The 144,179-nt window shown below is 43.5% G+C and overlaps 1 protein-coding gene and 1 long non-coding RNA gene across 2 annotated transcripts; both read right to left on the bottom strand.

The window, feature by feature from the left end:
• Nucleotides 1-20,783: 20,783 nt before the first annotated feature.
• LOC311238996 lies at nucleotides 20,784-55,343 on the bottom strand. Its single transcript, XR_014620406.1, has 3 exons — nucleotides 55,200-55,343; nucleotides 35,849-35,946; nucleotides 20,784-20,918 (listed from the first exon to the last, which is right to left on the bottom strand). It is a non-coding gene; the product is annotated as an uncharacterized lncRNA (long non-coding RNA).
• An 11,014-nt stretch (nucleotides 55,344-66,357) lies between these two features.
• On the bottom strand, nucleotides 66,358-117,344 carry LOC311226158 (uncharacterized protein; the record flags this gene model as incomplete). The annotated part of the gene is made up of 5 exons (XM_084311531.1): nucleotides 117,248-117,344; nucleotides 96,366-96,463; nucleotides 79,377-80,103; nucleotides 66,545-66,630; nucleotides 66,358-66,423 (listed from the first exon to the last, which is right to left on the bottom strand). Exons 2-5 carry the CDS (start codon nucleotides 96,426-96,428, stop codon nucleotides 66,358-66,360), a joined length of 942 nt encoding a protein of 313 aa, XP_084167657.1. The 5' UTR covers nucleotides 96,429-96,463; nucleotides 117,248-117,344.
• Between the last annotated feature and the right edge of the window lie 26,835 nt (nucleotides 117,345-144,179).

The following is a 144,179-nucleotide window of genomic DNA, read 5'->3' on the forward strand; positions in this document are numbered from 1 at the left end:
TGTTGTGTATGTCATAAATGTCACTATGAATTGAAAATGGGGGACCCTGATGTAAACAAGACAAATATCTTTCTCTGGTCTGCATCCCCTTAACAATTGTGTGTATTGAGCCGTACTGTATTGTACCCATTCTGCAATCTGTTAAATAAAGTTTTCATTCATTCATTCATTCATCAATGGAACATGAACCCGCCCATACCCATGCTGATTGGTCGTTGTGCAACACTAGAAAGCGGGGATCTTTGATTAAACACCTGCTATCAGAAGAATAGACAATCAGATCTGCAATATGCTGTGGTTAATATTGTGATATTATTCAGGGTACTCCAGTATTCTGTCTTTAATATTGTGATATTATTCAAGGTACTCCAGTATTCTGTCTTTAATATTGTGATATTATTCAGGGTACTCCAGTATTCTGCCTTTAATATTGTGATATTATTCAAGATAATCCAGTATGCTGTGGTTAATATTGTGATATTATTCAGGATACACCATTCTGTTTTTAATATTGTGATATTATTCATGCTGTAATGTGAATGCCGTCCATGTTAGTTTACCTTCAATGGAGAAGTGCATTAAATAATTTTAACCTGTTCCACCCGATGGGGTCGGTACCGACCCAAAAATGGCATATATAAAATAAATCAATATTTTTCAGTGTTGCATATTTTTTGCGATTTTTTAATCAAACGTTTTCAAGTATTAACATCACTAACATGTCACAAAAGCATGTCGAATGTATATTATCATCAATACATTAGTTTAGCAATAGGTTAAAAGTGCCATTAGATAGTTTTAACTTCTCGATTTGCTGAAGTCTATTACAAGACGGCGACCATTTTGGAAAATTTGAATCATGAGAATTGTAGTTTTTTGTGGCCATTTTGTCGAGGGGATGCATAGCTGTGGATCAGCGTTGGAATTATTCCGAACTACACTTCCTGTCAGATACTGTGGGGGTTCAAAGTTCAGCGTTCTGAATGAATTATTTCAATAACCGTTATTATTCGGGATAATAAGCCACAAAAGGTAACGTTTTTGACAAATATTGAAACGCAGTTAGTTTCTCCTCCCTATTGTTAGCATGTAGCAACAATTAGATCGGAAATTAGTTTCAAAATGGTTGCACTGTGGTGAAAATAAAAAGGTACAGTAAATTACAGTAGATATCATTATCTGTTCTTATGCACACCTGGTGATACTAAATCCAAATTGAACTCGGGCATTTCAAAGATAATATATGTATATATATATAAATGTGCGAATTGGCTATAATAAGGTAATTTATAAGCATCATATTCTATATTCTATAATAATATTTCAAATTGCATTGGTCCGGATGGGAGAATTCAGTACTGTATCTACAGAACCTTCTGTTTAATCATCTTTCCTTTATTAATTTCCTTAGACATTTTTTACACATGATCTCAAGAAGGTACTGAACAAGATCAGTGGCAGTTCTTTAAGTTTGGTCATTATTACCATGGTGTTATTCACGGTCAAAGATTCAAAGAAAAATCATAATTCATATTCTCCTTTGTTTCATCACAATTTAAGCAAGCCTAGTAATAGACACAATATTTCTGACACTGTGAATACATTCCCTGAGGTCCATAGATGTACCTAGATACCAAGAATATGCAAATGGACCTTGTAGAAGTGGAGCAATATTCCATTTACCTAGGTATATATTTTAGGCGAAAATATTCCACGGGTGGAACAGGTGCAAAAAAAGTGTCCTCTGTTCTTTCATTTCAGCATTGTCTATCACAGAACACATTCCATTGTGGGACGAGTGTATGCTTGGTTTAATTCCAGCCTTGCCTAAACACCAGCTGATGATTTCACTAATTGGCTCACCTCTTCAACTAACTCACCTGGTGCAATGTATAGTTAAAATGAAAACTTGGCCCACGATGGAATGAGTTTGAGACCCCTGGTCTATCCCTTTAAAAAAAAAAATACTTTAACTTTTTAGTACTTAAGTACATTTAAAAGTAGGACTTTTTTACCTTTACTCAAGTGTGTTTTTAGCCAGATACTTTGACTTTTACTTGAGTCAGATTTTGAGACAGTACCCATACTTTCACTTAAGTATAATATCTGGGTACTTTTTACACCCCTGTATATATATATATATATATATATATATATATATATATATATACAATATGATAATGCACCTGGGTTTAGTTTAGTTTATTCTCTTCGGATCAAATAACAAACTCAGCAAGACCGACGGCTTCTCAGTTACAGTGGGTGACAATATTGTCACAAGGAAAGATGAAATTACATACCTATGTTCCATCCTAGAGGCTAATCTTTCCTGTGACAAAAAGGCATCCAAGGTAATAAAAAAAAGTCAACCAACAAACTAGATTCTTGTACCGGATCTCCTCTCTGGTAAACAAGAATACCCTGAAGACTCTGGCAGAAGCACTCATTCAAGGGTACTACGACTATGCTTGCACCTCATGGTTCCAAAGCACCTCAAAGGCGCTAAAACAAGATTACATCTCAAAACAAACTGGTCACTCTGTTTTGAATTTGATGCAAATTTGCAATGCATGAGGGTCATCCTTTTGTGTTAAATGGCTGCATAAAGCAAGCATTTGTTGACTCAAGTTGATAAGAGTATTAAAACTTGAAAAAGATCTGTTTAAGGTAGATTTAGAAGGGGGAAAAAATGTGATTAATTTGCGATTAATCGCGAGTTAACTATGGACAATCATGCGATTAATCAGATTCAATATTTGAATCGATTGACAGCACTAACCCTCGTGTTTCTCTTCTCCCCGGCTCAGATTCCTCACACAAGACAACCGGGAACGGACCGCCACAGCACCTACTGAGAGCCTAGTAGACTCACTGGAAAACATTTGTGCCCAGGAGGACATTTTGTATGGCTCATCCAAGCCCCAAAATGGCCTGTGGTTGTTTTCCACACGCAGGGGGGAGGTGGAACTGTGACCTGTGGGGGGAATGTAGTGAAAAGAGTGGGAGGGGGACATTTGTAGACTGTGGTTGGTTGTGGTAGTGTGGTAAATATTGACGTTGAATTTCATAATTAATATGTGTGAATAAATTAGAGAACCATAAATGTAAAGCCAGATGTACCTTTCAATAGCAGAGTGGACTCAGTGGCTAAACAGTCTCAACTGTCAGTTGAGACAGTTGCATCAGATAACAACAGCAATAGTTATTTCAACCCCCACTCAAGCAATGACTAAATTAGAGAACAAACGACACCTTCTCGAACTGACTGTATGTAAATGCTGAGCAGAGACAGCTGGGTTGACCACAGGGCAGACCAGTTTAGACTTGTTGAAGAGATGATTAGTCATGGACACTAAGTCACAAACAGAGTTATCTATTAATCAACTGTTTAGTATCAAAAGAGTAAACCATAATATTAGAAATGTGTAAATTCATATATACGGGAGATACAGTTGGTAAAAGGTTTATTGGAACAGGCCTCTGTAATCAGTTGAGTTGAAAGACCACACCAAGGAGGGGGGGCCATAAAGACCCCCCTTCTGATCACTGAGGGAAGAAAGACCACATCAAGGAAGACCATGACGGGGGCCATCAAGACCCCCCTTCTGATCACTGAGGGAAGACGACATCACACCACCCCACCCGGAGACAAGAACCAACCCCCTCACAAGAAGACGCCGGATTGGACCAACTATATTAGTAAAAAGGTGCTATTATTGGCTAGAAATTATAGGATATAAGGGCGAACATAGTGTTATTCAGGAGCCCAGACCCCCCCCCAGGTCTGCGGCTCCACCGCTCCCCACCCAGAGACTACTGTGAGCTGATTGCATTTTACGTGAGTAAATCATGGGAAACACCAATGGTTGCTTAGATTAGAGTAATGTTACAGATTCCTGATCTGTAAACCAGATTTACTCATGTGTAATGTGTACAGTAAATTCTCTATGTTCAAATTATGTTAACGAGTGACTGTTGTATGTACATGTTGGGGTTTGAGATGCAAACCTTGTTGATTCCTGTACACAGCAGCCATGTTAATGTTTTCTGATAATCCTTGTATGTGAAAGGCAACCTTTTATTCACTCTTGGCCCTGGCTCAAATAAATGTTGAGTTGAACTATAGTTCTGGTTTGTCTGGCGTACAGGTTTATTCTTCATCTGCTTAAGTCAGATGAGGAGATCAACAATTCTATCACGTATGACCCCTTTCTCCTCCTTCCAGATAAGCAATCCCATTGTACTGTACTACAATAACCTTAGATTATTGTAGGATTCTGTAGAAATATACTACAGTAGTCTGTTGTGTTGTTGATGAACGTTGACTATCTAGAGGCCAGACCGCTGGACTGGTAGCTACTGTTGTTTTGGTTGTAGAGACTCGATCCACGTATAGTATGGACTCCATCGCCCCACCAGCCCACTCATCGTCATCTTACATTCTACATCCACACACACACACACAGGCAAACAGATAACACACACACGTGCACTCGACACATACACAACATGCGCCTTCTCTCCACAACCCCACACCCCTTTCTAGAAAACGGTGACCTTAAAAGCTTGAGGTGGGTTCAACTGAACAAAATATGAAACGTGTGCTCGCTCTCTCTCTCTCTCCGGGTGCATTCTGATTACAATACGTACGGTAAATTTTTCCTAGGTTTATCGTTGTACTTCGAACTATCGGAAGAGGTCTTGTATGATGGACTGTAATGTGAAGAAGAAAAAAGAAAAAAAGAAAGGAAACGTTTAGGATCACATGTCGGCTGTTGTGGAGGGGGGGGGGGCATCCACGGGGGGGCGGGGACGCTCTCTCATTGTCGGTACACAGTGTGAGAAGAGCATTTATGCAGGTGAACACCAGAAAAGCTGCTGGCCCAGACGGAATAACAGGACGCATACTTAAGTCCTGCGCTAACCAGCTAGCCCCTGTGTTCACCGCCATATTTAATCGATCCCTGGTGGAGTCAGTGGTCCCCGCCTGCTTCAAGATGTCTACCATCATCCCTGTACCAAAGAAAACCTCCCCAACATGTCTCAATGACTACAGACCGGTGGCAATCACCTCTGTGGTCATGAAATGACATTTCATGACCACAGAGGTGAGTGCCACCGGTCTGTAGTCATTGACTCAAACATTATCATTATCATGTACTCAAAAATTATCTTGATTTATGGTCTGATGTCGGCTAATACCGGTAACTGTCCCATCCCAAATTCTCTCAATCTCTTAACTATAACTATGATTTTATTCTGGTGGGTTGCCAGGTTATTATATTCTAAGGAAAGCACACGGTAACCCATCAATTGACCTATCTCAAACCTGCCCTCTTTGCTTGATCCTCCAATCGCAGCCGTTGCTTGTCAGAGCAAAGCAACAGTTGTGATTGGAGGATCAAGGAAAGAGGGTGGGGTTTAAGATAGGTCCATTCAATCAAGAAGGAGCTCATTCTCTTCTCCACGTTCCTCACTTTAGATGAGCTGATTAGACAAGTCACCATCATCTGTGCTGAGAGGGGCTTGCTGCTGCACCAGGTGAGGGATGAGATCCGCATGACCATCGCTGCCCACAGGACGCTGTACGAGAGCAGCAAGGCCTACGGCGATAGGAAGGCCCTGCAGTCGGAGCAGGAAAAGTGTGACATGGAGAAGAGGGTAATGTGACCTACCGACGAACATATAACATAGAAATTATAATCATTCATTCATGCACACATCAGTACGAGAAACACAGCAACACACCCTGTAGTTAGACATTAAGACCCAGTACAGATGAGAAGGATTACCTGTCATATTAAGACTAGTCAGCAATAGTTGGGTTAGATACTAGTCTATATATAAATACTTGTTGGGTTAGATACTAGTCTATATATAAATACTTGTTGGGTTAGGCTAAATTGCACCCGGCATAGTTGGTACATTTGCTATCACTGTGTGCACAATTTAAAACAATCCAAATTCGAAACACACACACACAAGGCACCCAAGAAAGTTCAGTTAGGTGTCCAGCAGAGGGCTCCATTTCTCTTCAGATAAATTCACTGTAAAACCAAAGTAGCCGTCCAACTCCACCACTCTTTTACACAGGTGACCTGCGTTAATTTTTTTCCTAGCCGCATTTCTCGGAGACACTCTCTGATTGGCCGACGCCCGTTTCTACACTGCTTAGGCACTCTTTCGAAGTTGGTTACGGTTAGAGTTTGTCTTAGAGCCGAGCGTGACGGCAAGTTCTTTCGACGGTTAAGCTTAGGCACTCTTTCGAAGTTGGTTACGGTTAGAGTTTGTCTTAGAGCATGGCGATAGAACGCCAGGTGGTTTGCAGGCTGTTCGACGCGGAAATAGGCAAAGACACAGCTCGTCACGCGATTGGGCAAACATGTCAGTGGCCAATCAGAGAGCGTCAGTCAGTGGCCAATCAGAGAGCGTCTCCGAGAAATGCGGCTAGGAAAAAAAATAACGCAGGTGACCTTGTCTGAAAGAAAAGTGCTACCAAAAGTAATGTTGACAAAGACGTATGTTTATTATTAATCCTCCATGTTTAGATTCGTGATCTGGAGGACAAGAACCGGGCGCTGGAGAGGCAGCTGAATGAGCAGAACTATGACGCAACAGAGGAGGAGAGGAGAGGGGCAGAGGAGAGGAAGCGTCAGGAAAAGGTGGAAAACCTGAAGAACACCCTCATTGAGCTGAAGGTGAGGAGGAGCACAAGCACTCTCACATGATAAACCTTGACGGAATAGCACTTAAAGTTCCTCCATTCAAGATGATACTTGACAAAGAGTTAAAAACGGCATTTACTTTAGGGATGTTCTTAAAAGTATTAAAAGTAAATGGCTGTATTTATATAGCGCTTTATAAAAGAAAAAGTAGTAGTTCAAGTTTTCAAGTTTTGTTTTATTTGTCACATGGTACATCATGTACATTACAGTGAACTGCTTGGTTCTGTATGAGCCCCCTGATAATGTGCTTCATACAGTCAAACAAATGTAAAAAGAATAAAGACCAAACACTAAAATATACAATATACAAACTAAAGTGCAAAATGAAAACAATGAGGTACAGAATGCAAACTTTTTAAAATGCAAAAATGTACACAGGGTTTGATTTCAGTGCTTGGGAGTGTTCATTCCTCAAAGTATCTAGACAACTCTACACAAGTATTTAGCTATTGGTCCATTCCTGCTAGCTCTGGTTACTCGGTCGACAGCAAGCGGATGCGAGGTATAATAAATGTTGACACTACTCTCTAGACTCTATAGAGCAAACACACCACACCGGTTTTTTTATGCATTCTGGAGGTGCTGTGAGTTGTGTGTGGAGACCACATTTACGGTGGCCAGTTTCTAAATGCATGCCTCCCATAGGTGCTCTTTGAGAGTGGTTTTGAATGTGGGTAGTGATTCACATTCCTTTACAGCTGTGGGTATTCACTGACCTTTGGGAAGTATTTCGACATGTACATGGGTACCTGAGTGGTGTAGTGTAGACCAGGCCCATTGCAAGTTGCTGTACTCTGTCATCTACTCTAAGCCATCCTAGGTTGTCAAAGTGGGCAGGGGTGAGGTGGGTTCTAGGAGTAAGGTCAAGTAGTAGTCTGATCAGTTTGTTTTGTGATGTTTGTAATCTTGTTTTTAGTGCCTTTGAGGTGTTTTGGTACCATGAGGTGCAAGCATAGTCGTAGTACCCTTGAATGAGTGCTCCTGCCAGAGTCTTCAGGGTATTCCTGTTTACCAGAGAGGAGATCCGGTACAAGAATCTAGTTCATTGGTTGACTTTTTTGATTACATTGGATGCCATTTTGTCACAGGAAAGATTTGCCTGTAGGATGGAACCCAGGTATGTAATTTCATCTTTCCTTGTGACAATATTGTCACCTACTGTAACTGAGAAGCCGTCGGCCTTGCTGAGTTTGTTATTTGATCTGAAGAGAATGGACTCTGTTTTACCCAGGTGTAATGATAGTTTGTTATCAGCGAGCCAGGTGCAGATTCTGCCGATTTCCGAGCTGAGGGTTTTTTCAACCTGTAACTTGTTCTTGTCAGAGACCAGCAGGGCTGAGTCATCTGCGAACAAGAGCAAGTTGCAGTACTTGAGTAATAGTACTTAGTTACTTCTCCCCCCTGTAATGTGAGGCTCAAATGGTCATCTGTCCTCTGAACCTTGCATTGCTGTACAAAAAACAACCAAGAGTTCACATAACGTTATTCCTATGTCCCTGTGTGAACAATAAAAAAATAAAAATAACTGAAACCTACTGGGCCATGTCCCCGGGATGGAATGGGGCCAGGCAGGATACAGATTTCTTTGTTGTTATCAGACACTCGAGATCTGATGTCAGTTTGACAGATTGTCTTGCCATGACGCAATAAGCTCCAACATGAATAATAATAGTGTGGACAGAGCCTGCTCTAAAAGCATCTATAACTTAAAAACCGGAAAAACAAAAAAGTAATGCCAACGTAGTGGTTCAGGAGGTAGTGACATCCAGATCTAGGGTTAAAGTGTGCAAACGCACGGATACACTTCCCAAATGGCACACCCCAGCTGCGTAAGAAAGAGGGAGCACATGTGTAGACTGTATGACGGTAATTAGGTTATCCCCCCCTGGTGGCCCGGCACTCGCCTGCTGTCACTGTCCTCTGCACAAAATCACCATCCCCACAGGACCGCTCCCTACGCTCCCACCGGGACTTCATGGACTCCATCTAAGCAGGGAAGAAGGGACAGCATGGCGCAGTACTGCGATAGGCGATTCGAATACTCATCATAGTCGGATATACACTTGCCTGTTAAACCGGCCAGGTAAGCATCTAGGTCCTCATCAAGACCATCACGGGGCGTGTCCTCCTCTTGGGGTCCCGCAGGTACATCAACACACATACATAGACACACACATACCCCCACCCGCGACACAAGCACACATGAGCACACACTGTACACGCTCACACACTAGCAGCCACTTTAACATGAGCACACACACTCGTGCTGCACACGCTCACACTTATGGTCACTTTACAGAAGGAAAGGTCACTTTAAGAATAGTATAGTATAGCTTAAGATTGTAAAATATAGCATTATATAGCAGTGTACATAAAGACCCAGTGCCTCATCCGTAGCGAACAGTGTATTGCACTACCACAGGACCTAGCATGTCCTACCATGCTCTGTAAATAACTCATGTACAGATACCGATATGCCCTACTTTGTTACTTGTTATTGCACAATGTCGTTCTATTGGATTCTTATTATATATTACTATTGTAATTATGCACATCGTTGCGGGCAAGACCCCCCGCATTTCATTGTATACTTTTATGCCGTGACAAATAAAACTCTTGTATCTTGTATCTTCCCTCTACTGGTGACACACGGTTCAGCGGACATGTCGCTGGGGGAGTTCAAGGCCAAGCTGCGGAACTTTGAGGCCTCAGAAGACACACACCCAGTCGCCATGGAGGCGGGAGAGAGGGTGCTGAAGCCCGGGCGGCACCGAGAGAGAAGACCAGACCCCCGACGGAGCGGGCGTGTTGGCGGTGCGGAGAAAATGGGCATCGGAAGGATAACTGCACAAAGACTGTTTGGTGTAGCTTCTGCAAATCCACGGGGCACACAGACAAAGCGTGCAGAAAGAAACGAGACCAGAGCACTTGATACGCGCATGGACATGATGGCGGCCATGGACGAGATGGCGGCTATGGACAAGATGGTGGCTGTGGACAAGATGGCGGCAACGGTGGACGTGAGGCGAGTCGAGATGGAGCCCGGAGAGCAGGACTTCATCTTCGGGGCGCAGACAACTTACGTCACCCAGGCAATGCAGCACCAGCAGTTCCAGAGGAAGGGACTGATCGTGGACACAGGTGCGTCGTCCCACATCATCAACGACAGGAACAGATTCAAGGACTTTGACAACACCTTCGAGCCGGAGAGACACAGCATGGAGCTGGCAGACGGGAAGCGCACTTTCGGGTTGGCGCAGGGGCGAGGCACGCCAGAGACGGTCTTATTATGGGGCTTATGCCGAGAAGGCGTAACACAACAGTGAACACATAGTGCAATGCATCCGTCAGTCGTACTTAACTATGTGTTCACTGTTGTGTTACGCCTTCTCGGCATAAGCCCCATAATGAGACCGTCTCTGGCTTCGTCCAGCGGACACCAGAGCTCAGCGATGCCGCTCACGGCAGCATATTCTCCCCGCTGGCGATCGGAGCATGGAGGGTCGTGGACCGGCGCGGCAACCAATTACATAATCCAACATATGTGTAAAGAAACAATATATTCCAGTTAACGGTATATTTTTTAATGATTCGTTACGGCATAATCAATACTTCCATTTGTATAAATTGGGTTAAGCTGAGCGTAGTATTCCTGCCTGGCTGAGGAGCGCGTCGCGGCTCATGCGCGCGCTCGGCCAATCAGAGCAATGCGGAAGGACAAGTGGGCTGCCGAAAGTATTCACGCCGCCAGGCCATCAGAAAATGGGGATAGATATATATTTCAGATATTAAGCGCGGCTAGCAGGAAAGCCATTACTAGAAAGTGGTTAAGAACAGAAATTCCTACAGTGGATGATTGGATTGATATTATTTATGATATTTTTAAGATGGAAAGAATTACTTTTTCTTTTAGGTTGCAACAGGATACGTTTCTGGAAGAAATGGGAAAGATGGATAATGTACATTACACCGTTACGATCTTCATTTGTTTAAGGTATACAGAAATGACCATTCGGGATAATTGTTAAGTGAACCTTGTGTAAAGGGAGTTGAGTATCAGGAAGATGCACCCCAACATATTATTTTGTTATTTGTTTGCTTTATGGTAGATGCAGATGTATTGGAGATGTACCATAACATAACATTATTTTGTTATGTTATTTTTTGTTATTGTTTTTGTTTGTCTAGAAAAAAAAATAAGTATAGGATGTTATTGACTGTATGGGTCCTCATGTATGTACTGGTACTTCTGCACCGCAACTTTTAAGTTAAGTAAGAATTATTAACAATTGATGCAATTTGTACTGCAGAAGGCTGAGATAAATGAAGGCGAAGTCAAGATATTGTTTGTATGGACCATGGTGAAAATCAATAAAAAGATAATAAAAAAAAAATTAAGCAAATGAACAACTCTAAAAAATATATATATATATGTAAATAGTAAACTAACAGAGAACAGAGACATCTTCACTACATAGTAGTCACAACCAGTCACAAACTATTAGCCAATCCTACACAGTCTGCACTTGTCTGGTATTTTTTTTTTAATATGATCCACTAAATTACATGGCCGAAAGAAACAGAAAGAAAAACTCTTATTGTACCTACCCCTACACACATACCCCTACACACACTGATACTGTTCATAGCACAATAACAATCTTTTACCAAACCAAACAAAATAGACTTTTTGAGTGGTGCTCCCCTTATTGTGTCTGCAGCAGCCTCCTGTATTCCTGGACCATCAGGAGCATCGACCTCCTCCACGCCACCCATCGGTACGTATGTATAAAGGACGGCGATGAGAGGGAATACCAGGAACTGGTAGTGTACTTCGTCACATGGTGCCCCTAAATGTAGCACTGAACGGCACAGGAAGTCCTTCATTCCGACAGCCATCAGACTATACAATGAATCACTGAGCAGAGTGACAGTTTACATCTTCCTGGACTTTGACGTTTGAAACACTGTGCAATATTACACCTACTGTAGACTACTGTATATTTTATTCTATTCTTAGGCAAGTTGTTTTGTTCTTATTCGTGACTTGTTCTGTCTAAATGTTTAATGTGAGCGATTTGTAGTGTAAAATTTCCCTCTGGATAATACAAGTATTTCTATTCTATTCTATATGTCTGTAAAAGTGACCTCAATTGTCTTTTTGAGAATAAGTAAAGGTATGAAATGAAATGTTTACAAACTATTGTTCAAGCAGTGTCATAATAATACTTTTCTTTTTAACTGCAGGTCACTCCACCAAGAGGCAGAAGCTGAGTATCTGGCGGTGTGGATGGTGTAGAAAAGAGAACCCCCCTGCGGACTCTGAGCGTTTAGTGCCGTGGGTCGAGTGTGACAACTGTCACTAATGGTTCCACACTATTTGTGTACAGTGGGAGGAGGAGGGCGAAGATGCTAGTTTCTGGTGCTACTGGTGCTCGGATGAATGAGTGTATGAATGAAAAAATTTATAAATGTATGTATGGTGTGCTGTAAATAGTTTATATTGTTTTAAGTTATATGTTTGTTTGTTATATTCCTTGTTTGTTTATAAAATGTTATGAAGTGCTGGCTGTTGTGTTAAATTTGTCATATTTTTCAAAACACATGTACTCACTAATGTTAATGTTTCACTCTGTACCATACAAAGAAGGATTATGCTAGCTAAGTGTAACAATAATCCCTTGGTATGGTACAGAGTGAAACACACGTGGATGCGTACTTCCTCGTACCATGTGTAACACTCCGAGTTACAGTTTACAGTTATGCTAGCTGAGTGTATAATAATAGTAGTATAGTGTGTATATAGTGTTATTTAATTGCAGTGCCATGTTTTGTAAATATTGCACAATCAAATGCACCAGTAGCATAGTGAGTAGTTGTACACATAGTTGTACTGTTGTCTGTACAAAACAAAGGCGTTGAACAGGCATATTTGGAACACTATTGTAAATATTACACAGGCATGGTGATCATCTTGTGTATATATAGTTTTATAGTCTATAGCAGTGTAATGTATACATAGTATATGTCTACTGTATACTAGGGCTGTCCCCGACTAAGGATTTGGATAGTCGACTATGATTGGCCGACATTTGCCGATAGTCGACTATTAGTAGACTATAAAAATTTTAAAAAATTGAAGAAAAAAGGTATAATTATTTTTTTTTGGGCTGTGGGGGGTGCTTAACGTCTGAAGGAGTCAACAGAAGGCTTCTTGTCCTCTGCAAAAGCATGCAATTGGTCCACTGATGGATACATCTTGATATTTGTCTAGTCTAGTGTGTTCATTAGATGGGTGAAATCCTCTTTCAGTGCCTCTGTGCCTGTTTTCTTAGGCAGTTAGCCTCTGGTATGTGTGCCATTAGCGTTAGCCACACTTCTAGGCCTATTTTCTTTTGGAAAGAATAAATAAAAAAATTAGAAATGAAAAAAAGGTTGGCAGTCGACTACGGCTCCTTTCAATCGATTAGTCGACTATTGGACTACTGTATACATACTGTACACAATATTTCACCATCAGGGTTATAATGCACATAAACTGTGCAACTGTGCATGGTTGCACAGTAAATAAATATATTTTGTCACTTCATCCAAGTTTGTTTATTATTTGTCATAGTAAAATACAGAATACTTTATAATGAAATGCTTTTTTCTGTATGATTCTAGACATTCTACACCAGTCTAAATGTGTTATAACTTACTCGTTTATTTAGTGCCCCTTGATAATAGAACAATACGTTTGTGGTCATGTTACCTTTGACCTGGAAATACTACCTGATCAATACAAGATATTTACTACCGGATCAATATAATAGCTTTACTACCCGTTTCAAGTTTGTTTATTGTCATAGTAAAATACAGAATACTTTATAATGAAATGCTTTGTTCTGTACATTCTACACCAGTCTAAATGTGTTATAACTTGTTTATTTATTTATTTTATGCTATAATATTTGAATAGCTCTGCAGATTGTGAAATATCGTAAAAACTGTCAAGAAAAGCTGGCGCTAGACAGTGCAGATGGTGAAAAGGGCGTGGCAGTCAATTAGTAAATTGACGGGAGAAAAGTTTCTAAACTCAATGCATTGTGATGGGACCGGAAGAAGTCTGCGGGGCTAGAGACGTAACCAGATATGACGCGGCCAAATTGTGCAAGTGGAGAATATGACTAGTGATGCCACTATCTCACTAACTCTAATCAGTAACTGCTCTGCCCCCTAGCGTCGGCTCACAGGAATGTGTAAAGAGCTTTGCATCTATGACTTGTTTTAAAAAATTAAGTCTATTGCTTTGCGTTAATTGGTAACATAATCTCCATAAATACAATTCTTAGTATTTCACCTGTTGGACTGACCTCCATTTTCCTTACCAGCCAGCTTCCTCTGAATTTACGATAAAATAGTGTTTACATATGATTCGTGCCCTCCTGTCTCCGGCTGTCTCGTAGTGATGACCGGAGTGCTGGACGTCCCGCGATGACGACGGGGAGGTTGCGACCCTCTCTGTGCTGCCCCCCATCTCCCTGTCTCCGGCTGTCTCGGAGCGATGACCGGAGTGCTGGACGTCCCGCGATGACGACGGGGAGGTTGCGACCCTCTCCGTGCCGCTCCCTGTCACGGCGTTATGACCGGAGTGTTGAACGTCCCGTGATTAAGACGGGGGAGGACGCGACCCTCTTTGCGCTGCCCCTGTGCCTCAAATAGATCCCCTATCAGCTCTATCTTTAATCTTTCAAAATTTTCAGTTGCTATCGCTATCAGCTCTATCTTACATTTTTCTAAATGTTCAGTTGCTATTGCATGCACTCATCTGTGTTTCACTACACACATGAGTGCATGCTTACCAACTGTCCGTCTGCAACACTACTATCACCGACATCTAAGAAGGGAGATCCCCCCTTGAATGGCCCTTCTAAGGTTTCTCTCCTCCACACTGCCTGTGGTGCATTTATTCCTATTGCTAGGTTTTAGTGAGTTTTTCCTTACCTTCGGCGTGGGGTATGTCTGGGAGTGCTTGCATTCTTTCATTTTGCATTTATTTAAAATTTGTTAGACCTTATGGTGTTCGTTTTGTTTCTTGACTTATTGTGATGTTTCTTCTTGACTTGTTTAAAGAAGACGTGTCCGGCCCATGGGGACATTAACGTGTGTTGTCGGGCCTTACAAATAAATGTGATTTGATTCTGTAATGAAAGCTTTTATTTAATATAATGATATACAGTATAAAACATGCCATTAGGACCAGGTGCTTTTCTTTCTATTTTCTGCTGCTAAGTGCATAAAGTCAGACACTAAACATAAACAACCTCAGACTTGTAAAGTTTGTTTAAGGAAATGACTTGTTTAACACTTTCAGTGCCCATCACGTCATATGACATTTTATCAGCCTGAATGCCCACGACGTGTATTAGCGTTTTATTTTTTTATTGGCGATCTGATTTCATATTTTATCAACCGAGTCTCCCGTTGGTACAGCAGCTCCTCCAGCAGCTCAGAATGGAAAAAAGCGCCCCCTATCGTCTATCCCTGAGTAACTGCACGTCAGTCGCTCAGACTGACCTGGGATCAGTCGATATGTAGAGGCGGAGCCAGCTGGCTCCCTGAGCTGGCAAGCTGTCTGGTCAACATGGACGTCATCGCGGGACAGGAATCAGCCTGGAATATATATTCACAGTAGCCAATCGATAGACAGTAGTGATCGATTTTTGGAATGGCGATCAGGAATTGGAATGATCTTTTTGGAGAACATCTGATCTGAGGTAAGGAATCTATTTTACCAGTCTTGGGATAATCAGAGTTGTATTCGCTGAGATATCAACGTGTCCCCTGTGTGTGTGTGTGCGCGATCGCTGATGAGGAACTCAGATAATCGATTTTCAGCTCGCGGCCCCAGCGTGCATACGTACACATATACTATCGATAATCTAGCGTTTATTTGAAAACGATTCATAAATAGGCCGAAAAATTACAACGTTTTTGTGTATTCTAGAATATTCCAGTAACGTCTTTTATCATGGAATATTTTTATTTTCCTTGAAAACGAGGGCTTTTCAAAATGCTATAAAACGAAAATGAACCGATAAAAAAACAATCCGCTTCAACAATGTTGACTGGAAAACGAGTCATTGATAAGCGACGGGCAGATTAGACACAGCCATAATTTAAAACATAGATTAGGTGTTATTAACGCTAACATTGAAGTGGATGGTGGGCATTCAACTGGTAAATTAAGGTTAAGCTTGGGCTCTGAAAGTGTTAAGAGATAATCATGAAAGAAATCCTTAACATTAAACATATTTGAGGTGAACTTAACATGAAACATATTGGTTGAGTGCCAATCTATGTTTTTCTCACGGTATTTCTTTTAATCGCTATTGCCATTCATAATTCAGCGGGGCACCTTGTGCATACTGTTCCGAGTGTGTCTGAGCTGGCAGACGGTCTTATACAGCCCTCTAACGCCTTCAGCGATTATTGCACCCCATTAGAAACGGGTTCGTTTATTTTCTCTACCGAGCTGCGTCGTGGGGGCGGGTCCTAATCACTCCGGCAAAACACATGCTTGTAGGGATGGTTTGGACAACTGACCCTGCCCGCCCGTTGATGAGCAATGCCCAACAACGTCGGAGACAGGATCGCTGTGGATAACTGGAATGGCGATCAGATAATTGGATTATTTTTTGCATTACATCAGATACCAGGTAAGGACACTATGAAAGCTTGCGTTGATCTGATATTTATTTTTACCGCGATTGAGGCTATCTGTGGGTGCAAGAGGGGGGGGGGGGGCACGTCGGTCTAAACCACATTGCATGCTTGCACGAGGAAGGATAATAATGATGATCTAGCATTGATTTCAGGAAGATCCGATAATCAGGCGAAAAATTACGTGTTTATTGAATTACACAAAAACGCTTTTTCCCCTGGAATTACTCAGAAGCACCCACACTATATTCAAAACGGAAATGTACGGATGAAAAAATAATCAGTTCTCTGCACGTTGACTGGAAGCAACTCACTGACGCTCGACGGCGTTATTAGACCCATAGCTATACTATAAAATGCGTGATTTTTTTTCATAGCCGCAGTTTGCGAAGACGCTCTCTGATTGGCTAGCCCACGTACAGCGAAGACCCTCTGATTGGTTTAGCTCGGAAGGGCTCTTCCGCCTTGTACATATATATTCTCTGCTTCGAAGTGGGTTATGCTTAGACCCTAACTCTAAGCATAACCCACTTCGAAAGAGGGCCAAAGCATAACCACTTCGAAGCAGAGAATATATATGTACAAGGCGGAAGAGCCCTTCGGAGCTAAACCAATCAGAGAGGGTCTTCGCTGTACGCGGGCTAGCCAATCAAAGAGCGTCTTCGCAAACTGCGGCTATGGAAAAAAAATAAGGCTATAAAATATAGGTTTAGCTCTACAAACTACAACTACGTTTACATGGGGTTAATGGACGGCAAGGCCAGGTCACTTCCCGGAAGGGGCGTGGCACTCAATGTGTTAACATGAAACATATGAGGTGAATTTAACATGAGATATTTGAGGTGAACTTAACATGAAACATTTGAGGCCAACTTAAGATTGCCCTTATTTGCAGCAATGTCAGGTATAGAAAAGAAGAAATATTTTAACATTAAATACATATTTAAATGATGATCTTCATACACAAGGAGATATCGTCTCTTTCTGCTTCCTGCCAAGCTCAACCTAGGAGCCACCCCTCCTAAACCACATTCAGTATTTTCTAGAGTCCTATTGCAACGCTTACAGATGTCAAAGAATAGTTGGGATGGACGCAACTTAAAAATGTATTGTTGCATCCACATTTAGCGCATATTTGATAGAATTTCAATAGACAATTTACAAAAAATGTAATTACCAGCCAGAAAAGGGCATTTTTGGACTTAAGCACCCCTTGAGCCCTATGGGTGTCTGCTTACAGGCAGCCATGTTGGAACAGAGACAACTATTGGTGGAAGAGAGGACTAGAGAGCAAGGCCTCTATTAAAATCAAGTCTTGAGAATGTCTGAAGCTCTTCCCATGTTGGTCACAGTGGTAGGGTTTCTCTCATATATGAATGTGGTGGTATGTCTTTAATTTATCAAATTCAATGTTTCCTCCACTGTCTTTAACACTTTGAATGCCATCCACGAGTTCTCGTGTTTACCCCCCGCGGGTTGAATGCCCACTCACGAGAATATTCGTTTTTTCTTTATTTTTTTTGCGATCTGAAATCATATTTCATCAACCGAGTCGACCGTTGGAAATTCAGCTACAAGCGCCCCTATCGTCTCCCAGGTGGTAATTCACCCTTTTGGATTGAACTCAATGCAAATTAATGAGAAAAAAAAACCCTGCACTCCACATTTTACTTCTCACTCACGCAGCCGGCATCTACCAGCTTCATGCTGGAGTTTCAGAGCCGCGGGGAATATGTGTTTTACTGTATACATCACCCTTTTGGATTGAACTCAATGCAAATTAATGAGAAAAAAAAAACCTGCACTCCACATTTTACTTCTCACTCACGCAGCCTGCATCTACCAGCTTCATGCTGGAGTTTTAGAGCCGCGGGGAATATGTGTTTTACTGTATACACGGTGAATCAATAAAAATATTGATTTTTTCAAATGGCGATCAGGAATTGGAATAATCCATTTGGATACCATCTGATCTCAGGTAAGGAATCTATGTTACAAGTCTAAGGATAATCAGACTCGTTTTCACGGATATATAAGCTTTTATGTGATTATGTGATATTGCTGTTTCACTGTGCGCGCCGTTAGGAAATAGGAGAAGCGATTTTCAGCGCGCGGCACGAGCGTGCATGCATACACATATACTATCGATCATCTAGCGTTTATTTGAAAACGATTCATAAATAGGCCGACAAATGACAACGTTCTAGAATATTCCAGGAAAAGGCGATTATCAGGGAATCTCTTCTTTTTTCAATGAAACCGAGTGCTTTTCAGAATGGTAGAACACGGAAATGAAGCGATAAAAATCTGCTTTGACAATGTTGACTGGAAAACGAGTCTTTGATAAGCGACGGGCAGATTAGACACATAGCCATAATTTAAAACATAGATTAGGTGATATTAACGTTAACATTGGAGTGGATGGTGGCATTCAAGGGGGTAAAAAGGAAAACACGGCCGGCATTCAAAGTGTTAATGCTTCTCTTCTGTATGAATGAGCAGCTGATGTCTCTTTAAGCTTCCAGAGTCTCTGAAGCTCTTCTCACACTGGTCACAGCGGTAGGGCTTCTCTCCTGTATGACAACGCTGGTGTTTCTTTAAGCTTCCAGAGTCTCTGAAGCTCTTCTCACACTGGTCACAGTGGTGGGGCTTCTCTCCTGTATGAATGCGCTGGTGACTCTTAAATTCTCCAGATTGCCTGAAGCTCTTCTCACACTGGTCACAGTGGTAGGGCTTCTCTCCAGTATGAATGCGCTGGTGACTCTTTAAGCTTCCAGAGTCTACGAAGCTCTTCTCACACTGGTCACAGCGGTAGGGCTTCTCTCCTGTATGACAACGCTGGTGAATCGTTAAGGTTCCAGAGTTTCTGAAGCTCTTCTCACACTGGTCACAGTGGTAGGGCTTCTCTCCTGTATGACAACGCTGGTGAACCTTTAAGCTTCCAGACTTAATGAAGCTCTTCTCACACTGGTCACAGTGGTAGGGCTTCTCTCCTATATGAATGCGCTGGTGAATCTTAAATTCTCCAGATTGACTGAAGCTCTTCTCACACTGGTCACAGTGGTAGGGCTTCTCTCCAGTATGAATGCGCTGGTGAATCTTTAAGCTTCCAGAGCTAATGAAGCTCTTCTCACACTGGTCACAGCAGTAGGGCTTCTCGGGCTTCTCTCCAGTATGAATGCGCTGGTGAATCTTTAAGGTTCCAGATTGACTGAAGCTCTTCTCACACTGGTCACAGTGGTGGGGCTTCTCTCCTGTATGACAACGCTGGTGAACCTTTAAGCTTCCAGAGCTAATGAAGCTCTTCTCACACTGGTCACAGTGGTAGGGCTTCTCTCCTGTATGAATGCGCTGGTGAAACTTTAAGCTTGCAGCGCTAATGAAGCTCTTCTCACACTGGTCACAGTGGTAGGGCTTCTCTCCTGTATGACAACGCTGGTGAACCTTTAAGCTTGCAGCGCTAATGAAGCTCTTCTCACACTGGTCACAGTGGCAGGGCTTCTCTCCTATATGAATGTACTGGTGAGCCTTTAAGCTTCCAGCGGTAATGAAGCCCTTGTCACAGAAGGCACAGTGGAAAGGCTTCTCTCCTGTATGAATGCGCTGGTGATTCTTTAAAGTGTCATCTCTACTGAAGCTCTTCTCACACTGGTCACAGTGGTAGGGCTTCTCTCCTGTATGACAACGCTTGTGAATCTTTAATCTTCCAGAGTCTCCGAAGCTCTTCTCACACTGGTCACAGTGGTAGGGCTTCTCTCCTGTATGACAACGCTTGTGAATCTTTAATCTTCCAGAGTCTCCGAAGCTCTTCTCACACTGGTCACAGTGGTGGGGCTTGGGCTTCTCTCCTGTATGACAACGCTTGTGTTTCTTTAAGCTTCGAGAGCCAATGAAGCTCTTCTCACACTGGTCACAGCGGTAGGGCTTCTCTCCTGTATGAATGCGCTGGTGAATCTTAAATTCTCCAGATTGACTGAAGCTCTTCTCACACTGGTCACAGTAGTAGGGCTTCTCTCCAGTATGAATGCGCTGGTGACTCTTTAAGTTTCCAGCGGTAATGAAGCTCTTCTCACACTGGTCACAGTGGTAGGGCTTCTCTCCTGTATGAATGCGCTGGTGAATCTTAAATACTCCAGATTGACTGAAGCTCTTCTCACACTGGTCACAGTGGTAGGGCTTCTCTCCTGTATGACAACGCTGGTGAATCTTTAAGTTTCCAGAGGTAATGAAGCTCTTCTCACACTGGTCACAGTGGTGGGGCTTGGGCTTCTCTCCTGTATGACGATGCTGGTGTTTCTTTAAGGTTCCAGAGTCTCTGAAGCTCATCGCACACTGGTCACATTGGTAGAGCTTCTCTCCTGTATGAATTCGCTGGTGTATTAGAAAAGCGGCCTTTTTGATGAAGCGCTTTCCACACTGGTCACAGCAGTGAGGCCTTGACTCAATCATATCTCTGCTTGTTGTTGGGGAGCAATGCAGCAATTGTACCTGGAGAAGAGAGAAGTACATCAATTAAGAGTTCAGATTGTGTGTTTTGCATTAAGTTTGTATTTCTCAAGTTAAAAAAAAAAGTGTTATGCTCCCAAGTGTTATGCTCCAAATGTAGTTATTGATGTGATTTAAAAGTGAATCTGCTCCAAGTGTGGTTATTTAAAACTGGCCAACATTAATAAAATAAAACCGAACATGCAGTTGCCTGCAATATGACATTGTGGTTGTATCTGTCCTTGTAACAATATCATTGTTGTTCCTAGTTTGTGTAGTTCTGGGGAGCAATTAACTCAATCACGGCCAACCACGTATATATACACGTTTGCTCGCCAACCGTTCAGCGCCATAAACGTATATATATGTTTTTGGATCGAGTCTAGCGGTTCACCCGATCACATACTCCAAAACGTATGCCGTTGGTGACGATCAAAGCATCAAAAAACGACCCCCCACCCCCTTTCATGCATTCATGATGAAACATAATACCTATTATATAAATTGTATTTGCAAATAGTACCGTGTCCAGGCAAGAAACGCCAACACTTATAGCAGAATTCACGTAGCGCCCTATAACTCAGCTTTTCAGGAATTAGCCCGGATAACTCCTAAACTATACAATATTCACCATGGTATAACACGCAAACCTATAGATGAAAACATTTATTCTTTTTCATATGTTGAACGATGGATGGTTGATGTCAAATGAGCCATAGTATTGTCTCCATAGCTATAATATAGAATATAGATATAGCCCTGCAAACACCGCCACGCATCCCTATCTCTTAGAGCGGTGGCGCAGTAGGAACAAAGATGGCTAGGCACAGTAGGAACAAAGATGGCTAGACCCGCCGGCGCTGAAAGAGTTAATCTATTAAACCCGGAGCCCTATTTTCTGAAAATCCGCCTACAATACATACCTAAGTAAATGGAATATTGCTCCACTTCTACAAGGCCCATTTGCATATTCTTGGTATCTAGGGACATCTATGGACCTCAGTGAATGTATTCCCAGTGTCAGAAATATTGTGTCTATTACTAGGCTTGCTTAAATTGTGATGAAACAAAGGAGAATATGAATTATTATTTTTCTTTGCATCAGACAGTGAATAACACCATGCTAAAAATGACCAGACATGAAAAACTGCCACTGATCTCATTCAGTACCTTCTTGAGATCATGTGTACAAAAAAATCGAAGGAAATTAATAAAGGGAAGATGATTAAACAGAAGGTTTTGTAGATACAGTACTGAATTCTCCCATCCGGTCCAATGCAATTTGAAATATTATTATAGAATAGCAGGCTTATAAATTACCTTATTATAGCCAATTCGCACATTTATGGATTGTGCCAAATCTTATATTTCAAATGCCCGAGTATAATTTGGATTTAGTATCACCAGGCGTGCATAAGAACAGATAATGAAATCTACTGTATGTACAGTAGATTTTAAATTTTTGCCAGGGTGCCGCCATTTTGAAACGAATTTCAAATCTGATTGTTGCTACATGCTAGAAATAGGGGAGACAAACTGCGCTCCCATATATGCCAATAACGTTACGTTTTGTGGTTTATTATCCCGAGTAATAAGAGATATTAAAAGAATTCATACAGAAGTAATAAAAAAATAACAATTCCAGACGGTACATTTTTCAAAATGGCCAACTTTCACGAACTAAACAGAAAAACGAAAACGAAAAATGGAATAACACTTTAACCTGTTAGTAAACTAATGTATTGATGATAACATACATTATAACTGCTGTTGTGACATGGTTATGATAATAAACGTATAACTTGAATACGTTTGAGAAAAAAAATTATACTTGTCAGACAGTCTACTCTAGACAGATTGACAAATGCCATCACATCATAAATCAAGCTTGCCAGACTGTCTGACATAATTATAGTTTTTTTCCCAAACGTATTTCAAGAATAAACATCATAACCATGTCACAACAGCAGTTATAATGTATATTTTAATCAACACGTTTGTTTACCAATAGGTTAAAGTAGGACTGGTCTAAAATGTATATCACTGTATAATTTGAAGCATAAACGGTAACGGTATATATCACGGTATTGTAGTGGCTACTGGGACATAATTCACGGCATTCTAGCCTATTGTGATTTGTGAGGTTTACTACATCTCCCGTGACCCTTAGCGGGGGATGACGTAGTTAACACATCTGGCGCCAATAACGTCGTACAACGTGTTTCAAGGTCATGCTAATTCTGCCAGATCACGGCGTACGACGTTATTGAGATCATATTTCATTGTTTCGCCATGGTATTCATAATTCCCTCAGCCAGCCTCGGCTGATACAGTGGGAGCCTGCACAACTCTGCAACGCTTCAATACTGCCGCCTGGTGGATGATCTGCGAGTTACAACCGGAAATGGATCTCTGGTGATCTCGGTGCATCTGGTAAATGCGTCCGGCAATAACATATTGTTGCGGGACTCTAGACACATCCGTGGATATGGATCGCTGCCATAACTCAATAATCGATATGATTTGGGCGTTTATTATTATTATACAAACCGGAAATGGATCTAGTAGATCGCGTCAAATAAGTGGGATATTTTTCCTCCAGTCTCATCGGCGAACGGTAAGAGGACAGTAACGATATTTTCAGCGTGTTTGTTTATTATTATTAATGCAAACTGCTCTGATCAATATATCACCCATACTACATAAAGCATTTACTGACTATCACAGAATTATAAACGACCCCCCCCCATTCATCCGTGCATGATCAGTCATAACGTTTAGGATCATGTACAGTTGAAATTTTTAATATAGCGTGTATCAGCAACAAACGGCAGTTGATAATCTATATATGCGTTTATGCCTATAACTCACGTTCTAGGAATTACTGCAGAAAACGATAAAAACATATTTATATTCTAGACGGTATTTTCGTATGAATCTATGAATGAAAAAGTATAACGTTCCTACATCCTGAACGATAGATAATCGATGTTGAATGGGCCATAGTAATGTCAATTTAGCAATACAATTTAGAAAGTTATAGCCCTGCAAAGAAGGTGAACATCTCCATAGGCTTAGAGTGGTGGCAGAGAGTGGTATGAGACGGGCAAACTCCGTGGCAGTTAACACTTTGATCGCCATGGTTCAAATTCATAATTTACCATCCCTAGCCAGCTCTATTTGTCTATGGAGAAGTTCCCCTTCTTTGCATTGCTATAACTTTTTTAATTCTATTGCTAAATTGCCATTATTATGGCCCATTCAATGTCCTATATCCACTGTTCAGGGTGTAGCAACGATATACTTTTTCATTCACATATTCATACTAAAATATGGTCTAAAGTATAAGTATGTTTTTATCGTTTTCTGCAGCTTCCTCCAGAACTTGATTTATAGCTCCAAATGCATTATATTGATGATCAAATACAGTTTGGTAGCGATCGTTGCCAGATGAAAAATTTCAACTGGAGGAACTTCTAGAAGTTACTACGTATCATCTGATATTGACCGGATGGGTGAGGGGGCGTTTATAATTCCGTGGGCAACGTTATACCATTCATCTAGTGTGGGTCATATGATCATCAGATCAGTTAGTATAGAATACGTTAGAAAATAACGCTGGATCTTACCATATCTTCCTCGCGCCGTTGGACGATCAGCGTGGAGTAGACAGTTTTCGATTATGGGATGTTGATCCTGATGAACCATTTCCAGGTTGTATAATACTATATACGTCCAAATAACGTTGTTTATTGAGTTAGGGCGAGCGATTGATTATCCAGTGTGTTGAGATGGAATCCGGCTACCGATCGCGAGTGCCCGGACGGATTATGGATGAGCACTTCCTGTTTGGCGCGCCCCTCCCTCTTGGCCGATCGGCCACCAGATGGCGCTCTCGAACCGTTAGACAGTTGAGTGGAGCTCACCAGTACATCTCATGTCTCCGGAGGAGAAATATGATTTCGATCACAGATTTTTGAATGATTGATATCAAAGACGAGTTACGGCGTCTTCGGCAGAATGAGCATGGCGAGGAATGGCGTCTAAACACGTCATCGGCGATTAAAGTGTTAATGTGTTAAAGAGAGAGACAAGTGAAAGATGAATGGAAGGGTTGTTTGTGCGAGAGTATAGTGCGTAATAAAATAGTGTTTTTGCATCGGAACACGACTCAGTCTTCGCTATCATTACCGCATTCCTACATTGGTGACCCTGATTTTCTCTTGGACGTATTTCGGACATTATATCGAACATGTCAACTGAACAACAGAACGCAGATCTTTGAACGCCGTTTCACTCAAGCTGCCCAAGTTTTGGGAGCAGAGTGCCAACGCTTGGTTTGCGCAAGCCGAAGCCCAATTCGCTCTCAGGGATATTACCGCGGATGCCACCAAGTACTACTATGTGGTAGCAGCCCTTACGAACTCAACTGCGGCGAGTGGCGAGTTCGCTGGAAAACCCACCTACACATGACAAATATGTTGCTATAAAAACACACCTTAAAGAGGCTTTCGTCTGAATCTGACCGTGCTCGCCAGCTTCTCTCTCTACCTGGACTGGGTGACTCAAAGCCCTCTGAACTGATGGACCACATGTTAGCTTTGCTGGGTGACCATGGGCCATGTTTTCTATTTAAAGAGCTTTTCCTGCAACAGCTGCCAGACTATGTTCGTTTACCTATGGCTAATTCCATCAAAACTGACTTTCGCCAGCTAGCTAGAGAAGCAGATGTATTTTTCTCAGCTGGGAAGAGGTGTTTGGCAGCATCAGCCTACACCATTGATGAGCAGGGGTTCCAACCACTCTCTCTGCCGTGGCTATGCCCCGCCGGGTGAGGTCGTCGGGGTTGTGTTTTTAACACGCAAAGTTTGGGAACAAAGCTAAGAAGTGTCTGCCACCATGTAACTACAGTGGGTCGGGAAACGCACTGGCTGCCACTCATTAGCAGCCGTGAGTGTTGCCATCCTGCAGGCTTGCTGTACGTCACCGACTCACTCTCCGGCCGCCGTTTTTTATGTGACACGGGTGCCCAGGTGGCGTGAACATTTTAGGCAACCGACTTGTGTTCAGCGTTTCTCTGATTGGCCACTACGCCCATGTGACCGCGAGAGCGCTGCAGTGCGGAAATAGGCTGCATTCTATTGCCACTCTGCGACAAACTCTAACCTTAACCAACTCCGAAACAGCGCCTAAACTTAACCCTTCTAACCTTAACCAACTCCGAAACAATGCCTAACCTTAACTCTAACCAACTCCGAAACAGCGCCTAAACTTAACATGCCTAAACTTAACCGGCGAAAGAATGCACGTAAAAAAGAAAAAAAAAATTTAAGGGAATCGAACTTGTCACCAACGCACCGCAGGATCCACAGCAAAGCGGCGAACCAGTTGAGCTAGTCGTCGATGTTAAAAGAGGGGGGATTACGGCTGCATAATGCTGCCGCGGCGCCGCGGGGGCGTGGCTAGACGCAAGTTGGTTGCCTTTACTATTCACGCGCCCAGGTGAGCGTGTTGCCGGCGTCCACTCAGGACTTCCACTCAGCGATCCCTACATTTGGCAAATGCACCGTGGCATTATGTTTTGCTGACCAGCGTTTCACCTGGGATTTCGTGTTGGCCAAGGTGTCCACTCCCCTCCTAGGCGCTGACTTTCTCTGCGCCAACAGTCTCTTGGTAGACGTGGGGAAATGCTGGCTCGTCAATGCTGAGACGTTCGGCTCCTTGGCATGTGAGCGCAGTGACACGGCCACAATGACACTGTCCAGCGCCGTCGCGCCCGCTGATGATTTCTCCCGCCTCCTGTTGGAGTTCTCGGACATCACAACACCCACCTTCTCGTCCGCTGCCACTAAGCATGGAGTCGTTCATTACATCTCCACGGAAGGCCCCCCAGTACATGCTAGGGCTCGTCGTCTCGACCCACACAAGCTCACCATCGCTAAGAATGAGTTTGCCTCCATGAAGGCACTGGGCAACATTTGTCGTTCCGACAGTCCTTGGGCCTCGCCTCTCCATCTCGTTCCAAAGGCTAACGGCGGCTGGCGTCTGTGTGGCGACTACCGGCACCTTAATGACGCCACTACACCTGATCGTTACCCGGTTCCACACATACACGATTTTTCAGCCCACCTTGCTGGCGCGCCTGTTTTTTCTAAGGTGGATCTGGTGAACGGATACCACCAGGTGCCGGTTAGCCCTCAGGACATCCCCAAGACGGCAGTTATAACCCCATTCGGACTCTTTGAATTTCTGAGGATGCCTTTTGGCCTAAAAAATGCTGCTCAGACCTTTCAGAGGTAATTGGACGACATGCTGCGCAACCTGTCTTTCGTGTTAGTCTACCTAGACGATATTCTGGTAGCCAGCACATCCAAGGCAGAACACCTAACACACCTCCGGCTCCTCTTCAGTCGCCTCAGAGAGCATGGATTAATCATCAATCCAGCAAAGTGTCAGTTTGGACTGCCTGCCATGGACTTCCTTGGCCACCACATCACTACTGCTGGGGCGGTCCCATTACCAGTAAAGGTGGAAGCGGTGCTGCAGCTCCCACCCCCTACCACGGTTAGGGCCTTGCAGGAGTTCCTGGGGATGGTGAATTTCTATCATCAGTTCATCCCTCAGGCTGCCCACCTAATGCGCCCCCTGTATGGGGCTCTCAAGGGCAAGACTCCCAAGCATGCCATCGCCTGGTCCGACGACATGTCAAAGGCGTTCTCGGATACCGAGGCCCTTGCGAGCGCAACCATGCTGACGCACCCTGTGCCTGAAGCTCCCGTGGCGTTGACAACTGATGCCTCGGATTATGCTGTTGGAGCAGTTTACGAGCAGTTGGTCAAGGGCATTTGGCAACAACTCCGTTCCAGCGAACAGAAGTACAGCACCTTTGACCGTGAGCTCCTCGCCCTGTACTTGGCAGTGAGACATTTCCGTTTCCTGCTGGAGGCTCGCCCTTTCACTGTTTTTGTAGACCATAAACCATTGATTTTTGCTATGGCGAAGGTGTTGGAACCGTGGTCTGCCAGGCAACAACGCCATCTGGCTTTCATCTCCGAGTTCACCACCGACATCCGGCATGTGGCTGGGAAGGACAACCCCGTGGCTGACTGCCTCTCTCGGGCCGTCATCGGTGCTGTCCACCTGGGCATTGATTACGCCCGTATGGCTGCGGATCGGGTTTCAGACCCAGACATCCAGGCATGCAGGACGGCGGTTACTGGCCTCCAATTGGCGGACGTCCCCTTCTTTGATGATGGCACAACGCTGCTATGTGATATATCTATGGCGCAGCCAAGGCCAGTGGTTCCATGTGCATGGAGACGACAAGTTTTCGAGGCTGTCCATGGCCTCTCGCACCCGGGCAGGAAACCATCACAGCGCCTAATGGCAGCAAAATTCGTCTGGCCCAGGATGAAGGTTGACATTGGGGGTTGGGTCAAGACCTGCATGCCAACGCGCGAAGGTCCATCGGCATGTTAAGGCCCCGTTGGAGCGGTTCAATGTCCCTGAGAGGCGTTTTGACCACATCAATGTGGATCTGGTGGGACCCCTCCCTTCCTCCCTCCAGGGGTACACTCACCTGTGAAGAACGGATCTCGGTGGATCGCCTGAAGCCTGCTCACCTGGATTTGGACCGCCCCATTGAGTTGGCCCAACCGCCCCGCCGCGGTCTCCCCCCTGGTAGGGCAGTCCCGATGCCTACTCTAGCTACGGCGGACCCCCGGACCTGCCGTCCGAGGCCTGTTAAGTGTCAGCCTACTGCTTTACCACTGCCTTGGTCTCCTGCGCCTGCCCATGGGTACCAGAATCGTTTTGGGCGGGTCGTCAGAGCCCCTGGACGTTTTTTGGGGCCAGTTCTTGTGAATTCTGGGGTGACGCGTGTAGTGGCTACTGGGACATAATTCACGGCATTCTAGCCTATTGTGAGGCTTACTACATCTCCCGTGACCCTTAGCGGGGGATGACGTAGTTAAAGAGAGACGAGTGAAAGATGAATGGAAGGGTTGTTTGTGCGACAGTAGAGTGCGTAATGAAATAGTGTTTTTGCATCGGAACACGACTCCGTCTTCGCTATCATTACCGCATTCCTACAGTATATTCATTTATCTTAAAATATATTGTCTATATAAATGCTTCTGAAGGGGTAAACTGGTATGGCAGCTATTACTGTACTCTTGTATTACTAGGACATATTTCACATAGAGGTATTTTAAGAACATTTATTGTGCAAAACTGCAATAGAAAAATGCAAAACCTTTTCTCAAGTTACTTCCATCTCTGAAAAACACTTTTTTCATGAAATACAATTAAATCAAGCGGCACAAAGTGAAAATGAAAACTACAGCAGGACAGGAGGTTTCTTTCCCTCAAACAACTCAAACACAATACAACTCCAACATAACTTAAGTGTACATGTTTGACAACGGAGAGAGAGAGAGAGAGAGAGAGAGAGAGAGAGAGAGAGAGAGAGAGAGAGAGAGAGAGAGAGAGAGAGAGAGAGAGAGCATGATGTAATAGGTTTGAGTTTGAGGTTTGAGCATCCTAACTTGCCATAGTTGATGATGTCACACCAGGATTGTCAACACACAGTTGGAAATGGGAGCAGCCCCGATGGATAAAGCGATATAAAGAAACTAATAGCCAAATAAATGTGAAGTTATCTTTAAACCTCTGTTGTCAAGCCTCGTCAATATACCCCCCCCCCTCCCTCACTAATGGAACTGGTGTCGCAGAGTCACGTTAGAACGTTAGCTTAGCGGCTAACGTTAGCACGTTGCTGTGCTAAAGCAAGTCTCCTCTCAGCCTCCTTAGCCAAATTGAAATGCCAAAACTATATGGCAAGGTCCGTGAGCAAGTGGAGAAAAACTCAGTACAATTAAACACTATGCAACGACCACTGCAAACGTCGAGTGAATCGTCAAGTAACGTTAACGTCATTGCTACTGCTGTGACTAGCTGCTCTAGTCTACCGGTCACAAGGTATAGTCAAAATCCATACCGTAGCGCAAATTCATGAATGACCACAAGGTGGCGTGATGCAACGTGAGGAGGGCAGTGATAGAAGCAAAGAGGCGCTACAGGGATAAAATTGAACTCCAATATGAACAGGCTGACTCTAGAGCTATGTGGCAGGGCCTCAGAACGATGACAATTACAAAGGCACCTCCCTCAAGCTGAACAGTGACATCTCCTTAGCAAATTATCTCAATACCTTCTATGCGAGGTTTGAGGCTGGGAATAACAGCACCAGCCTACAATCCACTGTAATGGAGGGGGGGGACACTGCTGATGGAGACTCTGTGTTCAGGGTAACAGAACATGAGGTGAGGAGGACCTTTAAAAGGGGAACTATTTTACTATTTCTTTCACTATTTGGGCACTTTTACACAATTCCTGTGAGTTTATGGAACACCTCTGTAATTATAATTTTTTTTAATTCATTGTTTTGTATTTCTAATCAAGTCCTCAAAAACAGCATTTTTCTACCTCAAGATCTCGAGCCGTTTTGAGGCTGGGCTCCTAAACCACTGTGTGGCCTGATGCCACACTATCATGCAGCTGAGTCTCTCTGACGTCACAGATCAGCACATTTTCAGATGACTCAGTTCAGTGAGGGTGAATATTGTGAGAGGAGAATTGGAAGAATGCGCCAATATGAGAATTAGAGAAGTCCACATAGCTAGGAAACAATGCTAAACACTGAAAAAGGCCATTTATAAGATAGTTCCCCTTTAAGAAAGTGAATATCAGGAAGGCAGCAGGACTGGACGGTATCCCCGGCCGCGTCCTAAAAGTCTGTGCCGACCAACTGGCCCCGGTATTCACCGACATAATATTTAACCTGTCCTTAGAACAGGCTGTCATGCCCACCTGTCTGAAGAAGTCCACTATTATCCCTGTACCCAAAAAATCAAAGCCTGCTTGCCTCAACGACTACCGCCCTGTAGCTCTCACCTCCATAGCCATGAAGTGCTTTGAGAAGCTAGTAAAGGGCTACATCTGCTCCTCCCTCCCCATCAACCTGGACCAGGGAACAAACTTAACTTTTTGACTTACCAGCCATTTGGCTGGTAGATTTTAAAAACTACCAGCCATCCAGATGTTTTACCAGCCAAAAATTATAAATAGCTTTTTAGTATATCGCCATGTGTTATTATTACTATATAATACTCTAATTACCGCACAGTGCGCACAAAAAAAAAAAAAGGTTTGAATGCATTTTTTTTTTTTTAGTAGTCTACTCTTATAGCCTGCCTCTAGTCTAATGGCGCTTTTCCACTGCATAGTACCTACTCGACTCGACCCGCTTTAGGCACCTGGTACTTCGTTCCTTTTCCACTGCAGCCAGGTACTACTACTCCGTTTGTCTCCGTGTGGGGAATGGGGATGCAGGCGGGGCCGCCGCCGCTCGCTTGTGTACACTGAAAGCTCCGTGGGCATAATGTCCGAGGGCTTGCAGCAAGCCAGAGTTTAACACAGTTTCAATCAATCAATCAATAACAACATTAACCAGACTCTCGTTGCGTCTATTCTGCCAACGCTAACGTTACCTCTCATTGTGTATTCTACCAAGCAAACCCGGGTTTAACGTTACCTCTCTATATCGGCTGACTGTAGTATTAGGCTAATAACAACAACAAACTTAACACATCAGCGATCTTGTTGTGACACTAAACTCTCCGCTCGGTGGTAAATTGGGTTGATGTCGGTTTTGTTTCATCAATAAATAAGGCAGAATACACAGTGAATCCATTCTTTTTTGTTTATTGCACTTGGTTCTGTCGCAAACAAATCCTGAATGAAATGCATCCTTAGCGAGGCAGTAAAGATGGCGGCGCGGCGTTCTGTTTTCGTTCAGAGGCTACAAAGTGTGACGCGTCGAGTAGGGGGTATCTGCAGAGCCGCAGAGCCAGGCTGGACCAATAGGGTCGCTTGGAACCGAGTAGGGTATATCTGCAGAGCCGCAAGCCAACTTTATTATTATGATAAAAAACAGCGGTGACGCGGTATTCAGCCTAACTCTGCGGTGAGCGTGATGCAACAGCGATCGCGGCAGCTCTAGCCGACGCATGCAGTGGACTTTGTTGGCCGCCAGATGGCGCCCAGGCCTTAATTTATGACGGCCAAACATTAAATCTACAAGCCTGTGGCGGTGGGCGTGTGACTAATTTGTACCCTGACCTGGACCCCCTGCAATTTGCATACCGCCCCAACAGGTCTACGGAGGACGCCATTGCCCATGTGCTGCACACAGCAGCATCACACCTGGACAAGAGGCAGGGGAACTATGTGAGAATGCTGTTCATCGACTACAGCTCAGCATTCAATACCATAATCCCCTCCAAACTCATAGCCAAGCTCAGGGACATGGGCTTGAACTATGACCTCTGCCAGTGAGTCTTGGACTTCCTGACGGGCAGACCCCAGGTGGTGAGAGCAGGCAACTGCACCTCCTCATCCATCACTCTCAACATAGGGCCCCCCCAGGGCTGTGTTCTGAGTCCCCTCCTCTACTCCCTGTACACACATGACTGTGTGGCACAGCGGAACAACATTTTTTATTTTTTTTTATGTTGTAGGACTTGTACAGCACTTTGTTCAACTTTGTCAGTGCTGTAAAGTTTAAACCTAATTCGTTTTCGGAATCCTTATTTTTCCACTGTATATATGGGAATCATGTTATTGGCTACATGGAACGAGATTGCTGATGTTATCTCTCTCCCAGGGGAGGAAATTAGTAGGGATGCCCCGATCACGTTTTTTGCCACCGATACCGATCACCGATCGTCGTGAGCCATATCGGCCGATACCGATCCGATACCGATCGTTTTTGATTAAAAAGAAATTAAAAATTATTTTATATAGTGTTTTTTTTTTTTTTTTTATAAAATATATATATTATATAATTAGACTTGTACTTGTATTATCTGCAAGACATCGCCACCACGCAACAAGTCAAAATGCTCGCTATCTGCAAACAGCTCCACTGTCTGTGTGTACTCTAGTAGCCCTAGCTCCAAAAAGGATTCTCCGGCGCTGCAGCGGGACCCTATTGCCTTGGTAACGTTATGCTTTGGTCATTTCACATTCAGCAAGCCCTCAGCTCGAATACGCATTCAATCAATGTTATAAGACATTGATATCAGGAGCTATCTGTAGCTACTGCTAGCCGGCTAGATGACGTTAAGACAACTATTTAGTTCAATCGGACATTTCGTTTTGAACCGTGAACTAACGTCAGCTGACGCAAGCTAACGGAGATATCAACATGGGCTACTAGACTTCCTGGGGCATTTGTTGATATCCGGAGCTATCAGTAGCTAGCCGGCTAAATACCGTTAGACAATGCCTACTAAAAGTGAATAGTTTACTGGGTAATTTTGTTTAAACAGTAACGATAGCTAGGTAGCTAACGTTAGCTCAGGTCGAATGCACTATCTAGACTCAGCAGAGGAGGTCCGCCTCCTCTGTGTTTACAAACTCTACACGGGTACGGGCGGGGCTAGGGAGGAGGAGCAGTTTGCAGGTCCTGTGCGTCTGAGACAAGCGAGTGAGATATCCACTTGATCAGTTTCCGCGATCGGCGAATATGACTAATTATCGGAATTCCCCGATCGCATATTTATACTGATTATCGGCCGATAACGATCGGTGGCCGATCGATCGGGGCATCCCTAGAAATTAGGCCACTTTACTTGCCAAATGCGAGTATTTTTTACGTTTGGCGAGTAATTCATGAAGAGCACTCGCCAGTCTGGCGAGTACTAGTAATTACAAAACAAAACAAAAAAATCATTCTGCAATCTGCTGATTCGCTCACTGGCACAAGCCGAACTCTGACTCCCCCCTTGATTCCTCCCATTTGCGCCTCATAATAATCCAACCATAACCAATGAACATCATCGTTGTACACATGCGCTCTAAGCTCCTCCAATGAACACTCATTTTCTAGAAGATGCCGCCCATCTAGGGGAAGTGGACAGATCACTGCGCGCGGACCTACAGACTCCTGCCACCGGCTTGACAACGTAGACAAACTTAGACAAAAACACATCAGTGGATGAAAATAATTGCATGTAGAGTCGTCGCTTTCGGATATCAGTGCGGTCTGACATGGGGGCGAACAACAGCACACGACACGTCTCCTTCGAGTCGGATGAGAATGACAAGTCAACCAGCATTAGCCGGCTAGCTACCTAGCATGTAACAAGCTACCATAACGCGCGTTCAACATAGTGGACTATACTGAGCGGCTTTGCTTAAATGCAGCCGAGTGACATTTTATTATTACCGGGTTTCCCCCCATATCACCACTCGCCCATATGCCCTTCACAACGGTGATGTTGTCATACTTGGCATTCAGAATACACCTGCTGAACCCCTAGCGTTGTCGATTCGGTTCCAATGTATTGTCATCTTACAGCACAAGTACAGTACAACCAGAATACATTTGGCATACAAGCAGAGTGCAAATGTAACAAGTCAAGTTGTTTTATTTAGCTATTACATTACAGTGAAATGCTTGGTTCTTTCACTGCCCAACTCAGTCCAACCTAGACCAGCCCAACCCAGTCCAACCTAGTCCAGCCCAGCCCAGCATCTTTCACTGCCTAGTTCAGCCCAACCCAGTCCAGAATAGTTCCCTCTTTCATGTTAATATGTGATATCCTAATATTTTGAAGAGTAGAGACAGTGTGATTAATACATGTTGTATGCTAATATTGTGAAGAGTAGAGACTGTTATTAATGTTTTATGCTAATAAATATTTTAAAGAGTAGAGACACGTGTGATTTTTACTATGATTGAAAATCAATTTAGACGAAGACGTACAAAGAAGTAATTATCACAATTAGCGATTTTTTTTGGCTGGTAAAAAATCAGTTTGTCTGGTAAAAAAAAATCAGATACTCGCCAGTTGGCTGGTAAGCCAAAAAGTTAGTTTCCTCCCCTGCTCTCTCCATTTGGTACTCGTCCTCTCATAACGGGAGAAGCTGAGATTATGTTGTGGCGCTTTTCCACTGCATGGTACTTACTCTACTCTACTCTGCCTTTTCGGTTTTCCATTGCCGAAATTTGCGGATGGTACCTGGCTGAAGTTACAGGAGTGGCGGGAGTCGCAGCTCCCTTTAGCTTGATACATTCATCGTACTCTATAACATGCTTTATCTTCAGGTGATTGAACATATTAGTCATATGGAATATCGACATTATGCATACAAAAATCTTGATATCAAATTTAGGCCATATCACCCAGCACTAATTCTGTGTATATGCAGTTGTATAGGTCTGAATACATGTATTCTATGACAGAACTAACAGTTATTTAGATATAATTAATGCTAATATGTTGATCTGATAAAAATTACAAATAAAATTACCAATACGCTACTCTTAGGCTAAACAATACATCCATATTGTCAATCGTCATTCACGTATCAAAAAAGGACAAGAAAAAGAAAACACTATTCTCTATTATCCTTTACGACCAATTCATTGACAATGAACATCAACAAGATGGCGCTGTCCCGCCTCTCTCTGGGCTCCATCGAAATTGTGCTTGATTTTGTTAATTTTAACTTTTTTTACTGTATGAAGCACAATCTCAGGGGGCCCATACGGAGCCAAGCATTTCACTATAATGTACTTGTACCTTATATGTGATAAATAAATAAAAACGTTCAACTTTAAACTACAGCTACGATATAGCGAACAGAGGTAGCTTCCGGTATCAGGAGAAATGTAATATGTTACGAGAATTATGTCGCTGCAGATGCTAGGAGTAAGTTGACCATGGAGATGGTAAAGTACTACAAATGTAAAACATTTGGCATTTGTTTTGGGATTGTACAACTTCAAGGCTCCTTTCGAGTGCCGCTGCTGCAAGGAAGGAGCGACAAGAGAGGAAAACAAATGTAAACATAATTGTACTTACAGATGTTGTGGTGTCCATGTCTGTTTTCTCAGGAAGAACGTTTTGATCCAAATGTGAAGTCATGGTCCAGTAGAGTTCTGCTACAGAGAATCTTTACACTGTAAACACACAAAGCGTTTATGGAGTAAATGCAGGAAGACGTTCGAAGACTCACGCTCCACCGGTACCACGTGACTGATCAGGAAGTGATATAGACCACCGCAACACTCCCGGTATTCTGAAATCATGGGAGAGAGAGCGGGGGGAGAAAATTAATGAATGTGGATGAGAGCCTTGACATTAAGTGGTTGTAGCTACGGCTGTGGGGGGGGGGGGGCTGGAGACATGATTCAATAGACTTTTATACGCCTGAGTCTCCTGAACACGGAGCGACCAATCCCAAGTCGATCGGCACTTTCTTGGCCGAGCTATAGTCACTTTTCCGGACCTACTCCCGAACTCCTCATGCGCAGATTGATGAAAACCTAGAAATCCAGAGACTCTGTGGGCAATCTGCGCATGCGTAGTTCGGGAGTAGGTCCAGAAAAGTGACCATTGCTCTGGCGAGAAAGTGCAGATCGTCTTGGGATTGGTCGCTCCGTGTTCAGGAGACTCTGGCGTATACAAGTCTATTGGATCATGTCTCAAGCACCCCCACAGTAGTGTTGTCACAATACTGGAATTTTGAACTTCGATACGATACCTTGAAAAGTATCGATATTCGATACCATTTTCGATACCACAGGGAAAAAGGTTCAATCTTAAAATGTTAAAAAAATATATATATATTTTTTTATAAATTTTTCTTTGTTGCTGGTTGATTCTCCTCAGCTTCTCTCTGGTACTATAAGAGAAGATAAATATAACACTTTTAAAACCCTTTGTTTATCTTTAGATCACACATTTAAAAATAACTACATCTCACTTCAATCATTTTTATTGCAGAACATGGTATTTTCTCAAGCAGACGGATGTAAACACTGTAATCTGTGTTGCATCTACCTGACAAACTGAACTGTTTGTATTACAGTCATATTCCGACTTAACTGAATGCACGTGCGTGTGTGGACTACTGTACTATTACAGGTATTGAAATGAACAATGCAACTTCCTTATACAAAAAAAATTACTTTTTTTTGAATAATTAAATATCGATATTTCGGGAAATGAGTATTGAAACCGTTTAAAATATTCAGAATCTATATGTATCGATTTTTCGATATTTTTGACAACATTACCCCACAGCCACTTAATGTCAAGGCTCTCATCCACATTCATTCATTTAATTCTATATTGTTGAAATGCAGCCAGATGCCGGCTTATTTTTCTATGTTCGCTAGTTTCTGAACTTTTTCCAGTGTGTGTGTGTAGTGTACCTGGCCTGAGCTACTGCCCTCTGGGAGGAGGTTTAGAGTTCCACGCTCTAGACTAGGCTTGGGCGGTATGACGGTATTAGGGTATACCAGGATATTTCGAGATCCCGCCGGTATTATTCTCAATACCGTGACGTCACAGACTGCTATTACAGACACGGAGTTGATTGTAGTGCACAGCACGCGCCAGCAGAGGGTTACGTGGCTAATCGTTCTGAGAGCTAACGTCGGTACCTGGCTGGTTGCTGGCTAACTAACTGGCTAATCGTTCTGAGAGCTAACGTCTCTGCCTGGCTGGTTGCTGGCTAACTAACGTGGCTAATCGTTCTGAGAGCTAACGTCGGTACCTGGCTGGTTGCTGGCTAACTAACGTGGCTAATCGTTCTGAGAGCTAACGTCGGTACCTGGCTGGTTGCTGGCTAACTAACGTGGCTAATCGTTCTGAGAGCTAACGTCGGTACCTGGCTGGTTGCTGGCTAACTAACGTGGCTAATCGTTCTGAGAGCTAACGTCGGTACCTGGCTGGTTGCTGGCTAACTAACGTGGCTAATCGTTCTGAGAGCTAACGTCGGTACCTGGCTGGTTGCTGGCTAACTAACGTGGCTAATCGTTCTGAGAGCTAACGTCAGTACCTGGCTGGTTGCTGGCTAACTAACGTGGCTAATCGTTCTGAGAGCTAACGTCAGTACCTGGCTGGTTGCTGGCTAACTAACGTGGCTAATCGTTCTGAGAGCTAACGTCGGTACCTGGCTGGTTGCTGGCTAACTAACTGGCTAATCGTTCTGAGAGCTAACGTCGGTACCTGGCTGGTTGCTGGCTAACTAACGTGGCTAATCGTTCTGAGAGCTAACGTCTCTGCCTGGCTGGTTGCTGGCTAACTAACGTGGCTAATCGTTCTGAGAGCTAACGTCTCTGCCTGGCTGGTTGCTGGCTAACTAAGGTGGCTAATCGTTCTGAGAGCTAACGTCGGTACCTGGCTGGTTGCTGGCTAACTAACGTGGCTAATCGTTCTGAGAGCTAACGTCGGTACCTGGCTGGCTAACTGGCTATCGTTCTGTAATTTGTTTACTTGGTAACACGGGTTGCTAAGGAATTTAGGTGCAAGGTTGAAGAAAGTGCACTTTTAGGTTGAAAGAACGGCCATAATGTCAACGTGTTTCAATATAAACGTTATGTATGGTGATAACGAGTATATTCTTCTGAGTGCTTTGTTTACATGTTTACATGAACAGCCACCACTGTAAACAAAATGTTTTTCACCGATAACGAGTATATTCTTCTGAGTGCTTTGTTTACATGTTTACATGAACAGCCACCACTGTAAACAAAATGTTTTTCACCGATAAGACTATTTCACCGTAAAATCTATAATAATCAAATTAATTAATAAAAAAAACGAACGTTCGAACGTCCGTTCGAAAAACCCTGGCGAACGTTCGAACCCTAAAAACAGGGTTCGGGGACAGCCTTATCCCCCACCATGACATTTTTTGTTACAAAGACTTAATTTCCTGCATTCTGGTGCAGGAATTTTTTTATTTGTACCCTTTAATGCCAGTGTTTGTGATGGCATCACAAATTATTGTTAAAAAACAGGCTAGCATATGATTAGCAAGTGCAACAACACTGATTTAGATGGATTTTGAGTTTTTTTTGTAATGTCAGATTGAAAAAAATACAATCTTTTATTCAACTTCAGCCCTGATCATAACACCACATATTCATTTTATAATTCTAACCCTTTCAATGCCAGTGTATGTGATGGCATATATTTCCAATATATCAAATGCAAAGTAGATTTTTCTGGGGGGGATTATTACAGGCTAGCATGTGTCAATGATTAGCAACAACAGTTTTTTGTAAGGGTCCCGCCTCCACTAATCACATGCGGCTCCCTTTGTGTGTGTGAGAGCAAGAGAGAGAGAGAGAGAGAGAGAGAGAGCGTTCTCCAACTTGTGTGAGTTGCAGTGATCTCCTGGTTGTTCCCCACCTAGGTTATCTAACTATTGCGCTGCTGCAACTAGAAACACTGGCCTGGCCTGCTTCTAAGTTCAGTGGCCTGACTGCATAATTTTTTTTTATTTATCTTTTATTATTATTATTTTTTAATAAAACCCCCACTTTGGGAACCCCTGCACTAGTGCACATGGACCCAGATTCTTTATTTAGTTATTAACATTGACTCAATGTTATAAACATGTAAATTAGTTACATAAAGGGGAACTTCACTGAATAATGCAGATTTATTTTGCACATGATCTCACACATATCCGAAAACTAAACAGTTTTGCAGAAATTAATTTAGTTTGACAGTTATTGAGAGTTGACTTGAGTTAAGTTGTGAACCAGCGATGTCACTCACAATGATTCTGTGCATTCTGATGACATCGCTGGTTCACAACTTAACTCAAGTCAACTCTCAATAACTGTCAAACTAAATTAATGTCTGCTAAACTGTCGTTTTCAGATGTGTGAGATCACGTGCAAAATAAATCAGCATTGTTTTTCAGCGAAGTTCCCCTTTAATAATCAGCTAACAAGTGTTTGAAAGAGATATTTTGTCTTTCTGTGTAATTTCAGAATACGTTCCCACTTCCAAGAAGTCAAAGGCACTTGAAGATCTGTTTGGTGACACCTTCTGCGATGTGGACCCTAGCCAGACTAAGTCTTCCAGAGAGCTAGCCCAGGCTGAAGTTGCTAAGTATAAAGAGACTACATCTTTGCCCCTCGGAGGTAATGTGTTAGAGTGGTGGAAAAGTCAGCAGACTAAGCTTCCTCTCCTGGCAAACCATACATACCTCTGCATTCCTGGTAATAGCGTACCTTCTGAGCGTGTATTTAGCACTGCAGGTGACATTGTCCGTTCAGAACACAGCGTTTTGTCTGCTGAGCATGTCGTCAGTTTAAAAAAATATATATTTTGGAAAAACCTCCCAAAGAAGAACACTTAAGTCAATCAGCGCCACAGGTCTAGCCCATCTTTGTTCCTACTGCGCCACCGCTCTAAGAGATAGTGATGCGTGGCGGTGTTTGCAGGGGCTATATCTATATTCTATATTATAGCTATGGATACAATACTATGACTCATTTGACATCAACTATCCATCGTTCAATATGTGAAAAAGAAAAAGAAATTCATGTATACGTTTGCGTGTTATACCGTGGTGAATATAAGTATAGTTTCAGAGTGATCCTGGCTAATTCCAGAAAACAGCGCTATGGAGCAATACGGGAATTTTGCTAAAAGCGTTGGCGTTGCATGCATCGGGGGCATTGGACGCGTTTCAATGTGATCGAGTGAACCACTTGAAGGAATCTATGTTTTTCAATGTGTATATAATGTATTGGTGGGTGACAGCTAGAGTTGTTCCGATACCGATACCAGTATCGGAAAAGCCGCCGATACTGGCTAAAATGCTGGTATCGGTATCGGCGAGTACCCTCTAATGCTGCGCTCCGATACCATATGACGTAATTTATCAACAACACTGGTCTGTTGAGTAAGCATTATAAAACAAACGGGTGCTTAATCGATTAAAGTGTCAATGCCATTTGTCATTTTAACAGCAGATACTTTCTTAAATGTCATCGTCCCGACAGAGCGGTGTTGACGGGGAGCTCATGGGTTCGCTTGGTGGCTGGTGTTATTAGCATTGAACAGCTAACCGAAAGCTAGCTTTAACATTACCTTGGCTAAAGTTGGGGCTATTCATATAATCCAGCAATAATGGCTGCAGACCTGCAAGCAAAGTACAGCAAGTTGGCAAAGGAGTATTCGTTAAATCACAATGTCACCAGTAACGTTACAGTCTTTTCATATACCGGCAGCTCATGCTATGCTAACTTAGCTCACGTTGACGTCGTCATTGAGACCACCTCGCGTACACAATTAATGACATGTTGCGGACAGCCATATCGGTGACAATGTTTAGCTTTTAGTGCCAAATGATAAGAGTCTGAGGCGGAGTCTCAAAAGAGAATGTTGAATATTTATTGTGCAAAAATCACAACAGATCCGACTGCTACTGAAACGGAGCCTTGTAGACAGACTGAGTAGGGTATATCTGCAGAGCCAGTGGGTAGCGAGTGCAGCAACGTATAATGTCCGTGTGGATCATTGGAGTAGGGTATATCTGCAGTGCTGAAGCCCCATACTCATTGATTAATGATACTAATACAAATCTATACAATCACCTGTTGTTGAATAAATACCATTACTTTCTAGTTATTACTAAAAAACAGTATATATAAAACAGTATTTGTTAAAAAAAAAAAAATTATATTTATAAAAAATGTATATAATATCGTTTTTTTTTTTAATATGTATGCACTGGTATCGGATAAGTATCGGTATCGGCCGATACCCAAAGCTTAGGTATCGGAATCGGATCGGAAAGGAAAAAATGGTATCGGAACATCTCTAGTGACAGCATCTACTCAGACGGATCTATAGATCTTAAAAGTAGCCGGCAGTCAGTGTGTGTTGCAGCAGACTTAACAGCAGCAGATGAGGATTCGGGCTGTGCTGTTTAACATCAACAGCTGATAGCCACAGCACCACAGCATCAAGGTTACTCGATCTGGAGAAAGTGCATTATCAAGCCACAGCGTTTGTTATGAGGTAAGAGGGGCGGTAATGTCAACATCGCCGTTGCTATAGTGATTTGGGTCAAAGAGCCGTTGTCAAAGACCCCCGTTGCTATGGTAAGAATGTTATGAGGTGCGAGTTCCTTCCGGGGTAAGTTAGACTGAGATACGAAGCACAGACGAGCGGGCGCGTTGATCAGAGACTTTGAAACGGTCTAGCGATGCCATGTCATCGCTAGCTTCGGCTAACAGGGAATGGTGGTTGGCCACGACGAGGCCCAGGACCATTGGACTGTCGTGACAGAAGAGACGGTGGAGAAGAATGAATTAAGACTGTTCAAGGACAATACAGAATGAGTTACATCGGGTACAGAGGCTATGTTTATGAAAATAAACATGAGGATCTAAGGAAAGAGATCATGTTGCAGTGTCGTTTCTTATGACTAACGGATGTACTAACAGGGGTTGATACAAACAACGCAGAACAGGGAGAGTCACGAAGGAGATGATGAGATGAGATTGGCTGATTACAGAAACATCTAACACACTGGACTCGCCTGACCCAAAAAACTGTGCCCGGAGGGAATTGAATGTAACACCGGGTGTGAAAAAAAGGTTTCAAATGGTGGGCGATACTGCCACCTAGCAGGATGCGGCCGGTATTGCACTCTAGCGATCTCAGAGTGATTCCCTATGGTAACCTCGAGGTCTGTGTGCCTGAAATGAATAAAAATATCGAATAAAAGAAATAACGATGAAAACCCGACTATCCTCGGGTCCGGCGCTGATTGAGTTATGGACATACTTGACTGTCTGAGATGTCATGCACTGAAACATGTGTAATTGTTTAAATTATTGGCTTTGTTCCAACATTCATTATTTTTATTTGGTTTAGAAAAATGCATATCCCAGTAGTGGATAGCTATGATGCAGGAAGACTGTACTGCATTTGCACTTACAAGTGGTGACCTATTGTTATTGAGACACTACTTGTACAATATCCACTAACAAGGGATTGTTTACATATGCTTTCTCAAGAAAAATATATATCCAAAGGTGAGTGACCTTTGACTCTCAGGAAATCGACAGTGGTGACCTTGGCTATTAAGTTCTAACAAATTTTGAGTTTGAGACTCTAAAGGGTGTGTTCACATCTGTGAAAATGATACATTGTTTGATTTTGGTCTGCGTTCACACTACCCTGTTTGGTGCGGATCTAATTTGTAAACAAAGGACATGCTGTCGCATCTATTGGACTATAGCACTCACAAACGTAATCAGTTGCCGGCAGCGTAATGAGAGATACTATTATGAGCACGGCGCTAGTCGACTATAGAGAGAAAGAGAGAAAGAGAGAGAGATAGAGAGTGAGAGTGAGAGAGAGAGAGAGACCTTTCCTTCCTGCGTAAGCTGTCAACTACTAGACAGCTGCATAGAAGCAGCTCGAGATGCGTTGTTGTTACAGAGCTGGTCCACGCTGCTATTATGAAATTACCCAAAAAGTATGTAAGCTTTTTTTTTCTTTATCTGAGAGAAGGTCCGCGAATGTCCTTCTCACGCAGGAGAAAGTTGGCGTGTGTGTTCGTCGTGACACACACAAACACAACGACTGCAAAAAGTCGAGTCCCATGGATATTATTGCAAGAGATAATTCATACATTTTATGAAAAGCCAACCTGTTGTTCAGAATTTGTATGGGGGGTCCGCGCGCTGCGCGAGTCTAGAGTAGAGAGAGAGAGAGAGAGAGAGGAAGAGAGAGACTGCGAGTCTAGAGGAGAAAGAGAGAGAGAGGAAGAGAGAGACTGTCCGCGTGCAGCGCCAGTCTAGAGAGGAGTAGGCTACTTTGCTTCCTGGATTAGGTACTATAGTTCGATTGAAACGAACCGAGTCCCAACTTTTCAAGAGGACCATGGTTCGGTTGTTTGGTCCTCATTATAGTTCGGTTTGCGTTCACACCTGTACAAACCAAACGGACTATCGATCTAAAGGGACCATGGTCCACTTAAAGTGGACCAAACAGGGTAGGTGTGAGGTAGGAAATATGAGGTTTAGACAAAAGTTCTGCTTTAAATGTTTAGAAAGTTATTTCAGTTAGTTATTCAAAGCATTATTGAGCACTTTACAGTGAACAGGAGATTGTTTTTCATTTAAATGTATGAAAGAGCTCAGAAAAAAAAGTCAAGATATTTTCGTTGCCTTTTTTTAGTTAATATAAATGTTTCCGATTGTGTTCAATGGGCATATGATATAGTCTCATATCGATCGCAGGCACCTGAAACTAATCGTATCGTGGCAGACTGTGATATTGGCAAATATCGTATCCTTGTCCAAAGAATCGATATCGTATCGTGATGAAACTGGTGATTCCCACCCCTACCAGGTACCACTACCAATAGCGAGTAGAGTAGAGTCAAGTAGTTACCATGCAGTGGAAAAGCGGCATTAGTGAAGTTTGTTTGGCTGAAGTTACAGGAGCGACGGGAGTCGCAGCTCCCTTTAGCTTGATACATTAATCGTACTCTATAACGTGCTTTATCTTCAGGTGATTGAACAGATTTGTAGTGTTGCCTCAACTTGCTTGTCTTCGTCGCAAAATAATATCTTGATATAAAATGTTGGCCATATCGCCCAGCACTAATTCTGTGTATATGCAGTTGTATAGGTCTGAATACATGTATTCCATGACAGAACTACAGTAACAAAGTTATTTAGATATAATTATGCTTATGTTGATCTGATAAAGATATTACAAAAGGCTACTCTTAGGCTAACAATACATCCGTATTGTCAATTGTCATTCATGTATCAAAAAAGGACAAGAAAAAGAAAACACTATTCTCTATTCTCCATTACTACCAATTCATTGACAATGAACGTCAACAAGATGACGCTGCACTGTCCCGCCTCTCTGTGGGCTCTGTCGAAATTGTGCTCGATTTTGTTCATTTTTACTTTTTTTACTGTATGAAGCACAATCTCAGGGGGCCCATACGGAACCAAGCATTTCACTATAATGTACTTGTACCTTATATGTGACAAATACAAAATAAAACGTGAAACTTGAAACTACAGCTATGATAGAGCTAACAGAGGTAGCGTCCGGTATCGGGAGAAATGTAATATGTTATTGTGAAGAGAATTGTGTCGCTGCAGATGCTAGCAGTTAGTGGACCCTGGAGATGGTAAAGTACTACAAATGTAAAACATTTGGCATTTGTTTTGAATTAAACTTGGATTGTACAACTTCAAGGCTCCTTTCGAGTGCCGCTGCTGCAAAGAAGGAGCCACAAGAGAGGAAAACAATGTAAACATAATTGTACTTACAGATGTTGTGGTGTCCACAGTCCAGGGCTGTACGTTAACTTTTTTTGCACATAGCACTGGTGCTACAGAGGTTGATCGTTTTGTAGCACAGGCCAAAATCTTGTAGCACAAGTATAAAATGTGTTATATTTGTAACAGTCACAAATGTGCCTATTGTATTTGTGTTATTTAGTTGCAGTGCCATGTTTGGCTGTCATTTTATGCTGACAAGTTGACGTCACACAGCCAGACACGTTACGTGTAAGGAATTATGGGATTTGGTGTTGGGTGTATGGACTCTACTAGGGTGGGAATCACCAGTTTCATCACGATACGATACGATATAGATTCTTTGGACAACAATACGATATTTGCTGATATATGCCACGATATGATACGATGCAGGCGCCTGCAATCGATATGAGACGATATCATAACATAAGCCCATTTAACACAATCAGTAACATTTAGATCAACTCAAAAAAGGCAACGGAAATATCATTTGACATTTTTATTTTTGACCTCTTCCAGACTTTTAAAGGAAAAACAATCTATTGTTTTTAATACACATAGACCTCCTGTTCACTGTAAAGTGCCACGTTTTGATATATTGAGCTTTAAACTTTAAGTTAAATGTTTTGGAACTCTCAACACGCAACCGTTTTATGTTGCATGATCATGAATACATTTATTTTGTATTGTATTTTTTATGTTTAAATATCAACATTATCTGTCCACCCTCAGTACATTTACTATCAATATAATATACTCGTCTGACTTCATGTGATCTTTCCAAACGCGCACACACACACACACAGAGAAGGGAGAATGTCTGCCCCCTCCTCCTCACTCTGCCCGTCTGCTGTTCTCTCTATATAAATATGGCTATGAACAGCTAGTTGTTAGCTCATGCTAACGTAACGTTCATTTCGGACTTTATGACGCGAGGATTGCAAAGCATGTTATATGCATTTGACCCGTTGCCGAATAAAACTGCAGGGATTTGTTTTGGGTCGCGACAACACTATCCACTAGCTCTGTTTCAATGTGCGCGTTCCAAACGCTGCTGAGACGAGTCCTGCTCACCTGCTGTGTTGTGAGCTGAGCCGAGCGGATATGAGCTCGCAACTCGCGGGGATATTGTTCGCTAGGGATTATGGGATTTGGTGTTTGATATATGGAGTCTTACGCAGAAGGGACATTGTATTTAATCGCACAAGACTACAAGTACCAAGTGGATAGCGGGCCATCGCACCAGTGCTATTGAAGTAAATCCTTTCATCGCACAGACTGACGTCAGTGTCGCACGTGCGACATATATATCGCACTGTACACCCCTGCCACAGTCTGATGTCTGTTTTCTCAGGAAGATCGTCTTGGTCCAGTAGAGTTCTGCTACAGAGAATATTTACACTGTAAACACAAAGCATTTATGGAGTAATCCAGTAAGACATTCGAAGACTCACTCGCCGGCGGTACCACCAGCGTTTCCGTTAGCCGGTAATTACCGGTATTTGACCGGCAAAATCTGTTGAAGTCCGACATATTTCATCTCTCCGGTCTTAATGTCCGGTGAAAATAATTCCCTGAGTCTAAGCACAATTTGATTATTTGAATTGTATTAAAATAGGCTAAAATTAAATAGCCTATGCGATGAACGAAACGATCATTACATTTGTTTCCTCTTTGCTTCTAATAATGACAACGACGTCGTCAGCGAGAGCTTAGTGCTGGGTGTGCGAACTTTTGTGAAGCTGCAGAGCCAGAGCACTATCAGCACAATGCAGTATTCCAGCAGTACTCCAATTCAGCCATTTTCAGCCAATGTTGGGTGGGGGGCGCTGCTGTGCGGTTCCCAGAAAAGAGCCAATAACAGCTGAATCAGCTTCTCTGCAGCGCCATACTCTTTGCAAATAAGTCGTTGCGAGGTGGAGAGAGTCGTCACGCAAACCACGATAATGTTGCCGTCTCTCTGCTTTCTCAGTTCTTCGCTTGATATAATTAATACAAATGTCCAATATAACGGAATTCGTTAGCTCATAAAAATGTGATTATAACAGACTGCTGTTTAGTGTCGGACCGACTGCCCACATACGCGTAGAGCTGCCGCGGTATTGATGTTTTCCTTACCGCACACATTTGCAAAATATTTCCTACCGCCGCGGTATTACCGCACACACACACACAAAAAAAAAAGTTTGAATGCATTTTTTTTGTAGTCTACTCTTTATATAGCATATAGCCTGCCTCTAGTCTAAATGTCTATCTTTAGAGGATGACTTTGCAGCATGAATATTGTTTGGGATTCGGCATGCACGCATTCGTTATTAAAAGTGAAACACGGATTCGAAGTCTCCCCTCGGTGTCGCGCCCGCCGGTTACCCCCCCGACCCTTTCTTCTTCTTATTATTATAACGTTACTACTTATGATTACAAAGGTATTCGATTTGTGGCATTAACGTTAGTATAGTTACTAGGGGTGGGAATCACCAGTTTCATCATGATACAATACGATATCGATTCTTTGGACAACGATACGATATTTGCCGATATCACAAAGTCTCTCACGATACAATACGATTAGATTAGATTCAGGTGCCTGCAATCGATATGAGATGATATCATATGCCCATTTAACACAATCGGTAACATTTAGATCAACTAAAAAAAGGTAACGAAAATATCATTTGACATTTGTATTTTTGAGCTCTTCCAGACATTTAAAGGAAAATCAATCTATTGTTTTTAATACAAATAGACCTCCTGTTCACTGTAAAGTGCCACGTTTTGATATATTGAGCTTTAAACTTTAAGCTCCATTTTTTGGAACTCAAAACTCAACCTAAAACCCCTCCCTACCTTCCTCTCCCAAACCGTTCCTACAACAATTTGTTGATGTTGCATGATCATGTATAGGCCTACATTTATTATGTATTATATTGTTTATGTTTAAATAACATTTAAACATCAAACTCCTCTGACCTCATCTGGTCTTTCCAAAGACGCGCGCACACACACAGAAAGGGAGAATGCTATGCTGTAATGTCTACACACACGGAGCTACTGCTGTTGTTCTTGGGCGGATATGAGACTCGCCACAGGATTTTCAAAATAAGAGTATCGATATGAATCGATCTTATTACATTGCATCGATCCGATTCGATCGTTGATAATTACATCGATGTATCGATCTGGATCGATGTATCGTCCCACCCCTAATAGTTACACGTTCGTATTTACCGGACCACATAGCAAGGCAAGCGTTACTCAATTAATATCTAAGTTCCTTTCTTTGCTCAGAGCGTGCCGAGTTGTACCCATTCTGCGGTCTGTTAATAAAGTTTTCAATCAGACATGTGTATAGAACGAAGGGCTTTTATTATAACATTTCGTTGCAGTAAAATCATTATGCCTCGTTCCCTGAGGAGCGACGGCGTCGGTAATCCACTCCGGTCTCCGGTGGGAGCTAACGTACTATTAGCCGTGACGGTGTTGTGATGGCTGAGATTCAGGAAGTAAACGCACTGCAAGATGCTCCAAGCATGTGACGCGTATCTCTTCTGACCAATCAATGGTCTGCAGTGTTTCATGTGACTTTTCTGGTACCCAATAGGGTCGCTTGGAATCTCGACAGAGAAGTAGGGTATATCTGCAGAGCCGCAAGCCCAACGAGAGCGTAATAATAATAATAATAATAATATAATAAAAAACAGCTGTGATGCCGGTATTCAGCCCAACGCTGCGGTGGGCATGATGTAACAGCGATACCGCGGTAATACCGATACCGCGGCAGCTCTACATACGCGGTCTATTTTATTTCAAGTCAGCAGCAGCACGGAGTATCGAGGGACTTATTTTATTTGGAATATATTAATGACTATACGCAAAAGTAGCCTAGTTTTAAGTAATACTATTATAAATCTACATGCCTTGAGGATGACATTCTTTATATAGCCTGCCTATCGATTGTTTTAAAGCTCAATAAACTATGACCGGAATTAATCTCATTTGTCCGGTAGATTGAAATCTTGCAGGTCACGGAGACCGGCAACAATTTTTTCTAACGGAAACCCTGGGTACCACGTGACTGATCAGGAAATTATATGGGGCAACGAAACACATTGGACGTCTCCTATAGACCACCACAACATTTCTGGTATTCTGAGCTCATGGAGGAAGTGCGGGGGGAGAAAATGAATGAATGTGGAGGAGAGCCTCGACATTAAGTGGTTGTTGCTACGGCTGTGGGGGGGGGGGTGCTGGAGACATGATCCAATAGATTTGTATACGCCCAAGTCTCCTGAACACGGCGTGACCAATCCCAAGTCGATCGGCACTTTCTCAGCCGAGCTAGTCGCACCTACTCCCGAACTACGTATGCGCAGATTGATACACCTAGACTCCGTGGACAATCTGCATTTGCACTTACAAGTATTGTGAGTATTGAGACACTACTTGTACAATATCCACTAACAAGGGATTGTTTATATGCTTTCTTAACACTTTGATTACCACTGGTGAACATGGTAAAATGTGGTTAAATGCCAGCACCCACTTCAATGATAGCGTTGTGAACGCATAATCTCTGTCTTAAATTATGGCTACGTGTCTAATCTGCCTGTCGTTTATCAATGCAGGGCTGTACACTGCGACGAGATGATGGCAAATTGCCCCTTAATTTGGCCCGTGCGAGTGGAAAATAATATTTGGGGGCATCCTTGCGAGTAGTGATTTCAACCCTTCATTCGCATTTCACTCCTAAATTAATCCATTAATTCCATTGTCCCGACAGAGCGGTGTGACGGGGAGCTCGGACGGGGTGTGTTTTGCTTGCTGGTGTTATTATAGCATTAGCTGAAAAGCTAGCTAGTTGGAACAACATCCGCTTTAACGTTACATCAAATCAGATGATTGCCTGTCCTTTCTCCAGGACCTGACACTGTCCGTCTATCAACAATAATGCACCCACAGTGAATCGTATTTAAGTCAAGTAGCTACTGACTAGCGTTAGCTGACTAACGTTATCAAATGTCAATGCGGGGAAGACAAGCTAGGTCAGCTAGCTTAGCTTGATAACGTTACCGTGGCTAAAGTTGGTGCTATTCATAATCCAGCAATAATGGCTGCAGACCTGCAAGCAAAGTACAGCAAGTTCCAAGTGCCAAAGGATAAGAGTCTGAGGCGGAGTCTCAAAAGAGAATGTTGAATATTTATTTTGCATCGAAAATCACAACATAAACGGTAATACTAGCTACTAGCTAACAGACTGGGTAGCGAGTGCAACACCGTCTAACGTCCGTGCGGATCATTGGAGTAGGGTATATCTGCAGTGCCGCAGCCCCACTCATTGATTAATGATACTAATACTAATCTATACAATCACCTGTTGTTGAATAAATACCATTACTTTCTAGTTATTACTAAAAAACAGTATATATAAAACAGTATCTGTAAAAAAAATATATATATATAAATTATATAATATATATATTTTTTTTAATGTATCCACTGGTATCGGATCAGTATCGGTATCAGCCGATACCCAAAGCTTAGGTATCGGAATCGGATCGGGAAGGAAAAATGGTATCGGAACATCTAAAAAAAAATCCCCTAAAAAAATATTCTTTTCCCCTAAATTTCTCATTTAGGGGCAAGTGTGCCCCTAGTGAAAAAGCTTAGCGTACAGCCCTGCAATGACTTGTTTGCAGTCAACATTGTCGAAACGGTTCATTTTCGTTTTATAGCATTTTGAAAAGCCCTCGTTTTCAAGGAAATATATAAAGATTCCGTGATAAAAGACATTTACTGGAATATTCTGGAATACACAAAAACGTTGTAATTTTTCGGCCTATTTATGAATCGTTTTCAAATAACCGCTAGATTATCGATAGTATATGTGTACGTATGCGCGCTATAGAGGCGATCTGAAAAATCGATTCTCTTAATTCCTCATCAGCAATCACAGCCACATCACACATAGGGCAAATGCTGAAATCTCCGTGAAAAGAGGTCTGATTATCCTAAGACTGGTAAAATAGATTCCTTGCCTGAGATCAGATGTTATCCAAAAAGATTATTCCAATTCCTGATCGCCATTCCAAATATCGATCACGCTTATTGATTGATTATTGGCTGCTGTAAATCTATATTCCAGGCTGATTTCCATCCCGCGATCACTTCCATGTTCATCAGACGGCTTGCCAGCACAAGGAACCAGGTGGCTCCACCTCTAGAGATATACAGATCCCAGTCTAAGCGACTGACCTGCAGTTACACAGAGATAGACGATAGGGAGCGCTTTTTTCCAATATGAGCTCCTGATGGGGCTGGTGTACCAACGGGAGACTCGGTTGATGAAATATGAATTCAGATCGCTAATAAAAAAATATATATATAATTGTCGTCGTGGGCACTCAGGCACTGGGCTGATAAAACGAGATATGTCGTCCGTGGCACTCAAAGGGCTAACTGTAACCGACCCGGCCCGTCTTGTTAACAATTTGCCCACCGGCGCGACGCGCCACTTTCCCAACATCTAGCGGCGCGGTGTGCATATTTTTAATACAATACATATATATCCAAATAAAGCCCTATCTGTTGTGTCGATTGCCGTTTGAGAAAATCCGTTCAGCGGTTCTCGAGGTACATGCCGATATGCGAGGAGTTATTTTTTTTATTACAACCCGCGACTCCTGAGGCTCTAGCTCTGTCAATCATTTGGCGATCTTGAAAATTATTGGACAGGGTTGTAACCAATGTGTGGCTTTGAATGAAACATCAGGGATATCCTGACAAATTGTACTTTACCTGCACTATTCTTTAGGGATGCACGATATTGATTTTTTGACACCGATAGATAACTTTATGCTCCTCAAGCCGATATTTATTGTATTATTAAAAAAATATTTTGATCAAATTTTTTTATTTTTTTTTCAACATGAAACAAAACATATCACAATACAATAATAATACGTCAAATGTATATACTCTCTTTTCTGGACTCTTTTCGTATCACAAACAGTACTGTATTTGCAAATCTGGTATGTCATGTATAGATGTAGGCAGTACTGTCTATCTGTATGTCATGCATGTCATTATGTTATGATGAATTGTAAATGGGGGACCCTGATGTAAACAAGACGAAAGTCTTTCTCTGGTCTGCATCCCCTTAACAATTGTATGTATTGAGCTGTACTGTATTGTACCCATTCTGCAATCGGTTAATAAACTTTTCAATCAATCAATCAATCAACAGCTCACCATGAACCATGACAAGCTTAATTACGTTAGTTAGCATCCAAGCTAGCGTGATAACGTTAGTAGTTAGAACGGCTAGGCTGCCTGCTTACCTGCAATAGTGTTGTCATCGTCCTGGACGCGTAGATAGACTTGTTAAATCATAATATCTGGTCCTCAGTAAATGTCCCGCCGCCCGCCAGCAGCTGGTTTTGGATTAGCTTATGCTGCGTTGCATTAGCCTTTAGCTGCTCAGCGTCGTCGCATTTTAATACACCATCGTAGAGGTGGTGATGTTTCAGGTGATTTATTATGTTGGATGAGTTATAGCTTGTTGCCCCTTTCCCTCCTCGTGGAACTTCTGCATTTGTTACAAATAGCAAGCAAACTTTGAAACTTTGAAAAAGTCCGACGACGCCATCTTTTTTTTTACTATCTTGCCTCAGCTCAGTCAGTCTGAATGTCACCTGACTACTAGGGATGCACGATATTGATTTTTTGACACCGATAACTTTATGCTCCTCAGGCTTTTTTTTTTTAGTATTTATAAGCTCCGACGTCATCGGTACTGCTATCGGTACTCGAGAAATTATGGTCAGAAACAAGGAGCGGCTCCAAAAAGTTATATGCAGGCTGCATGATTTTGGGGAATAATCTAATTGCGATTTTTCTGACAGATATTGCGATTGAGATTAAATTTGCGATTATAATAATTATTTTTTTAAGCAGACCCACAAAGGATTATTGTAAAATGCGGCTTGCATCTGGCCTACGCGGTGGGTCTGTTCGGGACACCGAGCCTGAAAATGTTTATTTTTACCTGGGAATGGATACCGGTACCCAACAGTAGTACGGTACCTTTTTTTCTGTACTTTACTCTCCCCCTCTGAAGTCTAAATTTCACAACACACAATCTAAAACCCCTTACCTCCCTCTCCCAAACCGTTCCTACAACAATAACAACAACTTTTAAAGGAGATCCTGTATTTGGGACTTCCTGGTTAAAACTAAGGTTTGTTTTTTGTGCGATTTGCTAATTGCATCATTTCAAGTCGCGTTTTCGATTTAAAATCGATTAATCGTTCAGCCCTAGCAGCTATCTGACTGACCTTGTTGCACAGGATGTAGATCAGAGATTGTCTACTCTGTTGGCTCCCACTGCACCAACTTGTCAACCCAGCAACCAATGCAGAACTACAGCATTGACCAGTCTGAGGCTGACACCATCTTCTTCTCTGCGTACACAGTTCTATGTGAGTCAGGCTACAGTGGCCCTGTTGTCATTTATGCAGCAGACACCGATGCCTATGTCGCGGCAGCGGTCATCTCGCAACAGCTGCCCGGTATGCTCTGTATCAGGAGAAAGTCTTCTGCCATGGTCTGGTTATGAGGAGATGGCTGACTGTATTGTGCAGAGTGTATTACAGGCTGTGATGCCAACTCAGGCTTCTATGGCAGGGTAAGTTGTCGATGTATTGACATGGTGGCGAAGAGCCCTGTGGCACGACGGCTGCTCTCGCGGTGGGGAGATCTGCTGGAATCTGCTCATTCAGAATCTAGTGAGGCAGAATGCTGATTCGGACTGATCATGAGTCATGACATGTTTAAAGTAGTTCCATTCTTATTTCTTAACCTGTTCAAGTTACAACTATTAAAGAGAGTGTATTTTGAAGTATAATTACTATTAGTTATCTTGTCATACTGTACATTCATCAATTATTTTACTGAGATCTTTATGAAGGTAGTTTGTACAGCAGTACCATGGTAAAATCGGTTTAGACATTAAAAGTAAAAATGTTGCTCTACTACTGGGTCGCAGCCATCTTGGATTTCTGGGTCAATTATGTCATAGCGTAAAAAGCATCATGGTCGACTTACAGTCTTACACAGACACGTGTATCTTACATGATTCTATGTGCTCTGGTTCAAAAGTAAATATTTCAAGATGGCGGCCGGCGGCAGGCATTTTGGATTGGGCCATCTGACAAAATGCCGGGATTTTTGGGAGGGACACGCATAGATATCTATAGAACACTAGATAGCTTAAGGCGGAGTCACCAGCGTCACTGAACCGCCGCCATCTTGGGAGGGTCAGCCTTGAGTGAGAGTGAGTGAGCTGCACAGACAAAAATACTCATAACTCGCTGAAATATTGACGGATTTACAAACGGGTTGGTTTGCTATAAACAAAGATGTAGTTATGATACTGCATACTTATAAAAAAAATTAAAGTTTTTTTTTTTTTTTTTACAAACTGCTTGAATCATAGCCACGTTAATAATGCTTGTAATAAACCAAACCGTTTGTAAATCCGTCAATATTTCAGCGAGTTATGAGTATTTTTGTCTGTGCAGCTCACTCACTCTCACTCAAGGCTGACCCTCTCAAGATGGCGGCGGTTCAGTGATGTCGCTCTCCATTGGCCGGCAGCGCGGGCAAGCTATCTTGTGTTCTATATATATCTATTGGGACACGGGGGCTAAATCTTTTATAAAAAGGTCCATAGAAGTAAAATCAATCATCAAAACATCTTAGCCAGAGAATGGTCACGGAATTGAAGTTCTTGACCCAACTACTATTCTCCTTTACGACCAATTCATTGACAACGTCAACAAGATGGCGCCGCACTGTCTCGCCGCCATGTGGGCTCCGTCGAAATTGTGCTCGATTTTGTTCATTTTTACTTTTTTTTTTTACTGTATGAAGCACAATCTCAGGGGGGCCATGCGTAACCAAGCATTTCACTATAATGTACTTGTACCTTATATGTGACAAATACAAAATAAAACGTGAAACTACAGCTATCGATAGAGCTAACGTCCGGTATCAGGAGCGACAAGAGAGGGAAACAATGTAAACATAACTGTACTTACAGATGTTGGTGTCCACAGTCTGATGTCTGTTTTCTCGGGAAGAACGTTTTGATCCAGATGTGAAGTCTTGGTCCAGTAGAGTTTTGCTACAGCTAATCTTTAGACTATAAAAACAAAGCGTTTGTGGAGTAATCCAGGAAGACGCGCCGCTGTAGATACTAGTGACGACCGAGCAGCGCTGCGTGATTTCTTTCCGTAGCCGCAGTTTGAGAAGACGCTCTCTGATTGGCTAGCCCGCGTACAGCGAAGACACTCTCTGATTGGTTTAGCTCCGAAGGGTCTCTTCCGCCTTGTACCCACTTCGAAATAGGGCCAAAGCATAACCACTTCGAAGGAGAGAATACAATATATTATATATATATATAATATATTGTACATATACAATATGATAATGCACCTGGGTTTAGTTTAGTTTATTCTCTTCGGATCAAATAACAAACTCAGGCTTCTCAGTTACAGTGGGTGACAATATTGTCACAAGGAAAGATGAAATTACATACCTAGGTTCCATCCTAGAGGCTAATCTTTACTGTGACAAAAAGGCATCCAAGGTAATAAAAAAAAGTCAACCAACAAACTAGATTCTTGTACCGGATGTCCTCTCTGGTAAACAAGAATACCCTGAAGACTCTGGCAGGAGCACTCATTCAAGGGTACTACGACTATGCTTGCACCTCATGGTACCAAAGCACCTCAAAGGCGCTAAAAACAAGATTACATCTCAAAACAAACTGGTCACTCTGTTTTGAATTTGATGCAAATTTGCAATGCATGAGGGTCATCCTTTTGTGTTAAATGGCTGCATAAAGCAAGCATTTGTTGACTCTCAAGTTGATAAGAGTATTAAAACTTGAAAAAGATCTGTTTAAGGTAGATTTAGAAGGGGGAAAAAATGCGATTAATTTGCGATTAATCGCGAGTTAACTATGGACAATCATGCGATTAATCAGATTCAATATTTGAATCGATTGACAGCACTAACCCTCGTGTTTCTCTTCTCCCCGGCTCAGATTCCTCACACAAGACAACCGGGAACGGACCGCCACAGCACCTTTGATTGATTGATTGAAAAGTTTATTAACAGATTGCAGAATGGGTACAGTAGCTCAATACATACAATTGTTAAGGGGATGCAGACCAGAGAAAGACTTTCGTCTTGTTTACATCAGGGTCCCCCATTTTCAATTCATCATAACATATATGACATACATGACATACAGATAGACCGTACTGCTACATCTATACATTTATGACATATCAGATTTGCAAATACAGTACTGTTTGTGATACAAAAGTGTCCAGAAAAAGGGTGTATATACATTCGGCGTAGAAACTGTACATTGGAGGAGGTTGGGTGGGTGGGGTGGGGTTGGGTGGGTTGGGTGAGGGCTGTACATTGGAGGTGGGGGGGGGGGGGGGGGTTGGGTAGGGGGGGGGTTGGGTAGGGGACACGCACACATTTTACACTGTACATTGGAATACTGACAAAGCCTTACTTGGTCATTTACTGTACAACTAGGTTAGGACATTTGTAGGGGCCAGTTTCGAATTGCAGTCTCACGTAGGTGTTTTTTGAGAGTGTTTTTGAAAGTGGGTAGTGATTCACATTCCTTTACAGCTTTAGGTAGGGCGTTCCACATTGATGTGGCATAATTGCGAAACGTGTTTAGTCCCTTGTTTGAGCCGACCTACTGAGAGCCTAGTAGATTCACTGGAAAACATTTGTGACCAGGAGGACATTTTGTATGGCTCATCCAAGCCCCAAAATGGCCTGTGGTTGTTTTCCACACGCAGGGGGGAGGTGGAACTGTGACCTGTGGGGGGAATGTAGTGAAAAGAGTGGGAGGGGGACATTTGTAGACTGTGGTTGGTTGTGGTAGTCTGTTGTGTTGTTGATGAACGTTGACTATCTAGAGGCCAGACCGCTGGACTGGTGGTAGCTACTGTTGTTTTGGTTGTAGAGACTCGATCCACGTATAGTATGGACTCCATCGCCCCACCAGCCCACTCATCGTCATCTTACATTCTACATCCACACACACACACACACAGGCAAACAGATAACACACACACGTGTAGAGGCACACACAAATGCACGCGTGTTGTGCACACGTGCACTCGACAAATACACAACATGCGCCTTCTCTCCACAACCCCACACCCCTTTCTAGAAAACGGTGACCTTAAAAGCTTGAGGTGGGTTCAACTGAACAAAATATGAAACGTGTGCTCGCTCTCTCTCTCTCTCCGGGTGCATTCTGATTACAATACGTACGGTAAATTTTTCCTAGGTTTATCGTTGTACTTCGAACTATCGGAAGAGGTCTTGTATGATGGACTGTAATGTGAAGAAGAAAAAAGAAAAAAAGAAAGGAAACGTTTAGGATCACATGTCGGCTGTTGTGGAGGGGGGGGGCATCCACGGGGGGCGGGGACGCTCTCTCATTGTCGGTACACAGTGTGAGAAGAGCATTTATGCAGGTGAACACCAGAAAAGCTGCTGGCCCAGACGGAATAACAGGACGCATACTTAAGTCCTGCGCTAACCAGCTAGCCCCTGTGTTCACCGCCATATTTAATCGATCCCTGGCGGAGTCAGTGGTCCCCGCCTGCTTCAAGATGTCTACCATCATCCCTGTACCAAAGAAAACCTCCCCAACATGTCTCAATGACTACAGACCGGTGGCACTCACCTCTGTGGTCATGAAATTGGACATTTGACATTTCATGACCACAGAGGTGAGTGCCACCGGTCTGTAGTCATTGACTCAAACATTATCATTATCATGTACTCAAAAATTATCTTGATTTATGGTCTGATGTCGGCTAATACCGGTAACTGTCCCATCCCAAATTCTCTCTCTCTCTTAACTATAACTACGATTTTATTCTGGTGGGTTGCCAGGTTATTATATTCTAAGGAAAGTACACGGTAACCCATCAATTGACCTATCTCAAACCTGCCCTCTTTGCTTGATCCTCCAATCGCAGCCGTTGCTTGTCAGAGCAAAGCAACAGTTGTGATTGGAGGATCAAGGAAAGAGGGTGGGGTTTAAGATAGGTCCATTCAATCAAGAAGGAGCTCATTCTCTTCTCCACGTTCCTCACTTTAGATGAGCTGATTAGGCAAGTCACCATCAACTGTGCTGAGAGGGGCTTGCTGCTGCACAAGGTGAGGGATGAGAGCCGCATGACCATCGCTACCTACGAGATGCTGTACGAGAGCAGCAAGGCCTACGGCGATAGGAAGGGCCTGCAGTCGGAGCAGGACAAGTCTGACATGGAGAAGAGGGTAATGTGACCTACCGACTAACATATAACATAGAAATGATAATCATTCATTCATGCACACATCAGTACGAGAAACACAGCAACACACCCTGTAGTTAGACATTAAGACCCAGTACAGATGAGAAGGATTACCTGTCATATTAAGACTAGTCAGCAGTGGCGGCTCTACCACTAGGGGCGCTAGGGCGCCGACCCACCTGCTGGCCAGCTGCTGTTAAATCAGAGAAGAAGACAATAAAACTTTTTCGTTTTTGTGTTTTATAGCCCTATAAATAATATAAACATGTTTAAAATTAATAATATTTACTCATTTTAAGTATGTTTGTATTTCCAATGCACAATATAACGTTATTATCTAAATAAAAAAAACATCGTTTTCCAGAGCAGGAAGTGACATCACGTTTTTTTTTTTTTTTTTTTTTTTTGTATTTCTCGGCCCGGGCTATACGCGATAGCGCTCTGAGTGCGCGTCACAGTTTGATCGCTGTCTCCGTCACAGCCAATCAGTGCATACGGCGTTGTGCGTTGAAATATGACTATTATGTTGGAATCCGAGCGCGATTTGAAGCGGTCTAGAAAGCAGCGTGAACTTCCGTGAGAATTTCCATAGCCGCATTTCGCGGAGACGCTCTCTGATTGGCCGACGCCAGTATTTTTTTCCATGGCAGAATTTCACAGAGACGATCTCTGATTGGCCGAATCCAATTTCTAATGTTCCAATTCTAGCTTCTAGCTTGGTTCCTAGGTTGGTCTAGGACTGTTGTTTGTCTTAGAGCGTGCCGTGCCGTGACTGCAAGTTCTTTAGACTGTTAAGCTTAGGCACTCTTTCAAAGTTGGTTAAGGTTAGAGTTTGTCTTAGAGCATGGCGATAGAACGCCAGGTAGTTTGCAGTCTGTTCGAGCGGAAATGGACAAAGGAATGTACTTGTTGAGTGTTGTGCTAACGTCGACGAGCTCAGCTGAGCTAACACTTGGCTAACAAGCTATATGGCGGATTATACACGTTTATCAAGCTCTCCTGCCCTGGACGTTTCAACTAAACAGTGAGTCTCTCTCTCTCTCTCTCTCTCTCTCTCTCTCTCTCTCTTCTCTCTCTCTCTCTCTCTCTCTCTCTCTCTCTCTCTCTCTCTCTCTCTCTCTCTCTCTCTCTCTCTGCTTAACGTTAACGTTTGTAAATAGTTTTTTTTAGGAGCAGTACTGTTAGGCTACTGCTGTGCTGGCCATTCATGAAGCGAGACATTGCTGATTGTTTATTTATTTTATAACACAAGACTATGACTACCAACTGCCTAGCCAGCCGTGTATCAATCTTGGATGCAATAATAATGTTACTTACCACACTGACTATGTCGATGGCTCATTGATTTAACTACTGCAGCTCTCTCGGATTGAAAATACGTGGATTATGGCTTGTTCAATATCGTCTATGTTTGAATGAATGAATGAATGAGAACTTTATTAACAGATTGCAGAATGGGTACAATACAGTACGGCTCAATACACACAATTGTTAAGGGGATGCAGACCAGAGAAAGACGTTTGTCTTGTTTACATCAGGGTCCCAGATTTTCGATTCATATCGATAGTTTAATAGCTAGCCTTGGCTCGTTTAACAATATGCAAAATATGTGTACAGCCCTGTACTCATACTGAAGTTATTCTTGGTATATAATAGGTCTGATTGTGTAACGAATCGATTCCACGTCGCACTGTGTGTGAGAGAGAGAAGGAGAGAGGGAGAGATCTGCCTGTGTTTGGAGACGGGCGAGTTTTGTTTCTAACTTTTCTATTTATATTGTGTTTCAAGTTGTGAATTAGAGTCTAGACTATACTTTATTTGACTGGTTGTGTGTTGTTGTAGTAACAGCTGAGCGACTCGTTCATAAGAGCCGATTCATTGCCGTGAGCGTGAGTCGAATCGCTCACGTCTTGCCATGAGTTTTGCGTGGTACAGTACTGTACTGTACAAAATATTTGGTATAGCGCCCCTAGTGGCGAAGTACCCACCGGCCGCCACTGCTAGTCAGCAATAGTTGGGTTAGATACTAGTCTATATATAAATACTTGTTGGGTTAGATACTAGTCTATATATAAATACTTGTTGGGTTAGGCTAAATTGCACCCGGCATAGTTGGTAAATTTGCTATCACTGTGTGCACAATTTAAAACAATCCAAATTCGAAACACACACACACAAGGCACCCAAGAAAGTTCAGTTAGGTGTCCAGCAGAGGGCTCCATTTCTCTTCAGATAAATTCACTGTAAAACCAAAGTAGCCGTCCAACTCCACCACTCTTTTACACAGGTGACCTGCGTTCATTTTTTCCCTAGCCGCATTTCTCGGAGACACTCTCTGATTGGCCGACGCCCGTTTCTACACTGGTTAAGCTTAGGCACTCTTTCGAAGTTGGTTACGGTTAGAGTTTGTCTTAGAGCGTGACGGCAAGTTCTTTCGACGGTTAAGCTTAGGCACTCTTTCGAAGTTGGTTAAGGTTAGAGTTTGTCTTAGAGCATGGCGATAGAACGCCAGGTAGTTTGCAGGCTGTTTGACGCGGAAATAGGCAAAGACACAGCTCGTCACGCGATTGGGCAAACATGTCAGTGGCCAATCAGAGAGCGTCAGTCAGTGGCCAATCAGAGAGCGTCTCCGAGAAATGCGGCTAGGAAAAAAAATAACGCAGGTGACCTTGTCTGAAAGAAAAGTGCTACCAAAAGTAATGTTGACAAAGACGTATGTTTATTATTAATCCTCCATGTTTAGATTAGTGATCTGGAGGACAAGAACCTGGCGCTGGAGAGGCAGCTGAATGAGCAGAACTATGACGCAACAGAGGAGGAGAGGAGAGGGGCAGAGGAGAGGAAGCGTCAGGAAAAGGTGGAAAACCTGAAGAACACCCTCATTGAGCTGAAGGTGAGGAGGAGCACAAGCACTCTCACATGATAAACCTTGACGGAATAGCACTTAAAGTTCCTCCATTCAAGATGATACTTGACAAAGAGTTAAACGGCATTTACTTTAGGGATGTTCTTAAAAGTATTAAAAGTAAATGGCTGTATTTATATAGCGCTTTATAAAAGAAAAAGTAGTAGTTCAAGTTTTCAAGTTTTGTTTTATTTGTCACATGGTACATCATGTACATTACAGTGAACTGCTTGGTTCTGTATGAGCCCCCTGATCATGTGCTTCATACAGTCAAACAAATGTAAAAAGAATAAAGACCAAACACTAAAATATACAAACTAAAGTGCAAAATGAAAACAATGAGGTACAGAATGCAAACTTTTTAAAATGCAAAAATGTACAGAGGGTTTGATTTCAGTGCTTGGGAGTGTTCATTCCTCAAAGTATCTAGACAACTCTACACAAGTATTTAGCTACTGGTCCATTCCTGCTAGCTCTGGTTACTCGGTCGACAGCAAGCGGATGCGAGGTATAATAAATGTTGACACTACTCTCTAGACTCTATAATGACTAGAGCAAACACACCACACCGGTTTTTTTATGCATTCTGGAGGTGCTGTGAGTTGTGTGTGGAGACCACATTTACGGTGGCGAGTTTCGAAATGCATGCCTCCCATAGGTGCTCTTTGAGAGTGGTTTTGAATGTGGGTAGTGATTCACATTCCTTTACAGCTGTGGGTATTCACTGACCTTTGGGAAGTATTTCGACATGTACATGGGTACCTGAGTGGTGTAGTGTAGACCAGGCCCATTGCAAGTTGCTGTACTCTGTCGTCTACTCTAAGCCATCCTAGGTTGTCAAAGTGGGCAGGGGTGAGGTGGGTTCTAGGAGTAAGGTCAAGTAGTAGTCTGATCAGTTTGTTTTGTGATGTTTGTAATCTTGTTTTTAGTGCCTTTGAGGTGCTTTGGTACCATGAGGTGCAAGCATAGTCGTAGTACCCTTGAATGAGTGCTCCTGCCAGAGTCTTCAGGGTATTCCTGTTTACCAGAGAGGAGATCCGGTACAACAATCTAGTTCATTGGTTGACTTTTTTGATTACATTGGATGCCATTTTGTCACAGGAAAGATTTGCCTGTAGGATGGAACCCAGGTATGTAATTTCATCTTTCCTTGTGACAATATTGTCACCTACTGTAACTGAGAAGCCGTTGGCCTTGCTGAGTTTGTTATTTGATCTGAAGAGAATGGACTCTGTTTTACCCACGTGTAATGATAGTTTGTTATCAGCGAGCCAGGTGCAGATTCTGCCGATTTCCGAGCTGAGGGTTTTTTCAACCTGTAACTTGTTCTTGTCAGAGACCAGCAGGGCTGAGTCGTCTGCAAACAAGAGCAAGTTGCAGTACTTGAGTAATAGTACTTAGTTACTTCTCCCCCCTGTAATGTGAGGCTCAAATGGTCATCTGTCCTCTGAACCTTGCATTGCTGTACAAAAAACAACCAAGAGTTCACATAACGTTATTCCTATGTCCCTGTGTGAACAATAACAAAATAAAAATAACTGAAACCTACTGGGCCATGTCCCCGGGATGGAATGGGGCCAGGCAGGATACAGATTTCTTTGTTGTTATCAGACACTCGAGATCTGATGTCAGTTTGACAGATTGTCTTGCCATGACGCAATAAGCTCCAACATGAATAATAATAGTGTGGACAGAGCCTGCTCTAAAAGCATCTATAACTTAAAAACCGGAAAAACAAAAAAGTAATGCCAACGTAGTGGTTCAGGAGGTAGTGACAGGTAGAGCGGTCGTCTGGTAGTCAGAAGGTTCCTGGTTTGATTGCCGCTCCTCCCGGGCAGCGTGTCGATGTGTCCTTGAACAAGACACTTAACCCCAAATTGCTCCCGATGTGCAAGTCGGGCACCTTGCATGGTTGCCTCCACCATCGGTGTGTGAATGTGTGAGTGAATGGGTGAACGTCAGGAACAAAAAATTGTAAAGCACTTTGGATACAAGTGCTATATAAAACACACCATTTATATAAAATGCACCATTTATTCATCCCGCTCAAGAAAATCTACATAAATGGAGGACATTTGACTAATAAGTACTTCCCTTACATCCTCGTAGACAGGACAGTAAAACAAAAGTTTAACCTCATTCTCAATTTCACCTAGACACCAAACAAAGTCTGTCCTCCTCTGAAGTGGCATTAAACCTGCCGCTCTAGGGCTGATCGCATCTGTGCACATAGGGATCTTTGTCTTCTGTTTAAATTATACTTCACATAAGGTTCTGTACTGTAACTATTATGAGACAGTAAGTTTGTAATTTTTGTTTACACCATATATCAACAGACCATTTTTCTTTATACATGAGAAACATTTGACTTCTGAGTATCACACAATAGTAGTTTCTGGAAAATGAATGCCAAATCGCTGCCATAAAATAAGGATTCCAACTCATTAGCTGAAGGATGACGATGCAAAATGTCCCCTATTAGGACATAGGACATGAGGTGGTAATTCTCCGACAATGGCCTTAAAGATAAACAGATACCAATGATTATTGAGTATTGGATTATGCTTATTCTGAATTGACCCTTTCATTGGCCTTGAGGAAAACGAGGTTTCATGTATCTAGCAGTGGGCGTAGCGGTTTCCTGCTTACAGACTTCTGTAAGACCTTCTTCCATTTGTCTTCCTCTTCTTCAGGACAATCTGTTGAGTATCCTCAAGTGACTTCAACACCAACGGTGTCATCAAATAGTGTGCTAGTTGTATGCTCCCATTGCACCCTCAAACACCCCAGACAACTATTTCCATGCCACCTGGCTCTGCCCACCTGTTCAAGACTTCTGGAATTCCGTCATCAATACACTATCCCGGGTCATGAGCTGCAGCATTCTTCTCTCCCCCTCCCTCTGTCTACTTGGGGATACTACTGCTATCAATTTATTAGTCCAGAACACCAAACCCCTGCTCGTTTCCCTAGCTGTTGCCAAGAAAACGATCCTCTTAAACTGGAAGACAAGAATAAATGTGTATTCGTTGTTGTCCTTCATTGTCCTTAGTTGTAATTTGTTTGTCAATGTCTATAGTCGGAGTTCCCCCCCTCCGAGAGGGCAATGAAATGTCACTATTTTCTTATTAATAAAGTTGTCCCCCGAAGAGGGGGGGTGGATGGAGTACCCTCAAAAAAGGGCAGGGAAAAAAAGCAAAAAATAAATAAATAAATAAAACCCACCTGTTCAAACTTGCATATTCACTATAACCTCCGTCACTGCCCTATACCCCCTGCTGTTCACTGTTTTTTTTTTATACTTCCTGTTTGTCTTATTTTTTTCTTAACCTTGTCTTTTAACTGCCTTGCATACTGGGCATACTGTACCCTGTGTGCCACTGTTTTATATTTCATACGTATACATTGTTTGTCTTGTTTTTAACTCCACTGACACTTTTGCCAAGACCATTGTTTTAATCTTGATTGTTTTGTTTTTATGCCCTGTAAGGTGACCTTGGGTGTTTTGAAAGGCGCCTCCAAATAAAATGTATTATTATTATTATTATTATTATTATTGCTCTGAGTGCATGTGTGAATTGGGATTGAAGAATTGAAGGAGAGGCAATTATAAAGCTCTTTGTGCAGGTAGGAAAGCGCTATATATGTGCAGTCCATTTCCCATTCCCAAAGTACCACATATTTTCAAATCAAATGTTTATTTGAATATATTATTATTAATCTCCAAAAAAATTATTATTTTCAATTTTCAACAATAACAACACAACATCAATAATAACAGAACAGTATAACATTTTTGAACAAATTCCAGTAATGACGGAAGAAAAGAGACAACAGTAGGCTATACAACATAACAGGACATTCTAACTGTGTCATTACATTACATTCTGTGTCATTTAAAAAAAAAAATACATAGAAAAAAAACTAAATCAAATCTCTTATGAGCATGCATGAACATACATTCACTATTCAGTGAAGAAGACTTTCCAAGGCTTCCAACCAGAAAACGTGCAAACACTGAAGACAACCATGACCCAACTATACAAATATGTATACTGTTTGTTCAGTGTTCAATACAGATGTTATTACATTTGGAGATTATAATATATTAAAATAAACATTTGTTTTTAAAATATGTGGTACTTTGGGAATGGGAAATGGACTGCACATATATAGCGCTTTCCTACCTGCACAAAGAGCTTTATAATTGCCTCTCCTTCACCAATTCACACATGCAGTCACAGAGCAATGGCAGCCAGATGCCATGCAAGGTGCTAGCCTGCTCATTGGGAGCAATTTGGGGTGTCTTGCCCAAGGACACTTCGGCATGTGAACAGAAGGAGCTGGGATTCAAACCACTGACCAAACCATTGACCATGATCATTAGTTGACCTGCTCTACCTCTGAGCCAGTATTTAGTGGTACATTGAGGTATTCGTATACTTTGGGGAACTTTGAGGTTCTTTGGGGTATTCCGTGATACTTTGTGGTATTTTAGAGTATACTTTGGGGTACTTTGAGGTATTATGGGGTACTTTAGGATATTTTGGGGTATACTTTGGGGGTATTTTAGCCATACTTGGGGTATTTTAGGGTATTTTGGCCATACTTGGGGTATTTTAGGGTACTTTGGGGTATTTTGGGGTATTCTGGGGTATTTTGGGGTATAGTTGGGTACTTTAGGGTATTTTCTGGTACTTTGTGGTGATTAGTAGGACCCCCGGCAAGAGGTCTTTCTGTGTGGAGTTAGGATAGGTTAAATGCAGTGAAGACATGGTTTATGCCATGTACTTGGCAAATAAAGAGTAATGTACTTGGCAAATAAAGAGTTTCCTTTCCATTTTTCACATTAAATAATGAGCTAAGCAGGATACTATGCTGTTAAAATGACATTTTAGGTTTGTTTATGCCAGGGAGGGGGTTTGTAGGGGGAGCTCCATCCTGTCAACCTGTGACACTGGCACAGTAGTGCCAGGAGAACAACCTCTCAGCACTGACGAGACCAAGGAGCTGGTCATGGATTACAGGAGAGGGGGAGAGAGAGGTCGGACCCCATCAGCATCAATGGGTCTGCTGTGGAGAGAGTTAGCAGCTTCAAGTTCCTCTGTATCCACATCACAGAGGACCTCACCTGGGACAAGCACACCAGCCAACTCACATACTGCGAGTTGGCACCGCTCCTGGATGACACAAGCTTGGGGCTGATATTCCGCGACACTAAGGACCAAGGCCGAGAGAGACTGAAAGTGTTGAGAGAACATTACATCGGGAAAGGAAGACCCCGAATCGTATCCCTCTACATAACACTGACCGCGCTAAAGAAAGCGCACACCGAGACGGTGACCGAATACGTCATCAGGGCCGAGCAGATCATTACGGCGCTGAAGAGTGCAGGAGAAGCACCGAGCGATGGACTAATGATGGCGATGATTATGAGAGGACTACCGGAGCTGTACTTAAGTCCTGTGGACAGGGTGAGCAGCTTCAAGTACCTGGGGGTCCACATCTCAGAGGACCTGACATGGACAACACACATAGACTCAGTTGTAAAAAAAAGGCGAAGACAGTTAAGGAAGTTCAGAGTATCTGGGAAGATACTCCAGTCCTTCTACTCCGGAGCTGTAGCGAGCATCTTGACTGGAAACATCACTGCCTGGTATGGAAACAGCACGGCACAGGACAAGAAGGCCCTACAGAGAGTGGTGCGCTCAGCCGAGCGTACCACGGGTATTGCACTACCAACCCTGCAGGTCCTATACAACAAGAGGTGCAAATCCAGAGCCTGCAGGATAATGAAAGACCCTCACCACCCCAACAACAGCCTGTTCATGCTGCTGTGGTCAGGCAAACGCCTGCGAACACCAGTAACTAGGACAGAGAGACTTCGGCTCAGCTTCTTCCCCCAGGCCATCAGAGCCTTGAACACTGAACTCTCCACGCAAGTGTCACCAGACCCCCATGGGAAGTATCCAGATCTAGGGTTAAAGTGTGCAAACGCACGGATACACTTCCCAAAGGGCTCTGCTGACCTACCACACATGAATTTCCCCAAGACCACAAACAGACACAGGAGAATGTTTTGAGAAACAATAAGAAAGACTTTATTACAGGAAAATAGATATATAGCATACAAGTTTATACTCTAAATAAATAACTACTAGCTAACCTAATTCTAAAAGACCTGTGCCCGTAGGCCTAGGGTGGATAAAAAAGGAAGCGCTTCTCTGCCCTGTAGGCCAACCCCAGGCTGCTACTCCCACCCCCACTACCTGTTCTGCCCCTAAAACACTGCACATGTGGGAAATGGTGCTGAACTGCACCCAGGTCTGGAAATGGTCACGAACTAATCCAGAATCACACTGCACACTACACTACTAATGTTCCTCCCACATCCTAGCCTAGTTGGTAGACAATACAACAAAAAGGATATAACGCAGCCCGGAGGCGCGTGGGCAGGGAGGGTCTCTCCCCCCCTCCCTCTCTCTCCCACGGCCCCGGCCTGAAAAGCGTTCCGACTGGGACCGGGGAACAGGGTACTTCTCGGTACAGAGCTGATCGGGGTAATGCGGTAGTGTCCTCCTGGCGGCAAGGAAATAGCACAGTTAATTACACACGTTGAGCTCCTACGTTCGTTTGTTTAGTCAATCGGCCGCCCCGTTGTACTGCTCTCCAACGAGCGGGCCCAGGTTAATAGTAACAGCGTTTCCGCATGCGGTGCTCTCAATTTCTCTTCCGCTTGTAATGTCAGTTTGCTTTATCCAAAGTTCCTTATAGCACAGTTCATATATTCCATTTACTGATAGCTCGGGAAACAGTACATTCATCCGGCGCAGATATATCGATACTGGGTATTTACTCACGGCGTGTAGCGTGGCTACAATGTCTCGCTCTTGGTTTTGGCTCCACTGGTTCCCCAGAGAGAAAGTGAACACAGCAGGTTGAGCAGTAAGCGTCTTCCGTGGCAAAAGGTATGAGAGAAGGGTAGCGTGTCCTCGTATCTCCGCAGTTCCGCGCTCCTCGTGTCGTCCGTGCGACTCTGTTCCGTTTACTGTCAAACATCGATCCTCCTTTCAACAGCGCCCGTCCCTCCGGGCACCGCCCCTCCACGCCAGCCAGCCAATCCATCTCTTGCTCCCTCCAGCGGCACGCCCCGGCTGCGTAAGAAAGAGGGAGCACATGTGTAGACTGTATGACGGTAATTAGGTTATCCCCCCCTGGTGGCCCCGCACTCGCCTGCTGTCACTGTCCTCTGCACAAAATCACCATCCCCACAGGACGGCTCCCTACGCTCCCACCGGGACTTCATGGACTCCATCTAAGCAGGGAAGAAGGGACAGCATGGCGCAGTACTGCGATAGGCGATTCGAATACTCATCATAGTTGGATATACACTTGCCTGTTAAACCGGCCAGGTAAGCATCTAGGTCCTCATCAAGACCATCACGGGGCGTGTCCTCCTCTTGGGGTCCCGCAGGTACATCAACACACATAGACACACACATACCCCCACCCGCGACACAAGCACACATGAGCACACACTGTACACGCTCACACACTAGCAGCCACTTTAACATGAGCACACACACTCGTGCTGCACACGCTCACACTTATGGTCACTTTACAGAAGGAAAGGTCACTTTAAGAATAGTATAGTATAGCTTAAGATTGTAAAATATAGCATTGTATAGCAGTGTACATAAAGACCCAGTGCCTCATCCGTAGCGAACAGTGTATTGCACTACCACAGGACCTAGCATGTCCTACCATGCTCTGTAAATAACTCATGTACAGATACCGATATGCCCTACTTTGTTACTTGTTATTGCACAATGTCGTTCTATTGGATTCTTATTATATATTACTATTGTAATTATGCACATCGTTGCGGGCAAGACCCCCCGCATTTCATTGTATACTTGTATGCCGTGACAAATAAAACTCTTGTATCTTGTATCTTCCCTCTACTGGTGACACACGGTTCAGCGGACATGTCGCTGGGGGAGTTCAAAGCCAAGCTGCGGAACTTTTGAGGCCTCAGAAGACACACACCCAGTCGCCATGGAGGCGGGAGAGAGGGTGCTGAAGCCCGGGCGGCACCGAGAGAGAAGACCAGACCCCCGACGGAGCGGGCGTGTTGGCGGTGCGGAGAAAATGGGCATCGGAAGGATAACTGCACAAAGACTGTTTGGTGTAGCTTCTGCAAATCCACGGGGCACACAGACAAAGCGTGCAGAAAGAAACGAGACCAGAGCGCTCGATACGCGCATGGACATGATGGCGGCCATGGACGAGATGGCGGCTATGGACAAGATGGTGGCTGTGGACAAGATGGCGGCAACGGTGGACGTGAGGCGAGTCGAGATGGAGCCCGGAGAGCAGGACTTCATCTTCGGGGCGCAGACAACTTACGTCACCCAGGCAATGCAGCACCAGCAGTTCCAGAGGAAGGGACTGATCGTGGACACAGGTGCGTCGTCCCACATCATCAACGACAGGAACAGATTCAAGGACTTTGACAACACCTTCGAGCCGGAGAGACACAGCATGGAGCTGGCAGACGGGAAGCGCACTTTCGGGTTGGCGCAGGGGCGAGGCACGCCAGAGACGGTCTTATTATGGGGCTTATGCCGAGAAGGCGTAACACAACAGTGAACACATAGTGCAATGCATCCGTCAAGTCGTACTTAACTATGTGTTCACTGTTGTGTTACGCCTTCTCGGCATAAGCCCCATAATGAGACCGTCTCTGGCTTCGTCCAGCGGACACCAGAGCTCAGCGATGCCGCTCACGGCAGCATATTCTCCCCGCTGGCGATCGGAGCATGGAGGGTCGTGGACCGGCGCGGCAGCCGCGAAGCGATTTTTTATTGGTTTGTCATGACAAACCAATTACATAATCCAACATATGTGTAAAGAAACAATATATTCCAGTTAACGGTATATTTTTTAATGATTCGTTACGGCATAATCAATACTTCCATTTGTATAAATTGGGTTAAGCTGAGCGTAGTATTCCTGCCTGGCTGAGGAGCGCGTCGCGGCTCATGCGCGCGCTCGGCCAATCAGAGCAATGCGGAAGGACAAGTGGGCTGCCGAAAGTATTCACGCCGCCAGGCCATCAGAAAATGGGGATAGATATATATTTCAGATATTAAGCGCGGCTAGCAGGAAAGCCATTACTAGAAAGTGGTTAAGAACAGAAATTCCTACAGTGGATGATTGGATTGATATTATTTATGATATTTTTAAGATGGAAAGAATTACTTTTTCTTTTAGGTTGCAACAGGATACGTTTCTGGAAGAAATGGGAAAGATGGATAATGTACATTACACCGTTACGATCTTCATTTGTTTAAGGTATACAGAAATGACCATTCGGGATAATTGTTAAGTGAACCTTGTGTAAAGGGAGTAGAGTATCAGGAAGATGCACCCCAACATATTATTTTGTTATTTGTTTGCTTTATGGTAGATGCAGATGTATTGGAGATGTACCATAACATAACATTATTTTGTTATGTTATTTTTTGTTATTGTTTTTGTTTGTCTAGAAAAAAAAATAAGTATAGGATGTTATTGACTGTATGGGTCCTCATGTATGTACTGGTACTTCTGCACCGCAACTTTTAAGTTAAGTAAGAATTATTAACAATTGATGCAATTTGTACTGCAGAAGGCTGAGATAAATGAAGGCGAAGTCAAGATATTGTTTGTATGGACCATGGTGAAAATCAATAAAAAGATAATAAAAAAAAAAAATTAAGCAAATGAACAACTCTAAAAAAATATATATATATGTAAATAGTAAACTAACAGAACAGAGACATCTTCACTACATAGTAGTCACAACCAGTCACAAACTATTAGCCAATCCTACACAGTCTGCACTTGTCTGTGTGTGTGTTTTTTTTTTAATATGATCCACTAAATTACATGGCCGAAAGAAACAGGAAGAAAAACTCTTATTGTACCTACCCCTACACACATACCCCTACACACACTGATAGACTGTTCATAGCACAATAACAATCTTTTACCAAACCAAACAAAATAGACTTTTTGAGTGGTGCTCCCCTTATTGTGTCTGCAGCAGCCTCCTGTATTCCTGGACCATCAGGAGCATCGACCTCCTCCACGCCACCCATCGGTACGTATGTATAAAGGACGGCGATGAGAGGGAATACCAGGAACTGGTAGTGTACTTCGTCACATGGTGCCCCTAAATGTAGCACTGAACGGCACAGGAAGTCCTTCATTCCGACAGCCATCAGACTATACAATGAATCACTGAGCAGAGTGACAGTTTACATCTTCCTGGACTTTGACTTTTGAAACACTGTGCAATATTACACCTACTGTAGACTTCTGTATATTTTTACTGTATATTTTATTCTATTCTTAGGCAAGTTGTTTTGTTCTTATTCGTGACTTGTTCTGTCTAAATGTTTAATGTGAGCGATTTGTAGTGTAAAATTTCCCTCTGGATAATACAAGTATTTCTATTCCATTCTATATGTCTGTAAAAGTGACCTCAATTGTCTTTTTGAGAATAAGTAAAGGTATGAAATGAAATGTTTACAAACTATTGTTCAAGCAGTGTCATAATAATACTTTTCTTTTTAACTGCAGGTCACTCCACCAAGAGGCATAAGCTGAGGATCTGGCGGTGTGGATGGTGTAGAAAAGAGAACCCCCCTGCGGACTCTCAGGGTTTAGTGTCGTGGGTCCAGTGTGACAACTGTCACAAATGGTTCCACACTATTTGTGTACAGTGGGAGGAGGACGAAGATGCTAGTTTCTGGTGCTCGGATGAATGAGTGTATGAATGAAAAAATGTATAAATGTATGTATGGTGTGCTGTAAATAGTTTATATTGTTTTAAGTTATATGTTTGTTTGTTATATTCCTTATGTTTGTTTATAAAATGTTATGAAGTGCTGGCTGTTGTGTTAAATTTGTCATATTTTTCAAAACACATGTACTCACTAATGTTAATGTTTCACTCTGTACCATACAAAGAAGGATTATGCTAGCTAAGTGTAACAATAATCCCTTGGTATGGTACAGAGTGAAACACACGTGGATGCGTACTTCCTCGTACCATGTGTAACACTCCGAGTTACAGTTTACAGTTATGCTAGCTGAGTGTATAATAATAGTAGTATAGTGTGTATATAGTGTTATTTAATTGCAGTGCCATGTTTTGTAAATATTGCACAATCAAATGCACCAGTAGCATAGTGAGTAGTTGTACACATAGTTGTACTGTTGTCTGTACAAAACAAAGGCGTTGAACAGGCATATTTGGAACATTATTGTAAATATTACACAGGCATGGTGATCATCTTGTGTATATATAGTTTTATAGTCTATAGCAGTGTAATGTATACATAGTATATGTCTACTGTATACTAGGGCTGTCCCCGACTAAGGATTTGGATAGTCGACTATGATTGGCCGAAATTTGCCGATAGTCGACTATTAGTAAACTATAAAAATGTAAAAAAATTGAAGAAAAAAAAGGTATATTTTTTTTGGGCTGTGGGGGGTGCTTAATGTCTGAAGGAGTCAACAGAAGGCTTCTTGTCCTCTGCAAAAGCATGCAATTGGTCCACTGATGGATACATCTTGATATTTGTCTAGTCTAGTGTGTTCATTAGATGGGTGAAATCCTCTTTCAGTGCCTCTGTGCCTGTTTTCTTAGGCAGTTAGCCTCTGGTATGTGTGCCATTAGCGTTAGCCACACGTCTAGGCCTATTTTCTTTTGGAAAGAATAAATAAAAAAATTAGAAATGAAAAAAAGGTTGGCAGTCGATTAGTCGACTATTTGACTACTGTATACATACTGTACACAATATTTCACCATCAGGGTTATAATGCACATAAACTGTGCAACTGTGCATGGTTGCACAGTAAATAAATATATTTTGTCACTTCATCCAAGTTTGTTTATTATTTGTCATAGTAAAATACAGAATACTTTATAATGAAATGCTTTTTTCTGTATGATTCTAGACATTCTACACAGTCAAGAAAAGCTGGCGCTAGACAGAGCAGATGGTGAAAAGGGCGTGGCAGTCAATTAGTAAATTGACGAGAGAAATGTTTCTAAACTCAATGCATCGTGATGGGACCGGAAGAAGTATGCGGGGCTAGAGACGTAACGAGATATGACGCGGCCAAATTGTGCAAGTGGAGAATATGACTAGTGATGCCACTATCTCACTAACTCTAATCAGTAACTGCTCTGCCCCCTAGCGTCGGCTCACAGGAATGTGTAAAGAGCTTTGCATCTATGACTTGTTTTAAAAAATTAAGTCTTGCTTTGCGTTAATTGGTAACATAATCTCCATAAATACAATTATCTTAGTATTTCACCTGTTGGACTGACCTCCATTTTCCTTACCAGCCAGCTTCCTCTGAATTTACGATAAAATAGTGTTTACATATGATTCGTGCACTCCTGGAGTGTTGAACGTCCCGTGATTAAGACGGGGGAGGACGCAACCCTCTTTGCGCTGCCCCTGTGCCTCAAATAGATCCCCTATCAGCTCTATCTTTAATCTTTCAAAATGTTCAGTTGCTATCGCTATCAGCTCTATCTTACATTTTTCTAAATGTTCAGTTGCTATTGCATGCACTCATCTGTGTTTCACTACACACATGAGTGCATGCTTACCAACTGTTAGTCTGCAACACTACTATCACCGACATCTAAGAAGGGAGATCCCCCCTTGAATGGCCCTTCTAAGGTTTCTCTCCTCCACACTGCCTGTGGTGCATTTTTTCCTATTGCTAGGTTTTAGTGAGTTTTTCCTTACCTTCGCGTGGGGTACGTCTGGGAGTGCTTGCATTCTTTCATTTTGCATTTATTTAAAATTTGTTAGACCTTATGGTGTTCTTGTTTTGTTTCTTGACTTATTGTGATGTTTCTTCTTGACTTGTTTAAAGAAGACGTGTCCGGCCCATGGGGACATTAACGTGTGTTGTCGGGCCTTACAAATAAATGTGATTTGATTCTGTAATGAAAGCTTTTATTTAATATAATGATATACAGTATAAAACATGCCATTAGGACCAGGTGCTTTTCTTTCTATTTTCTGCTGCTAAGTGCATAAAGTCAGACACTAAACATAAACAACCTCAGACTTGTAAAGTTTGTTTAAGGAAATGACTTGTTTAACACTTTCAGTGCCCATCACGTCATATGACATTTTATCAGCCCAATGCCTGAATGCCCACGACGTGTATTAGCGTTTTATTTTTTTTATTGGCGATCTGATTTCATATTTCATCAACCGAGTCTCCCGTTGGTACAGCAGCTCCTCCAGCAGCTCAGAATGGAAAAAAGCGCCCCCTATTGTCTATCCCTGAGTAACTGCACGTCAGTCGCTCAGACTGACCTGGGATCAGTCGATATGTAGAGGCGGAGCCAGCTGGCTCCCTGAGCTGGCAAGCTGTCTGGTCAACATGGAAGTCATCGCGGGACAGGAATCAGCCTGGAATATATATTCACAGTAGCCAATCGATAGACAGTAGTGATCGATTTTTGGAATGGCGATCAGGAATTGGAATGATCTTTTTGGAGAACATCTGATCTGAGGTAAGGAATCTATTTCACCAGTCTTGGGATAATCAGAGTTGTATTTGCTGAGATATCAACGTGTCCCCTATGTGTGTGTGTGTGATGAGGAATTCAGTTAATCGATTTTCAGCTCGCGGCCCCAGCGTGCATACGTACACATATACTATCGATAATCTAGCGTTTATTTGAAAACGATTCATAAATAGGCCAAAAAATGTCAACGTTTTTGTGTATTCTAGAATATTCCAGTAACGTCTTTTATCATGGAATCTTTTTATTTCCCTTGAAAACGAGGCCTTTTCAAAATGCTATAAAACGAAAATGAACCGATAAAAAAACAATCCGCTTCAACAATGTTGACTGGAAAACAAGTAATTGATAAGCGACAGGCAGATTAGACACAGCCATAATTTAAAACATAGATTAGGTGTTATTAATGCTAACATTGAAGTGGATGGTGGGCATTCAACCGGTAAATTAAGGTTAAGCTTGGGCTCTGAAAGTGTTAAGAGATAATCACATGAAAGAAATCCTTAACATTAAACATATTTGAGGTGAACTTAACATGAAACATATTGGTTGAGTGCCAATCTATGTTTTTCTCACGGTATTTCTTTTAATCGCTATTGCCATTCATAATTCAGCGGGGCACCTTGTGCATACTGTTCTGAGTGTGTCTGAGCTGGCAGACGGTCTTATACAGCCCTCTAACGCCTTCAGCGATTATTGCACCCCATTAGAAACGGGTTCGTTTATTTTCTCTACCGAGCTGCGTCGTGGGGGCGGGTCCTAACCACTCCGGCAAAACACACGCTTGTAGGGATGGTTTGGACAACTGACCCTGCCCGCCAGTTGATGAGCAATGCCCAACAACGTCGGAGACAGGATCGCTGTGGATAACTGGAATGGCGATCAGATAATTGGATTATTTTTTGCATTACATCAGATACCAGGTAAGAACACTATGAAAGCTTGCGTTGATCTGATATTTATTTTTACCGCGATTGAGGCTATCTGTGGGTGCAAGAGGGGGGGGGGGGGGGGGGGGCACGTCGGTCTAAACCACATTGCATGCTTGCACGAGGAAGGATAATAATGATGATCTAGCATTGATTTCAGGAAGATCCGATAATCAGGCGAAAAATTACGTGTTTATTGAATTACACAAAAACGCGTTTTCCCCTGGAATTACTCAGAAGCACCCACACTATATTCATATTCAAAACGGAAATGTACGGATGAAAAAATAATCAGTTTTCTGCACGTTGACTGGAAGCAACTCACTGACGCTCGACGGCGTTATTAGACCCATAGCTATACTATAAAATGCGTGATTTTTTTTCATAGCCGCAGTTTGCGAAGACGCTCTCTGATTGGCTAGCCCACGTACAGCGAAGACCCTCTGATTGGTTTAGCTCTGAAGGGCTCTTCCGCCTTGTACATATATATTCTCTGCTTCGAAGTGGGTTATGTTTAGACCCTAACTCTAAGCATAACCCACTTCGAAAGAGGGCCAAAGCATAACCACTTCGAAGCAGAGAATATATATGTACAAGGCGGAAGAGCCCTTCGGAGCTAAACCAATCAGAGAGGGTCTTCGCTGTACGCGGGCTAGCCAATCAAAGAGCGTCTTCGCAAACTGCGGCTATGGAAAAAAATCACGCCTATAAAATATAGGTTTAGCTCTACAAACTACAACTACGTTTACATGGGGTTAATGGACGGCAAGGCCAGGTCACTTCCCGGAAGGGGCGTGGCACTCAATGTGTTAACATGAAACATTTGAGGCCAACTTAAGATTGCCCTTATTTGCAGCAATGTCAGGTATAGAAAAGAAGAAATATTTTAACATTAAATACATATTTAAATGATGATCTTCATACACAAGGAGATATCGTCTCTTTCTGCTTCCTGCCAAGCTCAACCTAGGAGCCACCCCTCCTAAACCACATTCAGTATTTTCTAGAGTCCTATTGCAACGCTTACAGATGTCAAAGAATAGTTGGGATGGACGCAACTTAAAAATTAATTGTTGCATCCACATTTAGCGCATATTTGATAGAATTTCAATAGACAATTTACAAAAAATGTAATTACCAGCCAGAAAAGGGCATTTTTGGACTTAAGCACCCCTTGAGCCCTATGGGTGTCTGCTTACAGGCAGCCATGTTGGAACAGAGACAACCATTGTTGGAAGAGAGGACTAGAGAGCAAGGCCTCTATTAAAATCAAGTCTTGAGAATGTCTGAAGCTCTTCCCATGTTGGTCACAGTGGTAGGGTTTCTCTCATATATGAATGTGGTGGTATGTCTTTAATTTATCAAATTCAATGTTTCCTCCATTGTCTTTAACACTTTGAATGCCATCCACGAGTTCTCGTGTTTACCCCCCGCGGGTTGAATGCCCACTCACGAGAATATTCGTTTTTTCTTTATTTTTTTTGCGATCTGAAATCATATTTCATCAACCGAGTCGACCGTTGGAAATTCAGCTACAAGCGCCCCTATAGTCTCCCAGGTGGTAATTCACCCTTTTGGATTGAACTCAATGCAAATTAATGAGAAAAAAAAAACCCTGCACTCCACATTTTACTTCTCACTCACGCAGCCGGCATCTACCAGCTTCATGCTGGAGTTTCAGAGCCGCGGGGAATATGTGTTTTACTGTATACATCACCCTTTTGGATTGAACTCAATGCAAATTAATGAGAAAAAAAAACCCTGCACTCCACATTTTACTTCTCACTCACGCAGCCGGCATCTACCAGCTTCATGCTGGAGTTTCAGAGCCGCGGGGAATATGTGTTTTACTGTATACACGGTGAATCAATAAAAATATCGATTTTTTTCAAATGGCGATCAGGAATTGGAATAATCCATTTGGATACCATCTGATCTCAGGTAAGGAATCTATGTTACAAGTCTAAGGATAATCAGACTCGTTTTCAGGGATATATAAGCTTTTATGTGATTATGTGATATTGCTGTTTCACTGTGCGCGCCGCTAGGAAATAGGAGAAGCGATTTTCAGCGCGCGGCACGAGCATGCATGCATACACATATACTATCAATCATCTAGCGTTTATTTGAAACGATTCATAAATAGGCCGACAAATGACAACGTTCTAGAATATTCCAGGAAAAGGCGATTATCAGGGAATCTCTTCTTTTTTCAATGAAACCGAGTGCTTTTCAGAATGGTAGATTACACGGAAATGAAGCGATAAAAATCTGCTTTGACAATGTTGACTGGAAAACGAGTCTTTGATAAGCGACGGGCAGATTAGACACATAATTTAAAACATAGATTAGGTGATATTAACGTTAACATTGGAGTGGATGGTGGCATTCAAGGGGGTAAAAAGGAAAACACGGCCGGCATTCAAAGTGTTAATGCTTCTCTTCTGTATGAATGAGCAGCTGATGTCTCTTTAAGCTTCCAGAGTCTCTGAAGCTCTTCTCACACTGGTCACAGCGGTAGGGCTTCTCTCCTGTATGACAACGCTGGTGAATCGTTAAGCTTCCAGAGTTTCTGAAGCTCTTCTCACACTGGTCACAGTGGTAGGGCTTCTCTCCTGTATGAATGCGCTGGTGACTCTTAAATTCTCCAGATTGCCTGAAGCTCTTCTCACACTGGTCACAGTAGTAGGGCTTCTCTCCAGTATGAATGCGCTGGTGACTCTTTAAGCTTCCAGAGTCTACGAAGCTCTTCTCACACTGGTCACAGCGGTAGGGCTTCTCTCCTGTATGACAACGCTGGTGAATCGTTAAGCTTCCAGAGTTTCTGAAGCTCTTCTCACACTGGTCACAGTGGTAGGGCTTCTCTCCTGTATGACAACGCTGGTGAACCTTTAAGCTTCCAGACTTAATGAAGCTCTTCTCACACTGGTCACAGCGGTAGGGCTTCTCTCCTGTATGACAACGCTGGTGAACCTTTAAGCTTCCAGATTGACTGAAGCTCTTCTCACACTGGTCACAGTGGAAGGGCTTCTCTCCTGTATGACTGCGCTGATGACTCTTTAATTCTCCAGATTCACTGAAGCTCATCTCACACTGGTCACAGTGGTAGGGCTCTCCAGTATGAATCCGCTGGTGAATCTTTAAGCTTCGAGAGCTAATGAAGCTCTTCTCACACTGGTCACAGCGGTAGGGCTTCTCTCCTGTATGAATGCGCTGGTGAACCTTTAAGCTTCCAGAGAAGCTCTTCTCACACTGGTCACAGTGGTAGGGCTTCTCTCCTGTATGACAACGCTGGTGAACCTTTAAGCCTCCAGAGCTAATGAAGCTCTTCTCACACTGGTCACAGCGGTAGGGCTTCTCTCCTGTATGAATGCGCTGGTGAAGCTTTAACTTTCCAGCATCTACGAAGCTCTTCTCACACTGGTCACAGTGGTAGGGCTTCTCTCCTGTATGACAACGCTGGTGAACCTTTAAGCTTGAAGCGCTAATGAAGCTCTTCTCACACTGGTCACAGTGGCAGGGCTTCTCTCCTATATGAATGTACTGGTGAGCCTTTAAGCTTCCAGCGGTAATGAAGCCCTGGTCACAGAAGGCACAGTGGAAAGGCTTCTCTCCTGTATGAATGCGCTGGTGATTCTTTAAACTGTCATCTCTACTGAAGCTCTTCTCACACTGGTCACAGTGGTAGGGCTTCTCTCCTGTATGACAACGCTTGTGAATCTTTAATCTTCCAGAGTCTCCGAAGCTCTTCTCACACTGGTCACAGTGGTGGGGCTTGGGCTTCTCTCCTGTATGACAACGCTTGTGTTTCTTTAAGTTTCCAGAGGTAATGAAGCTCTTCTCACACTGGTCACAGTGGTAGGGCTTCTCTCCTGTATGACAACGCTTGTGAATCTTTAAGCTTCCAGAGTCTCCGAAGCTCTTCTCACACTGGTCACAGTGGTGGGGCTTGGGCTTCTCTCCTGTATGACAACGCTTGTGTTTCTTTAAGCTTCCAGAGCTCATGAAGCGCTTCTCACACTGGTCACAGTGGTAGGGCTTTAATGCGCTGGTGAATCTTAAATTCTCCAGATTGACTGAAGCTCTTCTCACACTGGTCACAGCAGTAGGGCTTCTCTCCTGTATGACAACGCTGGTGAATTGTACCTGGAGAAGAGAGAAGTACATCAATTAAGAGTTCAGATTTTGTGTGTTTTGCATTCAGTTTGTATTTCTCAAGTTAAAAAAAAAAGTGTTATGCTCCAAGTGTTATGCTCCAAATGTAGTTATTGATGTGATTTAAAAGTGAATCTGCTCCAAGGGTGGTTATTTAAAACTGGCCAACATTAATAAAATAAAACCGAACATGCAGTTGCCTGCAATATGACATTGTGGTTGTATCTGTCCTTGTAACAATATCATTGTTGTTCCTAGTTTGTGTAGTTCTGGGGAGCAATTAACTCAATCACGGCCAACCACGTATATATACACGTTTGCTCGCCAACCGTTCAGCGCCATAAACGTATATATATGTTTTTGGATCGAGTCTAGCGGTTCACCCGATCACAATGACGTCCAATGACCCCGATGCATGTGTTGTGCCGGATTATGTTGGGGACACGATGGACACCAATACTGGAAATCGCGATCAGACAATTGGAATATTGTTTTTGGGATACCTCCTAGTAAAGGTAAGGACTATATGACCTATATATATATATATATATATAATCCTACTTTGATCCAACCATGATTTCACATCGATCGCAAGGATTATGTTACATACTCCAAAACGTATGCCGTTGGTGACGATCAAAGCATCAAAAAACTACCCCCCACCCCCTTTCATGCATTCATGATGAAACATAATACCTATTATATAAATTTTATTTGCAAATAGTACCGTGTCCAGGCAAGAAACGCCAACACTTATAGCAGAATTCAGGTAGCGCCCTATAACTCAGCTTTTCAGGAATTAGCCCGGATAAAAAATGAGCCATAGTATTGTCTCCATAGCTATAATATAGAATATAGATATAGCCCTGCAAACACCGCCACGCATCCCTATCTCTTAGAGCGGTGGCGCAGTAGGAACAAAGATGGCTAGACCCGCCGGCGCTGAAAGAGTTAATCTATTAAACCCGGAGCCCTATTTTCTGAAAATCCGCCTACAATACATACCTAAGTAAATGGAATATTGCTCCACTTCTACAAGGTCCATTTGCATATTCTTGGTATCTAGGGACATCTATGGACCTCAGTGAATGTATTCCCAGTGTCAGAAATATTGTGTCTATTACTAGGCTTGCTTAAATTGTGATGAAACAAAGGAGAATATGAATTATTATTTTTCTTTGCATCAGACAGTGAATAACACCATGCTAAAAATGACCAGACATGAAAAACTGCCACTGATCTCATTCAGTACCTTCTTGAGATCATGTGTACAAAAAAATCGAAGGAAATTAATAAAGGGAAGATGATTAAACAGAAGGTCTTGTAGATACAGTACTGAATTCTCCCATCTGGTCCAATGCAATTTGAAATATTATTATAGAATAGCAGGCTTATAAATGACCTTATTATAGCCAATTCGCACATTTATGGATTGTGCCAAATCTTATATTTCAAATGCCCGAGTATAATTTGGATTTAGTATCACCAGGCGTGCATAAGAACAGATAATGAAATCTACTGTATGTACAGTAGATTTTTAATTTTTGCCAGGGTGCCGCCATTTTGAAACTAATTTCAAATCTGATTGTTGCTACATGCTAGAAATAGGGGAGACAAACTAACTGCGCTCCCATATATGCCAATAACGTTACGTTTTGTGGTTTATTATCCCGAGTAATAAGAGATATTAAAAGAATTCATACAGAAGTAATAAAAAAATAACAATTCCCGACGGTACATTTTTCAAAATGGCCAACTTTCACGAACTAAACAGAAAAACTAAAACGAAAAATCGAATAACACTTGAATTTATTGTAGTGGCTACTGGGACATAATTCACGGCATTCTAGCCTATTGTGATTTGTGAGGTTTACTACATCTCTTAGCGGGGGATGACGTAGTTAACACATCTGGCGCCAATAACGTCGTACAACATGTTTCAAGGTCATGCTAATTCTGCCAGATCACGGCGTACAACGTTATTGAGATCATATTTCATTTTTTATCGCCATGGTATTCATAATTCCCTCAGCCAGCCTCGGCTGATACAGTGGGAGCCTGCACAACTCTGCAACGCTTCAATACTGCCGCCTGGTGGATGATCTGCGAGTTACAACCGGAAATGGATCTCTGGTGATCTCGGTGCATCTGGTAAATGCGTCAGGCACTCACATATTGTTGTGGGACTCTAGACACATCCGATATGGATCGCTGCCATAACTCAATAATCGATATGATTTGGGCGTTTATTATTATTATACAAACCGGAAATGGATCTAGTAGATCGCCGTCAAATAAGTGGGATATTTTTCCTCCAGTCTCATCGGCGAACGGTAAGAGGACAGTAACGATATTTTCAGCGTGTTTGTTTATTATTATTAATGCAAACTATTTTCGTATGAATGAAAAAGTATAACGTTCCTACATCCTGAACGATAGATAATCGATGTTGAATGGGCCATAGTAATGTCAATTTAGCAATACAATTTAAAAAGTTATAGCCCTGCAAAGAAGGTGAACATCTCCATAGGCTTAGAGTGGTGGCAGAGAGTGGTATGAGACGGGCAAACTCCGTGGCAGTTAACACTTTGATCGCCATGGTTCAAATTCATAATTTACCATCCCTAGCCAGCTCTATTTGTCTATGGAGAAGTTCCCCTTCTTTGCAGGGCTATAACTTTTTAAATTCTATTGCTAAATTGCCATTATTATGGCCCATTCAATGTCCTATATCCATTGTTCAGGGTGTAGCAACGATATACTTTTTCATTCACATATTCATACTAAAATATGGTCTAAAGCAGGGGTCAGCAACCTTTTTGACATGGAGTGCCTGTTTGAAATATAGTTGTAACTAGTGTGCCTCAACAATATTACATGCATCGTAATTTTTTCTGATAATCAGGTATTTTTAATGATAATCTTTACATTATTACATCATTATTGTTATTGTTATTATTAACAATATTATTATGATGGTTGTATCAACCCTAAATCTGAGTTTGGGGGGGGGGGGAATGCAATGCAGACAAACAGCTGCATACAGTGCGACCATTTCACTCACATTTGCCCATTCATTTTTGGACACATCACACACCATCGGTGTGTGTACTGTACGTGTGCTGTCATAGCTCCACCTACAGGCCTAATGGAGAACACCAGGAGAACACCAGGATGTGAATGGAGGGTGAATGTGAGGTATATCGTGTAAATAAGTTTTGATTGATCGCAAGACTACACTGTAAAAAAAAAAATAATAATAAGTTACCAGAACTTAAAAATATTGAGTTCAGTTACTGTGCATTAAGGTTTTCAGTTTTCAATCCATAATAAGTTAACAGAAAAATAAGTACACAACCACATTATTTCAACCTAATAAAACTATGTTTATTGTCATTGTTTTAAGAACACAAGTTGACTTGGTAATACTCACATTTTGAGAAAAAAAATTGCTTTTAACATGTGCAATGTTCAATGAAATAGAAAAATAAATAATAAAAATTGTTGATTAATCCCACTGGTCACAATGGTGACCGTAATAATGTTTTTGTTATAAGGCTCTGCAAATGTTACTGAGTGATGTAGCAATGTATTTCCAGCTAAATTGAAATAATAAACAAATAAAGGGTCTCAATTAAATATGTGGTAGTAAAAAGAACCTGTGGGAGGTAGTGTTGTCACGATACTGGAATTTCAACTTCGATACGATACCTTGAAAAGTATCGATACTTCGATACCATTTCGATACCAAAAAAAAAAAAAATATATATATATATATATATATATATATATTTTTTTTTTTTTTTTTTTAAACAAATTTAGCTTTTGTTGCTGGTTGATTCTCCTCAGCTTCGAGTCTGGTACTATAAGAGAAGATAAATATAACACTTTTAAAACCCTTTGTTTATCTTTAGATCACACATTTAAAAATAACTGTTCATCTCACTTCAATCATTTTTATTGCAAATGCAGAACATGGTATTTTCTCAAGCAGACAGATGTAAACACTGTAATCTGTGTTGCATGTACCTCACAAACTGAACAGTTAGTAACAGTTTTTATTTAAAGATAACGAGAGCAAGCGAGAGAGAGAGAGAGGTATCGGTAGATAGAGAGAGAGAAAGAGAGAGAGGTAGCGGTAGATAGAGAGAGAGAGAGAGAGAGAGAGAGAGAGCGAGAGAGAGAGAGAGAGGTAGCGGTAGATAGAGAGAGAGAGAGAGAGAGAGAGAGAGAGAGAGAGCGAGAGAGAGGTAGCGGTAGAGAGAGAGAGAGCGAGAGAGAGGTAGCAGTAGATGGAGAGAGACAGAGAGAGACAGAGAGGCTATGCTCGGAGCATTTTAGTAATGTTACATTTCCAACAAGATTGCTGCTATTTAAACACTTGGTGGAAACGGGGTAACGTTAACCTTATGTCGACTGTAGTATTGTATGACCTCGACATAACGTTTACACGTTAACGTTACTCCGTTTCCAATGCAGTATTTATAACTGTGGCCAGCTAAGCTAAGGGAGCTAACTTTAGCTGGTAGCTGTAACGTTACAACGAAGCAGCTGTTGATATTATGCGCCATCAGTAGACAACGTATCATGTATTAAACTAGAGTTAATGGTTTAATGCTTCAGTCACAGTGACGTTGAAAGAGCAGCTGTCACGAACCTCTTTCATTTCTTTATGGAGATCGGCGCTGGCACTGCTATAACCGCTTGCAAATAGCATTGGGGCATTTGTAGCTTGTCCTTCGTTGTTTACTTGAAACCCGAAGTACCTCCAAACAGCACTTCTGCTGCTTTCTTTATCCACAAGCACAAGTTGCGGAGGCTCTGCATTTACCATCTTCAGCTAAAATGTTTGTTTACTAACTGAAGAAGACGGCTCTCTGTGACTCTGTGAGGGGGAGGGCTGGACTCGGAGGAGCCGGGGGGGCAAGCACGCTGAGCGCTCTGAACAGCGCGTCAACAACTTGCGGTAGAACACTCGCCAGCTGGTGGTACCGATACTGCAGAAAGTATCGGTACTTCGGGAAATGAGTATCGAAGCCTTTTTAAATATTCAGTATCGATATGTATCGATACTTCGATATTTTTGACAACACTAGTGGGAGGATTTCAACAAGATAAATGCGACAATATTTCACTATAATATTTTAGAGCAAAAAAAAAAGAAAAAAAAATGTATATACTCCGTTTTTTTATTTTTTTACTGCTGCCCCCTGTGCCTATGCAAATGCCCCCGCGTGCCTATGCAACTGGAGGTACTTCTAGAAGTTATTACGTATCATCTGATATTGACCGGATGGGCGAGGGGGCGTTTATAATTCCGTGGGCAACGTTATACCATTCATCTAGTGTGGGTCATATGATCATCAGATCAGTTAGTATAGAATACGTTAGAAAATAACGCTGGATCTTACCATATCTTCCTCGCGCCATTGGACGATCAGCGTGGAGTACAGTTTTCGATTATGGGATGTTGATCCTGATGAACCATTTCCAGGTTGTATAATACTATATACGTCCAAATAACGTTGTTTATTGAGTTAGGGCGAGCGATTGATTATCCAGTGTGTTGAGATGGAATCCGGCTACCGATCGCGAGTGCCCGGACGGATTATGGATGAGCACTTCCTGTTTGGCGCGCCCCTCCCTCTTGGCCGATCTACCGATCAGCCACCAGATGGCGCTCTCGAACCGTTAGACAGTTGAGTGGAGCTCACCAGTACATCTAATGTCTCCGGAGGAGAAATATGATTTCGATCACAGATTTTTGAATGATTGATATCAAAGACGAGTTACGGCGTCTTCGGCAGAATGAGCATGGCGAGGAATGACGTCTAAACACGTCATCGGCGATTAAAGTGTTAATGTGTTAAAGATAAAGACAAGTGAAAGATGAATGGAAGGGTTGTTTGTGCGAGAGTAGAGTGCGTAATAAAATAGTGTTTTTGCATCGGAACACGACTCAGTCTTCGCTATCATTACCGCATTCCTACATTGGTGACCCTGATTTTCTCTTGGACGTATTTCGGACATTATATCGAACATGTCAACTGAACAACAGAACGCAGATCTTTGAACGCCGTTTCACTCAAGCTGCCCGAGTTTTGGGAGCAGAGTGCCAACGCTTGGTTTGCGCAAGCCGAAGCCCAATTCGCTCTCAGGGATATTACCGCGGATGCCACCAAGTACTACTATGTGGTAGCAGCCCTTACGAACTCAACTGCGGCGAGAGTGGCGAGTTCGCTGGAAAACCCACCTACACATGACAAATATGTTGCTATAAAAACACACCTTAAAGAGGCTTTCGTCTGAATCTGACCGTGCTCGCCAGCTTCTCTCTCTACCTGGACTGGGTGACTCAAAGCCCTCTGAACTGATGGACCACATGTTAGCTTTGCTGGGTGACCATGGGCCATGTTTTCTATTTAAAGAGCTTTTCCTGCAACAGCTGCCAGACTATGTTCGTTTACCTATGGCTAATTCCATCAAAACTGACTTTCGCCAGCTAGCTAGAGAAGCAGATGTATTTTTCTCACCTGGGAAGAGGTGTTTGGCAGCATCAGCCTACACCATTGATGAGCAGGGGTTCCGAACAACTCTCTCTGCCGTGGCTATGCCCCGCCGGGTGAGGTCGTCGGGGTTGTGTTTTTAAACACGCAAAGTTTGGGAACAAAGCTAAGAAGTGTCTGCCACCATGTAACTACAGTGGGTCGGGAAACGCACTGGCTGCCACTCATTAGCAGCCGTGAGTGTTGCCATCCTGCAGGCTTGCTGTACGTCACCGACTCACTCTCCGGCCGCCGTTTTTTATGTGACACGGGTGCCCAGGTGGCGTGAATATTTTAAGCAACCAACTTGTGTTCAGCGTTTCTCTGATTGGCCACTACGCCCATGTGACCGCGAGAGCGCTGCAGTGCGGAAATAGGCTGCATTCTATTGCCACTCTGCGACAAACTCTAACCTTAACCAACTCCGAAACAGCGCCTAAACTTAACCCTTCTAACCTTAACCAACTCCGAAACAATGCCTAACCTTAACTCTAACCTTAACCAACTCCGAAACAATGCCTAACCTTAACCAACTCCGAAACAATGCCTAAACTTAACATGCCTAAACTTAACCGGCGAAAGAATGCATGTAAAAAAAGAAAAAAAATTTAAGGGAATCGAACTTGTAACCAACGCACCGCAGGATCCACAGCAAAGCGGCGAACCAGTTGAGCTAGTCGTCGATGTTAAAAGAGGGGGAATTACGGCTGCATAATGCTGCCGCGGCGCCGCGGGGGCGTGGCTAGACGCAAGTTGGTTGCCTTTACTATTCACGCGCCCAGGTGAGCGTGTTGCCGGCGTCCACTCAGGACTTCCACTCAGCGATCCCTACATTTGGCAAATGCACCGTGGCATTATGTTTTGCTGACCAGCGTTTCACCTGGGATTTCGTGTTGGCCAAGGTGTCCACTCCCCTCCTAGGCGCTGACTTTCTCTGCGCCAACAGTCTCTTGGTAGACGTGGGGAAATGCTGGCTCGTCAATGCTGAGACGTTCGGCTCCTTGGCATGTGAGCGCAGTGACACGGCCACAATGACACTGTCCAGCGCCGTCACGCCCGCTGATGATTTCTCCCGCCTCCTGTTGGAGTTCTCGGACATCACAACACCCACCTTCTCGTCCGCTGCCACTAAGCATGGAGTCGTTCATTACATCTCCACGGAAGGCCCCTTAGTACATGCTAGGGCTCGTCGTCTCGACCCACACAAGCTCACCATCGCTAAGAATGAGTTTGCCTCCATGAAGGCACTGGGCAACATTTGTCGTTCCGACAGTCCTTGGGCCTCGCCTCTCCATCTCGTTCCAAAGGCTAACGGCGGCTGGCGTCCGTGTGGCGACTACCGGCACCTTAATGACGCCACTACACCTGATCGTTACCCGGTTTCACACATACACGATTTTTCAGCCCACCTAGCTGGCGCGCCTGTTTTTTCTAAGGTGGATCTGGTGAACGGATACCACCAGGTGCCGGTTAGCCCTCAGGACATCCCCAAGACGGCAGTTATAACCCCATTCGGACTCTTTGAATTTCTGAGGATGCCTTTTGGCCTAAAAAATGCTGCTCAGACCTTTCAGAGGTAATTGGACGACATGCTGCGCAACCTGTCTTTCGTGTTAGTCTACCTAGACGATATTCTGGTAGCCAGCACATCCAAGGCAGAACACCTAACACACCTCCGGCTCCTCTTCAGTCACCTCAGAGAGCATGGATTAATCATCAATCCAGCAAAGTGTCAGTTTGGACTGCCTGCCATGGACTTCCTTGGCCACCACATCACTACTGCTGGGGCGGTCCCATTACCAGTAAAGGTGGAAGCGGTGCTGCAGCTCCCACCCCCTACCACGGTTAGGGCCTTGCAGGAGTTCCTGGGGATGGTGAATTTCTATCATCAGTTCATCCCTCAGGCTGCCCACCTAATGCGCCCCCTGTATGGGGCTCTCAAGGGCAAGACTCCCAAGCATGCCATCGCCTGGTCCGACAACATGTCAAAGGCGTTCTCGGATACCGAGGCCCTTGCGAGCGCAACCATGCTGACGCACCCTGTGCCTGAAGCTCCCGTGGCGTTGACAACTGATGCCTCGGATTATGCTGTTGGAGCAGTTTACGAGCAGTTGGTCAAGGGCATTTGGCAACAACTCCGTTCCAGCGAACAGAAGTACAGCACCTTTGACCGTGAGCTCCTCGCCCTGTACTTGGCAGTGAGACATTTCCGTTTCCTGCTGGAGGCTCACCCTTTCACTGTTTTTGTAGACCACAAACCATTGATTTTTGCTATGGCGAAGGTGTCAGAACCGTGGTCTGCCAGGCAACAACGCCATCTGGCTTTCATCTCCGAGTTCACCACCGACATCCGGCATGTGGCTGGGAAGGACAACCCCGTGGCTGACTGCCTCTCTCGGGCCGTCATCGGTGCTGTCCACCTGGGCATTGATTACGCCCGTATGGCTGCGGATCAGGTTTCAGACCCAGACATCCAGGCATGCAGGACGGCGGTTACTGGCCTCCAATTGGCGGACGTCCCCTTCTTTGATGATGGCACAACGCTGCTATGTGATATATCTATGGCGCAGCCAAGGCCAGTGGTTCCACGTGCATGGAGACGACAAGTTTTCGAGGCTGTCCATGGCCTCTCGCACCCGGGCAGGAAACCATCACAGCGCCTAATGGCAGCAAAATTCATCTGGCCCAGGATGAAGGTTGACATTGGGGGTTGGGTCAAGACCTGCATGCCAACGCGCAAAGGTCCATCGGCATGTTAAGGCCCCGTTGGAGCGGTTCAATGTCCCTGAGAGGCGTTTTGATCACATCAATGTGGATCTGGTGGGACCCCTCCCTTCCTCCCTCCAGGGGTACACTCACCTGTGAAGAACGGATCTCGGTGGATCGCCTGAAGCCAGCTCACCTGGATTTGGACCGCTCCATTGAGTTGGCCCAACCGCCCCGCCGCGGTCTCCCCCCTGGTAGGGCAGTCCCGACACCTACTCTAGCTACGGCGGACCCCCGGACCTGCCGTCCGAGGCCTGTTAAGTGTCAGCCTACTGCTTTACCACTGCCTTGGTCTCCTGTGCCTGCCCATGGGTACCGGAATCGTTTTGGGCGGGTCGTCAGAGCCCCTGGAAGTTTTTTGGGGCCAGTTCTTGTGAATTCTGGGGTGACGTGTGTAGTGGCTACTGGGACATAATTCACGGCATTCTAGCCTATTGTGAGGCTTACTACATCTCCCGTGACCCTTAGCGGGGGATGACGTAGTTAAAGAGAGACGAGTGAAAGATGAATGGAAGGGTTGTTTGTGCGACAGTAGAGTGCGTAATGAAATAGTGTTTTTGCATCGGAACACGACTCCGTCTTCGCTATCATTACCGCATTCCTACAGTATATTCATTTATCTTAAAATATATTGTCTATATAAATGCTTCTGAAGGGGTAAACTGGTATGGCAGCTATTACTGTACTCTTGTATTACTAGGACATATTTCACATAGAGGTATTTTAAGAACAGATTTATTGTGCAAAACTGCAATAGAAAAATGCAAAACCTTTTCTCAAGTTACTTCCATCTCTGAAAAACACTTTTTTCATGAAATACAATTAAATCAAGCGGCACAAAGTGAAAATGAAAACTACAGCAGGACAGGAGGTTTCTTTCCCTCAAACAACTCAAACACAATACAACTCCAACATAACTTAAGTGTACATGTTTGACAACGGAGAGAGAGAGAGAGAGAGAGAGAGAGAGAGAGAGAGAGAGAGAGAGAGAGAGAGAGAGAGAGAGAGAGAGAGAGAGAGCATGATGTAATAGGTTTGAGCAGGGTACAAAATAGTCACACGCCCACCGCCACAGGCTGGTAGATTTAATGTTTGGCCGTCATAAATTAAGGCCTGGGCGCCATCTGGCGGCCAACAAAATCCACTGCATACGTCGGCATTAATATGATATGAGTAGCCTCCAGCTGGAGGGAGAAATGTCGTGGGAGCGGGCGAAAGTTGCCCAATCTGGAACAATCTCCGGGACTGCAGCTGGCCCCTATTGGATGCGGGCGTGGTGAGTTGAAACGAAAGTGAAACTGTGTGTGTGTGTGTGTCACGTCTCACGTGTCCGTTCTAATGTTTACAAACAATGAACCTTTAAATGTAAATGAGATGCGCTCTGCTCACGAGATCAAGTTTGTAACATGAGACGCACACGAGGTCTGTCTTCATCCGTTCTTTAGCCTACAAAAAAACCTGCAATCGTGTTTTTGATTGTGCTCTGATATTTAATTTTGCATTTGATTTGACCAAATATGTGGAGGCATATTTTGTACCCTGGTTATTTCGCGTTTGTAACGTCATAACATCAGTGGAGGCTGCTGACTGATTAATAATAAGCTCTCTTTATTTCGCGGAGCATAATGTGATTTCGCGTTTGTAACGTCATAACATCAGTGGAGGCTGCTGCTGACTGATTAATAATAAGCTCTCTTTATTTCGCGGAGCATAATGTGATTTCGCGTTTGTAACGTCATAACATCAGTGGAGGCTGCTGCTGACTGATTAATAATAAGCTCTCTTTATTTCGCGGAGCATAATGTGATTTCGCGTTTGTAACGTCATAACATCAGTGGAGGCTGCTGCTGACTGATTAATAATAAGCTCTCTTTATTTCGCGGAGCATAATGTGATTTCGCGTTTGTAACGTCATAACATCAGTGGAGGCTGCTGCTGACTGATTAATAATAAGCTCTCTTTATTTCGCGGAGCATAATGTATAATGTTATTTCGCGTTTGTAACGTCATAACATCAGTGGAGGCTGCTGACTGATTAACTCGTAACGTCATAAACCAACTACCAGATTCACTCGTCACTGTACATCAGTGGAGGCTGCGTAACTGACTAACTGATTAACTAGAAACTGCACATTGAGGGGGTTTGAATCACGCTACATCAGTGGAGGCTGCTGACCAGATTATTATTATATTATATTAGGGGTGGACGGTATTATTATTATTATCTATTATTATATTATTATTCCATACAAGGCTGGATGCATTACAGACTCCGCTAACATCCCTTGTTGCCTTGTAGGTGGCAAGTATGGATTTGTTTATCGTGTTTGAAGTTGTTTTAATATGTTCTTTAATTCTTTTGCTTCCATATTGTAAATAAATTCGCAATAAATTATTTGCATTTAAAACTATTAACGCTGACTCATTCCTTCAGTCCACTCAAAATTATGCTAATATTCCTTATGTTGTTTATGATATTAATTGAAAATAGCATACGAGAGTATTATATAGTAATAATAACACATGGCGATATACTAAAAAGCTATTTATAATTTTTGGCTGGTAAAACATCTGGATGGCTGGTAGTTTTTAAAATCTACCAGCCAAATGGCTGGTAAGTCAAAAAGTTAAGTTTGTTCCCTGGGTTTGAGTTTGAGGTTTGAGCATCCTAACTTGCCATAGTTGATGATGTCACACCAGGATTGTCAACACACAGTTGGAAATGGGAGCAGCCCCGATGGATAAAGCGATATAAAGAAACTAATAGCCAAATAAATGTGAAGTTATCTTTAAACCTCTGTTGTCAAGCCTCGTCAATATACCCCCCTCCCTCACTAATGGAACTGGTGTCGCAGAGTCACGTTAGAACGTTAGCTTAGCGGCTAACGTTAGCACGTTGCTGTGCTAAAGCAAGTCTCCTCTCAGCCTCCTTAGCCAAATTGAAATGCCAAAACTATATGGCAAGGTCCGTGAGCAAGTGGAGAAAAACTCAGTACAATTAAACACTATGCAACGACCACTGCAAACGTCGAGTGAATCGTCAAGTAACGTTAACGTCATTGCTACTGCTGTGACTAGCTGCTCTAGTCTACCTGTCACAAGGTATAGTCAAAATCCATACCGTAGCGCAAAATCATGAATGACCACAAGGTGGCGTGATGCAACGTGAGGAGGGCAGTGATAGAAGCAAAGAGGCGCTACAGGGATAAAATTGAACTCCAATATGAACAGGCTGACTCTAGAGCTATGTGGCAGGGCCTCAGAACGATGACAATTACAAAGGCACCTCCCTCAAGCTGAACAGTGACATCTCCTTAGCAAATTATCTCAATACCTTCTATGCAAGGTTTGAGGCTGGGAATAACAGCACCAGCCTACAATCCACTGCAATGGAGAGGGGGGGGGGACACTGCTGATGGAGACTCAGTGTTCAGGGTAACAGAACATGAGGTGAGGAGGACCTTTAAAGGGGAACTATTTTACTATTTCTTTCACTATTTGGGCACTTTTACACAATTCCTGTGACTTTATGGAACACCTCTGTAATTATAATTTTTTTTAATTCACTGTTTTGTATTTCTAATCAAGTCCTCAAAAACAGCATTTTTCTACCTCAAGATCTCGAGCCGTTTTGAGGCTGGGCTCCTAAACCACTGTGTGGCCTGATGCCACACTATCATGCAGCTGAGTCTCTCTGACGTCACAGATCAGCACATTTTCAGATGACTCAGTTCAGTGAGGGTGAATATTGTGAGAGGAGAATTGGAAGAATGCGCCAATATGAGAATTAGAGAAGTCCACATAGCTAGGAAACAATGCTAAACACTGAAAAAGGCCATTTATAAGATAGTTCCCCTTTAAGAAAGTGAATATCAGGAAGGCAGCAGGACTGGACGGTATCCCCGGCCGCGTCCTAAAAGTCTGTGCCGACCAACTGGCCCCGGTATTCACTGACATAATATTTAACCTGTCCTTAGAACAGGCTGTCATGCCCACCTGTCTGAAGAAGTCCACTATTATCCCTGTACCCAAAAAATCCAAGCCTGCTTGCCTCAACGACTACCGCCCTGTAGCTCTCACCTCCATAGCCATGAAGTGCTTTGAGAAGCTAGTAAAGGGCTACATCTGCTCCTCCCTCCCCATCAACCTGGACCCCCTGCAATTTGCATACCGCCCCAACAGGTCTACGGAGGACGCCATAGCCCATGTGCTGCACACAGCAGCATCACACCTGGACAAGAGGCAGGGGAACTATGTGAGAATGCTGTTCATCGACTACAGCTCAGCATTCAATACCATAGTCCCCTCCAAACTCATAGCCAAGCTCAGGGACATGGGCTTGAACTATGACCTCTGCCAGTGAGTCTTGGACTTCCTGACGGGCAGACCCCAGGTGGTGAGAGCAGGCAACTGCACCTCCTCATCCATCACTCTCAACATAGGGGCCCCCAAGGGCTGTGTTCCGAGTCCCCTCCTCTACTCCCTGTACACACATGACTGTGTGGCACAGCGGAACAACTTTTTTAATTTTTTTTTATGTTGTAGGACTTGTACAGCACTTTGTTCAACTTTGTCAGTGCTGTAAAGTTTAAACCTAATTCGTTTTCGGAATCCTTATTTTTCCACTGTATATATGGGAATCATGTTCTTGGCTACATGGAACGAGATTGCTGATGTTATCTCTCTCCCAGGGGAGGAAATTAGGCCACTTTACTCGCCAAATGCGAGTATTTTTTACGTTTTTCATGAAGAGCACTCGCCAGTCTGGCGAGTACTAGTAATTACAAAACAAAACAAAAAAATCATTCTGCAATCTGCTGATTCGCTCACTGGCACAAGCCGAACTCTGACTCCCCCCTTGATTCCTCCCATTTGCGCCTCATAATAATCCAACCATAACCAATGAACATCATCGTTGTACACATGCGCTCTAAGCTCCTCCAATGAACACTAATTTTCTAAAAGATGCCGCCCATCTAGGGGAAGTGGACAGATCACTGCGCGCGGACCTACAGACTCCTGCCACCGGCTTGACAACGTAGACAAACTTAGACAAAAACACATCAGTGGATGAAAATAATTTTGCATGTAGAGTCGTCGCTTTCGGATATCAGTGCGGTCTGACATGGGGGCGAACAACAGCACACGACACGTCTCCTTCGAGTCGGATGAGAATGACAAGTCAACCAGCATTAGCCGGCTAGCTACCTAGCATGTAACAAGCTACCATAACGCGCATTCAACATAGTGGACTATACTGAGCGGCTTTGCTTAAATGCAGCCGAGTGACATTTTATTATTACCGGGTTTCCCCCCATATCACCACTCGCCCATATGCCCTTCACAACGGTGATGTTGTCATACTTGGCATTCAGAATACACCTGCTGAACCCCTAGCGTTGTCGATTCGGTTCCAATGTATTGTCATCTTACAGCACAAGTACAGTACAACCAGAATACATTTGGCATACAAGCAGAGTGCAAATGTAACAAGTCAAGTTGTTTTATTTAGCTATTACATTACAGTGAAATGCTTGGTTCTTTCACTGCCCAACTCAGTCCAACCTAGACCAGCCCAACCCAGTCCAACCTAGTCCAGCCCAGCATCTTTCACTGCCTAGTACAGCCCAACCCAGTCCAGAATAGTTCCCTCTTTCATGTTAATATGTGATATCCTAATATTTTGAAGAGTAGAGACAGTGTGATTAATACATGTTGTATGCTAATATTGTGAAGAGTAGAGACTGTTATTAATGTTTTATGCTAATAAATATTTTAAAGAGTAGAGACACGGTGTGATTTTTACTATGATTGAAAATCAATTTAGACGAAGACGTACAAAGAAGTAATTATCACAATTAGCGATTTTTTTTGGCTGGTAAAAAATCAGTTTGTCTGGTAAAAAAAATCAAGATACTCGCCAGTTGGCTGGTAAGCCAAAAAGTTAGTTTCCTCCCCTGCTCTCTCCATTTGGTACTCGTCCTCTCATAACGGGAAGAGCTGAGATTATGTTGTGGCGCTTTTCCACTGCATGGTACTTACTCTACTCTACTCTGCCTTTTCGGTTTTCCATTGCCGAAATTTGCGGATGGTACCTGGCTGAAGTTACAGGAGTGGCGGGAGTCGCAGCTCCCTTTAGCTTGATACATTCATCGTACTCTATAACATGCTTTATCTTCAGGTGATTGAACATATTAGTCATATGGAATATCGACATTATGCATACAAAAATCTTGATATCAAATTTAGGCCATATCACCCAGCACTAATTCTGTGTATATGCAGTTGTATAGGTCTGAATACATGTATTCTATGACAGAACTAACAGTTATTTAGATATAATTAATGCTAATATGTTGATCTGATAAAAATATTACAAATAAAATTACCAATACGCTACTCTTAGGCTAAACAATACATCCATATTGTCAATCGTCATTCACGTATCAAAAAAGGACAAGAAAAAGAAAACACTATTCTCTATTATCCTTTACGACCAATTCATTGACAATGAACGTCAACAAGATGCCGCTGTCCCGCCTCTCTCTGGGCTCCATCGAAATTGTGCTTGATTTTGTTAATTTTAACTTTTTTTACTGTATGAAGCACAATCTCAGGGGGCCCATACGGAGCCAAGCATTTCACTATAATGTACTTGTACCTTATATGTGATAAATAAATAAAAACGTTCAACTTTAAACTACAGCTACGATATAGCGAACAGAGGTAGCTTCCGGTATCGGGAGAAATGTAATATGTTAAGAGAATTATGTCGCTGCAGATGCTAGGAGTAAGTTGACCATGGAGATGGTAAAGTACTACAAATGTAAAACATTTGGCATTTGTTTTGGGATTGTACAACTTCAAGGCTCCTTTCGAGTGCCGCTGCTGCAAGGAAGGAGCGACAAGAGAGGAAAACAATGTAAACATAATTGTACTTACAGATGTTGTGGTGTCCATGTCTGTTTTCTCAGGAAGAACGTTTTGATCCAAATGTGAAGTCATGGTCCAGTAGAGTTCTGCTACAGAGAATCTTTACACTGTAAACACACAAAGCGTTTATGGAGTAAATGCAGGAAGACGTTCGAAGACTCACGCTCCACCGGTACCACGTGACTGATCAGGAAGTGATATAGACCACCGCAACACTCCCGGTATTCTGAAATCATGGGAGAGAGAGCGGGGGGAGAAAATTAATGAATGTGGATGAGAGCCTTGACATTAAGTGGTTGTAGCTACGGCTGTGGGGGGGGGGGGGGCTGGAGACATGATTCAATAGACTTTTATACGCCTGAGTCTCCTGAACACGGAGCGACCAATCCCAAGTCGATCGGCACTTTCTTGGCCGAGCTATAGTCACTTTTCCGGACCTACTCCCGAACTCCTCATGCGCAGATTGATGAACCTAGAAATCCAGAGACTCTGTGGGCAATCTGCGCATGCGTAGTTCGGGAGTAGGTCCAGAAAAGTGACCATTGCTCTGGCGAGAAAGTGCAGATCGTCTTGGGATTGGTCGCTCCGTGTTCAGGAGACTCTGGCGTCAGGGTTTCCGTTAGAATTTTTCTTTGCAGGTCTGAGTGTCCGGTAGATTTCAATCTACCGGACAAATGGGAATAATTCCGGTCAGAGTTTATTGAGCTTAAAAACAATTGATAGGCCTATATAAAGAATGACATCATCAAGGCATTTATAATATTTTAACTTAAAACTAGGCTAGTCATTAATATATTCCAAATAAAATAAGTCCCTCGAGACTTCGTGCTGCTGCCGACTTGAGGTGTCGGTGGGCAGTCTGCCCGACCTTAATAAACAGCAGTCTGTTATAATCACATTTTTATGAGCTAACGAATTCCGTTATATTGGACATTTGTATTAATTATATCAAGCGAAGAACTGAGAAATTTGGCAGAGAGAGACGGCAACATTATCGTGGGTTTGCGTGATGTATATCTCCACCCCCCAATGACTTGGTGCTGGTCATAATGTCCTGTGAAAATAATTCCCTCTAAACACAATTAGATTATTTGAATTGTATTAAAATAGGCTAAAATTAAATAGCCTATGCGATGAACGAAACAATCATTTGTTTCATCGTTGCTTCACCAAGCAGCCGGTCTAATAATGATATCCTGTTGTCAGCGCGAGCTGGCTGCTGATATATTTACGTGAAGCATGGAGCAGCAGTGTTTTTAGGTCCGGTCTGGAAACCGCTCAGCAGCGCCCCCACCCAACAGCTGAATTGCCAATGGCTGAATTGGAGTACTGCACCCTGCCGGCCAGCAGATGGATGCTTCTCGCAAATATATCAGCAGCCAGCTCGCGCTGACAGGATGTCATTATTAGACCGGCTGCTTGGTGAAGCAACGATGAAACAAATGTAATGATTGTTTGTTTCGTTCATCGCATAGGCTATTTAATTTTAGCCTATTTTAATACAATTCAAATAATCTAATTGTGTTTAGAGGGAATTATTTTCACCGGACATTATGACCGGAGAGATTAAATATGTCGGACTTCAACAGATTTTGCCGGTCAAATACCGGTAATTACCGGCTAACGGAAACGCTGTCTGGCGTATACAAGTCTATTGGATCATGTCTCAAGCACCCCCACAGTAGTGTTGTCACAATACTGGAATTTTGAACTTCGATACGATACCTTGAAAAGTATCGATATTCGATACCATTTTCGATACCACAGGGAAAAAGGTTCAATCTTAAAATGTTAAAAAAATATATATATATTTTTTTATAAATTTTTCTTTGTTGCTGGTTGATTCTCCTCAGCTTCTCTCTGGTACTATAAGAGAAGATAAATATAACACTTTTAAAACCCTTTGTTTATCTTTAGATCACACATTTAAAAATAACTACATCTCACTTCAATCATTTTTTATTGCAGAACATGGTATTTTCTCAAGCAGACTGATGTAAACACTGTAATCTGTGTTGCATCTACCTGACAAACTGAACTGTTTGTATTACAGTCATATTCCGACTTAACTGAATGCACGTGCGTGTGTGGACTACTGTACTATTACAGGTATTGAAATGAACAATGCAACTTCCTTATACAAAAAAAATAACTTTTTTTTTAATAATTAAATATCGATATTTCGGGAAATGAGTATTGAAACCGTTTTAAATATTCAGAATCTATATGTATCGATTTTTCGATATTTTTGACAACATTACCCCACAGCCACTTAATGTCAAGGCTCTCATCCACATTCATTCATTTAATTCTATATTGTTGAAATGCAGCCAGATGCCGGCTTATTTTTCTATGTTCGCTAGTTTCTGAACTTTTTCCAGTGTGTGTGTGTGTGTACCTGGCCTGAGCTACTGCCCTCTGGGAGGAGGTTTAGAGTTCCACGCTCTAGACTAGGCTTGGGCGGTATGACGGTATTAGGGTATACCAGGATATTTCGAGATCCCGCCGGTATTATTCTCAATACCGTGACGTCACAGACTGCTATTACAGACACGGAGTTGATTGTAGTGCACAGCACGCGCCAGCAGAGGGTTACGTGGCTAATCGTTCTGAGAGCTAACGTCGGTACCTGGCTGGTTGCTGGCTAACTAACTGGCTAATCGTTCTGAGAGCTAACGTCTCTGCCTGGCTGGTTGCTGGCTAACTAACGTGGCTAATCGTTCTGAGAGCTAACGTCAGTACCTGGCTGGTTGCTGGCTAACTAACGTGGCTAATCGTTCTGAGAGCTAACGTCAGTACCTGGCTGGTTGCTGGCTAACTAACGTGGCTAATCGTTCTGAGAGCTAACGTGGGTACCTGGCTGGTTGCTGGCTAACTAACTGGCTAATCGTTCTGAGAGCTAACGTCGGTACCTGGCTGGTTGCTGGCTAACTAACGTGGCTAATCGTTCTGAGAGCTAACGTCTCTGCCTGGCTGGTTGCTGGCTAACTAACGTGGCTAATCGTTCTGAGAGCTAACGTCTCTGCCTGGCTGGTTGCTGGCTAACTAAGGTGGCTAATCGTTCTGAGAGCTAACGTCGGTACCTGGCTGGTTGCTGGCTAACTAACGTGGCTAATCGTTCTGAGAGCTAACGTCGGTACCTGGCTGGCTAACTGGCTATCGTTCTGTGATTTGTTTACTTGGTAACACGGGTTGCTAAGGAATTTAGGTGCGAGGTTGAAGAAAGTGCACTTTTAGGTTGAAAGAACGGCCATAATGTCAACGTGTTTCAATATAAGCGTTATGTATGGTGATAACGAGTATATTCTTCTGAGTGCTTTGTTTACATGTTTACATGAACAGCCACCACTGTAAACAAAATGTTTTTCACCGATAACGAGTATATTCTTCTGAGTGCTTTGTTTACATGTTTACATGAACAGCCACCACTGTAAACAAAATGTTTTTCACCGATAAGACTATTTCACCGTAAAATCTATAATAATCAAATTAATTAATAAAAAAAACGAACGTTCGAACGTCCGTTCGAAAAACCCTGGCGAACGTTCGAACCCTAAAAACAGGGTTCGGGGACAGCCTTATCCCCCACCATGACATTTTTTGTTACAAAGACTTCATTTCCTGCATTCTGGTGCAGGAATTTTTTTATTTGTACCCTTTAAATGCCAGTGTTTGTGATGGCATCACAAATTATTGTTAAAAAACAGGCTAGCATATGATTAGCAAGTGCAACAACACTGATTTAGATGGATTTTCAGTTTTTTTGTAATGTCAGATTGAAAAAAATACAATCTTTTATTCAACTTCAGCCCTGATCATAACACCACATATTCATTTTATAATTCTAACCCTTTCAATGCCAGTGTATGTGATGGCATATATTTGCAATATATCAAATGCAAAGTAGATTTTTCTGGGGGGGATTATTACAGGCTAGCATGTGTCAATGATTAGCAACAACAGTTTTTTGTAAGGGTCCCGCCTCCACCAATCACATGCGGCTCCCTTTGTGTGTGTGAGAGCAAGAGAGCGAGAGCGAGAGAGAGAGAGAGAGAGAGAGAGAGAGAGAGAGAGATAGTTCTCCAACTTGTGTGAGTTGCAGTGATCTCCTGGTTGTTCCCCACCTAGGTTATCTAACTATTGCGCTGCTGCAACTAGAAACACTGGCCTGGCCTGCTTCTAAGTTCAGTGGCCTGACTGCATACATTTTTTTTTATTTTTTTTTTATTATTATTATTTTTTAATAAAACCCCCACTTTGGGAACCCCTGCACTAGTGCACATGGACCCAGATTCTTTATTTAGTTATTAACATTGACTCAATGTTATAAACATGTAAATGAGTTACATAAAGGGGAACTTCACTGAATAATGCAGATTTATTTTGCACATGATCTCACACATATCCGAAAACTAAACAGTTTTGCAGAAATTAATTTAGTTTGACAGTTATTGAGAGTTGACTTGAGTTAAGTTGTGGACCAGCGATGTCACTCACAATGATTCTGTGCATTCTGATGACATCGCTGGTTCACAACTTAACTCAAGTCAACTCTCAATAACTGTCAAACTAAATTAATGTCTGCTAAACTGTCGTTTTCAGATGTGTGAGATCACGTGCAAAATAAATCAGCATTGTTTTTCAGCGAAGTTCCCCTTTAATAATCAGCTAATAATCAGCTAACAAGTGTTTGAAAGAGATATTTTGTCTTTCTGTGTAATTTCAGAATACGTTCCCACTTCCAAGAAGTCAAAGGCACTTGAAGATCTGTTTGGTGACACCTTCTGCGATGTGGACCCTAGCCAGACTAAGTCTTCCAGAGAGCTAGCCCAGGCTGAAGTTGCTAAGTATAAAGAGACTACATCTTTGCCCCTCGGAGGTAATGTGTTAGAGTGGTGGATAAGTCAGCAGACTAAGCTTCCTCTCCTGGCAAACCATACATACCTCTGCATTCCTGGTACTAGCGTACCTTTTGAGCGTGTATTTAGCACTGCAGGTGACATTGTCCGTTCAGAACACAGCGTTTTGTCTGCTGAGCATGTCGTCAGTTTAAAAAATATATATATTTTGGAAAAACCTCCCAAAGAAGAACACTTAAGTCAATCAGCGCCACAGGTCTAGCCCATCTTTGTTCCTACTGCGCCACCGCTCTAAGAGATAGTGATGCGGGAGCTCCAGTAGCTCACCACGTACCGCGAGTGCTATTTCAGCGCCATGGACAACCGCGCACGCGCGGATCTGGGGCTGAGCGCGTTCGAATCCCGGACGGCAGCCGTGCCTTTCCCAGAGTGTCTTCCCCCCCATCTGAACCCTTTCAGCCTGCTTCTGTCGGTCGAACTTGACCAAGTATGAATGAGAAGAAAAAGCGATAAACGCTAAAAGAACCAGGTGACTGGTCAAAGTAAAAAAAAAAAAAAAAAAAGAGATAGTGATGCGTGGCAGTGTTTGCAGGGGCTATATCTATATTCTATATTATAGCTATGGATACAATACTATGACTCATTTGACATCAACTATCCATCGTTCAATATGTGAAAAAGAAAAAGAAATTCATGTATACGTTTGCGTGTTATACCGTGGTGAATATAAGTATAGTTTCAGAGTGATCCTGGCTAATTCCAGAAAACAGCGCTATGGAGCAATACGGGAATTTTGCTAAAAGCGTTGGCGTTGCATGCATCGGGGGCATTGGACACGTTTCAATGTGATCGAGTGAACCACTTGAAGGAATCTATGTTTTTTAATGTGTATATAATGTATTGGTGGGTAACAGCATCTACTCAGACGGATCTATAGATCTTAAAAGTAGCCGGCAGTCAGTGTGTGTTGCAGCAGACTTAACAGCAGCAGATGAGGATTCGGGCTGTGCTGTTTAACATCAACAGCTGATACCCACAGCATCAAGGTTACTCGATCTGGAGAAAGTGCATTATCAAGCCACAGCGTTTGTTATGAGGTAAGAGGGGCGGTAATGTCAACATCGCCGTTGCTATAGTGATTTGGGTCAAAGAGCAGTTGTCAAAGACCCCCGTTGCTATGGTAAGAATGTTATGAGGTGCGAGTTCCTTCCGGGGTAAGTTAGACTGAGATACGAAGCACAGACGAGCGGGCGCGTTGATCAGAGACTTTGAAACGGTCTAGCGATGCCATGTCATCGCTAGCTTCGGCTAACAGGGAATGGTGGTTGGCCACGACGAGGCCCAGGACCATTGGACTGTCGTGACAGAAGAGACGGTGGAGAAGAATGAATTAAGACTGTTCAAGGACAATACAGAATGAGTTACATCGGGTACAGAGGCTATGTTTATGAAAATAAACATGAGGATCTAAGGAAAGAGATCACGTTGCAGTGTCGTTTCTTATGACTAACGGATGTACTAACAGGGGTTGATACAAACAACGCAGAACAGGGAGAGTCACGAAGGAGATGATGAGATGAGATTGGCTGATTACAGAAACATCTAACACACTGGACTCGCCTGACCCAAAAAACTGTGCCCGGAGGGAATTGAATGTAACACCAGGTGTGAAAAAAAGGTTTCAAATGGTGGGCGATACTGCCACCTAGCAGGATGCGGCCGGTATTGCACTCTAGCGATCTCAGAGTGATTCCCTATGGTAACCTCGAGGTCTGTGTGCCTGAAATGAATAAAAATATTGAATAAAAGAAATAACGATGAAACCCCGACTATCCTCGGGTCCGGCGCTGATTGAGTTATGGACATACTTGACTGTCTGAGATGTCATGCACTGAAACATGTGTAATTGTTTAAATTATTGGCTTTGTTCCAACATTCATTATTTTTATTTGGTTTAGAAAAATGCATATCCCAGTAGTGGATAGCTATGATGCAGGAAGACTGTACTGCATTTGCACTTACAAGTGGTGACCTATTGTTATTGAGACACTACTTGTACACATTTTGAGTTTGAGACTCTAAAGGGTGTGTTCACATCTGTGAAAATTATACATTGTTTGATTTTGGTCTGCGTTCACACTACCCTGTTTGGTGCGGATCTAATTTGTAAACAAAGGACATGCTGTCGCATCTATTGGACTATAGCACTCACAAACGTAATCAGTTGCCGGCAGCGTAATGAGAGATACTATTATGAGCACGGCGCTAGTCGACTATAGAGAGAAAGAGAGAGCGATAGAGAGAGAGAGAGAGAGAGACCTTTCCTTCCTGCGTAAGCTGTCAACTACTAGACAGCTGCATAGAAGCAGCTCGAGATGCGTTGTTGTTACAGAGCTGTCCACGCTGCTATTATGAAATTACCCAAAAAGTATGTACGCTTTTTTTCTTCTTTATCTGAGAGAAGGTCCGCGAATGTCCTTCTCACGCAGGAGAAAGTTGGCGTGTGTGTTCGTCGTGACACACACAAACACAACGACTGCAAAAAGTCGAGTCCCATGGATATTATTGCAAGAGATAATCCATACATTTTATGAAAAGCCAACCTGTTGTTCAGAATTTGGATGGGGGGTCCGCGGTCCGCGCGAGTCTAGAGAGAGAGAGAGAGGAAGAGAGAGACTGCGAGTCTAGAGGAGAAAGAGAGAGAGAGAGAGAGAGAGAGAGAGAGAGAGAGAGAGGGAGGAAGAGAGAGACTGTCTGCATGCAGCGCCAGTCTAGAGAGGAGTAGGCTACTTTGCTTCCTGGATTAGGTACTATAGTTCGATTGAAACGAACCGAGTCCCAACTTTTCAAGAGGACCATGGTTCGGTTGTTTGGTCCTCATTATAGTTCGGTTTGCGTTCACACCTGTACAAACCAAACGGACTATCGATCTAAAGGGACCATGGTCCACTTAAAGTGGACCAAACAGGGTAGGTGTGAGGTAGGAAATATGAGGTTTAGACAAAAGTTCTGCTTTAAATGTTTAGAAAGTTATTTCAGTTAGTTATTCAAAGCATTATTGAGCACTTTACAGTGAACAGGAGATTGTTTTTCATTTAAATGTATGAAAGAGCTCAGAAAAAAAAAGTCAAGATATTTTCGTTGCCTTTTTTTAGTTAATATAAATGTTTCCGATTGTGTTCAATGGGCATATGATATCGTCTCATATCGATCGCAGGCACCTGAAACTAATCGTATCGTGGCAGACTTTGTGATATTGGCAAATATCGTATCCTCGTCCAAAGAATCGATATCGTATCGTGATGAAACTGGTGATTCCCACCCCTACCAGGTACCACTACCAATAGCGAGTAGAGTAGAGTCAAGTAGTTACCATGCAGTGGAAAAGCGGCATTAGTGAAGTTTGTTTGGCTGAAGTTACAGGAGCGGCGGGAGTCGCAGCTCCCTTTAGCTTGATACATTAATCGTACTCTATAACGTGCTTTATCTTCAGGTGATTGAACAGATTTGTAGTGTTGCCTCAACTTGCTTGTCTTCGTCGCAAAATAATATCTCGATATAAAATGTTGGCCATATCGCCCAGCACTAATTCTGTGTATATGCAGTTGTATAGGATTATTTAGATATAATTATGCTTATGTTGATCTGATAAAGATATTACAAAATGCTACTCTTAGGCTAACAATACATCCGTATTGTCAATTGTCATTCATGTATCAAAAAAGGACAAGAAAAAGAAAACACTATTCTCTATTCTCCATTACGACCAATTCATTGACAATGAACGTCAACAAGATGACGCCGCACTGTCCCGCCTCTCTGTGGGCTCCGTCGAAATTGTGCTCGATTTTGTTAATTTTTACTTTTTTTACTGTATGAAGCACAATCTCAGGGGGCCCATACGGAGCCAAGCATTTCACTATAATGTACTTGTACCTTATATGTGACAAATACAAAATAAAACGTGAAACTTGAAACTACAGCTATGATAGAGCTAACAGAGGTAGCGTCCGGTATCGGGAGAAATGTAATATGTTATTGTGAAGAGAATTGTGTCGCTGCAGATGCTAGCAGTTAGTGGACCCTGGAGATGGTAAAGTACTACAAATGTAAAACATTTGGCATTTGTTTTGAATTAAACTGGGATTGTACAACTTCAAGGCTCCTTTCGAGTGCCGCTGCTGCAAAGAAGGAGCCACAAGAGAGGAAAACAATGTAAACATAATTGTACTTACAGATGTTGTGGTGTCCACAGTCCAGGGCTGTACGTAAACTTTTTTTGCACATAGCACTGGTACTACAGAGGTTGATCGTTTTGTAGCACAGGCCAAAATCTTGTAGCACAAGTATAAAATGTGTTATATTTGTAACAGTCACAAATGTGCCTATTGTATTTGTGTTATTTAGTTGCAGTGCCATGTTTGGCTGTCATTTTATGCTGACAAGTTGACGTCACACAGCCAGACACGTTACGTGTAAGGAATTATGGGATTTGGTGTTGGGTGTATGGACTCTACTAGGGTGGGAATTAGGGCTGGGCGATATGACGATATTATATAAATATCGGGTACAGTTCATTAACGATACACTTTTTAAACGTATCGTGGATATCGTGATGTTTTGCCCAAGAGGCTTGTGTTGCGTCAATCTGGTCCACACGTTGACACTTTTGAACAGCGCCGCCCCACACACACACTACTGCATCAAAAGTTACTACTTATGATAACAAAGGCATTCGTTTTGTGGCATTGACGTTATATAGTTACACTTTCAATAACATCAGCGTATTTACATAGCAACGACCGAGGTCGACCTAGATATAGCAAGCATTAGCCGTTCATATCTCAGCCCGTGCTGACTCCGTTGTGCCCATTCTGCGGTCTGTTAATAACGTTTTCAATCAGACAGATGTATGGAAAGGCTTTTATTATAACATCCGTTGCAGTAAAATCATTATGCCTCCAGTCGTTTAGTCATTCTGCAGAGCTCAAAGCTAAACGACGGCCGCGGCGAGCTACCGCTGCCATTGTTGTTTTCATTGAGCTCTCCAATGGCGGAAGTAAAAAATGACGCTTGCCGAATGACGCTTGCCGATTGGTGCTAAGAACAGCAGGGCGGGTGCAAGCGATGTGACGTAATTGGCAGACGCGACTGTCAATCAAAAAGATTCTGTTTGCCGACTGAATGAATATAAACGTTATTAACAGATTGCAGCATAGGTACAATACAGTACAGCTCAATACAACAACAGTCAACAGTGGACTGGAGGATGCAGACCAGAGAAAGACTTTCGTCTTGTTTACATCAGGGTCCCCCATTTTCAATTCATCATATTTCATATCTAAATCATATAATATCTCATTGCTAAATATATGCAATATATAATCTAATAATCCAATAATCTAAATCTAATATATAATATAAAAATGCTAAATGCATGGGTATTTTATTTTGTCTTTAATGTTAGCTTGCAAACTCAAATACTGTCTTGGTAAGCCTCATAATGAATTGTTTGGGGAAAAAAAGAAAAACATTGTGATGCGTATCGTGTATCGCCGAAAGGTCAGAAAATATCGTGATATCATATTTAGGCCATATCGCCCAGCCCTAGTGGGAATCACCAGTTTCATCACGATACGATACGATATAGATTCTTTGGACAACAATATGATATTTGCTGATATATGCCACGATATGATACGATGCAGGTGCCTGCAATCGATATGAGACGATATCATAACATAAGCCCATTTAACACAATCAGTAACATTTAGATCAACTCAAAAAAGGCAACGGAAATATCATTTGACATTTTTATTTTTGACCTCTTCCAGACTTTTAAAGGAAAAACAATCTATTGTTTTTAATACACATAGACCTCCTGTTCACTGTAAAGTGCCACGTTTTGATATATTGAGCTTTAAACTTTAAGTTAAATGTTTTGGAACTCTCAGCAACACGCAACCGTTTTATGTTGCATGATCATGAATACATTTATTTTGTATTGTATTTTTTATGTTTAAATATCAACATTATCTGTCCACCCTCAGTACATTTACTATCAATATAATATACTCGTCTGACTTCATGTGATCTTTCCAAACGCACACACACACACACACAGAGAAGGGAGAATGTCTGCCCCCTCCTCCTCACTCTGCCCGTCTGCTGTTCTCTCTATATAAATATGGCTATGAACAGCTTGTTGTTAGCTCATGCTAACGTAACGTTCATTTCGGACTTTATGACGCGAGGATTGCAAAGCATGTTATATGCATTTGACCCGTTGCCGAATAAAACTGCAGGGATTTGTTTTGGGTCGCGACAACACTATCCACTAGCTCTGTTTCAATGTCCGCGTTCCAAACGCTGCTGAGACGAGTCCTGCTCACCTGCTGTGTTGTGAGCTGAGCCGAGCGGATATGAGCTCGCAACTCGCGGGGATATTGTTCGCTAGGGATTATGGGATTTGGTGTTTGATATATGGAGTCTTACGCAGAAGGGACATTGTATTTAATCGCACAAGACTACAAGTACCAAGTGGATAGCGGGCCATCGCACCAGTGCTATTGAAGTCAATCCTTTCATCGCACAGACTGACGTCAGTGTCGCACGTGCGACATATATATCGCACTGTACACCCCTGCCACAGTCTGATGTCTGTTTTCTCAGGAAGATCGTCTTGGTCCAGTAGAGTTCTGCTACAGAGAATATTTACACTGTAAACACAAAGCAATTATGGAATAATCCAGTAAGACATTCGAAGACTCGCTCGCCGGCGGTACCACGTGACTGATCAGGAAATTATATGGGGCAACGAAACACATTGGACGTCTCCTATAGACCACCACAACACTTCTGGTATTCTGAGCTCATGGAGGAAGTGCGGGGGGAGAAAATGAATGAATGTGGAGGAGAGCCTCGACATTAAGTGGTTGTTGCTACGGCTGTGGGGGGGGGGGGGGGTGCTGGAGACATGATCCAATAGATTTGTATACGCCCAAGTCTCCTGAACACGGCGTGACCAATCCCAAGTCGACCGGCACTTTCTCAGCCGAGCTAGTCGCACCTACTCCCGAACTACGTATGCGCAGATTGATACACCTAGACTCCGTGGACAATCTGCATTTGCACTTACAAGTATTGTGAGTATTGAGACACTACTTGTACAATATCCACTAACAAGGGATTGTTTATATGCTTTCTTAACACTTTGATTACCACTGGTGAACATGGTAAAATGTGGTTAAATGCCAGCACCCACTTCAATGATAGCGTTGTGAACGCATAATCTCTGTCTTAAATTATGGCTACGTGTCTAATCTGCCCGTCGTTTATCAATGCAGGGCTGTACACTGCGACGAGATGATGGCAAATTGCCCCTTAATTTGGCCCGTGCGAGTGGAAAATAATATTTGGGGGCATCCTTGCGAGTAGTGATTTCAACCCTTCATTCGCATTTCACTCCTAAATTAATCCATTAATTCCATTGTCCCAACAGAGCGGTGTGACGGGGAGCTCGGACGGGGTGTGTTTTGCTCGCTGGTGTTATTATAGCATTAGCTGAAAAGCTAGCTAGTTGGAACAACATCCGCTTTAACGTTACATCAAATCAGATGATTGCCTGTCCTTTCTCCAGGACCTGACACTGTCCGTCTATCAACAATAATGCACCCACAGTGAATCGTATTTAAGTCAAGTAGCTACTGACTAGCGTTAGCCGACTAACGTTATCAAATGTCAATGCGGGGAAGACAAGCTAGGTCAGCTAGCTTAGCTTGATAACGTTACCGTGGCTAAAGTTGGTGCTATTCATAATCCAGCAATAATGGCTGCAGACCTGCAAGCAAAGTACAGCAAGTTCCAAGTGCCAAAGGATAAGAGTCTGAGGCGGAGTCTCAAAAGAGAATGTTGAATATTTATTTTGCATCGAAAATCACAACATAAACGGTAATACTAGCTACTAGCTAACAGACTGGGTAGCGAGTGCAACACCGTCTAACGTCCGTGCGGATCATTGGAGTAGGGTATATCTGCAGTGCCGCAGCCCCATACTCATTGATTAATGATACTAATACTAATCTATACAATCACCTGTTGTTGAATAAATACCATTACTTTCTAGTTAATACTAAAAAACAGTATATATAAAACAGTATCTGTAAAAAAATATATATATATAATTTATATAATATATATATTTTTTTTAATGTATGCACTGGTATCGGATCAGTATCGGTATCAGCCGATCGATTCTCTTATTTCCTCATCAGCAATCACAGCCACATCACACATAGGGCAAATGCTGAAATCTCCGTGAAAAGAGGTCTGATTATCCTAAGACTGGTAAAATAGATTCCTTGCCTGAGATCAGATGTTATCCAAAAAGATTATTCCAATTCCTGATCGCCATTCCAAATATCGATCACGCTTATTGATTGATAATTGGCTGCTGTAAATCTATATTCCAGGCTGATTTCCATCCCGCGATCACTTCCATGTTCATCAGACGGCTTGCCAGCACAAGGAGCCAGGTGGCTCCACCTCTAGAGATATACAGATCCCAGTCTAAGCGACTGACCTGCAGTTACACAGAGATAGACGATAGGGAGCACTTTTTTCCAATATGAGCTCCTGATGGGGCTGGTGTACCAACGGGAGACTCGGTTGATGAAATATGAATTCAGATCGCTAATAAAAAAATATATATATAATTGTCGTCGTGGGCACTCAGGCACTGGGCTGATAAAACGAGATATGTCGTCCGTGGCACTCAAAGGGCTAACTGTAACCGACCCGGCCCGTCTTGTTAACAATTTGCCCACCGGCGCGACGCGCCACTTTCCCAACCTCTAGCGGCGCGGTGTGCATATTTTTAATACAATACATATATATATCCAAATAAAGCCCTATCTGTTGCCTGTCGATTGCCGTTTGAGGCGACAAAATCCGTTCAGCGGTTCTCGAGGTACATGCCGATATGCGAGGAGTTATTTTTTTTATTACAACCCGCGACTCCTGAGGCTCTAGCTCTGTCAATCATTTGGCGATCTTGAAAATTATTGGACAGGGTTGTAACCAATGTGTGGCTTTGAATGAAACATCAGGGATATCCTGACAAATTGTACTTTACCTGCACTATTCTTTAGGGATGCACGATATTGATTTTTTGACACCGATAGATAACTTTATGCTCCTCAAGCCGATAACCGATATTTATTGTATTATTAAAAAAATATTTTGATCACATTTTTTTATTTTTTTTTCAACATGAAACAAAACATATCACAATACAATAATAATACGTCAAGTGTATATACTCTCTTTTCTGGACTCTTTTCGTATCACAAACAGTACTGTATTTGCAAATCTGGTATGTCATGTATAGATGTAGGCAGTACTGTCTATCTGTATGTCATGCATATCTCCCTGTCTCCGGCTGTCCCTGAGCAACGACCGGAGTGTTAAATGTCCCTTGACTAAGACGGGGAGACGTGACCCTCTTTGCGCCGCCCCTGTGCCTCAAATAGATTCGCTATCAGCTCTATCTTTAATCTTTCAAAATGTTCAGTTGCTATCGCTATTAGCTCTATCTTTAATTTTTCAAAATGTACAGTTGCTATATTGCATGCACTCATCTGTGTTCCACTACACACATGAGTGCATGCTTACCAACTGTCCGTCTGCAACACTACTATCACCAACATCTAAGAAGGGAGATCCCCCCTTGAATGGCCCTTCTAAGGTTTCTCTCCTCCACACTGCCTGTGGAGCTTTTTTCCCTATTGTTAGGTTTTAGTGAGTTTTTCCTTACCTTCGCGTGGGGTATGTCTGGGAGTGCTTGCATTCTTTCATTTATTTGCATTCATCTAAAAATGTTTGGACCTTATGGTGTTCTTGTTCTGTTCTTGACTTATTGTTATGTTTTCTTCTTGACTTGTTTAAAGAAGATCTGTACGGCCCATGGGGACATTAACGTGTGTTGTCGGGCCCTATAAATAAATGTTATTTGATTTGATTTATGTCATTATGTTATGATGAATTGTAAATGGGGGACCCTGATGTAAACAAGACGAAAGTCTTTCTCTGGTCTGCATCCCCTTAACAATTGTATGTATTGAGCTGTACTGTATTGTACCCATTCTGCAATCGGTTAATAAACTTTTCAATCAATCAATCAATCAACAGCTCACCATGAACCATGACAAGCTTAATTACGTTAGTTAGCATCCAAGCTAGCGTGATAACGTTAGTAGTTAGAACGGCTGCCTGCTTACCTGCAATAGTGTTGTCATCGTCCTGGACGCGTAGATAGACTTGTTAAATCATAATATCTGGTCCTCAGTAAATGTCCCGCCGCCCACCAGCAGCTGGTTTTGGATTAGCTTATGCTGCGTTGCATTAGCCTTTAGCTGCTCAGCGTCGTCGCATTTTAATACACCATCGTAGCGGTGGTGATGTTTCAGGTGATTTATTATGTTGGATGTGTTATAGCTTGTTGCCCCTTTCCCTCCTCGTGGAACTTCTGCATTTGTTACAAATAGCAAGCAAACTTTGAAACTTTGAAAAAGTCCGATGACGCCATCTTTTTTTTTTACTATCTTGCCTCAGCTCAGTCAGTCTGAATGTCACCTGACTACTAGGGATGCACGATATTGATTTTTTGACACATAACTTTATGCTCCTCAAGCCGATACCGATATTTATTGTATTATAATATTTTTTTTAACTATATATATATATATATATATATATTTTTTATCAATTTTTTATTTTTTTAGTATTTATAAGCTCCGACGTCATCGGTACTGCTATCGGTACTCGAGAAATTATGGTCAGAAACAAGGAGCGGCTCCAAAAAGTTATATGCAGGCTGCATGATTTTGGGGAATAATCTAATTGCGATTTTTCTGACAGATATTGCGATTGAGATTAAATTTGCGATTATAATAATTATTTTTTTAAGCAGACCCACAAAGGATTATTGTAAAATGCGGCTTGCATCTGGCCTACGCGGTGGGTCTGTTCGGGACACCGAGCCTGAAAATGTTTCTTTTTACCTGGGAATCGATACCGGTACCCAACAGTAGTACGGTACCTTTTTTTCTGTACTTTACTCTCCCCCTCTGAAGTCTAAATTTCACAACACACAATCTAAAACCCCTTACCTCCCTCTCCCAAACCGTTCCTACAACAATAACAACAACTTTTAAAGGAGATCCTGTATTTGGGACTTCCTGGTTAAAACTAAGATTTGTTTTTTGTGCGATTTGCTAATTGCATCATTTCAAGTCGCGATTTCGATTTAAAATCGATTAATCGTTCAGCCCTAGCAGCTATCTGACTGACCTTGTTGCACAGGATGTAGATCAGAGATCGTCTACTCTGTTGGCTCCCACTGCACCAACTTGTCAACCCAGCAACCAATGCAGAACTACAGCATTGACCAGTCTGAGGCTGACACCATCTTCTTCTCTGCGTACACAGTTCTATGTGAGTCAGGCTACAGTGGCCCTGTTGTCATTTATGCAGCAGACACCGATGCCTATGTCGCGGCAGCGGTCATCTCGCAACAGCTGCCCGGTATGCTCTGTATCAGGAGAAAGTCTTCTGCTATGGTCTGGTTATGAGGAGATGGCTGACTGTATTACAGGCTGTGATGCCAACTCAGGCTTCTATGGCAGGGTAAGTTGTCGATGTATTGACATGGTGGCGAAGAGCCCTGTGGCACGACGGCTGCTCTCGCGGTGGGGAGATCTGCTGGAATCTGCTGATTCAGAATCTAGTGAGGCAGAATGCTGATTCGGACTGATCATGAGTCATGACATGTTTAAAGTAGTTCCATTCTTATTTCTTAACCTGTTCAAGTTACAACTATTAAAGAGAGTGTATTTTGAAGTATAATTACTATTAGTTATCTTGTCATACTGTACATTCATCAATTATTTTACTGAGATCTTTATGACGGTAGTTTGTACAGCAGTACCATGGTAAAATCGGTTTAGACATTAAAAGTAAAAATGTTGCTCTACTGGGTCGCAGCCATCTTGGATTTCTGGGTCAATTATGTCATAGCGTAAAAATCATCATGGTCGACTTACAGTCTTACACAGACACGTGTATCTTACATGATTCTATGTGCTCTGGTTCAAAAGTAAATATTTCAAGATGGCGGCCGGCGGCAGGCATTTTGGATTGGGCCATCTGACAAAATGCCGGGATTTTTGGGAGGGACACGCATAGATATCTATAGAACACTAGATAGCTTAAGGGGAGACACTGCAGGTGAATAGGGTAAAACAATTAACTAATAGATATCACAATGAAACTTCCCCAGTTGATTACTTATATTAAGACAATACTTTTTTGTATTACAAGTTTTCTGAAATTGTATGTTTAAATATGCAAATGAGGCATGATCTACTTAAATATGCACTAATTTGCATATAATTCCAGGACAGAAATCTGAACATTGGATAAAGCCATTTTCAAAATTATAGTTTCATTTTGTTGACATATTAGAGCCAAAGGTTATTACAGAGGGGATTTTGGATATCTCTTTTTATCACTCCATAAATCAGAAAATACTCCATTCAGTCCATTTTTATGGTAAAATTCCATATTTCGCCATGTTTTTAGGAATAAAATGTGATATAAATCAGGGTATGAATGCGATATCAACAAACCCTTCTGTAAATACCTTCAGAACATAGATATGAATAGAACTGGAAGGTTTGGTGTATGCGTGTGCTACTGAAGTGGAGATTTCTGGCTCAGAGTATGAGGAAAAACTCTTAAAACTCATTTTTGGGAAAACGCCTTCAAAGTAGGGATGCCCCGATCACGTTTTTGCCACCGATACCGATCACCGATCGTCGTGAGCCATATCAGCCGATACCGATCGTTTGATTAAAAAGAAATTAAAAATTATTGTATATAAAAAGTTTTTTTTTTAATAAAATATATATATTATATAATTAGACTTGTACTTGTATTATCTGCGAGACATCGCCACCACGCAACAAGTCAAAATGCTCGCTATCTGCAAACAGCTCCACTGTCTGTGTGTACTCTAGTAGCCTCCAGCTCCAAAAAGGATTCTCCGGCGCTGCAGCGGGACCCTATTGGTAACGTTATGCTTTGGTCATTTCACATTCAGCAAGCCCTCAGCTCGAATACGCATTCAATCAATGTTATAAGACATTGATATCAGGAGCTATCTGTAGCTACTGCTAGCCGGCTAGATGACGTTAAGACAACTATTGAGTTCAATCGGACATTTCGTTTTGAACTGTGAACTAACGCAAGCTAACGGAGATATCAACATGGACTACTAGATTTCCTGGGGCATTTGTTGATATCCGGAGCTATCAGTAGCTAGCCGGCTAAATACCGTTAGACAATGCCTACTAAAAGTGAATAGTTGACTGGGTAATTTTGTTTAAACAGTAACGATAGCTAGGTAGCTAATGTTAGCTCAGGTCGAATGCACTATCTAGACTCAGCAGAGGAGGTCCGCCTCCTCTGTGTTTACAAACTCTACACGGGTACGGGCGGGGCTAGGGAGGAGGAGCAGTTTGCAGGTCCTGTGCGTCTGAGACAAGCGAGTGAGATATCCACTTGATCAGTTTCCGCGATCGGCGAATATGACTAATTATCGGAATTCCCCGATCGCATATTTATACTGATTATCGGCCGATAACGATCGGTGGCCGATCGATCGGGGCATCCCTACTTCAAAGTTCTGTATTGTAAAATGCCATACTTTTTTTTTTAAACAGATATTTACAGACACAATACCTAATCAAACCATTAGTAATAGACAACCTAAACACATGCCTGATAACTGAATAATAATAATAATGATGTTATTGAACTGAACATAACTACACACAGGCTACAAACAGTGTAGTAGTACAGTGTAGTACCCCCTAATAGGCAAAAAATATTTGAATAGATATCACTATGAAACTTTCCCAATTTGTTATGTACATATAAATTAAGAAAAAATATATTGCAAGTTTTCCGAAATTTATGTTTATATATGCAAATGAGGCACTTCCCCATTAACACTTTGACTGCCATGAAACGTGTTTTGACGTCATTGCGGGCCATGCTCAAGTTGCCGGAGGACGCTGTACAGCGTCCTTATATCAATATTTCAAAAATCTGCGATCGGATTCATATGTCCCCTCCGCTGGCCTGAGATCCACCAGCAGGACCCACTGAGCTCTCTGGCGGTTCAGGAGCGCCATCTGGTGGCCGATCGGCGCAATCGCTTTAACAGGAAGTGGCATAGAGGTTGTGCTAGACGTCCGTAGTACTTCCGGGTGCTCGCTATAGGTCCCGGGACTCTGGCTCGTCACGCTACACAGTGATCGATTGCCAATAACTCGATAAACAACATGATTTGGACGTATATACCATTATACAAGCTGGAGATGGACCGGGTAAATTTACATCCCATAATGATAAGATGTCAACTCTACGATGATCGCCCAACGGCGCGCGGAGACTGGGGTGAGTTTCAGCGTGTAACGTTACCGTCTTCGATACCAACTGCTATTATCAACATTTGACCCACATTAGATGATTGGTATAACGCTGCCCACGGAATTATAAACGCCCCCTAGCCCATCCGGTCAACATCAGATGACGTGTAGTAACTTCTAGAAGTACGTCTAGTTGGAATTTTTTATATCGCGCTGATTGCCATAAAACTGTATTGCATCATCAATATAATGCATTTGGGGCTATATATCACGTTCTGGAGAAAGCTGCAGAAAGAGATGAAAACATACTTATACATTAGACCATACTTTACTATGAATATGTGAATGAAAAAGTTTAACGTTGCTACACAATGAACAATACATATAGGACTTTGAATGGGCCCTAATAATGGCAATGTAGCAATAGAATTTAAAAAGTTATAGCCCTGCAAAGAAGGGGTACTTCTCCATAGACAAATAGAGCTGGCAATCTATGGTATATCATGAATTTAACCCAAGGCAACCAAAGTGTTAAATATGTGCACATTTATGGATGCAATAAGGCAAAATGATGTAAAATAAACAACTAAATGTGTGTTATTGACGTTTTATTGTCACTAGTTTCATAGAAGACATGTTTAGGAAGCAAAATATAACAAAATCTCAAAATCAACAAAAAAAAGTATATTTGACTATTCACCTGCAGTGTCTCGCCTTAAGGCGGAGTCACCAGCGTCACTGAACCGCCGCCATCTTGGGAGGGTCAGCCTTGAGTGAGAGTGAGTGAGCTGCACAGACAAAAATACTCATAACTCGCTGAAATATTGACGGATTTACAAACGGGTTGGTTTGCTATAAACAAAGATGTAGTTATGATACTGCATACTTATAAAAAAAAATTTAAAGGTGTTTTTTTTACAAACTGCTTGAATCATAGCCACGTTAATAATGCTTGTAATAAACCAAACCGTTTGTAAATCCGTCAATATTTCAGCGAGTTATGAGTATTTTTGTCTGTGCAGCTCACTCACTCTCACTCAAGGCTGACCCTCCCAAGATGGCGGCGGTTCAGTGATGTCGCTCTCCATTGGCCGGCAGCGCGGGCAAGCTATCGTGTGTTCTATATATATCTATGGGGACACGGGAGCTAAATCTTTTATAAAAAGGTCCATAGAAGGAAAACCAATCGTCAAAACATCTTAGCCAGAGAATGGTCACGGAATTGAAGTTCTTGACCCAACTACTATTCTCCTTTACGACCAATTCATTGACAACGTCAACAAGATGGCGCCGCACTGTCTCGCCGCCATGTGGGCTCCGTCGAAATTGTGCTCGATTTTGTTCATTTTTACTTATTTTTTTACTGTATGAAGCACAATCTCAGGGGGGCCATGCGTAACCAAGCATTTCACTATAATGTACTTGTACCTTATATGTGACAAATACAAAATAAAACGTGAAACTACAGCTATCGATAGAGCTAACGTCCGGTATCAGGAGCGACAAGAGAGGGAAACAATGTAAACATAACTGTACTTACAGATGTTGGTGTCCACAGTCTGATGTCTGTTTTCTCGGGAAGAACGTTTTGATCCAGATGTGAAGTCTTGGTCCAGTAGAGTTTTGCTACAGCTAATCTTTAGACTATAAAAACAAAGCGTTTGTGGAGTAATCCAGGAAGACGCGCCGCTGTAGATACTAGTGACGACCGAGCAGCGCTGCGTGATTTCTTTCCGTAGCCGCAGTTTGATAAGACGCTCTCTGATTGGCTAGCCCGCGTACAGCGAAGACCCTCTCTGATTGGTTTAGCTCCGAAGGGTCTCTTCCGCCTTGTACCCACTTCGAAATAGGGCCAAAGCATAACCACTTCGAAGGAGAGAATATGTACAATATATTATATATATATATATATATATGATAATGCACCTGGGTTTAGTTTAGTTTATTCTCTTCGGATCAAATAACAAACTCAGGCTTCTCAGTTACAGTGGGTGACAATATTGTCACAAGGAAAGATGAAATTACATACCTAGGTTCCATCCTAGAGGCAAATCTTTCCTGTGACAAAATGGCATCCAAGGTAATAAAAAAAAGTCAACCAACGAACTAGATTCTTGTACCGGATCTCCTCTCTGGTAAACAAGAATACCCTGAAGACTCTGGCAGGAGCACTCATTCAAGGGTACTACGACTATGCTTGCACCTCATGGTACCAAAGCACCTCAAAGGCGCTAAAAACAAGATTACATCTCAAAACAAACTGGTCGCTCTGTTTTGAATTTGATGCAAATTTGCAATGCATGAGGGTCATCCTTTTGTGTTAAATGGCTGCATAAAGCAAGCATTTGTTGACTCTCAAGTTGATAAGAGTATTAAAACTTGAAAAAGATCTGTTTAAAGTAGATTTAGAAGGGGGGGGGGATGCGATTAATTTGCGATTAATCGCAAGTTAACTATGGACAATCATGCGATTAATCAGATTTAATATTTTAATCGATTGACAGCACTAACCCTCGTGTTTCTCTTCTCCCCGGCTCAGATTCCTCACACATGACAACCGGGAACGGACCGCCACAGCACCTACTGAGAGCCTAGTAGACTCACTGGAAAACATTTGTGCCCAGGAGGACATTTTGTATGGCTCATCCAAGCCCCAAAATGGCCTGTGGTTGTTTTCCACACGCAGGGGGGAGGTGGAACTGTGACCTGTGGGGGGAATGTAGTGAAAAGAGTGGGAGGGGGACATTTGTAGACTGTGGTTGGTTGTGGTAGTCTGTTGTGTTGTTGATGAACGTTGACTATCTAGAGGCCAGACCGCTGGACTGGTAGCTACTGTTGTTTTGGTTGTAGAGACTCGATCCACGTATAGTATGGACTCCATCGCCCCACCAGCCCACTCATCATCATCTTACATTCTACATCCACACACACACACACAGGCAAACAGATAACACACACACGTGTAGAGAGGCACACACAAATGCACACGTGTTGTGCACACGCAGGGGTGTAAAAAGTACCCAGAAATTATACTTAAGTGAAAGTATGGGTACTGTCTCAAAATCTGACTCAAGCAAAAGTCAAAGTATCTGGCTAAAAACACACTTGAGTAAAAGTAAAAAAGTCCTACTTTTAAATGTACTTAAGTACTCAAAAGTAAAAGTAAATTTTTTTAAAGGGATAGACCAGGGGTCTCAAACTCATTCCATTGTGGGCCAAGTTTTAATTTTAACTATACATTGCACCAGGTGAGTTAGTTGAAGAGGTGAGCCAATTAGTGAAATCATCAGCTGGTGTTTAGGCAAGGCTGGAATGAAACCAAGCATACACTCTGCCCACAATGGAATGTGTTTTGCGATAGACAATGCTGAAATGAAAGAACAGAGGACACTTTTTTGCATTAAAATTATTTAATGCACTTCTCCATTGAAGGTAAACTAACATGGACGGCATTCACATCACAGCATGAATAATATCACAATATTAAAAACAGAATGGTGTATCCTGAATAATATCACAATATTAACCACAGCATACTGGATTATCCTGAATAATATCACAATATTAAAGGTAGAATACTGGAGTACTCTGAATAATATCACAATATTAAAGACAGAATACTGGAGTACCCTGAATAATATCACAATATTAAAGACAGAATGCTGGAGTATCCTGAATAATATCACAATATTAACCACAGAATACTGGAGTACCCTGAATACAATATACAATACAACACAATATTAAAAACACAATACTGGAATACCCTGAATAATATCACAATATTAACCACAGCATAATGCAGATCTGACTGTCTATTCTTCTGATAGCAGGTGTTTAATCAAAGATCCCTGATTTCTAGTGTTACACAAGGACCAATCAGCATGGGTATGGGCGGGTTCATTTTCCATTGATGGGGATTTGATTGGCTGTTTACCTGCGGTCGCAGGATTAATAACGCTAACGTTAGTTCGGCCAGATAAACAATTCAAATATAATAATTAAAATTGTTGGACCTGTGAGATTTGTACTTTGTACTTTGTAGGTCTGCATTTTAAATGTAAGGAGTAAAAAGTATGTTTTTTTTCTCTGAAATGTAATGGAGTAAAAGTACAAAGTATACAAACCTAATAATACTCAAGTAAAGTACAAATCCCCCAAAACAGTACTTAAGTATTGTAACAAAGTACAATTACTCAAGTACTTTACACCCCTGTGCACACGTGCACTTGACACATACACAACATGCGCCTTCTCTCCACAACCCCACACCCCTTTCTAGAAAACGGTGACCTTAAAAGCTTGAGGTGGGTTCAACTGAACAAAATATGAAACGTGTGCTCTCTCTCTCTCTCTCTCTCTCTCCGGGTGCATTCTGATTACAATACGTACGGTAAATCTTTCCTAGGATTATCGTTGTACTTCGAACTATCGGAAGAGGTCTTGTATAATGGACTGTAATGTGAAGAAGAAAAAAGAAAAAAAGAAAGGAAACGTTTAGGATCACATGTCTTAACACAATGGCGCCCAACCACGGAGATCTCCATGTTTCGATTCCACCCATTGTGGACGCGTGAATACAATGCACGCTAACCACAGACAATCTGTGAACAGGGTTTATAACAAGACCAAGTCGTGTGTGTGTGTGAATCCTACACCCGCATCCATGTTGTAACACTGAAAAAACACTGATAGAGAGAGAGAACGGCTGAGCCGTGGTACGTGTTCATACGAGCATTACTGCAAACCCAACACAACAGTGTTGTAGCTCAACATCACTGTGTAAGCAACATAACATACAAGTAGCCTCTACCTTTATGTGGAGACTCAGGCCGAGGCAGAAAAAACCCTTTTTCAACCGAGTGTAGGCTGCAGGCCTTGCTTAAGCTCTTAACATGAACGTAACCCTCCTATCAACCCATACTAGTGAAGATTCACACGTTGCAACCCCATCATATGTTTGGTGAAGAAACACACAGTTTGTTAACAAAAAATACAGTCCCCCTTTAGAGGGGACTCTTTATTTTTGAACAAAATCATAATATGGTGGGCCGGGAAGGGAACAGAGGGGACCGCAGGGGAAAAAAGTCACTGAGTCTAGCGACGCCTGCCACTTCGAGCCGCTCGGGATTTGCCACCCCGGGGAGCACCGGAGGGACGGTAAACAATCGGCGGCTGGTCTCGACGGTCCCTACCGTCGCCTCCGGGCGTAGATGGGCCTGCTGTAGCGGAGGCGCCCTCTCTCCTCCTGGCCTTCTTCTTCGAAGGACCAGCAGTGGCGGTGGTGGCAGCAGCGGCCACGGCGGAAGTTGATCGACGACGTGGCAGCCGTCTGACTCCACCGGCGACATCGGGAGGGGGAAAATGAGGCTGGAGCACGGAGCGCTCCTCCTGCATCTCTCTGCACGTCGAGGTCATCAACTGCAGGGCCTTCCCGAATAGTCCAGCATCGGAGAGGGGTGCCGTCAGAAGTGGAAGTCTCTTCTTCTCCGGCACACGAGCCTGCTCCAGCCAAAGGTGGCGCTGGACCAGAGTTTCCAGGGCGCGCACTTTCCCAGCGGCTATAAGTGCGGTTGAGTCAGATGCAGGACAGCTCCTGCCGCTTGGGCGAGCTGGTCATGTTGTACATCACTCAGCTCCATGCCTCCCGTCAATATCCCGGACATGAATCTTGCCAGCTGCGCGATGTTAGACGCGGCAGCTAGAGATTGTGTTCCGGAAATAAATGACTGGTCACTCCAGTATGCCAACCGCCTCGCCGATTTCCCTTGGGGAACCGGCTTCCGTAACGGTTCCCGCACCACCTCCGGACAAAGGAGCGCGGCCATCGGCCTATCAAGCCGTGGCACGCCCTCCCTCATACCGTCGACCAAACCCGCCACCCGCGTGACTGGCACATAGGCGGGGGTGAAGCCTATGATGTGGGAGACCACCTGGCCCTGACGAACATAGGCCGCCATTGAGGGGAAAAATGGGTAGACAACGTCCACCCCTCTCACCGGGTGACGCTGCCATAGATGACCTATGAGATCATCAGGGACAGGAACAGGCAGTGACTGCCGCCACCGCCATGAGCTCGGGAAACAAAGCCCGCAGTTCCCCCTGCAGACTTTCCTCCACCGAGCCCGCATCCATCACATACAGCAGGCTACCACTGGTCAAGGAGCCACACTCCGATGTGGCTGATAGCAGGGCATCCCGCCGACGAGTCAGAGGTTCTTCCCCAACGTCTTCGAACGAGGCGCCCCAAGGAGACATCTCACCCCCCTCCAGTGTTACCTGTGCAGGCGGGAGAGCTGTCTCCACCGGGCCTTCAAATAAGAACCCGTCCGCCTCTATCATGTAGTCCTCTGTTTCCATCGGGCATGTAGAGACCGACGCATCCTCACTTGGCTCCAGCAACTCACCAAAACCGGGCCGTTCGCGTCTGCAAGCCACCATCTTGCGACGGGAGCGAGCCGACGCAAAGAGTTTGTGTCTTAAATCCCCTGCAACCAAGGGAACCGCTGGTGAAGAGTAGCGTTGCGAACACGACTCTCCGGAGTAGACATTATGACTTAGTTTTTTCTATCGAAAATATGAGAGAAGAAAAAAATAAGCACAATGTAAACACGTCTCAACTTTCTTCAGCTAACAACCTCGTCAAGTGGGGATCTACCGAAGGCACTTCCTTGTGGTGAAAGTGAAGAAGGAGGCGAGTAGGTGACCACACACCTGCTTATGAAGGTAAGCGGATGGGGGTGTGGCCAGACGAATGTTGGGATGTAAAGGTACATGGTGGAATTTTTTATTCAGTGCACGTGCACGAAGTGAAGTACAGTGCAGTTTGATGCTGAGCGAGATCCATAACGAAACAGAACTGGAATATTGTTTCTTTACACATGGATTATGTAATTGGTTTGTCATGACAAACCAATAAAAAATGGTGAATTAACCGGTGGCTACAACAACACACAGTAACTGCATCATTGTTCTTTAAGCCATTTTGAAGGGACGGTTTATGGACTCAATTGACAATGAGAATGGACAGATAGCAATACTATAAAGTATAGATTTAGCTCTACAAACAGCCCCATGTCTGTTTACATTTGCCGGTCCTCTAGACATTTATTAGACGCATCCCAATGGCCCCGAATGTGTTAACTAACCGAGCATCCGATTGGTTGAACACACCTCTGGTTCCTGTTTGAATCCGATTGGTTGAACACACCTCTGGTTCCTGTTTGAATGTAGAGCAGCACCATATTGCTACAGTACTTTGTATCCTTGCTAACATTCTGGAATTCTCAGCTCGCAGAGAAAAATAAAACTGAACGTTTTATGTTTTATAACATTTCTATGATTGATAATGTTGTTGTTGTTGTTGTTGTTGATGTTGTTGTTGTTGTTGTTGTTGTTGTTGTTGTTGTCGTTAACACTTTGGGTGCCGGGAAACGTGTTTAGACGTCATTGCCGGCCATGCTCAAGTTGCCGATGACGCTTTACAGCGTCTTTAATATCAATATTTCAAAAATCTGCGATCGGATTCATATGTCCCCTCCGCTGGCCTGAGATCCACCAGGAGGACCCACTGAGCTCTCTGGCGGTTCAGGAGCGCCATCTGGTGGCCGATCGGCGCAATCGCTTAACAGGATGTGCCATAGAGGTTTTGCTGGACGGCCGTATTGCTTCCGGCCACTCGGTACATGTCCCGGGACTCTGGCTCGTCACGCTACATAGCGATCGATTGCCAATAACTCGATAAACAACATGATTTGGACGTATATACCATTATAGAAGCTGGAGATGGACCGGGTAAATCGACATCCCATAATGATAGAATTTCTACTCTACGATGATCGCCCAACGGCGCACGGAGACTGGGGTGAGTTTTAGCGTGTAACGTTACCGTCTTCGATACTAACTGCTATTATAATCTAGCGGCACGGTGGTGTAGTGGTTAACACTGTCGCCTCACAGCAAGAAGGTCCAGGGTTCGATTCCCGCTTGGGGACCAGGTTTCCATGATGCCAGTTACCCAGGTGGGGTATCTCCCAGGCCTTTCTGTGTGGAGTTTGCATGTTCTCCCCGTGCTCGCAAGGGTTTCCCCCCCCGATAAGATAAACCCAATGGAAAAACATGCACAACAACAAGATCGCTAACGCTGTGGCGTCCTTGACGAAGACGGACAGGAGCACTTGGATTGGTCCCCTGGCGCGGCTCACGTTGACGCCTGTCTGCTCCCGGCTGCCCTTAGTTGGGGGGGAAGGACGACGGGATGGGTTAATCGCAGATACGAATTGCATGCATGCATCGCATGTGTGCCAATTGATGACCTCGGAGCAGGTCCTAAATTATAAATTATCCTAAATTATCAACATTTGACCCACATTAGATGATTGGTATAACGCTGCCCACGGAATTATAAACGCCCCCTCGCCCATCCGGTCAACATCAGATGATGTGTAGTAACTTCTAGAAGTACGTCTAGTTGGAATTTTTTATATCGCGCTGATTGCCATCAAACTGTATTTCATCATCAATATAATGCATTTGGGGCTATATATCACGTTCTGGAGAAAGCTGCAGAAAGAGATGAAAACATACTTATACATTAGACCATACTTTACTATGAATATGTGAATGAAAAAGTTTAACGTTGCTACACAATGAACAATACATATAGGACTTTGAATGGGCCCTAATCATGGCAATGTAGCAATAGAATTTAAAAAGTTATAGCCCTGCAAAGAAGGGGACTTTCTCCATAGACAAATAGAGCTGGCAATCTATGGTATATCATGAATTTAACCTTAGGCAGCCAAAGTGTTAATATTATTATTATTATTGTTTCCTGTACTGTTTTGAATTGTAAATAAGAAATATTAATATTTAAAATGTTTCAAAAAAGGTTTATTTTTGTTCTGTTTTTTATAAAATATACAATATATGAATATTTGTTTAGCTAAATTAAAAACAAACGAAACTAATGTTTTATGTATAACATTTAAAAAAAAAAGTATGTCCAAAACTGCAGTGATGACGACGCTCTTTATATTTTTACAAACGGTATTGCTTCCTTAGCGTGGTGTTCGGGATACGACGGACATCTTGAAGCCATCTTGTTTTGCAGCAAAACACCTCTGGACTCTTTTTCTGTCAGATTGGTCATTTGCAGGCGTGGCTGGGTAGCGTAGTGGTCTAAGCACTCGCCTACCACCGCAGAGACTCTGGCTTCAAATCCAGCTGTACCTCCGGCTTGGTCAGTCGTCCCTACTAACACAATTGGCAGTGTTAGCGGGTGGGAAGCCGGTGGGGTGTGAGTCCTGGTTGTTACTACTGGTCGGTCGGGGCGACTGTTCAGCAGGGAGGGGATCTGGGGGAGATGGCGTGAACCTCCACACGTGTTACGCTCTCCAAGTGAAACTCCTCGCTGTCAGGTGAAAAGAAGCGGCTGGCGACTCCACATGTATCGGCGGAGGCATGTGGTAGTCTACACCCTCCCCAGACCGACAGAGGAGGCATGTGATAGACTCTACACCCTCCCCAGACTGACAGTAGGGCAGCATGTGGTAGTCTACACCCTCCCCAGACCGACAGTAGGGCAGCATGTGGTAGTCTACACCCTCAGACCGACAGTAGGACAGCATGTGGTCGTCTACACCCTCCCCAGACCGACAGTAGGGCAGCATGTGGTAGTCTACACCCTCCCCAGACCGACAGTAGGGCAGCATGTGGTAGTCTACACCCTCCCCAGACCAACAGTAGGGCAGCATGTGGTTGTCTACACCCTCCCCAGACCGACAGTAGGGCAGCATGTGGTAGTCTACACCCTCCCCAGACCAACAGTAGGGCAGCATGTGGTAGTCTACACCCTCCCCAGACTGACAGTAGGGCAGCATGTGGTAGTCTACACCCTCGCCAGACCAACAGTAGGGCAGCATGTGGTAGTCTACACCCTCCCCAGACCGACAGTAGGGCAGCATGTGGTAGTCTACACCCTCCCCAGACCGACAGTAGGGCAGCATGTGGTAGTCTACACCCTCCCTAGACCGACAGTAGGGCAGCATGTGGTAGTCTACACCCTCCATAGACCGACAGTAGGGCAGCATGTGGTAGTCTACACCCTCCCCAGACTGACAGTAGGGCAGCATGTGGTAGTCTAATAAATAAATGCAACACTCCCACGTGAAGGTAAGGAAAAACTCACTAAAAACCTAGCAATAGGAAAAAAGCACCACAGGCAATGTGGATGAGAGAAACCTTAGAAGGGCAGTTCAAGGGGGGATCTCCCTTCTTAGATGTTGGTGATAGTAGTGTTGCTATAAAACAGGCGAAACAGTTGGTAAGTATGTACATATACGTGTAATAAAAAACAAATATGTACATGCAATAGCAACTGGGGTACATAAGGGGGCGACGTAGAGAGGATCGTTTACCATCAGGAAGGGCACAATTCGGGCGGCCGGGTAGCACAGCGGACTAAGCGTCTGTCTACCTCTGCAGAGACACTGGTATCGAATCCGGCTGTCAGCGGTGCCTCCGGCTTGGCCGGTCGTCATACTTGCTCAATTAGAATAGATCTTTATTTGTCATTGTTGATACAACGAAAATTTGTTAGGAACATCACCATGGCAGAGTCAGCGGGAGGGAAGCCGGTGGGTGGTATTCTGGTCGTTGTAAACAGCGACTCCTACAGGTCGGTCAGGGCACCTGCACAGCAAGGGAGGGAAATGGTGAAGGTAGTGTGACCTCCCACACGAGTCCTCGCTGTCAGGTGAAAAGAGGCTGCTAGCTGTCTCCTATGTAGCGGAGGAAGCATGTGATAGACTTCAGGGCTCCCTAGACCGACCAGTGGGGGGCACATGCGCGCAATGACCAGGAAGGGGAGGCGGGGAATTTGCATAACGACTAAATTGGGATGGGAGGAAAATACAGAAAAATAGGAGGAGAAAAAGTGGATAAAAAAAAGGAAGGGCACAACTCTATCAGCTGAGTAACAATGTTCATCAAAGTGTTGCGTGCTACAGTGTAGGTTCGTTTATTAGGACAAGTGCATGACAGTAAGGTTAGTTAGGCTTAGATTTGTTTAAAAAAATTAAATAAAAATTCAGATAATGGTTGAAGAAGTGGGTCTTTAGTCGACGGCGAACGATTGGACGGGTTTCGGCTGTCCTAACTGGGGTGGGCAGTTCATTCCACCATTGTGGGGCAAGGACTGAGAATAGGCAACTTCTCTTCGATGACCCTCCCGGAGCTTGGATAGGAGTAGGTCTGAGGCGGCCAGACGATGCAGAGCGTAGGGGTCTTGAGGGAGTGTAGTTAGATCGTATCCTCTTTTTATTTTTTACAAAACAATGTTTTTTTTTTTAATTTCTTAGTGGTATATTAGAGTTTGTCATTTCCTGGAATGTTAAAACATTTTATGTCGATGAGTCATCCGGCACATGGAGGTTTTGCATCCAATGACATGTTTCTAGAAGGACATTTACATTATAACTAAGCTAGTGTCTCAGGTCGAGGGGATCCAGCCTGGACGGTTTGTAGTACAGTAGGTTCCCAGCAGAGCAAACAGAAACAACAGGTGCAAAGGAATAACAAATCTTTATTATAATGGGAGGTCAAAGCCTTTTGGAATAGAACCAGGCCCCAGCTGGGAGAACCCGCCTCTCATATCCTGTCTATTGACCGGCGAGGAGGCGAGGCGACGGAGTAATTATAGATAATGGCCGGGGCCTTCACCTGCCCATTGAAGTTGATACGTGTGATGAGCCCAGTCTTTGTACCGTCGGCTACAATGGAGAAGGAAACACTGTTATATTTCTTGAATATTGACGGCACTGAAGGCAGACACTAGCCTTTCATGTTCAGGAGGAACCATATAGCGAAGGCTGAAGAGAAAAACCTCCCATGTGAGAAAGTCCCTTTTTTGAGAATAATAAAACTTTATTTGTTATTTTGCACTTTTTGAGAAAACACAAAAATAAACTGTTGTTTTCTTGCAGAATGCAATTTTTTAAGGATACCCAATACAATACAATACACTGTTTTTGGACGATATTACTATATATTATTATGTGTTAACAATACCGACCAGGTATTAGTGCCTCGCAAAGTGCAGATAGGAGGTTTTGCCCCACTTTCTTTTTTACGCGGATAGGAGGTTTTGCCTTTTTTCAGCATCCGATACCGATATCAACCGATACCGATATATGCAGGGTTTCAATGGAATATGAATATTTGTCCTCGTCTACTTTGCAGTGTTTCTCGTGGAGTTAGTTCAGTTCAGCTGTTTTTAGTTCCTATCATATCATATCTTTCATCACACAGAATGGACTCATCGTCTCTGCTTCGTCACCAGACACCTGTCACATTGTGTGTGTGTGAGTGTGGTGATATTTGACATTGAATTTCATAACTAAAATGTGTGAATAATTAGAGAACCATAATGTAAAAGCCAGGTGTACCTTTCAACAGCAGAATGGATTTTCAGTGCTAAAGTAAGGAGCTGATACTGGTGTTACAGAGACAGCTGGGTTGAACACAGGGCAGACCAGCTTAGACTTGTTGAAGAGCAGAATATGCTTACAGGATGATTAGTCATGGACACTAATTCACAAACAAAGTTATCTATTAATCAACTGTTTAGTATCAAAAGGTAAGCCAAGAGTAAAACCATAATATTATGCCTTGTATACTTTTTAGCAGCAGAGTGGGTTGCAGGGCTAAATGAGGAACGATTCTAGAGACAGTTGCATCAGATAACAGCAGGAACAGTTATTTCAACCCCCACTAGCAGATGCACTCAACACTAGAACAAAGGAACTGAAAAGTCACACCAACTGTTAGCAGATTTCAGCAGCGATAGCAGAGACCAGATAACTGGCTCTGATAGTATAAGACAGGACTAAAGATCATTAATAAATAAGGACATGTTTCAAAGTTAAATGAAAAAGCATGATACTTGATTGGCTTTGATTGGATTGACAACTCTATAAAGAAACCAATAAAAACATCTATATAGATATTTAGACATGAAGGAATGTTGATGCATTCAGAGGAGACACCGACGGGGGCCACAGGCAGGCCCCCCCCTTCTCTGTCCAATCACGTCGCCACAGCCCAAAGGAGGGGGCCATTGACACCAACCCCCACAGAAGAACCAACCGGATTGGACCAAACGTATTATTAAAATGTGCTACTATTGGTGGGAAATTATAGTATTTAAGAGCAAAACAGTGTTAATTCAGGAGCCCAGACCGCACCAGGTCTGCGGCTCCCCGCTCCCAACCCAGAGAATGCTGTCGGCTGATTTTCATGTAAGTAAGCTGGATGGCCCCATGGTTGGTTAGAATAGAATGTAAAGATACTTATCTTAGAAACCAGGCTTACTCATATGAAAAGGGCTTACAGTAAATTCTCTATTTTCATTGATGTTAACAATGACTGTTGTATGTACATGTTGGGGTTTTGAGATGCAAACCTTGTTGATCCTTTGTACAAAACAGACATGTTAATGTATTCTGATAATCCTTGTATGTGAAAAGCAACCTTTTAATTCACTCTTGGCCTCCGAGGCAAATAAATACATGAGTTTGAATTCGAACTCTGTGGCCTGGACTGCACGTTTATTCCTTGCTGGCTATATTGGAAGTCAGATGAGGAGACCAAATTCTATCACTTATGATCTTGTCCTCCTTCCAGATAACAACCTCATTGTACTGTGAATAAACCTTAGGTTTTGTATAGGATTATACGACATGCATGGCCGCCTAGTTATAGTTGAAAGTGGGGGTGCAGATTTTTTTACATTTAATGAACACCTGTATGTGCAATTTCCTGCAATATAGAGCCTTCAATCTTGACCAAAATAAAGCTGCTCTTTTCACTATAAAACTCAGTTTATATTGCAGTATGATAGCTATAATAATAATAACTTCACTGCGAGGGCTCTTTTAGCTAACGCTAGCTAGGCACGTATGATAGCCAATTACTATTATAATAATAATAATAATAATAACTTTCCCATCCTCCCAAAGCCCCTCCAGCCCCGTTCACATCCGCAGCACCAACAACAACAACAACAACTAATTGACGCTATCAATAGCCCCAGTGAGCGCGGCGGCTGAATGAATGAAAACTTTATTTAACAGATTGCAGAATGGGTACAATACAGTACGGCTCAATACACACAATTGTTAAGGGGATGCAGACCAGAGAAAGACGTTTGTCTTGTTTACATCAGGGTCCCCTTTCGTGACTGTGCTGCACCGAGTGAATCCACAGTCACTTGCTCCTCAATGGGAAACCAACCTAGATTTACCATGAAGGACTGGTTCTGGCCGAACCGTTCGTTATACAAGTATCACAGAGACATTACAAAGGTGCTCACAGTTGCACGAGGGGTTCGCACAGAGATACGGGATGGTTTGAAAGCTCGGCGTTGCTAATAAATATTTTTAATATTTTTTTATAAACTGCTCAAAGCGGCATTATTTCCGCCGTTGGGTGATCACAGCGCCTGCGCACCATCCTGTATCTCTGGATTCACTCGGTGCACTGGGTGCAGCGCCGAGGCTCACCATACGAGAAATATTCAGTTTCAATCTGTTTGCGCATTTAGTATACAGTCACAGTGTTCGACTTACGTGATGATTTGCTCCATTTTGATGTAAACGCCGAAGAATAATCCTCACGAGTCACAATGTTATCCAATATCCAGCCTGAATTTTTCAAGGGCTTTCGAAAAAGCCGCCTCCCCCAACATGTCGTATACGTCATGCCGACGAACCGTGGCCCGTGGGCACTGGATCAAACCATTAAAGTGGGGGGTCACACAATCTTTGGAAACTTAAAAACTTGCTATTAAGTGTCATTGCGTATTATTAATTTGATTGAAATTACGTAGTTATGGTTCGATAAGATTTATATATTGGGGGGGGATATTTATATCATATGATATGATCAAAAAGTGAGGGAGCAAAGAGACAAGCTTGCTCCCCCAAGTTCAATAGTCCTGGAGCACGTGCATCGTCTGCTCCGTTAAGTGGGCGCCTATGACGACATGAGTAAATGGTAAACGGTGCATTTATATAACAGCTTTTATCCAAATCGCTTTACAATTTGTTCCTAACATTTGACCCATTCATTCACACACATCGACGGCGGAAGCGACCATGCAAGGTGCCGACCTGCTCATCCCGGGAGCAGTTAGGGGTTAAGTGTCTTGCTCAAGGACACTTCGACACGCTGCCCGGGGAGGAGGAGTGGGAATCTAATCTGGATTCGAACCGAGGACCTTCCGATTACCAGACTCTACCTCCTGGGCCACTGTCGCCCCTGTGTGTGTGTGTGTGTGTGTGTGTGTGTGTGTGTGTGTGTGTGTGTGTGTGTGTGTGTGTGTGTGTGTGTGTGTGTGTGTGTGTGTGTGTGTGTGTGTGTGTGTGTGTGTGTGTGTGTGTGTGTGTGTGTGTGTGTGTGTGTGTGTGTGTCTGTAGTAGAAATCGAATCTCTGTCCTAGGGTTTTAGGTGATTCTATTTAAGCATATAGAATGTTAATATTACAGTGTCAGGCGTCTGTGAGAAGACAAAAGCCCACGTTGAGTAGAAAATAAGTGAAGTCAGCGTTTGTGTAGATACTGTACTAGAGAGGCTTTGACAGCATAACCTTGCAGGCAGTTAAGGGATGAGAGTGAGTAGGCTATTTTTGACAAACCTTCAGTTAACCCTTTCACTGCCACAAGACAGAAGGTTAACCCTTTACAATCACACAACCGACGGCGATGCTCCATCATTAGAGCATCGCCGTCGGTTGTGTGATAGTAAAGGGCTAACCTTCTGTATTGTCACAGTGAAAGGGTTAACCGGCTGTCGTGTGGCAGTGAAAGGGTTAAAGTTCCCCTTTTGAGGCGGCTGAAGGTCCCGGAAATGTCTCTGGCAGTTGGAGGCGGAGGGCTGCGGTTATTCAGAAGCCTGAACAGACATATTGAAAAGATGCCTTATAAGGTAACAGGAGACAGGAGTAGTATCTCTGAGTAGACAGAAACAGGAGGGGTTTCAACAGTATAAATCAAATCAAATCAAATTTATTTGTAAGGCCCGACAACACACGTTAATGTCCCCTTGGGCCGGACACGTCTTCTTTAAACAAGTCAATAAGAAACATCACAATAAATCAAGAACAAAACAAAAACACCATAAAGTCCAATTTTTTTAAATAAATGCAACACTCCCAGACATACCCCACGCGAAGGTAAGGAAAAACTCGTAGCAATAGGAAAAAATGCACCACAGGCAATGTGGAGGAGAGAAACCTTAGAAGGGCCATTCAAGGGGGGATCTCCCTTCTTAGATGTCGGTGATAGTAGTGTTGCAATAAAACAGGCGAAACAGTTGGTAAGCATGCACACACACATATGTGTAATGAAACACAGATAAGTGCATGACATAGCAACTGAACATTTTGAAACATTAAAAATAGAGCTGATGGCGGATCTATTTGAGGCATGGGGGCGGCGCAGAGAGGGTCGCATCCTCCCGGTCATCATCACGGGACGTCCAACATTCCGGTCATCACTACGAGACAGCCACTCACAGGCAGACAGGACAGGCGTTAGACAGTTTGCGTGATTGTGATGGGCGGACATAGCAATAGACAAGCATATATGGTAAGCATATATGTGAATAGAATATATATATGTAGTAAGCATATTATGTGAATAGAATAGAAGTACTTGAACCCAGCAATGAACTCAACGTCTAAACCACGTTGACAGACCACGGACAGACCACGGTAAGCAGCTGATCCATGGCCTCAGTGGTGCACGTAGAACAGTCACTGCAATCTTGGTCAAGACCCCGAGACATCCACCACCTTGGTCAACACTACGAGACAAGCACTCAGAGAGATGGGGGGGGGGGGTTGGGGACAGGGGTTAGAGAGTTCCCATGTTTGTAGTGGGCGGGGAGATGGAGCAATAAATACATGTAGTGAGCATATGCATACACATGGCCGCCTAGTTATAGTTGAAAGTGGGGGTGCAATTTCTTTTATTTTTATAAAAAAAAATTATTATCCTTTTTTTTTTTTTTTTTTGACAGGCAATGGGTGGTTTGGAGGGGGTCCGGCACGACCCCCTCCACGGCAGATATTTCTTTTCATTTAATGAACCTGTACGTGCAATTTCCTGCAATATAGAGCCTTCAATCTTGACTAATAAAGCTGCTCTTTTCACTATAAAACTCAGTTTATATTGCAGTATGATAGCCAATTACTATAATAATAATATATTAATATATATATATACTGTATATATACTGTATATTGATTTTTCGCTCTTTTATTTTTATTAAATCAATCTCCTTTCAAATAGGCCAAGTTTTTAATAAGAAAGAGAGAAAAAATACCAACAAGGAACAATAACAGGGTCTGCTGTAAATATAGCCTATTTTGTGTCTTAATTTGTTATGTTATCCTACACTTTAAGCTGTCTGATATTTCCATTACCTGTAACTCTTGGGTCTCTTTCTTTCCTTCTCTGCCTCCTCCCTGAGTCTGCACAGTCACCATATCATTCTACATTAAGGAGAGCAATACACTTATGAATACACTGAACCGGTTTGAATACACAATCTTTATGCTACTCTGTAAAGAAAGGGAGAGAGGGGGGGATATATAATCCAAGTATTTGTGTCTTAATTTGTTATGTTATCCTACACTTTAAGCTGACTGTCTGATATTTCCATTACCTGTAACTCTTGGGTCTCTTTCTCTCCTTCCTGAGTCTGTACAGTCACCATATCATTCTACATTAAGGAGAGCAATACACTTATGAATACACTGAACATCATTATGAAACATTTCTATTACACCCTTACTTACAATTCATTATGAATTGAAAATGGGGAACCCTGATGTAAACAAGATGAAAGTCTTTCTCTGGTCTGGATCCCCTTAACAATTGTGTGTATTGAGCCGTACTGTACTGTACCCATTCCGCAATCTGTTATTGATTGATAAAAAATGTTATTAACATATTGCAGAATGGGTACAATATAGTACGGCTCAATACACACAATTGTTAAGGGGATGCAGACCAGAGAAAGACTTTTGTTTTGTTTACATCAGGGTCCCCCATTTACAATTCATAATGAATTGTAAGTAAGGGTGCAATTAACACCGTGCAATCCATTATTTGTGGAGCCCGCCCTTTAAGTCTTTGAGCTATTAGGCTACTAGGGTTCTTACTTTGCGTTTTGGTGTACTGAAAAATGCTCCGATGTCTGTATTCTTTCTTTTTTCTGCCATGTTACCTGGTTGGCTGGACACACACACACACACATTTTCATTTCAGGTATTGTACCTTAAGATAATTGAACATCTTGATTTACCGTAAATCCTCAAATATAGGACGGGTCTTCTATTTACCTCAGCTGCAAAGAGCACCAGTGTAAGGTTTTGTCCGTTGCTCACCTACTCGCTCTGTTCCTTTAAGCCTACTCGCTCTGTTCCTTTAGTTTTCTGTTAATCAATTGCATTCTCCTCACCTCACTAGCCCCCACCCTCGCGTTCGTTTGCTCTTCAGCAGCCACACCCCTTGGACTACCTGTCATTATGTGTTTGATTGGTCTGGTGCCGAACACACACTTCTAGTTCTAGTATCAATTACCTTCACGCACCTGATGGGGATTTTAATTAGTGTCCCTGTGGGTTTTAAGTACCTCGCTCTCCCCTCAGTTCCTGTCGGGTCGTCCCGTATCATTCCGTATCATATCTCTATCACCAAGACTCCTTCGGGAGGTTCTCTGTCTGTTATGCTGTTTTCATCTCCGGCGTTAGATGCGCTCTAGCCTTCGCCTCCTGTCGCCGTTTGCCTAGGAAGGAGACACTGGACTGCGCTCTCTAAACTTCCACGGGAGGTATTCCAGTGTTCCACTTCAGACCTCCACGCAGCAGACGTCCAGACTCGCATCCAGACCTCCGCGCCAGATGCACTCAAGCCTTCGCCACCTGTCGCCGTTTGCCTGGAAGGAGACACCGCACTGCGCTCTCTAAACCTCTACGGGAGGTATTCCGGTGTTCCACTCCAGACCTCCGCGCAGCAGATGCGCTCTCCGTACCGGCGCGTACTCAAAGCAGACGCGCACCATCCAGACCTGCTCTTCCGCGCAGACGCGCTCTTCACTCCAGACGCGCATTCAGACGCACTCCAGATGCGTCCTCCGTACCGGCGCGTACTCCAAGCAGACGCGCACCACTCAGACCTCCGCGCCAGATGCGCCCTCCGTACCGGCGCGTACTCCAAGCAGTCGCGCACCACTCAGACCTCCGCGCCAGATGCGCACTCCGTACCGGCGCTTACTCCAAGCAGTCGCGCACCACTCAGACCTCCGCTTGGACAACCCGTTCCCCGTGGCGACGCACTCGCCCTGTTGATCCTGCTCTCTTTACGCACAGCGCCTGGGTGAGTTTTTCAAGACTGTCTTTGACCCTGTTCGTTTTTCGTGTGTTTAAGACACTGAAGATATCCTGTTTTTTGTCAGACTGTCACTCACCCAGTGTCAGCTTTTTGGACTGTTCATTGGGATAATATTTGCTTTAACATCGCTCACTGTGTGTATTCACACCGAAGATATTATCACTTGGATTATTGTTTGGACTTCGCTGACTGTGTGTATTCACACCGAAGATACTGTCACTTGGATTATTATTGGGACTTCGCTCACAGTGTTTATTTGCACCGAAGATTCTATCACGTGGATTTGTGTTTGGGACGTTACTCACAGTGTGTATTTACACCGAAGATTCAGTCACTTGGATTACTCTGTTTTGGGACAAGTCACTACTCCTGTCACCTGCTCTGTTCCCAACTGTACTCTGAGCTAACCCGCTCCCTCTCTCCCTCTCGGTCCCGTTTACCACCTCGGAGATGTGCCGAGAGAAATCTGCAGAGCGGCTCTGACGTCCACCGTCTGCTTCCTCAGACGAACCATCCCGGGAGAGGCTGCAGAGCAGCAACATTCGTTAATGCTTGTATCCCAGGCTTTGTCTGTTTTCTCTGTCCCAGTATGCAGCTCCAGCCCTCACCCTGTTCCAAGGCCTTACCCTGTTTTCTCTGTCCCAGTATGCAGCTCCAGCCCTCGCCCTGTTCCAAGGCCTTACCCTGTTTTCTCCAGTCCTCCCTGTCCATCCGTCCAGTCCGTCTAGTCCTCCTAGTCCTCCCTGTCTAGTCCTTCCAGTCCTCCCTCTCCCCAGCCCGCCTCCGCGGGCCTCTGTCCCTGTTTCCCCACTCTAGTCCTCCTAGTCCTCCCTGTCCCCAGCCCGCCTCCGCGGGCCTCTGTCCCTGTCTCCCCTCTCTAGTCCTCCTAGTCCTCCCTGTCCAGTCCTCCTAGTCCTCCCTTTTCCTGCCTTGTCCCTTGCCCCGGCCCTGTTTCCGTTAGCCTTCCCTTAGCCTTCCCCTTAGCCAGCTCGCCTCTTAAAGGCACTGTGCCTTTTCCCTTTCTTGTTATCCAGTAATTTGTGTTCTCCCTTAAAGGGACAGTGCCGTTTTCTGTGTGTTTCAATAAATGCCCAGTTCTTGGCTTACTCTCATACCTGTCTTGTGTTGTGCAATTGGGGTCGGTTACAAACCATAACAGTACGACCCGACCAATCGACGACCCCAGCCAGCACAAACGGTGTATGTGAGTTTGCCTTTTTTTTTTGTTCCCTCTAGTTTCCCCTGTTAGCTCCCCTGTTTAGCCTGTTAGTCTTTCCTGTTAGCCCTGTTAGCTTCCCTGTTAGCCTCGTTAGCTCCCCTGCAGCTTGTTAGGCCTCTACTATCTGCATGGCCCCAGTCTGCTAGCTTAGCCCCGGCTGCTAGCACAGCCTCTATGTTAATGCAGCCCTTGCTGCTGGCATGGGCCCTGTAGCTAGCCATGCCCAGGCAGCTAACCCAGTCCCTCTGCATGGCCCCAGTCTGCTAGCTTAGCCCCGGCTGCTAGCACAGCCTCTATGTTAATGCAGCCCTTGCTGCTGGCATGGGCCCTGTAGCTAGCCATGCCCAGGCAGCTAACCCAGTCCCTCTGCATGGCCCCAGTCTGCTAGCTTAGCCCCGGCTGTTAGCACAGCCTCTATGTTAATGCAGCCCTTGCAGCTAGCATAGGCCCTGTAGCTAGCCATGCCCAGGCAGCTAACCCGGTCCCTCTGCATGGCCTCCACTTTTTGTGCAGTTTTTTCCCACTGCTAGGACTGCCCTTTCAGCTAGCAAGGTCAGTTTTCCCACTGCTAGGACTGCCCTTTCAGCTAGCAAGGTCAGTTTTTCCCATTGCTAGGACTGCCCTTTCAGCTAGCAAGGTCAGTTTTTCTCCCACTGCTAGGACTGCCCTTTCAGCTAGCAAGGTCAGTTCTCCCACTGCTAGGACTGCCCCTTCAGCTAGCAATGTCAGTTTTTCTCCCACTGCTAGGACTGCCCCTTCAGCTAGCAAGGTCAGTTTGCTCCCACTGCTAGGACTGCCGCTTCAGCTAGCAAGGTCAGTTTGCCCCACTGCTAGGACTGCCCCTTCAGCTAGCAAGGTCAGTTTTCTCCCACTGCTAGGACTGCCCCTTCAGCTAGCAATGTCAGTTTTTCTCCCACTGCTAGGACTGCCCCTTCAGCTAGCAAGGTCAGTTTGCTCCCACTGCTAGGACTGCCCCTTCAGCTAGCAAGGTCTGTTCCCCACAGCTAGGACTGTCCTTCCAGCTAGCTTGTTCTCTCATGCTGGTCCAGCCCTGTCTGCCAGCCTAGCTCCGGCAGCTAGCGCAGCTTCTTTGTTAATGTAGCAGTACAGCTAGCATAGGCCCTGTAGCTATCAGTGCCCGGGCAGCTACCCTTTCCCTCTGCTAGCCCCTTCCCTGTTCCCCTCTCCAGTGCCCCTGTTCCAGCCCTGTCTGCTGGCCTAGCTCCGGCAGCTAGCGCAGCCTCTTTGTTAATGTAGCAGTACAGCTAGCATAGGCCCTGTAGCTATCTGTGCCCTGGCAGCTACCCTTTCCCTCTGCTAGCCCCTTCCCGGTGCTCCTTTAGTTACCCCTCTGCTCCTCTAGTTACCCCTCAGCTCCTCTAGTTACCCCTCAGCTACCCTACTTACCCCTCAGCTACCATGGTTACCCCTCAGCTCCTCTGGTTACCCCTCTGCTCCTCTAGTTACCCCTCAGCTCCTCTTGTTACCCCTTCTGCTACCCTGGTTACCCCTCAGCTACCCTGTTCCTTGCTAGCCCCACTTTTGTTGTAGCTTCCCCTGCTAGCATGGCCCTGTACTTTTTTGTTTGTTGCCTTGTTTTGTCCCCTGCCGCTCTGTCTGTATTTTTGGGTCGCCGGGTGGCTCCCGTGGAGGGGGGGGGGTACTGTAAGGTTTTGTCCGTTGCTCACCTACTCGCTCTGTTCCTTTAAGCCTACTCGCTCTGTTCCTTTAGTTTTCTGTTAATCAATTGCATTCTCCTCACCTCACTAGCCCCCACCCTCACGTTCGTTTGCTCTTCAGCAGCCACACCCCTTGGACTACCTGTCATTATGTGTTTGATTGGTCTGGTGCCGAACACACACTTCTAGTTCTAGTATCAATTACCTTCACGCACCTGATGGGGATTTTAATTAGTGCCCCTGTGGGTTTTAAGTACCTCGCTCTCCCCTCAGTTCCTGTCGGGTTGTCCCGTATCATTCCGTATCATATCTCTATCACCAAGACTCCTTCGGGAGGTTCTCTGTCTGTTATGCTGTTTTCATCTCCGGCGTTAGATGCGCTCTAGCCTTCGCCTCCTGTCGCCGTTTGCCTAGGAAGGAGACACTGGACTGCGCTCTCTAAACTTCCACGGGAGGTATTCCAGTGTTCCACTTCAGACCTCCGCGCAGCAGACGTCCAGACGCGCATCCAGACCTCCGCGCCAGATGCACTCAAGCCTTCGCCACCTGTCGCCGTTTGCCTGGAAGGAGACACCGCACTGCGCTCTCTAAACCTCTATGGGAGGTATTCCGGTGTTCCACTCCAGACCTCCGCGCAGCAGATGCGCTCTCCGTACCGGCGCGTACTCAAAGCAGACGCGCACCATCCAGACCTCCGAGCCTGGCGCGCTCTTCCGCGCAGACGCGCTCTTCACTCCGGACGCGCATTCAGACGCACTCCAGATGCGTCCTCCGTACCGGCGCGTACTCCAAGCAGACGCGCACCACTCAGACCTCCGCGCCAGATGCGCCCTCCGTACCGGCGCGTACTCCAAGCAGTCGCGCACCACTCAGACCTCCGCGCCAGATGCGCCCTCCGTACCGGCGCTTACTCCAAGCAGTCGCGCACCACTCAGACCTCCGCTTGGACAACCCGTTCCCCGTGGCGACGCACTCGCCCTGTTGATCCTGCTCTCTTTACGCACAGCGCCTGGGTGAGTTTTTCAAGACTGTCTTTGACCCTGTTCGTTTTTCGTGTGTTTAAGACACTGAAGATATCCTGTTTTTTGTCAGACTGTCACTCACCCAGTGTCAGCTTTTTGGACTGTTCATTGGGATAATATTTGCTTTAACATCGCTCACTGTGTGTATTCACACCGAAGATATTATCACTTGGATTATTGTTTGGACTTCGCTGACTGTGTGTATTCACACCGAAGATACTGTCACTTGGATTATTATTGGGACTTCGCTCACAGTGTTTATTTGCACCGAAGATTCTATCACGTGGATTTGTGTTTGGGACGTTACTCACAGTGTGTATTTACACCGAAGATTCAGTCACTTGGATTACTCTGTTTTGGGACAAGTCACTACTCCTGTCACCTGCTCTGTTCCCAACTGTACTCTGAGCTAACCCGCTCCCTCTCTCCCTCTCGGTCCCGTTTACCACCTCGGAGATGTGCCGAGAGAAATCTGCAGAGCGGCTCTGACGTCCACCGTCTGCTTCCTCAGACGAACCATCCCGGGAGAGGCTGCAGAGCAGCAACATTCGTTAATGCTTGTATCCCAGGCTTTGTCTGTTTTCTCTGTCCCAGTATGCAGCTCCAGCCCTCGCCCTGTTCCAAGGCCTTACCCTGTTTTCTCTGTCCCAGGTGGACGCGGGCAAATACTGCGGCATGGTCATGCTGGACCTACAAAAGGCCTTCGACACTGTCAATCACACCATTCTGATTGACAAGCTAAAAGCAATTGGTTTTGATAGTTTATCAGTGAGCTGGATACAATCCTACCTGGAGGGGAGGGAACAGATGGTGGAAGTAAACGGTACCCTATCCCCCCCCCTCACAGTGAGCTGTGGTGTTCCACAAGGAAGCATACTAGGACCGCTACTATTCCTAATTTATGCAAATGACATGTCGTCAGCTTGTGACTGCAACTTGTTCCTGTTTGCGGACGACTCAGCCCTGCTGGTCTCTGACAAGAACAAGTTACAGGTTGAAAAAGCCCTCAGCTCGGAACTAGGCAAAATCTGCATATGGCTCGCCGACAACAAACTATCATTACACATGGGCAAAACAGAGTCCATTCTCTTCGGTTCAAATAACAAACTCAGCAAGACTGACGACTTCTCGGTTACAGTGGGTGACAATATTGTCACAAGGAAAGATGAAATTACCTACCTGGGTTCCATCCTAGAGGCTAATCTTTCCTGTGACAAAATGGCATCCAATGTAATAAAAAAAGTCAACCAACGAACGCGATTCTTGTACCGGATCTCCTCTCTGGTAAACAAGAATACCCTGAAGACTCTAGCAGGAGCACTCATTCAAGGGTACTACGACTATGCTTGCACCTCATGGTACCAAAGCACCTCAAAGGCACTAAAAAACAAATTACAAACATCTCAAAACAAGCTAGTCAGACTACTACTTGACCTGACTCCTAGAACCCACCTCACCCCTGCCCACTTTGACAACCTAGGATGGCTTAGAGTAGACGACAGAGTACAGCAACTTGCAATGGGCCTGGTCTACAAGATACACTACGCGACCAAGGTACCCATGTACATGTCAAAATACTTCCCAAAGGTCAGTGAATACCACGATCACAACACCAGAGGGAGCTCCACAAATCATGTAAAACCCAGATTCGGCTCAAACAAGGGACTAAACACGTTTCGCAATTATGCCACATCAATGTGGAACGCCCTGCCTAAAGCTGTAAAGGAATGTGAATCACTACCCACCTTCAAAAACACTCTCAAAAAACACCTACGTGAGACTGCAATTCGAAACTGGCCCCTACAAATGTCCTAACCTAGTTGTACAGTAAATGACCAAGTAAGGCTTTGTCAACATTCCAATGTACAGTGTAAAATGTGTGTGTGTCCCCTACCCAACCCCCCCCCCCCCCCCCCCCACCTCCAATGTACAGCCCTCACCCAACCCACCCAACCCCACCCCACCAACCTCCTCCAATGTACAGTTTCTACGCCAAATGTATATACACTCCTTTTCTGGACACTTTTGTATCACAAACAGTACTGTATTTGCAAATCTGATATGTCATAAATGTATAGATGTAGCAGTACTGTCTATCTGTATGTCATGTATGTCATATATGTTATGATGAATTGAAAATGGGGGACCCTGGTGGAAACAAGACGAAAGTCTTTCTCTGGTCTGCATCCCCTTAACAATTGTATGTATTGAGATGTACTGTACTGTACCCATTCTGCAATCTGTTAATAAACTTTTCAATCAATCAATCAATCAGTATGCAGCTCCAGCCCTCGCCCTGTTCCAAGGCCTTACCCTGTTTTCTCCAGTCCTCCCTGTCCATTCCGTCCAGTCCGTCTAGTCCTCCTAGTCCTCCCTGTCTAGTCCTTCCAGTCCTCCCTCTCCCCAGCCCGCCTCCGCGGGCCTCTGTCCCTGTTTCCCCACTCTAGTCCTCCTAGTCCTCCCTGTCCCCAGCCCGCCTCCGCGGGCCTCTGTCCCTGTCTCCCCTCTCTAGTCCTCCTAGTCCTCCCTGTCCAGTCCTCCTAGTCCTCCCTTTTCCTGCCTTGTCCCTTGCCCCGGCCCTGTTTCCGTTAGCCTTCCCTTAGCCTTCCCCTTAGCCAGCTCGCCTCTTAAAGGCACTGTGCCTTTTCCCTTTCTTGTTATCCAGTAATTTGTGTTCTCCCTTAAAGGGACAGTGCCGTTTTCTGTGTGTTTCAATAAATGCCCAGTTCTTGGCTTACTCTCATACCTGTCTTGTGTTGTGCGATTGGGGTCGGTTACAAACCATAACACCAGGCCTTTATAAGAGAGGCTTATATAAGAGGCAGGCCTTCATTTCTAAAAATGACACTCATGGACATAATCCCTTCATTTTCAGACTTTTATTGCATTATTATTATTATATATAAAAAAAAAAAAAAAAAACTAAAGGCCCACGGGCCGCGGCCGTCGTTAATCCGGCCCTGCTCGTCTGCCATAGCGAACGTTAAAATTTGCAAACGAAGTCAACGTTATCCAGCTGACGACACCACATATCTAGATATATGACAACGTTAGCTAGCGGCTAGCACTAAAGCTAACGCCAACCAGAGGGAAACTTTGTTATTATTATTATTATTATTATTATTATTATTATTATTATTATTATTATTATTATTATTATTATTATTATTATTATTATTATTGGTATGACCAGATGGCATTTCGGACCGTGAAACAATTTTATTGTATTGCGTGGTAGAAGTTATACCACTCAATAGTAAAGATGATGTCTAACATAATAGTTTGTTCGAACAACTGAACTTACTTAGTGGAAGATCCTGCTGTTGTGACAAAGTGTTCACTCTGCCTGCCTGCGTACCAGTTTACACCTGGAGGCTGCCTGCAGCGCTGTGAGACTGGAGTGCGCCGGCCGGGCTCCGCTATGTCTGCTGGGGGCTGGATCAAACCATATCGGGCAGGGGGGTGTCGCAATCTTTGGAAACTTAAAAACTTGCTATTAAGTGTCATTGCGTATTATTAATTTGATTGAAATTACGTAGTTATGGTTAGATAATATTTATATATTGGGGGGGGGGGGGGGGATATATCATATGATCAAAAAGTGAGGGAGCAAAGAGACAAGTTTGCTCCCCCAAGTTCAATACTGGTAGAGCACCCGCTTCGCCTGCTCCATTACGTAGGCGCCTATGTGCATACATGGTGACAGTAGAATCAAAGTATATAAGAAAATTGTGAAATTGAGTAATAGATAGAACTACTGCAAGCGTATGTATACAGGATGAGATACAAGACAATAGCTCAGGGTCGTATGCCCCAGGGGGCAGGAGAAACCACTCAGAATTGGTCAGGGCAGAGCAGGTAAGGTTCAGTGCTGCATGCCAGACAGAAGGCGGTATGAAGCTGTTCCATGGGACCGGTTGAGACAGAGGTTAAAAAGGTTCTCCCATGTCTGCAGAAAAGCAGACATGGGAGTGTAACGGAGGTACCGCATGTCTATCCATAGTCACGAGGGACTTGTATAGTGAAGTGACTCTGGACGTTAAGCGGTACTGCAAGTAAACTCACTCCCCAGAGGCATCCAGACCCAGTACTTAGAAGTGAATTCACCTCTTGGTACAGTGGTCTGTGATGCCGCCCGCGGCGCAGGAGACCGGGGTTCAACTCCCACTCAGGGCGATCCCTTAACAGGGGTTGAATCGAAACAAACACAATGCAGAACGAGATCACACCGGCTACACGTGGTGCCGTGACCCGGATGCCCTGGGTGGAGTGAGTTTAGGGGGGTGAGTGTAACGGAGGTACCGCATGTCTATTCACAGTCACGCGGCACTTGTATAGTGAAGTGACTGTGGACGTTAAGCGGTACTGCAAGTAAACTCACTCCCCAGAGGCATCCAGACCCAGTACTTAGAAGTGAATTCACCTCTTGGTACAGTGGTCTATGATGCCGCCCGCGGCGCGGGATACCGGGGTTCAATCCCACTCAGGGCGATCCCTTAACACTTTGACGCCCGTCTAATATGGTGCAGGGGACCGCGGAATGTAAACATTTGTTTTAACTATATCTATGCTTTATAGTATTGCTATCTGTCCATTCTCATTGTCACTTGAGTGCATAAACCGTGCCTTCATAATGGCTTAAAGAAAATAAAAATCCATCGGTTGGTTGTCATTTTATAGCGTCGTGAATATAAGGTATAACACACTTTTCGTCTAGACTTTTTTCCCGGGAGCTTAGATAATAGGCTAAACGTTGGCGCCGTTATTTCAAACACCATTTCTGCTGTATATATACGAATGAAATAAAACAAACTGCGTAGCATCCGGACTATTACAGAGCATCTATGGATGAAATGGGGGTGGCGGGGAACGCCGATTATTATTATTGATTAGCAATATAGTGTGCATTCAATCAGCCATGTTCACTGATTGATCACGTTTTTAAAACAATGTCCAATCCAGCTGTAATTTGGGGTAATATTATCCTACCGTCAGGCCATGTGATTGCCGGCAGCATTTCCTCACCACTCATCGGATTCTGGTAGATCGATATGCACATTGGCTAATCATAAATCCCATTATGCCACGCTGAAAG

Source organism: Notolepis coatsorum (genome assembly GCF_963971535.1).
Source record: "Notolepis coatsorum genome assembly, chromosome: 1".
Lineage (NCBI taxonomy): Eukaryota > Metazoa > Chordata > Actinopteri > Aulopiformes > Paralepididae > Notolepis > Notolepis coatsorum.